This window comes from Cibotium barometz, chromosome 2 (assembly GCF_041138505.1).
Source record: "Cibotium barometz isolate CiBa-2024 chromosome 2, ASM4113850v1, whole genome shotgun sequence".
Lineage (NCBI taxonomy): Eukaryota > Viridiplantae > Streptophyta > Polypodiopsida > Cyatheales > Cibotiaceae > Cibotium > Cibotium barometz.
Genome location: NC_141047.1, coordinates 46,940,040 through 47,069,501, shown reverse-complemented (window position 1 = coordinate 47,069,501; position 129,462 = coordinate 46,940,040). Strand labels below are relative to the sequence as shown.

Genomic DNA, 129,462 nt, shown 5'->3' with positions numbered 1-129,462 from the left:
AAAGCTTAATTAAGCTTTATTTAAACTTTTTTTAAAAATTAAAAAAAGTGTTTTTTTAATTCCAAAAAAGCTTGAAAAAGATAAAGGAAAATTGACATTTGAGAAAAAGAAATCTCTGGAAATTTCTGAATTTATCTTCTTGAAATCCTTTGGCTTTTCGCATTCCCGGGAAACCTTTTGGCTTTCCACATTTCGGAAAATCTTTTGACCTTTCAGATTTTGGAAACTTTTGACATTTCACATTCTGATTTTTTTTATCTTTTCATTTTTCCGAAACTGTTGGCTTTCCGTATTTCGGGAAGACCATTGGGATTCCTAAATTTTTTGACTGTTCGTATTCTAAATGCGTTCAAGGTTAATTAAAAATTTTAAAAAAATTCTAAAAATTAGTGGAAATTTAGACAAAGGTTATTTTAAATTTTTGGAAAATGTGGGGTTGGTGTTTGGCATGTGGTGTGTGCATTAAGGCGCCCGTGACCATTCAAATTCCTTTTAAAATATATTTTTTAACCCATAAAAGTAGAAAATCCATTAAAATTACAAATTTTCATTGGATTTGAGAATTGTTGGGCAGAATTGGAAATTTCGTGAACGATGGGATTCTCATGAAAAATTAGCAAATTTCTAAAAATAAAATCCTATAAATTGGTATTTTTTAAAATATCAAGAGTATTTTGGCAAATTTAATTGCTAAATTTTTTTTGGAAAAATATGTGTTTGGAATGCCATAAGATAGGTTTGGTGGAATTCAAAATTATCGTATTTTGAGGCCCTATAAAACTAGGGAAAATTAGAAAAAAATCATGATAATTCTTTTTCTCGAGAATTTAATATTTTCAAGGGTTATTTAATGTTGAAGTACGTTTTCTCGTGCTGACATTAGATAGATGCGAGTTATTCGCATATTATTAATACGATTATATCTCGGATTAGTAGATGTTTCTGTTTGGATTAATTTTAAATGATGTTTTCATGATTTTTAACCATTGTTTAGGCATTCTTTTTGGACATGTTCCTTAATTTCTTCAATGATAGCTATAATCTGCGTTCAAAGTGTATTTCACCTTTGACACTTTTCCATGATAATTTATTTTGCACTTATTTAAGTGTGATCTATGCTTAATTTCTTAAGCCTAAGATAAATTCTATCATGGGTTAGTTGATCTATTTGTTTTGGTGGATTTTATTGGATGTTTTCCAAGTTTTATATGGACTCATCAAGTTTTGCCTAGATCACTTGTGTCTAGGGGGTTTTTTATTAAGTGTTACACACGTGTTTCACTTGCTTACTTTGAAGTTTTGCTTGAACAACACCACGTTCATATACTCCAGATTGATGAGTTGGCCACCAATTTTAAATGCTTCTTTTGGCACGATTAATGACCATTAGATGGCATGCATTGATTGTTATGATCAACTATGGTTTATAATCAACTATGGTTTTTATGGATTCAAGGAACTTCTATGCTTTTATCCATGGTTTTATATGGATCTTTTGATCTTTTGGGATAATATCATGTGCTTTGAAGGTAGAATTTGCCTTCATTTTTTGCACTTAATTTTGGAGTATATTGCTTGTACTCTTGTACATATTCCAACTCGGATACCTAGTTGCTTATGTATCTATGTGAGTTATTTTTCTACCCTAACTTTATTGTTTATTGGGTAGTATCATTAGAAAGGTGTTAATAATTCAAAATTTGTTTCTAATGATGTACTCGGAAAGAGTTATTCCTTGATATGGTCTCAAGAATATAGAGACAGGATTTAGTATGTGAAAGTCTGGGATAAGGCCATCTTATTCCTTTTATACAGGATTTTATTCATATTTCCTAGATGGCATACTAGGGAGTTTCAAATTGGTAAGGTATGTATGGGTGGTATCATGGTGGTATGGGACGCTAGTGATCCATCACATATATTATCTTATGGGATAATTTGGGCTCAAGATTATTAGACTTCATCTCAAGAAGGAGATGTACTGGCACTACATGTATGAGCAGGGACTCTAGATCATTGCGACGATTTACACAACAACCAAGGATTGGATTTGATGCCTACTACAAAGAACAACGACAATGCCATATTGTAGATGCCTTTCTAGACATATGGCAAGATATTAAGCCTGCCTTGGATGCAGATAAGTAGCCAGAAATGGAGAAATCGACAAAGCGACTTGTTTATAGGTAAGGAGCAGCACAACCCTTGGATTATTTTCTATGTGTAATCATGGCATGAATTTGTTAATGTATTTTGTTTCATACATGGTAGGTGGGTGAATGATGTTTTGTGCGCCAACGTGTATTATAATATCATGCCTCGAGAGGTGCATAGGTGGAGTGATCCAGATAGTGACATGTGCATGTATCTTGGGCACTTTTGGGAGAGGGATATCTCTTGAGTGGAGATAAATGGTTGTCCATGGTGGTTGGATTACCCTCTCAGGAAGAGGTTTGATTACCCTCTCAGGAAGAGGCATCCAACAGAGGAGGCTTAGTATGTTTGTGAGTTGTATAAACATGCCTTTTCTACATCTATCTATTTTTGCTACATTGAAGGCTTTGTAGTTCTCATAGATTGCTTGGTGTATAGCATTTATAGAAAACACAAGAGGAAAATATGGGATGGAGGATGATACCCATGCATCAGGCAATCAACATGAGAAGCAAGGGTCTACAGTGAAGACGCGAGGTGGTGAGTTATCCTAATGTGAAATTTTGGAAATTAGGTGTGGTGTATGGTGAAGCTCAGTAGCATCTATGGATCTTGTGAATAGAATCTTCACTGCTGCCAGAACCATTGTTGAAGAGAGAACGGAGGAGCAAGGCATCTCTTGATTTTAGTCAAGGTAGTTCTAAGCGTCAAACACGAGGAGCTGGTAAGATCTTCATTACATCCATTACGCAAATCCATAAAAGCATGGATGTCTTTGTACACATATCAAGTGCCTACGATATCTTGATGCACAGGAGTTGAGTACCAAACATATGTGGATGTCATTATATCAATGACTTGCTTGTTTTGGTCGAGCAGCCAGGGAAATTGTAAGTTGCTCATTCCTAAAATCCCTTCTATACTCATTCATTATATTGAAAATCATACTAAATTGATGTATGATTCAATGCATTTATTGATAAATTTCAAGATTTTAGATTGGCTTGGCAAAGTGAATGTAAAGATCTTTCTCATAATGGAGTTCCATGCATTGAGGTGGTCAACCTACTATGGGCTGACTTTCCCACAGGATTGGCTGTAGAGCTACTGGATTCCACTAAGTGCCCAAAGTGGAATGTGTTCACCTGAGAGCTATCTTGGAACATAGCAAGGTTTGCATTATCCTTTGTAGCCAATGAAGGATGGTTTGTGACGTGTGGGCTGGTGGAGCATTGGCCTTTACATTTAAAAGGATCACAACCTCTATCACACTGTTCTCGCAAATGTTACACATGCGCCTGATGCAGAGTGATTATACATGTTTTGAACTTGGACCCCAGAAACTTTTGTTTTTGTTTTCTTATATTGGCATGCGTAGAGTGATCATAACTGTTTTGGACTCCAGAAACTTTTGTTTTGTTTTTTTGTTTTGGCATGCATAGATGATTTGTTACATTTATATGGTGACTTCACATTTGGCAACTATGCATGATTTGTCACATGCATATGGTTTGGCAATCTTGTAGTTTCCCATGAGAATCTTATTTGAATATTGGCTCTATGGATGATTGTATGATTCATGGGCATGATATGTTTCTAGTATGGACAAGCTTGTTACTTTGGACCATCCACCCAAGAGATATGGCCGATACTGTGTCCGCGTACATGCTAAAGTGACAAGATGCCAGAAGCCACCTTGCAAAAACCTGTCAAACGATGTCAGATGGGGATGGAGCCCTGGATCCTCTATGAATGTACCATTACCAATGCATGTGCTAGGCCGTTTTGGGTTTGGACATGGACAAGTCAAATCTGCCTATCTCGAGCCACCAAGAACTACGCCACCGAGGCAAAGATCCTCCAGCCATGGATAATCCTTGATGTTTATGCTAGATGGGACTACATAGATCCAATCCTCAAGCAAAACCAGGCACTTTACCTTTTTGGATGGATGGAGTCCGACATCACGATGCTCAACCTTTATCCATTGCCGTCGTCACCAGGCGACCAGTTGGAAAAAGTGGCTTGGTGTTGTTTTTAGGCTGCCGAGAAACCATGGAGGAAAGGTTCAATGAGGCCAACACTCCATGCGAGGGTAGTCGTTTGTATGGTCTACCTCCCTATCTAGATGGCCTATCAAAATCTTTTATGCCCTTCAAATGGTGCGCTGCCAAAGTTGGCTCCATAGCGAGGATGCCCAAGCGGATTCTCTCGATGGTCGAACGACATGCCAGGGGGGTACTTGGATCAAAGGGACTCCAATTAAGATGGGGCTTCGTAGGCATGTGGAGGACACCTCCTTGAAACTTTTGGCCCATTGGATCTCACTTTGGACCATCCACCCAAGAGATGTGGCCGATACTGTGTCTGCACAGGTGCCAAAACGACAGGATGCGAGAAGCCGTTGAATTGCGGCCCTACGAAAACCTATCAAACGATGTTGAATGGGGACGGAGCCCTGGATCCTCTATGAATGTACCATTACTAGTGTATGTGCTAGGCCGTTTTGGGTTTGGACGCAGAGAGGTCAAATTAGGCCCTGATTAGAGAATTTGCCCATCTCGGGCCACCAGAAACTGCGTCGTCGAGGCAAAGATCCTTTGGCCGCCGCGGATAATCCTCGATGTTTATGCTAGATGGGAATGCACGACTACAATCCTCGAGAAAAACCAGGCACTTTATTTTTTTTGACAGATGGAGTCCGGCATCGTTATGATGCTCGACCTTTATCCACTGCCGTAGGCGACAAGTTGGAAAAAGTGGCATGGAGCTGTTTTCATACTATCGAGAAACCATGGAGGAACGGTCCGATGAGACCAACACTCTGTGTGAGAGTATTCCTTTGTATTTTCTAGCTGTCTGTCTAGACAGCTTGCCAAAATCTTTTAGGCCCTTCAAATGGTGCACTGCCAAAGTTGGCTCCTGAGTGAGGATGCCCAAGCAAATTCTCTTGGTGGTCGGACGACACGCCGCCGGGGGGGGATACTTGGAGCAAATGGACTCTGATTAAGATGGGGCTTCCAAAGCATGTGGATGACACCTCCTTGAAAATTTTTTGCCCATTGGATCTGACTTTGGACAATCCTCCCAAGAGATATGGCCGATACTGTGTCTGCGCAGGTGCTAAAGGGACAGGATGCCAAAAGCCGTTGCGGCCCTGCGAAAACCCGTCAAACAATGTCAGATGGGGACGAGGCCCTAGATCCTCTATGAAATACCATTACTAGTGCATGTGCTAGGCCATTTTGGGTTCGGACACGCGGACAAGTCGAATGAGGCCTTGATTAGAGAATTTGCCCATCGTCTCGGGCCACCAGGAACTACGTCACCGAGGCAAAGATCCTATGGCCGTGGGATAATCCTTGATGTTTATGCCAGATGGGTCCACATGGCTATAATACTCAAGAAAAACTAGGCACTTTACCTTTTTGGATGGATGGAGTCCGACATCGTTAAGATGCTCGACCATTATCCATTACCGTCTCACGGGTGACAAGTTGGAAAAAGTGGCCTGGAGCCATTTTCGGGCTATCAGGAAACCATGGAGGAAAGGTCCAATGAGGACAATGCTCCGTGCAAGGGTAGTCCTTTGTATGGTCCACCTCCCTGTCCAAATGGCCTACCAAAATCTTTTATGCCCTTCAAATGGTGCACTGCCAAATTTGGCTCCGAAGCGAGGATGCCCAAGCGGATTCTCTTGGTGGTTGGACGACATGTCGAGAGGGGGGGTACTTGGAGTAAATGGACTCCAATTAAGATGGGGCTTTGCAGGCATGCGGATGTCACCTCCTTGAAACTTTTTGGCCCATTGGATCTCACTTTGGACCATCCACCCAAGAGATATGGCCGATATTGTGTCCACACAGGTGCCAAAGCGACCAGATGCCAAAAAAGCTCGCAAAATCCGCTTCTATTGGCTTTCATGAGAGTGCATGTGTGTACCAAAATCCAAAAACAACAAGGTTATCTTATTTTCTATTGGCTTTGTGTATCCTCTTTACGCACTAAAGAGATGGAAAATATAGATGGTTCATACCATGAGCCCAAAAAGCTCGCAAATTTAACAAAAAAGCTTGCTAGGAAAAGCTCACAAAAAAATCACACCCGTAAATGAAATGAACCTACCTAGGGCACATAATAGGGCCTATGACATGATATGTAATTATTAGATAATAAGGCTAATTAATTCCCAAAAGTTATGAAAGATAATAATTTTGCTCATAATTTGCAGGTAGCTAGTAAAGATTGTATGACAAGAAACTCTGCCAAGGACATGGGTAGAAGTGTCCGTATGAAGCTTTATGGGGCATTAATAATTGGTCCATACAATGCTAGCTATACCTACCTATAGACATGTCTCCAGGCTCATGGTTCACGTGTTCGAGCTCACAACTCATGCTGCCATGCTCTCACCTATAGGCTCGTGTGTTAACACTCACGTATTTCACGTGAGACTGGGCTCATGCCCCCTACCCAAGAACTAGTTTGGACTTATTTTTTGTGGTTTTTATGATTTTTTTGACCTGTTGGAATGTGACTAATGGCCCTAATCCTAAGTAACTAATTAAGTGTTCTTTGATTATTTTTTGATGGTTTTGCACATTTCTAATCTACCAATTCCAACAATGCATGAACAAAAATTGATAATCCCACTCTGATTAAACCTAATGAAGCTCAATGCTCATGTTTGGCTTGACCACTTTTACACTTCCATCTGAGTTGTATTTAATCTTATAAACCCATTTGCATCCAATGACCTTTATGTCATCTCTGCATGGTGATAGATCCCAAGTTTGGTTCTCTTGAAGAGCATCAATCTCTTCCTCCATAGCCACTTTCCACTCATGGCTTTGTATAACATCCTCAAACCTTTTTGGTTCTTCTAATTATATCACCTTTGTCATATAGGCATACAATTTGGCCATAAAAGAGTCATAGGTCAACCTTTGAATTGGATGCCGTACTCTTGTAAAACTTCAAGGTTGAATTTATTCAACATCTTCATTGAGGGATCACTTCTTGAGTACCACTAGTTCTTGGCTCACTAGTGATGGTGTCAAAGACCTTCTTTCCATGGAGACATATTCTACTCTTTTGCTTCTTTATGTGAAGGTTGAGCCTCACTTGGATCATATCTAAGGATGATCTCTTCATGATTATCATACCATCCATGCATCTCATCAAATTCAACATCTCTATTAACATACATCTTCTTGTTTATAGGAACATAGCATTTTTAGATAGCCTTTTGTAAATCAATTCCAATGAAAACACATCTGAAAGCTTTTGGCTTGAGCTTTCTTCATATCTCATCTGGTACGTGTGGATAACATAAGCATCCAAAGATCTTCAAGTTTTCCACGTTAGGCTTTTGTTCTGTTAACTTCTCTTCTAGAGTTATGTTTGGATCAACCAATGTTGGAGATCGATTAATCAAGGAAATCACATAATTACATGCTTGTGCTCCCCAATAGTAATCTAGCATGCTTTTCTCATATAAAATGACTCTTGCCATCTCTGCAATGTGCTAACTCTTCCTTTTTGCTACTCCATTCCTTTGTGGTGTGTACCTTAGCATGTGTACCTTGGCATCAATTACCTTTTGATGCCTTGTTGCTTCTTCAAGTATTTGTTAAAAATTCCCATGACATATACTCTCCTACACATTGTTACTTCTCAAGATTTTGATCTTGAGACCACTTTGCTTTTCCTCTTTCTTTAAATTGTTGAAACTTAACAAAAGCTTTGCTTTTAGATTTCAAAAAATATCTCCAAAACTTTCTTGAATAGTCATCAATGAAGGTTATAAAATATCTTGCTCCCCCAATACATTATGTTTGTGTTGGACCCCATAGATCTGTGTTGTGTATAAGCTCCAAAGGCTTATTAAATATCTTGCTCCCCCAATACATTATGTTTATGTTGGACCCCATATATTTGTGTGTATAATCTCCAAAGGCTTTTGATAAAAGTATGCTTCTTTGTTGAAAGGCTTTCTAGATGACTTTTCTTTTTCACATGGTTCATATGATCCGGACTTGTCCTTTGAGAGTTGGCGATTCCTTTACCAAACCTTTGTAAGTGATCTCCTTCAATCAAGATACTTATGTGATCACACCTTTGAGAGTTGGCAATCCTTTACCAAACCTTTGAAAGCTATCTCCTTCAATCGAAAGATACTTATGTGACCAGGTCTTTTGTGCCAAAGATCAACTTACAACATAGATGAGCTTCTTATATATAAACATGCCTCTCACGTAGGCATTGCATCCAAGATTAACATTCTTCCAACCTTTTCACCTCTTGCTAGAACCTTGAGTGTGTTATAATATTACACAACACACCCATCTGGATTTATGATTACTTGCATATTTTGCTCCATAATCTATCCCACTGATACCAAGTTCTTTGTAATACATGGGACAAATAACATTACATAAATATTGAACTCCAATCTCCAAAGGTATACTAATGCGAGTAGCATGATCTGTTGTATCATTCCCAATGTATATAATCATCTTTTTAGTTACTTCTTGTTTTGATGCAAACAATTCTTCTCTTCTAGTTGTGTGATTTGTACATGTAGAATCATTGTACTATTTGTCTTTTTCAAGAGACTCTACCATTGACTGATGACATATAATAAACAAGTTATGTTTGTCTTCTTCTTTTCTTTCTCCTTCTATCAAGGCATAATTCCCTTACTTCATAGTGTCGTTCCTCATGTCTCTTTACTTTGAAATGAATCTTGAGCCCAATGTCCTATCTTGCCAAAATAAGTATATTTTTTGTTTTGTCCTCTTTTGTCATTATAGCCTCCTTAATTTGAGGATTATCTTCCACCTCTAACTCTTTTAGGAAACTCCAAAGGTATACTAATGTGAGTAGCATGATCTGTTGTATCATCTCCAATGCATACAATCGTCTTTTTAGTAACTTCTTGTTTTGATGCAAACAATTCTTCTCTTCTAGTTGTGTGATTTGTACATGCAGAATCATTGCACTATTTGTCTTTTTCGAGAGACTCTACCATTGACTGATGACATAATAAATAAGTTATGTTTGTCTTCTTCTTTTCTCTCTCCTTCTATCAAGGCATAATTCCCTTACTTCATAGTGTCATTCCTCATGTCTCTTTACTTCAAAATGAATCTTGAGCCCAATGTCCTATCTTGCCAAAATAAGTATATTTGTTGTTTTGTCCTCTTTTGTCATTATAGCCTTCTTGATTTGAGGATTATCTTCCACCTCTAACTCTTTCCCAAAGGTATACTAATGTGAGTAGCATGATCTGTTGTATCATCTCCAATGCATACAATCGTCTTTTTAGTAACTTCTTGTTTTGATGCAAACAATTCTTCTCTTCTAGTTGTGTGATTTGTACATGCAAAATCAATGTACTATTTGTCTTTTTCCAAAGACTCTACCATTGACTGATGACATATAATAAACAAGTTATGACTGATGACATATAATAAACAAGTTATGACTGATGGCATATAATAAACAAGTTATGTTTGTCTTCTTTTTTTCTCTCTCCTTCTATCAAGGCATAATTCCCTTGCTTCATAGTGTCATTCCTCTTGTCTCTTTACTTCAAAATGAATCTTGAGCCCAATGTTCTATCTTGCCAAAATAAGTATATTTGTTGTTTTGTCCTCTTTTGTTATTATAGCCTCCTTGATTTGAGGATTATCTTCCACCTTTGCTTCTTTGAGTGTTCCTTTAACTCCCCCTATATGTGGAGTCTTCACGGCTATTGTTACTTTTTCCTCTTCCAAAGTTTCCACCTCGGCCTCTTTCCCTGGCTTTTCCATCACCACTTTCATTGCTCCAATCTGGTTTTGATGAGCTTCCCCATATGTTCTTCAAGAATCATCTTTACCACAATTTCCTCAAAGTTTGACAATCGATCTTGAGGTAAAATAGATATTCCGAACATCTTGAAGTATCTTCTAGGACCTCTTTTTAAATTACCATCTCTTTGTCTTCAACTGGCTCACCAATCATGGCCAATACCTCTGATCTTTGTAACATAGTCAGACACACTAACAAGTTCTTCTTCTCAATCGTATGCAACTCTCTTTTTAGTTGTATCTTGTGAGATTTTGACACACTTTGAAGCATGCTTAAGAGTGTCTCCTGCATATATCAGTAGTATAGCCAATTCACAATGTTCGATGTTTAACAAACACGCATGGTTCAGTAGTCAAAGCAGAAGTTCACCGGAAGGTAGTCTCAGTGTAGCCAACTGACCCTTTTTTGTAACTATTTTCGCTACCGCACACCAGCTGCTCTTAAGGTGGATGAGAAGGGTGTAATGAGAAATAAATCTTGGTAGCCTCCACAAATTGTTAAAAAATGTTTGACCTCTATCCTTTTGCTTTTCTAATTAAAAAAGTAGGATGACCTACTTTTGTTTTAGGTTTAAAAATAGTTTGGATTTTTCCAAATTTCTATAAAAAACCTAAACGACCCTACATAGCTAAGTTCATGGTCGAACCTGGCTAATTGTGGAAGAGATTAGTTTCATGCATGCAACATAGTAGATTCATATTCATACATGGGGGGGGATAAGCTACAAAATCCATGTGTGTTGCATAATGTCAACCCTTTGGCTAAATGAGGACGCCTAGACGCTAGTGTACCATGCTAGTGAATTGGTATCATGGGTGACCCCGCATTAAATACTAGTTACTTTTAGTGTTATTGGTATAGCTTGAGACCATGTTTGACGGGTGTATATTGTTGAAGTGTAACAAGTAGTGCCATGCTTGATGTGACTGTGTTTTGTCAAAGTGAAACAAGTGGACTACTATGTCGAAAGATAAGTGGTAAAAATAATTTTGTTGATGTTGAATAGTTAACAAAAAGCCATGATTCCACAAGTCTTCAAAAGCTAGAGAATATTGCCAAGAAACATGCCCGACGTAGAAGATAACTAGCAAAATAACTCCTTGACACCCAAATAATCCAAGTAATAATGTGTTGAAGATGCCTTGAATGGTTTAAAATTTTTGGTAAAAGAAACACGTAGAAGATAACTAGCAAAATAACTCCTTGACACCCAAATAATCCAAGTAATAATGTGTTGAAGATGCCTTGAATGGTTTGAAAATTTTGGTAAAAGAAACACCATCAAATTTCTTAAAAATCCACTTCATGAAATTTTTCTTTCGTAGGGCTCTCTGTCTTTTTCTTTTTGTAGCTAATGAGGGCTTTGAGCTTGTAGTAATATGAGCTTTTGAAGCTTATGTAATATGTAAGCTTTGAGAGTTATAAGCTTTTTAAAAAGCTTATAATAATATTAAGCTTTAAAGTTTACAAAGCTCAAAGCTTAAGCTTTTAAAATAAAAAGTAAAAAAAAGGTTTCTTTACGATTAAGAGACCCACGGTTGCGTGCGACTATGAGAAAAGAAGAGAAATCGCCAATCTTGCTGTGCTACCATTGGATGGAGAGAGAAGAGAAAAAATCAAAATCTTAATTGTGCTTTAAAAACTTGGAATTTCCTCTTGGTTAAGCTTCTTAATCCAAAGATTAATTAAACTATAATCAGCCAATAAGCACTTTCTTCTCAAATTGATTTATGGGCAACTATCCACCATCCATTATAGATTTTTGTCACAGGGAGTGGTCTAGCAATATGAAAGTGGAGCCAATTCCTCCCTTGTATGCCGATTCCATCCATACAAACAGATCAACAAGAGGTTAAGAGATGAGGGAAACCAAGGTTTATGGGAATTTTCTAAGCCATTGGATGAAGAACCAGGTTGTGATTGAACCTCATAATGTCAAACCTAAAAAAAGCAACCAAAATACGAAAATCGGAGGAGTATCGCTTTCCCTTTCAAGAGGAAGATGTACTCTCTACAGAGATGAACTCATCAAACCAAGGAGGGTCATTAGAGAAAGATTGCAAGAAGGATGCAATTTAAACAGCACTTGAGGAATTCGATCAATCCCTTACAAAATTTAAGTAATCTCTCAAATTGTCATTTGGAGGAGTGCTCTTCTCTTGTGGTGAGGCTAGCATAGCTTTGATCCTTATACCTTTAAATGCTAGCCATGAGTTGTGGAAAGATCTCAAGAGCTATATATCACAAACCTTAGTTAAAATTGTCAAAGAACCGAGTGTGCCATTGTACACATTGGGTACTATTGAAAAAGCTAAGAGTCAAGAAGAGGATAAAAGTGATTGGGAATATGAAACCAAAACGAGATCTGAAGAGCTGAAACAAAAACTGAAACATCCATGGTTCCACGTGAAGATTCTATTATGGTATGGTTAGATTTTCATATGGGAAATGATGTTAAGAGCAAACGCGCATTGATTAGCCCTCGCTAGCTAGTCATAACATCATGCCAAATGACACTTGCGTGTCATTAGGACAACCTAAAATCATCCTTAAAGACAATGGTCTTGCAAGAGGTGCCAATGGACGAAACATTGAAGTTCCAGGTTGCTTTAACTATGCTACTCAAACAATCGGTGGAAATATGGAATTTAGATTCCATGTTATCCCAGATCCCCTTGAGTATGATGTAATCTTTGGTGGAACTTGGGTACGTGACTTGTTGTATTCAATTGATGAATCCATGCAAACAGTCATCTTAAACACTCCTGTAGGCATTACGAAATTGCTACTATAGGAGGAAGAGACCTTGGAGGAGCTGGAACTTCCAACATATCTTACTCAGAATATCCCAAGGGTTATGGTTGGATTTGAACTTCATAATAAAATCACCACAATCAAAGCACAGCTTTATCCACAATGAGAGCACAATCTCATGACCCTCGAGTTATGGGATTTGTTAGGTCAACTAACACTCACGGCTCATCCTGAAAGAATTCCATTCACACAAGACTTGAACATGCCATGTTTGGGATACTTTGAACAAATAATGTATATTGAAACTAACCCCCTTACGTGTAAGTTTTGTGGTGGAGTATGTGTTGGAAGTAGATTTGATCTTAGGGCATAAATGGACTATTGCTGCCTAAGCACCACTGTGCTTTTCTAGCGATAGGATCATCACATGATGGTCAACAATACAAAGTTGACAATACCATACTGCATGGAAGAAGATCCAATCCTAATGGATTTCTATGATGCTGAACATAAAAAGCTACAAGCCTCTTCCTCGGAAGCCCCTCTACATAAAGACCTACCATCTACATCAATGACCAACTCAAACAATGCATCGAAACCTTCAACTCCATCCTCTCACCAATAAAGTTCAATGCCAAAACCTCGCAATCAACATCTATTCCTGAAGAAGTCATCTATCTCTAAAAAGGAACTCAAGGGAAAAGCCCCAAAGCCAATGCCTCTTCTTCAACCAACCTCACCAAAAGAGCGAGTAGCAGGCTCAAAAGCCTAGCAGCCACCACTCTGCAAGAGACTCAAGCCTCATCGTCTATAATGCCCATGAGTCTCAAAACCGCAACCTCAACACTAACCAATGTGAAAGAGGACCCCAAACCTTCCACTTCATCCAAAAAGAAAACCCCACCATGACAACCAAGATCATGATATCTTAATGGTATCAAAATGTGGGTGGAAAAGCAGCTACTTGTAGCTCAGGGCTACTATAAAGGTGCCAATCCAATTTGGGTGCCTTGATCATCAAAGCCTCTTCCTCAATGTAACAGTCAAAGGCCAAGGAAGAATAAAAGTACTCCACAACATCATCCACAAAAGACTAAGCGAGTTTCTCAAAGAACTCCGGTAACTCAATAAGTGTGGGTACCAAAAAGATTACTATAAGCATAAGGATACTACCAAGGTAATACCAAAGTTTGGATTCCCAAGTGCATCAAGAAGTAGGCTTGCACAAAGAAAGAAGCCTCGAAGGCATCAATCCATTAACCCCTAATGTTTATCAAAGATGGGTGCCTGTGCACGTGCTTCAAGAACAAGGTTACTATGATGGAAATCCCATCATATGGTTGCCAAATCGAACAAAGGGAATAACGCTTCACCAACACCTTCAACCTCAATAGCTTCCCCTAAAGTTCGACAAGAATGGAGGCCCAAGTAACACCAAGCAAGCCACTCAACCCTTCTCGTGCATATAACACATACACCAGAGCTTGCTTGTTCAGTCAACCCTAGTGGGGCCAACTAGAAGCTGAACCTACCGCCTCGATAACACTTGAGCCAAGAATTCAAGAATCAATCCCCATGTCTGGAGACTTATGAGCTTTCTTGTTCAGTCAACCCTAGAAGCTTGCTTGTTCAGTCAACCCTAGTGGGGCCAACTAGAAGCTGAACCTACCGCCTCGATAACACTTGAGCCAAGAATTCAAGAATCAATCCCCATGTCTGGAGACTTATGAGCGCATTAAGAACAAACCAACAATGCTCTTTTCACCCCTTTGGATGAGAAGCATAAGTGCAAAAGCTACGCGGTAGACATAATAACCTATTCTCTCAAAAAGGAGAGTAGTCCCATAAGAACTTGTTGCTTGCACGGTGGTAACAAAAAAAGAAAAAGAAAAAGAAAAGATAAACATAAAGGAGTCACAAAAATGTCCTATCTAAAAATGGTAGAATATCACAAGAAACTCCCAACAATCTTCAATAGCCAATACATTTTTTGTTAAGCTTATAGCTTACTATTCTTTTGGTTAAGTTACTTTAGCCGTTGCTTCATGAGTACATATCCATACTCATGCACTGGAGGACATTTATAGCAAAACCTCACCATCAACAACTTTCCAGGTACATCTCTAGATGGGGGGACCATGGTGGACGAAAGCCTGGTTAATGGTACAACCCATCGCCTGGAATTTTGCTTCAAATTGCAAACCTCTCCAAACGAAGCTAAGTCTTCACAACACATTGGTCTTTAACCCGTTGGTGAAGATGTTTATATTAGCCTCGCAAGTCGACGTAATTCTTTCATGCCTCACTAAGAGGTGGCTACTTTAACAAGCAATAGCTCAATACGAGTCTATTTAACTCAGTTCATGTATTTCATGTATATCTTCATAGAGTACTTAATGATACATAAAAGCATAAAAAACACATGTGAAAAAGCATGTAGGAACACGTTCTGCTCAACAACATTTGAAAAGAATCTTGTCACAAAAAGGGACATCATCGAGAAGGCCAATTTCTTCAAATGATGAATGTTGCTGTAATGAATCAGATGAGGAACTGAGAATCACAATCTCATTCTGATGATTTTGTCTACGTTCCTTTGGATCCTTCATTCTCTTCTCTCCCATCATTAACATCTCTTAGTTTCTCAACTAGCACAAATCACATGTAACTTTGCTTATGATTGCCAAAAACAAAGTGAGCAAAAAATTAACCCACATAAAAACATGCTTACACAAATATAAAAATGCAATCACTCGCAAAACTCCCACCAACCCCACTCCATTAGGAATTCCCGCTAATCTCTAACCTTTTCATTTGCTAACTAGCCTTTCTTACTCCTTCTAGAGGAACAAGGACCATTGAACGTCACTCAACATCAAACACACTCAACATCAAACGCCATCAACAAAACTTGTCAATTCTCCCCACACAACACGATCACGACGACACGATCGACATCAGGGAAGGGGAGAATGTTAACCCATTCTAGGATTAAAAAGAGCTACTACCATTATCTTACATCAAGGAGTCAAGGTAGATACACTAAAAGGTCATACATTTAAGATATGAAACAATGGTGTCCAAATCTACAACTCGGATGGGTGCTTGTAATGGTCCGATAGAATACTTATGGCGATTTCCACTTCAAGAGCGTGTGGTAGTAAGTTAGAATGAAGTCCCACAAGTGATGTACTTCATAGATATATTACGAGCGTAGTCATTGTAATAGCATTAGGTGCCCGACCGGCCCAGTTTGAGTGAGTGTGAACACTTATGGCCATGTGTATATAAGTGAATATCTCTCATAATACAAAGAACTCTCCCATTATGAAACAGAGTCTTGCTCTTGTTAATCCTCTTGCTAATCTCTCTCTAATATATGCTAGTGAGTGTGTGTGAGTGAAATGAGGTGAGACGAGGGACACGTACACGTAGACGTAGTGCAACGTGGCGGTGTGATAACGCTCGTGGAAGGTGCATTAGAATCGCTTCTCAAGGAGTTGTGGAGCTTGGAGACCTCAAGGGTTACGAGCTTGATCAATGGAAAGATCCTCACATTGACAGTTGTGGTTCACTAGGTAATCTTCTTGTTGGATGTGTTTCAAGGGGGGTTTGGGTGAGCCATAACAACCTTCTACCCCTAAACATTCAAGAGCAAATTCAGTCACTCAAAAACCAGATTCTAGTTAAGAATAGAACTAGAAGATAAGTTATGTTGCAAGAAGAAGCATAGAGGTACTTGTGATGCATCTTCACAATTCAATGGTCACCAAATTTAGAGAACCGTGCAAGCTACTCTTATAGCTCAGGAGTCTAGAAAGCAGAAGAAAATTAGCGCAAAGCTTTTACCTTTCAAAATTTTGATGGTAAGAAAGTTTCTTGCATAATCCTTGCTTGGCTTAATCAGCTTGATGATTACTTTTTGGAGAAAAATTCTCTGAGAACAAAATCAAGTGTGCCACCAATCATTTGGTGGACAATGCAGCTTTAATGTGGAACGTCACTAGAACCAGTAAATACAAACCTAAATCTTGGAAGAGATTTCAGAAGCTCATCAAGAAAGATTTTTTACCCTTACAATACAAAGCTAGGGCTAGACAACAATGGTCCATATTCATACAACTTAAGAAAGATAATATATCTACTTATGTGAATAGATTTTTGTGGCAGAGTTTGTTACAAATACAGGTAATTGAGAAAGTTCACACCAAGGATCAAAGAAAAAAGTTTATAGCAGGCTTGAAACCCACAATTCAATCAGAAGTAAATAAGTTTCGACCACACTCTCTTAGCTCGGCTATTTCCTTAGACTTGAATTGCGAAAAGAAAAATGGCATTCCTAAGGAAGCAATGACACCTCAAACCTCGACATCAAGGTTCTTGAAGCCTAAAACTTTTCCAAAACCATTTGATAAACCCCTCAAAGATAATAACACATGTATTGATAAAGAGGATTCAAAGAAGTGTTTCAGCATTTCAGGTGCAATGCAATTCGACATATTGCATCGAATTGTCCACGAAAATGAAAGAATAGGGCTCTAGAACCCCAATATCTAGCATGTCTTTAAAAGTGACCACCTTATAGCTATGGAAATATTTGACCATGTCATAAAGATCGATTTGGCGGAAGTTGGGAACTTTATTGAGCTCAAAGACTAGATGCTCATTGCTTGTCCATTGTTTCTTGGGCACTTTCTCAAGGATGAGGATGATGAACTGATATGTGGCTACTATCATGGAGTCGGGGACCTTGGTGTAGTAGAGGCTATTATTAGTTCTTCATTTAAAGCCACATCTTCGTGGTGGTGGTGAGTAGTATGGCTTCGTCAATATATGGGAAGGTACATGCACAAGACCTTGCACCAAGACCACCTTCTTTCGATAGGCATGTACCTAGGGTCAATGTAAACTTCTCTGGATATGGCCATGTACCTAGGGTCAACGCGAACTTCTTTGGGTATGGCCATCTACTCTAGCCACATTTGGCAATCACTGAGGAGATAAAGTGTGCACCACTTGAGTGAGAGTCCTATGTGACCTGTGGATGGGTAGTCCTTGGGATCAACAAAGTGCTAGCCTCTTTTGGCGTAGTGTGGGTGGTGGAATGCTATAGGATGAATAGGTGATCCGTATGTTGATTCATTAGACAGATTTTGGCCATGTCTAAGGGTGTATCAAGGCTATCATGGAGGTTGCATTGGAATGTGAGATCCCGCACATTGGGTGCATATGGTGCAAGTTGCTTCTCATGGATAGGCAAGGATAACCCAAGGTCCTTCACTAGCTTGTTCCAAAGTAGTTGGTGGTGGTGCCACATTGAGATTTGGCCCCTCATGGAATGACTTGATGGTGGAGGGCTCATGAGGTGGTTAAGTTGGGAGAGAAGCTCTAGGCTCGAGGATTGATAATCCTGTGGAGGGTGGTGGTGGGAGGCGCATAAATACGGTTGATGAGGGGAGGAGCTGTAGGCTTAGGGGCCGAATTAAGGTAATCATGTGGAGGATGATGCAGATGGATTATCTAGTGGTAGGGAGCCAAGATAAGCAGTAGTAAAAGGACAATTTACCTCACTAGCCAGCTCGTCAGGAAGAGGGTTGAAGTCGATGTTGCTTCATGGGATTCTTGCCGGATCATTGGTGCATGTCGGATGCTTATGTTGTGCCGTCTTCTTCTTACCGGCACCATGCAGGTTGGGCGGTGCCTTAGGATTTTGCCGGTGGTGGGTTCGTTGTTTTTGACTTTCTTGCGGGCTCTTTCTTTATTAGGTTCCCGGCCTCTTACTCTCAGACTTGCACTTGGTTGATTATTGTGCCTGGCTGGCAACTTCGTAATTGTGCACTGGCTCATTCTTTGTGTGGTTACGGACCGGGTTGTGGCTTGTCTTCTTGCCGTCGTCCGCTGTCAAGTTCTCGGGTGTGTCTTTGGCAGTGGTGTGCTTGTCTACGGGGTAATGCTCTCTCTCTTCCTCTCTCTCTCCATAAGAAGTGTGCATATGACTAGGATTAGCTTTTCATTTCAGGTTTTTTTTCCATGATACATAGGACATGGACTTGTTGTATACAAATTTGTCTCATAGGTTAATTTGGCCTTCTGTAGACGTTAATATATCTTTTTATTCTTTCTTTCTTCTCTCTCTCTCTCTCTCTCTCTCTCTCTCTCTCTCTCTTACATATGTGTTGGCAAGTTCTGGGTTCTGGTCAATGGAGGCTTACAAGGCAAGCACGACACGATGGCCCTACGTGGTCTATGCGGTGGCCTTGGATCCGTGTGGATAGGAGAATGAAGGCAAGGAGAGACAAACAGGTTTTTGGGACTAACATGAAGACGAGCCGAAAAAAGTCGGAACTATTTTGCTACTCTACAAATGCTACTATTTTTGTTGTAACAAGATCGCTACTAAGCAGCAAAATATTGATGCTTAGCAGCAACAGAAAATCATTGCTCAACAACATTATATCACTGACAGACACAATGCTATTTCGTTGCTGGGCAATAATATTTTGCTACTATGACGCCGATTAGCAACAACGACAGGAAACCTGGAAAAAAAAATAGAGGTAGACTAAGACTCCCCAGTCTACTCCAATATTTTTTTAAGAATACAGAAGAGATGGTAACATAGTAAAGCTTGATTATCCCCACGTGATCTTGAAGCTTGTATGCATATATATCTATCTTACACATGTGGAATTGATCTCTTGGGCGCGTTGTGACGAGACCTTATGTACCTCTTGAAGAGTTAATCAAAACTCACATACACATCAATGAACCGAGCATAGACTTGAATCAAATTAACAAGAATAAAGCATTGCATGGAACATAAAAAAATTAGAGTAAACATTACAATCAACATACTATTGGGTATAATCTCCCCCTCTTGTGTGCAACAATCTTTCATGACAGGAGTATTTTGAGAATTGTATTATATAGCCCAAAGAGCTAATAATAGTGTTGCGTGTAAAAATAAAGCTTTCTTTTCCACTTTTATAAAAATAACAAGCACTAGAGCTTATTCATACACTAAGTGTAAAATAACCAAAACTTTTCTAATACACATGCGAGTAAAATAGCAATGCCATGCACAAGCACGCATAAAACACAATCATTTGGCACATGGTCAACAAAACAACTCGTATGAAATGATAATAATCCGAGATAATATATAGACAAGATTCTCCACATGCATTGCTCATTACCTATCTCACAAGTGTAAACATATCAATTGTTTCAATTAATCCCAAAATAAAATATTGACAGATACAAACACAACATAAAATCCCCACTTATGACACTTTGATGAGAGCATCATTATAAACATCATGTAGCATGGCATTTCTTACTATTTGTTTCACTTCAATGAGCATATTACTATACACATTATCTAGCATGGCATGTCATTTGCATAAACCACTTGTTACACTTCGATCGTGTGTAGTTGTCTAGTATAGTCCACTTATTTTACATTGACAACACACAAGCATCAAGCATGATACTACTTGTTACACTTCAACAACATATACCTTTCAAGTATGGTCTCAAGCTATATGAATAACACTAGGTAACTAGTATTTAATACGAGGTCACCCATGATACCAATTCACTAGCATGGTACACTAGCGTCCATGCATCCCCGTTTAGCCAAAGGGTGGAGACTATGTAAGATCCTTCCTGCCTGGATAAGCAACTGACCTCAATCGCATGTTTGCTTATTTTTGTAAGCAAAGGAAGTCTAGGCGTTGGCCTTCTCGACCACAAGCCCTTCATCACATACTTCTATAAGATCGACGGTATCTTTGGAACCAATGTGGGTTGATAAGTCTCACCTCCATGCTAGACCCTTCAAAGTCCATACAAAACCCTCGTCCCACCAAGGGTGCCACAAAAACAAGGTGCATGGAAAGAGTCAAAGAAAGCAGAAACAGAAGCGTCGAAGAAAGCAATGTATTGGACTGTCACCGTAAGGAGCTCCTACACAAGCACACCATTAAACCCATGCCCATGCACAACACCTACAATACACACATGAGCTTTACATTTACGACACATCTAGCAAGAAGACACCACTAGCTGAAACACTTGTAACCTCATCGTTGGCAATAGCCAAGAGAGTTGAAGAAGCAATTGAGAGAGAGAAATCTTCAAGTTTGGAGTAAACACATAGGACACACCTTCCACCCATTGCCTAAGCACGTCACATGTACATTTCACTATGGGCATCATATTTGTTTTTCACATCTTGCACCTCATGTTACACACGAACACATGCACTTGCAAATAACCTTGTCAACATTAATCCTCCAAGTACATCTTTGGATAGGAGAACCATGGCATGTGTAAGCCTGGTCCATGGTATGACACGTTAGATGGATGTGCCAAGAGTTTCAATGCATGCAAACTGTGCTTAAACTTCAAGTCCACATATCCACAGTGCCATGGTTGATGTATCTGCCATGAAGTTGCCTAATCTCTAAACACACCATGTGAAGTCATGGCGTAATATCATGTCACACCAAAATGGTCCGGACTGTCATCTACCCATGCCATTTATTTTATTCAGTCTTGATTCTCATTCTTCTAATCAAGTGTGTGGGCCACTTCTACCAACCACCTCAATTGGAAGGTCCCAAGCCATTTCCTTAACAATTGGAAGAACTACACTTACCAATACGACTGACGCGTCCTGGATATTGAGAGCATGTCATCATTATCATATCACCGTCCTAATCTTGTCATCATTTCAAAAATTAGCAAAGATTTAATTATTTTTCCCTTGCTTCTACTCAATCGCATTTTGCTTCATACTATCTTTATTTCTGCACCACCGTAGATTTACTTTGTTGCCTACTAATCTTAATCAAAACATTCTTTGTTTGCAAACAACGAACTATGCATCATCATGCACTAGTTGAAGATCCCTTGTATCTCATCCCTGTGAGCTCGAACATGATATAACAGGTAGCAGCTCGGTGACATGCTTTCTTTGTTTTTTAATCTTTTGTGTTGTGCCTTTTCATTATGTTATGATCTCCTCTCCTTTGATTGTATTACATACTTCTTTACTGCATGTCTGCATTACATACGTCTTTACTTCACGACTCCAAGAAACCCTAAACACCAACACACCCATCTTGATAAATCATGACAATGCTTTTACTATCTTCCTTATTTCCTGAATATGCTGACTCAAATAACCTTATGTACCTCTTCTCTTCAAAGAAATCAATATATCACTATCACTAACATGCTTCACCATGAAAACTTGGCCATGAAAAACACGCCCAACCCTTTTTTTCCTTAAAATGGTTAAATATACAAATTGAATGCACAATGCTACCATCTGATAGATTAATCTAAGATCAAAATCACGATGTGAAGGACTCCCGAGTTTTTCACACCCACAGCATTACTCTGGTTTTTCACGCCAAACCCTAACTGCTGAAATGTAGCCACGGACCTTATTTTGTTAGTATGCAGTATCACACAAACCCATGACTTTGCACGCAATGGAAAAATTCATGTTCACTCTCAACTGTGACAAGCTATGGGTGTTTCGCCTCGTGAAAAAACATGAGTTTTTTATGTCCACGACTTACTGACTCTTAACCACCACCTAATGCTTCATTACAATTACTAGTATCAACTAAGATCAAGAATCTGTGCCCTGAAAAACAACTTGGTTTTTCATGTCAAAAAAACGTAACCAAAACCAGTGTTTAAAGAGATAATTAGAGATCCCAACTTGTTCTAGGTACCCAATATCATGAAATACACCATGCTTAGTTATCGTGAAAACCAGTGTTTTTTACGAACATGACAATCGTATCCTGGGTTTTCATGCCTACCATAGACCTGGTTTTTCATGCCAACTTGCCTCTCGAGGTTACACAAGGGACACCAATGTCCATGCTCGAAGGTATACAGAATTGCCTAACCTGACTATATGCGAGCATCAACACTTACTACACACAATATTTGCAACCAAGACCTATGAGAATTGGATTGAAGATTGTATTATGCTTTCGGCATACCTTATGGACATACATCAAACATTGTATCGAGGCAACCAAGACCCATGAGAGATGGATTGCAAATTGTATTATACTTTCAAAATACGACTTACCTGCAAGAAGCATGAGTTATACCACTTCTTCTTGAGTGAGGATAACTCAGAAGCTTAGTGCATTCTTGAGGAAAAAAGAATCCCCCCATCCATCATAATCCTGTAACCACATTGTCTTTCCTCTTTAATGCCACTAATGTCACTCAAGCTCTCAAAAAGCTGCCTAATAGGAGAGCAAATAATCATGGAGATCTTGGGCCTGAACACTTTGCACACGAGCACCATGTGCTTGCTCCATCCTTGCAAATCTCTTAAATAGTGTCCTTTGTGAATTCTTCCCCCCCTCATGCACCTTAAACACCATTGGCCTGTTACACAAAAGAGGACACCCCATGGATCTGAATAACTACATGACTATCATGATCAGGCACACAATGACCAAGATCTATGGAGCAGTGCTAGAGGCCGAAATCAACTTTATGTCTAAGAGACGGGGGCAAAAAGCATCAGGTCAGGCAAAATTTAGAAGGAATTTCTGCACCTGAATCATTTCTTTACTATACGAGCCATCATAGAGGTGGTGAGGTTGCGGAAATAACATGTATACTATTGCTTTATGAATTTTCACAAAGCTTTTGATTTCGATCCCGTCTATTCGGACATTTGCAGGAGAGCTCACTCCCACCTGACATGTTTGGGGTGTGATGGAATTTTTGAGGCAGTGATTGGCTGCGTTCATGTACCAAGTGAACTCTCTGGGGACATGCAAATATTATTGGGGTCAAATAGGGTTGCCCACTCTATCCTACACTCTTTGGTCTATACATTGACGACATAGCAACCTTTGTGGACAACCATCATGGACAATAGATTATGACTAGCTCTAGTGTCAAATAGAGCTAGAAAAGTTGCTGTGTGGAGGAAGTCGTTCATAATTCCACCCAGTACCTAGACTCTAATGGAATACAAGTTCTTCATTGCAGATTCTTCCTTCGCTCAATATACTACCGTCTTCTCATGTTATTTAATTCTTCCTTGTTCCACAACATGAGTAAGTTCTAGTGAGTTAAGTTAGGTTATGTATGGAGGTGAGTCCAGCTAAGCTAAGGCAGCTCAATACCAGCATAATGCTTCGCTGCCATCAAGCATGATAGGTGCTTCAACCTGCCTTGATCCATAGTCCAAAAAGAACACGCTTCTACACACCTTGATCCAAAGTCCACCAGGCACTTACAAGGGACTAGTCACAACCACCCTTTCCTCTATGGGTCCCTGTATGAGCCATCAGCCTCCAAGACCACTTGCCTCCACCAGTCTCCACCTTGGCAACACACACACACACACACAAGAAGCCACCCCAGTACAGTGAGGTCAAGGTAATTGGAACCCATGGTTAAAAATTGGCATACCAACCCATCTCCCAGTAGTTGCTCCATCCTAGCGACTTTGGCTATGAGAGCACAAACCATTGGCTGGGCTACTGTAGGACCATGAGAGTGTTTCTCCCAGAACCTCTGGGTGCACCCGCTTGCCCACGAATGTCTTCTTTGCCTACTTGGTCAGACATGGGTTCATCAGTGTCTGTGCCCCTTGTTGACAAAGGGTATGACAGTTCATATCCATATCTTGGTCGAGTGATGAGGGGGCCTTTGTGGGTGATACTGTTTTTATGGTTGCTTTCACATCCTGACGTCGCCATGGGTTCTTGAATGGACGCTATGGGTAGCCCAACTGGTATATATATATGGAGTACACCGTGGAAGTGCCTTCAGGGCAACCCTTGTGCCATGCAGTAAGGGAGAGAAGCATGCACACTTGGCCCGGGTTTTTTCTTCAAGCAAAAAAAACATTGACTCAGATGCCCCCAGTGTGGCTCTTCCCCACCCCCCCCCCCCCCCCCCCCCCCCCCAATATGTGATCTCCCTTCTAAAGGGGCCAGCTGCAGAGGAAACTTCAACAGCTATGCAAAAGTCAAAAGATAAATAACACCTAAAAATTAAATAAGCACATGAACCTGATGACAAGCCTGGCATAGCCAGTCCCAGGATCAAAAAGGCGTTACGAAATTGCCTGGATAAGGGAGATAAAAACTGGTTGCAAATGTACAACTACACCTTTAATTAGCAAAATCTGGACTATCTCTGCTGACTCTGCACAAATTAGGTAAGGTCCCATTGTCCAATCAAGTGAGGAGTGTTAACTCAAGCTTTGAGCGATTGGGCTGAGGCTCTACAACTTGGATATAGATTCTCACTGTATCCAGCACCCTGTATTCTTTATTACCATCCCTTCTGCAGATCTTTTGCTGCTCTTCATCGACCACCCAATCACACACTTCTATTTCAGACTGCTGCTCACCTCTTCTCTCTTTCTGTGTAAGGTAAACTGGACCTTCAATACCGAACCTGTTCACAAGCACATGTTTTGATAGCATCAGATTTCATATTATGACACGCACATGATGTGTGCGTGTGCACAGCACCCCCCCCCCTCTCTCTCTCTCCCCCCCCCTCTCTCTCTCTCTCTCTCTCTCTCTCTCTCTATATATATATATATATATATATATATATATATATATAGAGAGAGAGAGAGAGAGAGAGAGAGAGAGGTAATCAAGCCAAATTTCCTTGAAATTTGTAACATTCATGGAAGATTAAATCAACAGACTTCTTTCTAACGTTGATGGCAACATCCATGAGTTTTTTTGCAATATTCAAAAATTAAATCAAAACCATAACAAGACATACTTTGGCACAAATACAATGAAGCCATTTGATCGTATTTTGACTATCCTTGACTCTGCAGTGGTTGGGCTGTCAAAATCCGAACTCCCAAAATTAACAGGAAACAAATCCTTGAGTTTTAAGAAAGGAACACCAGAAATCTTAAATCTAAAGCTCACCGATCTCGGAAAAAGATAAGAGTGTGTAGCTCTACAGAAGCTCGGCTTGCCATCTGTGCATTCCGATGGCGAAAGTTCAAATCTAGCCAAAAAAATAATAAGAATATATTAAGAAACTTGATTTATTTATTTTTAACTACCCTATTTCCCCATGTTATAGTCCTTGTCAGAAGTTGAAGAAACTCACTATCTGAAATGCTGTTCAGTTGAACTTTGTCATGAAAGATAATGGGTAATTTGTACAAGCCCAACGCGGCAGCAAGCAGTCGATGGACAATTACATCTGCAGCAAAGCCAACCACCATTGCAACCATAACACCCTGCGTGCCCTTGCCTGTTCTCGCACATGTCTGAGCATGTGCATGTGTGTTGCATGTGTTACAAGGAGAAAAGCTGAGCCTACTTTCTCATTATGTTAAAAAGAAGATGCGGTGGATCAACAGAAGAAATACCTGCATAGCGTCGGATTGGAGAGGTGAAATGAGTATACAATGCAGCCGCTAGCCCATAATGGTGATACTCAGGAGGAGTGAGCTCTCCACTGCAAAAATAAACTGCCTGCAGAGATGAAAACACACACATGACGACACATCAGCCCATGGCTATAAAAAATCCTACCACATCACAGTTGTTCTCACGAACTTAGAAAGCACCCTCACCTGAGTCATACACCGGGTTGCTAGTATGCGTATGAGCTTGTTGAAATAGGGATCGCTGCCCTGTGGTACATCGTTCAACAGATATGAGAAACATGGATTGGCAAAGGCAAAAAAAATCTAGAATTCAGTATTTTAGAACACTGGGAGTCAGCAAAACCCCATCTTGTTCTGTGCACACGCGCGCACGTGCACACACACACACACACACACACACTCTCTCTCTCTCCACATGCATAAGCCCTCCTCATACCAAAAAAGGTCAATAAACGCACCACTGCATTATCAAGGGAATCTGCCAGAGTTTTGGAAGACGTGATGTCCAGTTTCACACCCACAGCAGCAGCCGTGCGGATCAGTGACTCAAGCATTTTGGGTGTCGGGATTGGATGCCGCCTGAACAAGTCACATGCCAAGCAGCTCTTGTACAATTAGCAGACAAAACTTCTTGTACATGAGTTTGTCAACACACCTTCAAAACAATGCAACCAGGGAAAATTTGTCTTGGACAGACAGTCAAAGCAGCAGCATATGCATTGTTTCTGGTCTTAACAAACCAACCTTAGGAGTGAACAAAGAGGATAATGTTTCAAGATTTTCTCTGCCACCGAAATGTTTGCTGCAAGCATGAACTCTTCAATCATTTGGTTCGCTTCTCGGATTTGATACATGCCTGTAAAACATCAATTCCGGAATACCTCAATTTGTTTGCTGCTACCACCTAATGCAGCAATGTGTCAAACTAAAAAAATGCACTCTCTTCACATCATGTTCTCATAAATAACTCACTTTTGATACAAGTAAATCGTGTGTTAGGATCATAAGGGTACCACCCTTAGGCAAGCTATATCCAGTCCCGTGGCAGCCCTGAAGAATGGCACACACCGGCTGGTCCTATCTGCAGAGGGCAGTTAGAGGTGGGTCAGCCAGCTGAGGTTTATAGGCGGCCAAGAGTGGAGCATATGGGTGACCAGCTGAGGGCTGGCCAGCAGGGCGCACAACCAGCCAAGGCGCGTAAACCAGGCCCATGCACAGCAGCCAGATGCCCTGCCCATAGACCAGCCGCCATGAGAGGCCAGCAGTGCAGCCAAAGGGGGCACCAAGGCCTGCAAGGGGGAAGGCCTGCCCATAATCAGCCAAGCCCTAGCATACAGGGCACCTAGGCAAGCGGGCAGGGGTATGGACAGGGCGCACACGGGGCTGGGCAGTGGGGGTTGACTGGAAAGGTCATGCAGAAGGTCTGAACAGCAAGCAAAGAATCCAATGCACAAGTGGGCCGCATACAGGATGATTGTGCACATGTCATTGTGTAGGCCGGGTGGAGAAGGAAAGCTAAAAGAGGCACGAATGATAAAAGCATGAGTTAAAAAAAGGATAAGTGTGCTTTTTTTGCTGCTAAAGCGGGAGGGGGCTTAATTTTAAGCCCCAGCATTTCGACAAGCACAAAACTAAAGCAGGGGTGCTTTTTTAAAACTTCAAATCCCTATAAATTTACTCTTACCCTTCTTGGCTCATACATACCAGTTGTGCAAGATCTACGTAAGCCATCTCCAAGCTCTTGGTCTTTGAAAGCTGAAAACTTCGCTTCAACCCTCCCGTCCACCCGAATATCTTTTCTCTAACCTTTCACTTCTTTCAGCCCATAACCCATCACCTTTCTGTCACTGCTTTTCTCCCAGCTAACATGCATGTTTCGAGTGCAAGCACCGGAGAGATATGGAGTCAATGGGCAGTAATTCCATGAAGTCATCCAACAATAACGATGTGGAGTCAATGGGCAGTAATGCCATGAAGTCATCCAATAGTAACGGCATGGAGTCACTTGGATGACGATTTTGAGCGAGTGAAGTGTAAGCCCAATGGAGCGTGCAGTGACAGATGCAACCACGTGTATGAGAGATAAAGATAGAGAGAGAGATGGGAATAGGGGTTTCATGCAGTACACCACACTGAGCCGGGGACAGGCGCCGCCCCCTCTTTAGGAATTTATTTCAGGAACAATCCATGGACTTTTCCAAGCCAAGACCAATACAACAAATGAATACAATATCAAACAAAATTGCCGATGTCGAGGTCGGGCCGAGTTGATGTCGAGGCACAAGATAACTGATGCCGAGCTCACCATGAGGATGCCCACAAGAGTCTTACACTGGGCTAGTACCAAAATCCAATGTCTGAATCAAACTGATGCTTCCAATATAACCACAAGGCTCTCTATACTCAATCCGGACAAAGACAATCCCCAAAAGGCTTCACACCAAGATGATGAGTATGTGTCTTCACAAGGTAATCCCCTCCTTCGTAGGGATCTAGGGAAGTTGGTGGCAACAGGGCTTCTTAGATGGTGTTGGCGCTGGCACCGACTGTGTCTAGCAGATAGTACAAAAGGGCGGCGCACAAGGCAGTGCACAGGGCGGGGACAGGCACTGCAAGCAGAGGCGGCGCAAGCGGGCGCTGCAGGCAAAGGCGGCGCAGGCGGGCGCTGCAGGCAAAGGCGGCGCAGGCGGGCGCTATAGGCACAGGTGGCGCAGGCAGGCGGCAACTTGCAGAGAAGCGCAACTGACAAGGATCACAAGGGAGGCGGAAATAGGGTGGCAGCGCTGTAACTGAGGGTGGTGAAACTGCTCACAGAAAGGTGCAATGGCGGAGGTCGACGTTGCAATGGTGGCTGCCGCCGGCAGAGATGGAGGAGATAGGTGGAGAGAAGGAAGTTGGTGATGATGATGAATCTTCACAAAATCTCCTTCAAAAGTCTCTACAAGTACTTTCTATGCCTCACCAAGAGGGTACAAGCTTCTTATATACTTGATGGGGGTCCATGCTTTTGCCTTGCCTTGCTTTTGCTTTGCCTCTTTGCTTTTGTTTTATTAAATATTAATAATAGTCAAAGTTCTTGATTTGTCTTTTACAATCTTCAGGGCCTTGCTTTTTGGCCTTGGAGCAGCTTTTTGAAAAAGCTTTTTGATCCGATTCGATGTCCTCTTTCCAACAGTGCCTTTAGCTTTTTGGTCAACAAAGTTTGACTTTTGCTTTTTCTTACTTTTTGACCAAGATTGATGCTTTTTCAAATCCTAGCTTTAGGAACCCTGCTCCAATGTGTCCATTATCATGTCCATGTGTCCGGGCATGAGTTCTATCATGTGAAAAGAGCTTGGAGGACCAAATAGTTACATTCCCTCCCTCTTACATCCCAGTTGTCCTCAACTGTGGGATGGATATAATCGTGGTACTAGCCCCATCTGGTGCTCTTGTGCATCTGGTCTTTCTCTTGTGCATCTAGTCTTTCCTCATATATGTGGTGCCTTCTGCTGCTCTCGCAACATCTTTATGCCTTTCTTTGACCAATGTCCTTGTTCTTGATGGTACATGTTCTTCATAGCCTGTAACAGGAGTTAGATATAATAAATGCATGCTCACCTTCAGGGTTGTTTCTCGTATTGGTACAAACCTATTCGTACCGTATGGTTCGTACGGTATGGTATAGCACGATATTAAACGATTCCGTACAGTACAAGGTTTTTTTCCCCCAACCTTGAGAAAAAAAATCCAAATGCTCAAGAAAAATAGAAATCCTACTCAACGAAGATCCCAAATGCTCGCAATACTTTGCAACTTTCGTGTACACTCAGTATTCCAAATGGGATTGCTAAGAGACTTAAAAAATCTGGCAAGGTAGACTGGTAGTGTACACTTGATTGGTAGGATGAGAGAATCTTCCTACATCACTTGGAGATTTGTGGTATAGGTAGGCTAGACAGTTAGATCCTCAAGTTATGTACAAGGGAGAAGATTTGGACAGGGCCATTTTGATTTACAGAGGAGTCCCTAAACCTATCACCCTAGATGCACTGGGAGACCTTTGGTATCGCATTACCCATGCACGCTCTTTTTTGGAGACAATTGGGAGATCCAACTAGGAGAGACACATTTCCATGCTCTAGTTCCTCAAGCACTGTAGACTTCTCCCCCCCCCAACCTTTCATCACATTCAAGCTTGAAGCTCCATAGTTTTTAAGTGTTAAAAAAAAACCCGTATTTTATTGTATGGTATCCCAAAATTTCATATCATACAAAAAATTCATGCATGGTATCGTATCGTATGGTTTTGTATTTTCATACCATGATAACTATGCGCACCTTATGCAAAAACTAGACACAAGCTAGTCAACAAACAAGTATGCATCATTCGCATTTACTGGGTATTCCAAGTATTGGCCAAGTAGTCTGGAGCCCAGTGGACTATCACATGCCATAAATCCAAGCATTGTCCACACATCAAGAACAACACACAAAGTCAAAGAAATTCAAATATACATCAGTATGCAATGGACAAGTAATGATCCTCTTGTTCATGGATTGTCTTGTTTGGTTTCATCGAAACCGTGCTGAGGCATCTGGTCACTAGTGTTGGTGTTGGACTCACACACTCACACACACAAACCTACACATTAGGGTTAGGTGTAGGATGGAGAAGCTCACATAGAAATGAGAGAGAGAAAGAAAGAAAGAAAGAAAGATATATTAACGTCTACGAGAGGCCAAAGTCGGCCTATGAGACAAAAAATAATACAACTCTGTTCTTCCGGTCATCGGAAGAAAAGAAACAAAAGAAAAAGTGTGCATGTGTCTGGATACAACTGTGAATCATCATGGATCGGTGGAGCCCATATACAAACAATGTAAGGGGGGGTGGGGATGTGGATAGAGTGCTAAGGCAAGATGCATCTCTATATGCTGAAGGGGTGGTACAAGCATGCTATGCAGATCTATGTCTAACTCCATCCAGTGCCATAAGAGGGATATAAGATATCATACATCGCCGATGCTGAGGCTGTGAATGGCATGAACATGTACCCTGAGTCTGAATGAAAGCGAGCTAGCCTCTCCTGTGTCTCCATCTGGTGTCTCATTCGGATAGCTGCTATCTCTCGGTGACGGAGTCGGGGTGCTCTATGTCCAGTCTGTCTAGGTCTCCTCCTGGCTCTCAATTCCTCTGCTCTCTGTGCGGTCACCCCACGTGGTACATCAGCTGGCACTGGCATAGCTCTCTCGAAGAAATCTGTGAGCTGGGACTGTCTCCCACCCCTAGTGGGAGCGGGTGTCTGGAGGAGTCTCTCTCGAGAACTATGAAGCTCTAGTAGTAGTCTGCCAAGCTGTCGCTGGTCCGAGGCCTCCATCAACTGATGTAGTGAAGAGTGCTCCTCAAACAATCCTGCATATCTATCTCTCACCCCCTGGTGGGCTCTACATCTACATACAAAGTGATCCTCAGTCTCCACCTCCTCGCGGCACAATCTGCATATCCGCTCAGCTCTAGGAACCCGTGCCGCTCTCCCAGCCTCTATCTCTAGCTGATGTGATGAGACTCGTAGCTGTCCAATAGCAACGCGAGAGCTGTGTGGCATGTATACATCCATGTACCGCGGTCGATGTATAAACCCATCCCCTGAGATGCTCATAAGGTGGTCTCTGTAGTACAGCATCTTCGGTGGTAGTGGGCTCTCTGGTGCTGTCCATGTCTCCTGTATGTAGTGCTGCCATATGCCCTGTCTCATCACTCTGTTCCTCTCGTTGAGAGAGAGGTAACCCCGTGGAGCAGACTGATCATACTGAAAAGGTGGCAACCGCTCAATGTCTATACCATGATGTGAGAACCACTGTAGCATCTGTGCATACCAAGATCCAGTGTGTCCAGCCTCGGCCAGCTGTCTGGATGCCTCAAAAGCTCGGCGGGATAATCTCTCCATGGGCATCTCCCTCATCCTGTATATAAAGGAGATCGTCTGGAACAATGCCTCCACTGCCATAGGTGCTCCAGCAAACTCAGCTCGAACAATGTCGTGCGGGACGGATGGTTTGCTGCGTATCATCCTCGAGAGCATCAAGATCTGTGGTCTCTCCAGCTGTACCCATGTGGAGGCTGCAAGCCCTGGTGCCCAAACCGCTGCTGCATACATCAAGGCTGGTGTCACTAATGTATCAAAGAGCCACCCCTTCGTGCGGGGTTCCTGAAAATGTGCCTGATAACACTGACGCTCAAGGCCAGCAAGAGCTGCATACCCCTGGTTCACTCTGTCTCGGACTGCCTGAGCCATGGAGAAGCGTCCAGCTGAGCTAGTAAATGTGATGCCAAGGTAAAAATAAGAGCTCACCACCTCGACCCGCCCTCCTGCTAATGTAAGAGTAGTGTGGCTCCTGACTGCGGGTGAAGTGTGGAAGATCATAACCTTGGTTTTCCCAAGGTTCACTGTGAGCCCCTGCTGTGCGCAGAAGTCATCAAGAGCCACAAGGTGTCTTTGAAGCCCAACCTGCGTGTCAGATACCAAGATGATGTCATCAGCATAAAGCATAACATGGACAGTAATACCTGATAGCTCAACCCCAGAGCCTCCTCCCTGTGTGATGTAGTCGACCACCTCATCAATATAGAGCCCAAAGAGCGTGGGGGAGAGCGGGCACCCCTGCTTCACACCAATGGTGCTAGCAACTGTGTCGGACAAGCCTCCTGGGCATCGGACTCTCCCAAAGACCTGCTCATATAGCCTGTATATGCCCCACATCATGTCTGAAGGTATGCGTAGTGTCTGTAGTCGCCGAAAGAGGCGCTCTCTGGGCACAGTATCAAATGCCTTGCGGAAATCCACAAAGCAACAATAGAGCCGTTGCCTCCGTGCCTTGGCCTGATCAATCAAGCACCTCAATGTAAAAATGTGGTCGATGGTCGAGAAGGCTCGACGGAAGCCTGCCTGGCTTGCTGCTCTCAATCCTCCAACCTCTGCATGAGTGCTCAGCTCTGCCTCCAAAACTGCCCCGTATAGTTTGGCCAATATATGGCCAATCATGATGGTCCTGTAGTTCCCGGGGTCTAGTACATCTCCTGCTTTATGGATCGGCACAATAGTGTGCATCGTCCACTCAGCCGGAAACCCCTCTGACAGAGCTCTGTTGAAGAGATGAGCAAGAAATGGTGCCAATGTATCAATAGCATAGATGAGATGCTCTCCCTGTAATCCTGTATGATCTGTCGCCCGTCCATGTTGGAGTCGGCCTATGGCCCTCCTAACCATAGGTGGGGTGAAGAAGGTGGAGACTGTGGGGCATGGCTCTGTGGGCTGTAGTATAGGGGGCTGTGCAGGCACATCATAAAGTCTCTCTGCATATGTCTGCCAGGTCTGAGGATCGGCAATAGGTGTGGGAGGACGGGGCTCTCTGAGTCTCCTCCAAGCAGCAGCAGCATCTCTGCTCATGAGCATGTGATATGTGTCCCAGTACTGAGCCTCCTCATAAGCTCGCCGCTTACGGCGGGTGAGAGTATGCATCCTCCTGCCTGCCTGCCTCTGGGTGATCTCCCCGCGAGCCCTCTGCACTCGGAGACTGCGGTAAAGGTTTCTACACTCATCATCGTACCATCGGTTCTGGGGCATGCTCCCAGATGTAGGTGGCCGTCCTGTCTGTATGTGGTATGGAAAACTCCTCGCGGCTGCGGAGTGAAGTACATGTGAGAGCTGGGAGGTAAGCATGGCCATGGGTGCCGACGGATCTAAGGCAAATAGCTGATCATGAACATGATAGTCGTACACCTCGGCTAGGTCCTGAGTGAAGTGAAAAATAGTGCGTGGTGGCTGTATGATGGGTGGGTGGGTCTCCAATAAGCTCCTAAAAGTGAGGGATAGGTATGTATGATCCGCCCCAATGGGGCATGGTGGTACGGTGAAGTGAGACACCATATCTACTGCCTCCTGGGATCCCATCACATAATCCACTGTACTACTGCCGCCTCCCACTGGAAAGCAAGTCAACCCACCTGAATCTGGCCACTGAGTCATCCCATTATAAATAACGAGATGGTGTCGGCCCCCAAGCTCCAGCAGATGTTGCCCATATCCAGTGCTGTCAGCTCCTCCATCAGCGGAGATCCGAGTGGTCCCTGTATCCTCTGTAGCTAGCGGCTCTAGTCTCAGGGGATCCTCAAAGTCATAGATCTCGCACTGTCTGCTCTGAGTCCGTGCATTGAAGTCCCCCATCAAGAAGACTTCTCCCAATGTTGAATAGTGTAAGATCTCCTCAGATAAGACAGAGTATGGAGACTCACTAGCCTCTCCTCCACCCGGTTCCTCGGTGGTGGCAAACCGCGACCCCTTCGGAGGAAAGTAGCAAAGGGCGATATAAATCCATTTGGTCGCTGAGAGCCGTAAGCTAATCCACATGTATCTCGCCTCCGAGTCTCGTGCTACGACTCGAACATGCTCATGTAACCCATGCCTGAAAAGCACTGCAATACCTCCTGAACCTCGGGAGGTGGCCTGTCTCATCCCCTGTCGGTGAGCTGACTCCCACTGATAACCCTCAACCCGTGGTAAGCCCCTCTCCGGGCTCTCATGTGTCTCTGTCAGCAAGATGATATCCCGGCCCTCCATCACCTCCTCAAGTCTCCCTGGATGTGTCCATAGGACTCCATTACAGTTCCAGATTGCTATGTGTATCTCTTTGTCTTCATGTTGTTTCCTCCGTGTCTCATAGGCCAGATGGCGCTATTCGACCCTCTTCCCATCAATGTAGATGTGACCATCCCTATAATGTGCCTTCTTCCCTTCTTTGCGTGCCGCCTTGATCTTCGGCATGCATAATCTTCTATGCTCCAGTTGCATCCATGTGAGGTCATCATCGAAGTAGATGGGGTCCCCTGGCAAGCTCCTCAAGATAGCCCGTCTTCTCATAAAGCTCATCCTACTCTCCTCGTCCGGGAACTGTAGCACTAAGGCCTTGCCTTTGGTGGAGTCCTTTGGGGTTGTCCTCCATACTCTAGTGAATGGGAGCGGCTCATCCTCCTTTAGTCCTAGCTTGGTACATAGGTTCCGCCCGTCAATCTCGGGCGTGGAGGTAGTGCTCTCTGGTATCCCTGTGACTCGGATGTTGAGGCGCCGGATCTGTCGCATCTTCTCTTCATCAAGAGTAGACTGCATCATGTGTACATCTTCTTGTACCTCCTTCTTGATGTTCTTCTTCATCACTTGTACATCTTCTTGCACCTCCTTTTTGATGTTCTTCTTCATCACTTCTACCCATTCTTCGCGGGCCGCCTCCATTTTCCCCTCGATTGTGTGGGTGAGGGTTTTGGTGATCTCTTCTTTGATCGCCTCTTTGTCCACCTCAAGAGCCTCTCCTTCCTCCCGTGGACGATCGCGTAAGGATGCCACTTCGCCCTTCAAAAGGTTGATTTCCTCCTGCATAGCGAGCTTTTCCTTCTCCCACTCCTCTTGCATGGTAAGCTTCTCTTCCTTCCATATTTCTGCTTCGGCCTCCAGCTTCCCCATGCGCGTCAATAAGTCCTTCTTGATGGCGGTGATGGTGCTGTCCAATGTCTTCTTTTGGTCCTTGATAAGATCCCTAAGGATATGATCAAGCTGGCTGATTTTGTCATCTACAGACCCTCCCATTGTAGAGGGAGGGAATGTTTGAAAGGAGCAGGCAAAGAACAGGCAGCAAGAGAGAAGAAGTGGATGAAATGAAATTCAAGTCCCCATTATGTTGCTGCCTTGGGGGCCTGAGCAGGGGTGGGTGGGAAAAGGGGGCTAATGCGAGCAGGCAGCGGGGGTGGTGGGCGCAGGCGAAAGGGGGGGAATGGAATGCGAGCAGGCAGCGGGGGTTGTGGGCGCAGGCGAAAGGGGGCAGGCAGCGGGGGTGGTGGGCACAGGCGAAAGGGGGCGAATGGAATGCGAGCAGGCAGCGGGGGTTGTGGGCGCAGGCGAAAGGGGGGGAATGGAATGCGAGCAGCCAGCGGGGGTTGTGGGCGCAGGCGAAAGGGGGGGGGGGGAGCGAAGGGGAACGAATGCGAGCAGGCAGCGGGGGTGGTGGGCGCAGGCGAAAGGGGGGGGAGAGAGAGAGAGAGAGAGAGAGAGAGAGAGAGAGAGAGAGAGAGAGAGAGAGAGCCAAAAGTGTGGTAGCCACAAAATGTAAGTTAACCCTTGCATGTGTGTCACATCCATATAATATAGAAGTACAAAATATTATATGTAGAGTGTCCTTTCACACTTGATATCCAAGGGGAAAAACCACATGGAAAAAAATGCCCTTGGTTAAGCCCTGTTCACACATAGCACTACCATAACTGATCATATGCCTACAAATCCCCCTTGTAGTGGAAGTGTGAAGCTCTACAAGGTAGCAGATCACTCTCTATATGAGAGTAAGCCCAAAGCTTTGCGGAAAGCTTCAAACTTTTCTCGAGGTAAAGCCTTTGTGAATAGATCTGCAACATTATCTTGTGTAGGGCGGTAAGACAAACTGATCTCCCCTGCATGTAACCTTTCTCTGACATAGTGATAATGAATCTCAATGTGCTTGGTACGTGCATGAAATACTGGATTTCGTGCCACGGCCATTGCACTCTGGCTATCAGTGAGAATGGTGGTGGGTGTCTGCTGACACTCACTCAACCATACACAATCTATTGCAGCTGTGAAGACTGCCGTGTACTTAGCCTCACAAGTAGATGTGGCAACAGTGGGTTGCTTTTTACTTAACCAAGATATGCATGAACTGCCAAGAAAAAAACAATTCCCACTGGTGGATTGCCTGGTATCATAATCACCAGCCCAATCCGAATCACTGTATGCATAAAGCTGCAAGCTGTCCCCCTTGGGATAGAACAAACAAAGATCTAGGGTACCTTGAAGATAACGAAAAATGCGTTTGACTGTGCTTTGTGCCTGGGTTGTGCATGAATTTGCTCAACAAAGACACCCCAAAAGATATGTCTGGCCTCGTGTTACACAAGTAAATGAGACATCCCACTGCCTGGCTGTAAATGCCGGTCTCAAAAGGCTCTCCAATATCATGCATAGTAAGCCGTACACCTGGTTCTACTGGAGTAGAAATGGGCTTACATTCATCCATGTGATACCTTTTTAGTTTACTTTTTATATACTTAGTTTGCTACATAACAATGCCATCATCTATATGCATAGACTGTATGCCGAGATAGTAGTGTAAAGGCCCCAAATCTGACATATCAAATTCAGCTTTCAAATCTGAAATCTGTGCTTTGCTAGTACCTGTAATGAGCATGTAATCTACATACAAGATGACTATGAGAATATCGGCACCGGTTTTCTTCACATACAATGTGCTTTCAGCTAGACTATTAACATAACCTTGGCTGGTTAGATGAGCATGTATTTTATCATACCAAGCTCTTGGAGCTTGCTTTAACCCATACAATGCTTTGTGTAACCTGCATACTTTATGTTCCTCACCAGGAACTACAAAACCAATGGGCTGATTTACATATACTTCCTCCTGTAAATCCCCATTTAAGAATGCAGTTTTGATGTCCAATTGATGCACTTTCCATCCTTTATGTGCAGCCAATGCCATCATTGATCTTATTGTGGTCATTCTCGCAGTAGGAGCAAAAGTCTCCTCATAATCTATTCCCTTTTTTTGGGAGTAGCCTTTAGCCAGAAGTCTTGCTTTGTACCTGTCAATAGTACCATCAGACTTCCTTTTGACTTTGTACACCCACTTTGTTCCAATGACATGCTTGCCTTTAGGCAATTCCACAAGATCCCAAGTATTGTTCTTCATGATAGAAGAGATTTCAGCTTGCATAGCTTGCACACAATGCTCATTCTCATGTGCTTCTTCATAAGAAGAAGGCTTTTTTGAATCAAAGAGACCACCCATGGCTAATGAAGACTCCCCACGATGTATATTCAATGCATGGCTGGAACTAGCCCTTGTTCTACCTGTGAGTGGAGCTGCAAGTTTGCTTAGTTTTCAGCAACCATCTTGGCACTGACTTGGCTGTGTCTATAGCTGTTTGTTCTTCCTTGACAAGATCTTCCACTTCTTCCATAGAAGGGGCTGAATGGCTGGCTGTTCCACATGTTCTACATGAGGATTTTCTTGTGTAGGGGTTGGCTGATCTGAATCCCCCCTTATTGCAATGGGCAATAGTCCATCAAACATGTCCTGTATGCCTGTATCATTACTTTTATACAAGCTGTACATGGGCTATTCTGAATTTTCAGCAAATACCACATCTCTACTGACAAAAATCCTTCCGTGTTGTTGGATTATAAAGACGGTATCCTTTGCTCTCATTGCTGTAGCCCACAAAAATGCATTTCATTGCTTTGTCATCTAGCTTTGTTCGGAGTTGTTTTGGCACATGTGCATATGCCAAACACCCAAATGTACGCATATAATCCACTGTTGGCTTTCAGCTATACCAAGCCTCAAATGGTGTTATGGTTTTCAAAGCTTTTGTTGGACACCTGTTGAACACATGAGTTGCACACATTATAGCTTCCATCCAAAAATTGTGAGGCAACTTTTGTGCTTTCACCATGCATCTTGTCATCTCCATGAGAGATCTATTTTTCCTTTCAGCTACACCATTCTGTTGCGGTGTATAAGGCACAGTACATTGGTGTTTGATGCCCTTTTGAAGCATATAATCCTTGAATGCATTTGACATGTATTCTCCACCTCTATCTGAGTGGAGTGTTTGGACTTTACATCCACACATATTTTCAGCCATTGCTACAAAGTGTCGAAAGCATGTAAACACCTCTGCTTTCGCTTTCAAAGGATAAACCCAAGCAAACCTGGAGTAGTCATCAATGAATGTGACGAAGTAAAGATGCCCCCCTATGGATGCTGTCCGCATTGGACCACATACATCACTATAAATAAGTTGTAATTTATTTTCAGCTCTAACAGCTCCATCTTTGGGGAATGGTTTTCGTTGCATCTTTCCCAAAATACACCCCTCACATACATGTCTTGGTGGAGACTCAAGAGGCGGCATATTATCAACCATATGATGCTTCTGCAAAAGCATCCAACTCCGAAAATTTACATGCCCAAAATGAGCATGCCATAGCTCTGCATCATGCATAGCAGGCGTGTGGGCAGCCACTGTATTTGCATCATAAGTACGCTTGTCATAGCTGTCCAGCTTATACAAGCCTTTGTATTGTGTTCCAGAAGTGACTATTTCATAACCCTTTGATGGGTCTTTTACCAAACACTTCCCATCTTCAAATTCAACCTTTAAACCTTGGTCGTTTATGGCTGAGACGGAGAGCAGATTTTTCTTTATGCCTGGAACATACAATACATTTTTCATACATATATTGGCACCATTGGCTGCAATAAGCATGACATTGCCAATTCCCTTTACTGGATATGTGGTATGATCTGCACATGATACAGTGTGGCCATTTGAAGCATAAACCAAGTATTGAAATACATCTTTGCATGAAGTGATGTGGCTCGAAGCACCACTATCAAAATACCATGAAACATCCTGTCTATCAGATGCAATGCAAGACATATCATTGTCTGAAGCACTTGGTGTGTCACTAGTGCATGTGACCAAAAAAGTGTACTCTTCCTGAATTACATTAGCTGATTGTTGCGCTTTGTCATCAGAAGAGTCTGCTACTCTGAATTGCCTGCTTGTTTCCTTTTCTCTTTTGCAATGCGCTTCCTACATTCACTGATGTAGTGTCCAGGCTTATGGCAGTAGCGACATTTGCCCTTCTTTTTGGGCTTGTTTGCATCCCCTTTGTCAGACTTTTCACCACCAGAAGAGGGTTGTCCATGACCAGCCTTGCTAGACTGTTGTCCCCCATGCTTAAAGCTCTTTGCTTTACCCTTATCCTTGGCTGTAAATGCCTTGTCTCCACCACAGTTGCTCGATAAGTTTGCTCTTGTTTGCTCTTCCTGCAAGAGTAAACCCACTAGCTCTTCAAAAGTGACGGGATCACCACCTCCTCTCATAGAGAGGTTGAGAGAGGTGTGAAAGCCCAAGTAGGAAGGTGGTAAAGAATGAAGAGTGTTGGTGACCAGCTGTCTGTCTGGGATAACCTCATCAATGTTGAGCAATTGTTCCTGCAAATCTTTCACTTTGGTGAGATGATCTGCCATGGAGTAACCCTCATCCATAGAAAGAAGATCCAATTGCCTCTTCAAGTAGGCAACTCTTGCCTCGTTGCGTACCTGATACATTGCTTCCAATGTGTCCCATGCAAGCTTCGATGTCTTGCAAGAACGAATGTGCGGAATAATAGTCCTTTTCACTGAAAGGGCTATCAATGACATGGCCTGTGCATCCCTTGAGTCCCATCTCTTCTGCTCTTGTGTGGGAGCAGGTTCAACTTCAGGAGCTCTTTGAGCACCTCCCCTTTGAGGCGTGGCTGGCTGTATGGTAAGTGGGCGTGTGTCATCACCACACACGATGCCCCAAAGCCCTTTGGCTACCAGCAAATTACGGATCATGAAACTCAAGAGGAAGTAGTTAGATCCATCCAACTTGTCCTCCTGGGTGAGCACACCAAATACATTTGTAGCATTTTAAACCATGTCAACAAAATATACCTGCAAGCAAACCAAGCACCAATGTGCACTGCCAGGCAACCAAATGTCCTGTGCAAATGTTTGTCTGCAAATTGAAGCAAGTGTAAACATGCACCAAATTGTCCACAATGTGTATACATATGCGACAAATCACAGCTATAATGCCCAATTACATGCTCCAATCTGAAAAGCCCCAATTTTTATGCACTCTAATCGCTTCAATGTGCAATTAATTGGCCAATTCTCACAAAAGCCCCAAATTTCTGCAATTGAAACAGGCTCAATTTGCTGATTTTGACCTCAATTTGGAAAACCCCCAAATTTGGACAGAAATGGCTGATTATGCAAACAGTGGCAAAAGCCCTAAAATTGATCACCTAATTGGCTTTCAATTTTTGCAAAAATAAGAAAAACCCCAAAATGTTTGATTGAATGGCTTTGATTCTCACAAATGCCTTTGACAAAATCTCCAATTGACAATGAATGTCACACAGAATGCCCTGATTTCAGAAAACCCCAAACATAATGAAAAGCCCCAAATTTCTATAATGATTGGCTTTGACTCTTACCCAATGGATGGAATTTGATGAAGCCTTCAATTTGCAAGATCCCCAAGATTAACTCTCTGTGTAAGACTAGCGGGGGGAGGGAAACGGAAGAAAGCAGGAGACTTGCAAGTGTGTGGGCGTTGTAAGAGCGGGAAGAGGGGCACAGGGATAAGCAGATGGTTGGGGGAAAAACCACATGGGAAAAAATGCCCTTGGTTAAGCCCTGTTCACACATAGCACTACCATAAGTGAGCATATGCCTACAACTAGGACCGCTCAATCTATTCTCAAGGCCATCTGGTTACTAGGACAGCCCGAGAGTTCATCAATAGTCATCTGGGCCATCTTGTCGCATTGACCGCCCGAGTATGAAATCCAATACAGTCACCTGGGCCATCTAGTTGCAATGACCGCCCAACTGCGAAATCCAATACAGTCATCTGGGCCATCTAGTCGCAATGACCACTTGACTGCAAAGTCCAATATATCTGGCATCATTGCCGTCCAATGGGTCTTTTGGCATTGTTGCCTCCCATTTACAAATCTTGCTCCTTGGTCTTTCGGGCATCGTTGCCACCCAAACTAGAGCATATCTAATCAAGACCATTACATAAGCTAGACAATGATCAATTCCATTTCAGTATAAATCTATACAATGAAGAGGGCTAGGGGTACAATCCCTCCCTCTTAAATCTGTCTTGATCACAAGACGTTTCAAGCCTATACTTCAAATACATTTCGACCAATTGCTTCCTCATAAGCTCGAAGAATATCTAGGTAGTCCTTGAAGTTCTCTTCTGGCATCCATAGGTGAATAGTTCTGAAACTTCAAGAGGAATTACTTGACCACTGTCCTTCCTCTTTTTCTCACAGAATGGAATACAACATGTTTCAGCTGTAAGATTTCTTCTTGTTCTTCCACTTCTGGTGGATCCTCCAATACAAGCTTCTCTGGGGCTAGTCCTATATATGGACTCAATAAACTAACATGGAAGACATTACGTATCCTCCAATGGTCTGGAAGGTCCAATCAATAACATACATCGTCGATCTTCTTAGTAACCTGAAAAGGTCCATAATATCTGGGGGCAAGCTTGGGTTCCTTGAGCTCCTTAGCTTTTGACCTTAGTCTTGCCTTTTCAAATCGCAATTGAATGCGAGAGAGAATTAGGGTTAGGTTTCATGTGGGAGACATACACAGAGAGAAGAAGGGAGAGAGAGAGAGTTGTGGGGATAAGTCAACTCACCAAGTGTGAGTATGTGACTCCCCTATCACACATGTATATTGCACTAGTACACATAGTGCACTTAGTACATTAAAAGTACTAAGTGTACTATGCACTATAACTTATGGGCTTGTACACACTATAAGGGTGGGCATAATGCCTTTACCCCAACAACCTCCCACTTAAAGGCAAAGTGCCCTTAAGTAAAGGAAAAGAAAAATCAGCATGTACATGATAATATACAAGGCCATATCAAGGCTGAAACTGGCCTCATCCAATGCCCATCAAGTGTCTGCAATGAGCAAACCGCTCCGGAAGCAAACTTTTTGTCAACAGATCAGCCGGGTTGTCATCCGTATGAATCTTAAAAAGCTGAATTTGCTTGTTCTCTATCACCTCTCTGATGAAGTGATACTTCACATCCACATGCTTCGTCTTTGCATGAAAGACAGGGTTCTTTGCCAACTGGATGGCACTCTGACTGTCACAATGCAACAATGGAATATCCCCTGTATAACCCAAATCAACCACTAACCGAGATAGCCATAATGCCTCCTTGCAAGCCTCTGTTGGCTGCAATATACTCGGCCTCTGTAGTAGATAAGGCAGTGCACTTCTGCATCCTGGATATCCATGACACAGCACCTCCTGTGAATGTAAACACATAATCGGTAGTAGACTTCCGGTTATCTGGATGACCGGCATAATCCGAATCCGTGTAACCATGCACTAATGCATCCTGTTTGCCAAAGCAAATGCACATATCCTGTGTGCCCTTCAGGTATCTCATGACACCTTTCACTGCTTCCCAATGCTTCTTGCCAGGGTTGGCCATGTATCTAGAAACCACTCCCACTGCAAATGCAATGTCCGGCCTAGTAGCAACCATGGCATACATGAGACTGCCACAAGCTGAAGCATACGGAATCTTGGCCATATCAGCCCTGCCACTATCTGACTGTGGCCTGTCCATAGCACTGAGTTTCACATATGGAGGTAAAGGAGTACTAGTCTTCTTCCCCCCGTCCATATTGAACCTCTGCAAAACTTTGCCAATGTATTCCTTCTGAGACAAATACAACACATGCTGATTTCTGTCCCGAAGTATCCGCATACCCAAAATGTGATTTGCATCACCCAAATCCTTCATATCAAAGGTTTGATGCAGCCTCTGCTTCAAGGCATCCATCTCCTTACGAGATTTCCCGGCAATCAACATATCATCAACATACAAGATGAGGATCAATAGACTGCCATCCAAAGCTTTCTTGGTGTACAAGCAGTGATCTATGTCACTTCTCCTGAAATCTTGGGATTTCATGAATGTATCAAATTTATGATACCATTCCCTTGGTGCCTGTTTGAGCCCATAAAGACTCTTTTTCAGCTTGCATACAAGCTTCTCCTTTCCACTCACTGCATAACCCTCTGGCTGTTGCATATATATCTCCTCATGGAGATCACCGTGAAGAAAAGCAGTCTTCACATCCATCTGAATCAAGTCCAGATCATCATGAGCAACCAAAGCTAATACAGCTCTAAGTGTGGTCATTTTGACCACTGGAGAGAAGATCTCATCAAAGTCCACACCATATTCCTGCTTGAAGCCCTTAGCCACTAACCTGGCTTTGTATCTTGGCTTTGCATCTGGTGCAACTTTGAGCCTGTAAACCCACTTGCATGGCAAAACCTTCTTGCCTGCAGGCAAATGCACCAACTTCCATGTTCCATTTTTGTGCAGAGAATCCATCTCTGACTTCATGGCACGCTCCCAAAGAGCCTTGTCTGCCCTCTGTAAAGCCTCCTTATAACAAGAGGACTCCCCATAGTCAGTGAGCATCAAGTAGTCAACCCCTGGAACAAACCTGTCAGGAGCTCTGGAGGGTCTTGTGGACCTCCGTACCCAATGACCATCATTTGCAGGTTGCTGTCCAGCCTGCACATCACCTATTGGTGGCTCCTGTTCCATGCCATAAGGCTGAAAAATCATGCCCGGTATCTCCTCTAACTGTGGCATATCCATAGGGATATTTTCCGCCATCTCTGGCTGTCCATTTGGACCATTTTCAGCACCATTTAAGGGCTGGTTTTACTGCTGTAATGGCTGATTTACAGCCCTTTGTTGTTGTCCATGATGTCCATCATCATCAAAGATGACTCTGCTAGGCTCCTGTTGCCTTGCAGGCTCCTTATACATGCATGTTTCATCAAAAATGACATCATTGCTGCGTGTAATCTTTCTATTCACGGGATCCCAAAGTCTATACCCCATTTCACCTCTGTCACCATATCCTAGGAATATGCATTTGTGAGACTTAGGATCAAGTTTGGTGCGCATTTCCCTGCGTATGTGCACGTACGCAACGCAACCAAACACTCTCAAGTGCTTGTATGACGGAGGCTTCCCTGTCCATACTTCTTCTGGCACTTTCCCACCAAGCCTCGTGTTAGGTGACCTGTTTATAAGGTGAACGGCTGTCATAACAGCTTCAGCCCAAAAACCATGAGGTAATGCAGCATGTGACAACATAGAACGGACCTTCTCCTGAATGGTCCTGTTCATCCTCTCTGCTGTCCTGTTTTGTGGAGGATCATAAGGAGTAGAGAGCTCTCTCTTGATGCCTTTAGCATCACAAAAGTCCTGAAACTGTTTGGACATATACTCTCCACCATTGTCGGAACGCAAAGCCTTCAGTGTTTTGCCAGTTTGATTCTCAACAAGAGCAACAAACTTCTCAAACACTGAGAATGTATCACTCTTCAAACGAAGAGGATAGACCCACACCTTGCGTGTGGCATCATCAATAAAAGACACACAATATTTTGCCCCTCCCAAAGAAAGCTGAGGCATCTCACATACATCTGTATGCACAAGCTCTAACTGAGCATCTTTCTGTCCAAGAGCTTTCTTGTGGGGGCACTGGAGTTGCCTGCTATATATACAATGCTCACAAAACTAAAAACTTGAAAACTTTAGAGAAGGCAAGTAACCCAAACGAGACAATTGCTCCATTCCTTTGACACTCATGTGTCCCAACCGGCTATGCCACATAGAGATTTCCGACAGCTCGGTTGCATTTACATTAGCATGGTGACAAACACCTACATGCATGAAGTAAAGAGTGTCCACCTTAGAGCCTCTGGCAACAACCAGTGAGCCCTTACTAATCTTCCACTTTCCACGACCAAATGTGGTAACATAATCAGCATCATCAAGCTGTCCAGTAGAAAGCAGGTTCTTCTTGATCTCAGGCACATGCCTGACATCATGGAGCATAAGCTGTGAGCCATCTGAAAACACAAGCCTCACATCACCTCTGCCAAGAATCTTGCATGCATGGTTATCACCCAAATAAACTACTCCTTCATTGCCAGCAGTATACCTGACAAACAAGTCTCTGCAACCTGTGACATGAAAAGGAGGCACCTGAATCAATGATCCATGAGTGCATACCATGACCATCTCCTGCAAGTAGTGAATGGGCATCAAGTGAAGACGTGAATAGGACCTCATCCTCACTGTCACATGCATGTGACACATTGACTTCTTCAATCTTGACTCCACTTTTGCCCTTTGGCTTTGTATCTTTGGCTTCATCTTTGTCTTTGTCTTTTCCTTTGCCCTTTTCCTTTTGATCATTCTTCCATTTGTAGCATTGCTTTTTGATGTGTCCCTTCTTGCCACAATAATGGCATTCCAAGTCCTTTTTGGAGCGGGACTTGCTCCTTCCCCGTTCTTGGCTTTTACCCCTTTGCTGGGATCTCCCACGTGCATTCATTGCATTGGACTTTCCAACAGAGTTGTTTTTCCTGTTCATCTCTTCTTGAAGAAGAGCACCCTCAACATCTACATATGACAGCATAGCATTCGAATTGCTAGTGGCTGTCCTGAATGTGTCCCAACTCTAGCAAAGTGCATAAGAGAAAAGTGGCTTTGAACTCATTGTCCATTGCCAACTTTTGATTGATTACCTGGCTGACAATACCATTAAACTCATTTAGATGGGCTGTCATAGACGTCCCTTCCTTCATTTGAAGACCTATGAGTTTCTTCAACCAATACACTTTGCTTGAGGCACTTTGCTGGGCATTCAAGTCCTGCAATCTTTGCCACATTCCGCTGTCTTCTCTTCACGAATGCTGAAAAGTAAAGTGTCTAACACAGACAACATGATGGTGGATCTTGCCAGCTCATCCATATCTTCCCACTCTTCAGCAGTAAGAGAAGCGGGCATTACACCCCTTTCTTTGATAGGCTTGTGCTGCTTCTTCTGGAGCAACACATTATAGCACTGGGTTTGCCAAATATCATAATTATGTGAGCCTTCAAGCTTCTTGATGTGAAGCAATGAAGAGCTCTCACCTGTGGTTGCCATAGCAATATGCAACCTGTCAATGCCTGACTCCCTGCAAAATGTGCAAACACTGTACCAAAAGCACACAAAGTGCTCACAGTTGTTCTCCCAAAGTTTATCTCCCACTGCGGAAGCACGAATGCAACTCTACTCCCACTTTATGTGATGAAATCACTAAAATCTGGTTGCTGCAGATTTAGGACAGCACCTTAAATGTGCTCTGTTGCCCTTCCAAAGTACTGTACAACAGTACTAAGTGCTCACCAATGATGTACCAAACCTGTACCGGCAAGTACAGCAGCTGAAATTGAGATTTTTGCTCACTCATAATCAATGTGCAGCCATGCCAAAACTTGTACAAAGCTGTACCAAATCTGTACCAGCAGGTACAGTAGCAATAAATGCTCTCTTGGCTGTCCAAATGAGTGAAAATCAGACTTTTACAGTCCCGAACACTTCCCGAACACTGCATACAACAGTCCCGAACAGAAATTGGGCAAAAGCCCCTTGACTGCAAGCTGATTTCTGAGGATTCAAGGCATAAAAGTCTTGCCTGCTGCTTTGCCAAGCTCAACAAGCATAAAATCTTGAAAAGCCCCTTGATTTAAGATCAATTTCTGATCATACATGGTACATTAACGCACATGAAGGCATCCAGAGTCTTCACGATGCTTCCCCCTGGCCACATATACATCCAATACATAAAAGCCCCTTGATTTACAGGCACATTGAGTGCTTGACAGGCATCAACACATTGCCCAAAGCATCAAATGCGAGTGCCTGCATGCAAATCAATCCAATCGGCACAAAAGCCCCTTGATTTGCACTGCAATTTGCTGCAATTTTGCCCGAATGTGAGATTTCTCACATCATACAGCATGTATGAATGCTTAATTGCACAATTACATCAAAAGCCCCAAATTTCGACATCCAATTTCCTGCAAATTGACTCTGATTGTGACCAATGTCACCCAATTTTGCCAATTTTGCTCAAAAAATTGAGCAATTTGGCACCTGTACCTGCTCAATTGATGATTGTACCTGCTCAATTGCAAATCCCAAAAAAAATTGAAGCAGAATACCTTGAAATTTCTGATTTTTTTTTTTTGTTGCAAAAAAAGGGGGTGATGAATTTGGTGCTGCTATTGCAGAAATGGTTGCAGCGCGCTGTGGCGGTGGCGGTGGCGGTGGCGGAGAAACCGTTGGCTGAAGAGATGCGAGACTGTAGGAGGAGACGGGAAGCTCAAGACGACTTGCACACAGTCGCAGTAGCGGCTATCGCCATCGTGCAGCAGCTCTCTAAGAAGAGCACCCAAAAAAAAGACCCTCGCTCACGCCATATCTACGCGAGGACGCCAGTTGTTGAGGCGAGTTGCGTTAGTGAGGTCGGTGACGATGGAACGCAGCACCAAAGGCGCCGATGGAACGGAGCCTCTCCCGACTCCTCCAGCTACGCGTAGAACTCCTCGCTCGCCTGCCTCCCCTTCGCGCTACGGGTGCTCTCCACATTCTTGTTGCCGCCGACTTCGCCTAGTAGCCAGCCAATATGGATACCAATAAGGATGAGCTGAGCGCCGCTAAACTACTGCCCTTCTTTTTCCGCCCACCTGCCTGCGAATGGTTCAACAGCTCTGCGCACAGGCAACTTCCATCGCTGCAACTTCCATGGGGTTAGGTTTCAGTGTTTGCAGCGCATGTGCTCCAGAAAGCTCCTCTGCTCGTGCCAAGCTCAAGGCTCCATAGCCAAGCTTCTTCTTCGTGATGAAGATGGCTATGTACACCCCCACACACACGGACACAACCGTGGCTCTGATACCAGTTGAATGGGAGAGTTAATTGGGGTTAGGTTTCATGTGGGAGGCATACACAGAGAGAAGAAGGGAGAGAGAGAGAGTTGTGGGGATAAGTCAACTCACCACGTGTGAGTATGTGACTCCCCTATCACACATGTATATTGCACTAGTACACATAGTGCACTTAGTACATTAAAAGTACTAAGTGTACTATGTACTATAACTTATGGGCTTGTACACACTATAAGGGTGGACACAATGCCTTTACCCCAACAGCAATAACACCCAATCCCCTTCTTCAAAAGTGACCTTCCGTCTGTGCTTATCTGCAGCTTTCTTTTGCTTGGCTTGAGATGTCTCAATAGCCTTCGGAACCTGTGCAAAGATCGTATCCAAATCTCGAACAAACTCATCCACATGGAAGATCTCTTTCTTGGTCTTCAAAATAGGCAACAACAATGGTTTGCCATAAATAATCTCAAAAGGAGCTTTGTCTATCGAAGAGTGGACAGTGTTGTTATAGGCGAACTCAACCAATGGCACAAGTACTTCTCCCATTCATCCTTTTGCTTCAAGAGCATAACACTTTAGCATATCCAAAATAGTGAGGTTTGTAATCTCACTTTGTCCATCTGTTTGAGGATGATAAGCCGAAGAAAAACTCAGCTTTGTCCCCATGTTGTCAAAAAGTGCTCTCCAAAAGAAACTGGTAGTCCAAGGATCTCTAACCCCTACAATGGATTTGGGTAATCCATGATGCTTGAAAATCTGCTGAATAAACAATCTTGCCATATGATCTGCGCGATGGTCTTCTTGACTCGAATAAATAGGGCTTGCTTACTGAACCTATCAATAATAGTCCATATTCCATCATTCCCAATTCCTAACTTTGACAAATCAGAGATGAAGTTCATAGCAATACTTTCCTATGGAATATTGGGAATTGGCAAAGGTTGTAACAATCCTGTGAATTTTCGTCAATCAAACTTAATCTTCTGACAAACCAAACATTCTCGAACATATTGCTCAATATCCCTTCTCATGCTAGGCCAAAAGAAATAACTTTCCAAAGCTTGAGTTTTTGTCATGATACCCCTATGTCCCACATAAGGTGGAGCATGGCATTCTTCCATTACTTTTGGTCTCAAATCCTTGGTCACACATAAACGGGTTTGCATCATAAGAAACCCTTCCTTGATGACAAAAGAAGTCACCAAGTCTCCATTTTGCAACCTGTCCCAAATGTCCTTGAAATCTTCGTCTGTATAGCATAAAGATCTTTCATCATAGTGAAGTCCAAATGATATCCCATAGAAACTGCATGGGTCATGGGTCTTCAAGATAGAGCATCTGCTACTTTGTTGTCTTTCCCATGGGTATGCATAATTTGAAAATGAAATTGGGCCAAATAACTAGCCCATCTTATATGCTTTTCTGATATCTTAGGTTGAGACATAAAATACCTAAGACTTTGATGATCTGTCTTGATAACAAATTCAACACCCATAAGATAGTGCTTCCAAATCTTTAAAGTGTGAATAATAGCCATCAATTCTTTCTCGTATGTGGGTGCGGTCTTTTTGGCTCCTTGAAGTCTTCGACTCTCATAGGCCACGGCATGGCCCTCTTGGTTCAAGACTGCTCCAATGCAATCTCCTGAAGCGTCACACTCTACCATGAACGGCTTTGATAAATCTGGAATAATCAATACCAGTCCTTTGCTAGCATAGAACTTTAGTGCTTCAAAGGACTCTTTTTTAAGCTTTGGCCCACCGAAATCCCACGGCTTTCTTTGTCAAATCATGTAGTGGCCTTCCTACCACAGCAAACCACTTGATCTGTAATAAGAGCATAAGCCAAGGAAGCTTCGAACTGCATGCACACTAGTCAACTCTGGCCATTCCACAATAGCCTTGACCTCATCTAGGTCCATCTTGACTCCTTCCTTGGACACTATATGACCCAAGTAGTGAATCTCTGACAAAAAGAACTTACTCTTCTTGCCATTCACATACAACTTGTGCTTCTGCAATTCCTGAGAAATACCATATCCAAGTGCTTTCAATGCTCTTCTTCATTCTTTGAATGCACAATATTGTCATCAAAGAAAGTAGCTGCAAACTTTCTACCTACTCGAAATATTATTTCCATCATTCGCCGGGACATTGGTAAATATTATTTCCAAAAGGCATCACCAAATACTCATAGAGTTCAAAGGTAGTCTTGAATGCGGTCTTGTGAATGTCCTCTAGAAAATCCTGACTTGATGGTATCCACTCTTCAAGTCGATCCTGCTAAAAATAGTAGCTCCATCCAACTATCATCAATTCTAGGAATAGGAAACTTGTTCTTACAGTGATCTTGTTAAGAGCCCTGTAATCAATACACATACGCCAAGAACCATCCTTTTTCTAAACCAATAAGACTGGGGAGCAAAAAGATGATGAGCTAGGTTGAATCAAACCCATTTCCAAAAGCTCAGTCACTTGCTTCATAATCCCCTCTTATAGAGTCTAACTTACTTGATACTCGATAAAGAGGTCTGTAGGAGGTCAGCTTCCTGGCATGATGTCAATCTTATGATCTTCCGGTCTCTTTGGAGGTAGCTCTCTTGGAAGAGTATCTGCAAAACAATCTTCCTACTTTAGGAAATCTTTTCTTTCATGATCAAGAGTTGAGAGTGACTCCTCACCCTCAGATTCCTTAGGATTTCTTATCCAGAGGGAGGTTCATGGTTTCAACCACTCGGAGATGGATGTAGTGGTGGGTAGCAGCTCCACCACTAACGAAGTGGATAAGTACTGGTTGGTTTGTCACTTTGCCCCAAGCTTTGAAAAGTTGCCTCTTCTTTGGTGGTGTGTCATCTTGATGTTGGAGTTCTTTAGGTAATGCATTACTTTGGGACGCTTTGGCTTCTTGATTTGGTCTTTCAGGATATTTTGCAACCATAGGTCCTTTCATTCAACATAGGAAACATTTACCTTCTTTGACATACTCCTTGCGTTGCTTGCAAGATAGCTTCTTTGGGTACAATGGAAGTTTATCCTCATTCTTGTTCTTCTTTTCTTGTGGCTCGTTCCTTGCTTCAGATCCTCCTTCGAATTTCTTCTTTTGGGAGGAGTCTCGATTCTCATTCTTTGATTTGTCCACCATCTAAGGCATATATAGAGCTTCGGCTTGCAAAGCTTTGTCTTGGGCTTCTTCCCAGGTTTTAGGTCCCGCCATACAAACTGCTTACAAAAGCTTTGGTTGCAATCCATTGACAAACTTTCGCATTTCCATCAATGATGGGATGGGAGTATATGAGGTAAACTTCAATGAGACGGCTGAAAAGTTATTAAGATATGTTGCCACGCTTTCTCCGGCCTTTTGCTTTACCTCATCCCATTCCTTCTACACATCTGCCTCAAAGTTTGCGGGAAGGAACTTCTTGTTGAACATGGTTTTGAAATCTATACAAGATGTAGGCTCAATGACCAATTTAAGGTGGCATCTTTTAAGTGCATACAGACCATGCGAAGTTTAGACTTTCCGGAGAAGTCCTCTCATCAAACTATTTGATGAAAGATAGGGCTTTCTGGGTGTCCCGCTTTCCATAAAAGGTATCAAACTTTACGCTTTTCTCTCCCGGCTTGAAGTCCACTTTGCCGGTTGAGGGCTCCTTTACCTTCATCTCTTTTGCTAGGCTTGAGGAGGCTGCATCTGATAGAGCGGCTCTAGGGGTAACTTCTCTCTGTCCTCCATGAGTGATGGATTGGGTGGCTTTGGGTTCTTCTCCAATGGTAACCCCATTACCTCGTAAATATGCTTTGGCTGCTTCCACACCTTTACCTTCAGTGGCTTGGTCTTTGATAAAGTCTTCGAACATCTGAGCTCTTCTATAGTCTTGTTCCTTCTTGGCTCTCCAAGCTAGGAACTCATCATCTTGAAGATACTTTTTGAACTTTTGAAAGTCTCGATATTCACATGAGGTCATGATTGCGGTCTCATGCGACACAGATAGGCGGCCTTGGATCCCTCCTTGATGCTATGGGTTGGCTTCGTAGTTGTTCCCTTCTTGAGGCCCTTGGTCTCTCTCAACTCTCGACATGGTTCTATCACCCCAGAAAAGATTTCTTAAAGAGAAATCCTTGCTCTGATACCAGAGTAAGCCCAACGGAGCGTGCAGTGAAAAATGCAACCACGTGTACGAGAGATAAAGATAGAGAGAAGGGGGAGAGAGAGATGGGAATAGGGGTTTCACACAGTACACCATGTTGAGTGGGGAACAGGCCTTGCCCCCTCTTCAGGAATTTATTTCAAGAACAATCCACGGGCTTTTCCAAGCCAGGACCAATACAACGAATGAATACAATATCAAACAAAAGTGCCGGTGTCGAGGCCGGGCCGAGTCGATGTCGAGGCACAAGATAACTGATCCCGAGCTCACCACGAGGATGACCCACAATAGTCTTACACCGGGCTAGTACCAAAATCCAATGTCTGAATCAATATGATGCTTCCAATATAACCACAAGGCTCTCTACACTCAATCCGGACAAAGACAATCCCAAAAGGCTTCACACCAAGATGATGAGTATGTGTCTTCACAAGGTAATCCCCTCCTTCGTAGGGGTTTAGGGAAGTTGGTGGCAGCAAGGCTTCTTAGATGGTGTTGGCGCTGGCATCGACGGTGTTTGGAGGCAGCAAATAGTACAAAAGGGCGGCGCACAAGGCAGTGCACAGGGCGGGGACATGCGCTGTAGGCAGAGGTGGTGCAGCTAGAGGCGCAGGCAAGCGCTGTAGGCAGAGGCCGCGCAAGCGGTGGCGACTTGCAGAGAAGCGCAACCGACAAGGATCACAAGGGAGACGGAAACAGGGCGGCAGCGCTGTAACTGAGGGTGGCGCAGCGGCGGAGGTCGGCGCTGCAATGGTGGCTACCGCCGGCAGAGATGGAGGCGATACGTGGTGTAAGGAGGTGGAGAGAAGGAAGTTGGTGATGATAATGAATCTTCACAAAATCTCCTTCAAAAGTCTCCACGAGTACTTTCTATGCCTCACCAAGAGGGTACAAGCTTCTTATATACTTGATGGTGGTCCATGCTTTTGCCTTGCCTTGCTTTTGCTTTGCCTCTTTGCTTTTGTTTTATTTTCTTGCTTTTGCTTTTGTTTTATTAAATATTAATAATAGTCAAAGTTCTTGATTTGTGCTTTTATAATCTTCAGAGCCTTGCTTTTGGCCCTGGAGCAACTTTTTGAAAAAGCGGCTTTTAGCTTTTTTGATCCAATTCGATGTCCTCTTTCCAGTGGTGCCTTCATCTTTTTGGTCAACAAAGTTTGACTTCTGCTTTTTTTGGCTTTTTGACCAAGATTGATGCTTTTTCCAATTCCAGCTTTAGGAACCCTGTTCCCATGTGTCCATTATCCTATCCATGTGTCCGGGCGTGAGTTCTATCATGTGAAAAGAGCTTGGAGAACCAAATAGTTACATGAAGCCACTAGGATGGCTAGGACCTGCCACCAGCAGTAAGGCTGAAAGATAAACAGGAGCGTGTTTTCCAGGATCCCCTGAGGGGGGTGGGTGTCAGGCCCAAGGTTGATGGGTGCTTCTTGCCTTCACCAACCGATGACCCTGGGCCTTCGCTAAGTGGGATTCACGTCTGAATTCACATACATTGGTGGGTCCAAGAATGGTTCAATAGTTTTGACTTCAAAGGCCCTAAGTCATGACACTTGTTTTCAAGTCCTTTTTTATGTTTTCCAACAACTAATGCAAGATGCCAATTGGTATGATAGTTAAATTGTGTTGTGGATCCATGCTAGGGTTGTTAGAGCTTGTTGCAATTTTAGACAGGATGTCCTATTGGATTCAGCTCTTGAATGAGAGTTGGATTGACAGTAAACAATTGGATCTTTGTAGCACGACCTACAAGAGGCAGTAGACTTGAGTAGTTGATATGGATGGATGTCCGGATCCCGGGATTCGGTTACATAGGCTTGTCTCCTTATGGCATGGTCACCAGAACGAGAAATCGGAACACAAATGTTCGAGGAATGGAAACGGGGAAACGAGTTCTTAGGGGTGGAAACGGTTGTTTCATGTGACAATATCGCTTGGGAAACGAGAAACAACCATGGAAACGGATGAGGTCCTGAAACAGAGAAACATGTTTCTAGGGTTTGAAATGGCCGTTTCCTGTGACTATGCCTTATATGCATTCACGAGGACGTGAATCGAACAAGAGGAGGAAAGTATCTTGCGGCTTGACACGCCTAGGGTTAGGCTAGGGACGTGGACTAACCTATGTTAGGGTTAGGGCTTAGCTGGGGCGGGCAAGATCTCATGGCCATGGAGCTGCAAGGTGGGTGGTTTAGCCTAGTGGTATGGGATGCTAGGTTGGGGCCATCGGTACCAAGCAGGCTCGTGGATATCAAACCTCGCACTCGGGGGTGAGTCCGGAGGACACTACAATTGGGTGGTGACTCAATAGCCACAATCAATCGCGGTCACACGATGCGTACAATGTTGGGTCTATGAAACCTCATTAGGGTTTCGGTTCTAGGTCAAATCATCCTTAGACATGGTCTATGGAGATCTTACAACATAGCCGTGAGAAATTGAAGACTTTGTGGACCATGACTATTCCAGTCTCCAGGATGGAGCAAGAAAGCCAAAAAGACCCACTGAGGTACACCCTCATCAGTCAAATAAGCAGTTTCAAGAGCTGACAGTGCACCTACCAATATCAAGAGGATTATGTGTTTCGGTATCTATGTCAAACTTCACTTCTGCAGAAGCCAATGTGAGAGCCCCACGGTCTATGCGGCGCTGTCTCATTATCTGCAAAAAAAAGCATATACACAAGTTATGATACATGGCAATGAATCATGCAAACTAGCAGAACAAATGCACTCACTGCACCATCTGACCTTTGCAAGAGTGTTCATGTTACGAAGATCTGTGGTGAGAGGATCCACCAGCCGACTACCAAAAAAAACATCCATGTATCAAACACCCAACCAAGCATAATAGCACTCTGAAACAAGCTTCAGACCAAATATAATTTCACTGCCTTAACCAATTATGTTTTTTGCACAAGCATCCATAATTGATTGACACTGAGTAAATTAGAAGTTCAGAGGTGATCAAACCTGTCATCCATGCGAGCCTGAGCTTCCACATAAGACAAGGCTGCAACAGACTTGATTATGCTTTTTGTAAATCTTACCGAAAGTATCTCTGCATCACTTGACATTTCCTGCATGCATGGAAAGGCAAGGCAAGACAAGGTCTCCACCATCGGTTTACTTTTTGTCATCTGAACTTTGACAGAACGCGCATTGCTCTTGAGAGTAGCTTATTTTCCCAGACAAAATAGCAAGTTTTTAGTGTTTTTATATTCTTTTTGAAGGATAAGGCATGTGTATTTTTAAGTCTATGTTAAAGAAAAGATTTCCAAGTACGATCAGGGCTTGATGGTTTTCATGTTTCTAGGGCACATGTTGCATAAACGACTACCAAGAAAAAAGGTGATATTCGGAATTATTGATCTTTACAATCATAACACAGCACTGTTGTCATAACTTGTTGTCCATGGCCTCAGCCATGGAATAATCTACTCAATCAGTTATGAGATGCATGCCTAGCAATTGTGGGGGGATGGAACCACACTTGAAATGAATCTTTACTGAGGCAGATATCAGGATGCCTTCTTCTCCTCTATCAGCAGGACAAGGCACACCCTTAGATCTGATCTACAACAATCTCTTACAAGCACTCATAAGAAGATAGACAAGAATCCCATTATGTGAAGTGACCCCCATATTTGATGAGATGGGGTAGCCCTCGGAAGGTTAGTGCCGAATGGGATAGAGGGCCAGCCTCTTGGTGCATGGAAAGCCTTCAAAGGCCTCCTGGAGGGTGAAGATGGATTGGTTGGCTGCCATCAACCTATTATTAGACCTCTCAGCCGATTCTTAAAACAAGTTACAAACATGCATCCATAGGACATCGATAATGCCAAAGGCACTCCCTCTATAATGAGCTTAAGCCTTATATAAAGAAGATTTCTTAAAGCTAAGGCAGATGAGTCAAGATGCCAGAAAACCCAGGGATTCGTGTCAGATGCACTCAGAATTTCTGTGGGCAAGATCAAAGTGTCATCACAGACTCCACAACAAGGGCGGGAGAGGGATGGCACCCATGCGAGTATGTAGCATGCATAAGCTTGAAACTTAGGAGCACACAATCCTTCAATGCCCAGCACACTGCAAGATTAAATGCAGCTTCCATTGTCTAGTCGGAGGGGCTTATTCCTCTTCGGCAATGGACGACCAGGCACTTTTCTTGCATGAGATACAGAGATGGACAGATTCATGAGGGGACAAAGGAGGCGAGAGCCCTTGCAGCAAGATGGAGAGCCACACAATGAGGGGAGACACAAAAATAGCCAACCAAGGCACAGCTTGAAAGACTTAATCCCCATGGGATCCTTATCACAACTTCCAGACAATCTAGATGCCCACACAGACTTGTCTAAAGACACCTCAAAGAACCACAGATCCCAGGATCCATGGAACAACATTAACTACCCAGAGAAGTCCACAGAAAGGTAGTGGTCATGTTCCTTGAAAGATGAAGTTCTCAACCACCTTTGTAGCTCCAATGTTTTGACAGAGAATGAGCTTGCAGTCCTAGCAGAGGAACACACGGGGATGCTCTACGCATCCCTCTTTTTCAGATTGTATACACTTTGTGCCTTCTAGATCTCATATTCTTACTTTTGTATGTTCTGTTTTAATTAATAGATCACTCCTTTTTTGGGAGGAATTTGAGAAATACCCAAATCACCGAGAAGGCCAACCTCTCAACATCAGCTCGAAGAGAACAAATGTCTGCTCAAAAAAAACATGAGTTACATAAAAGTCGATAGGAACACAATCACAAGAGCAGTTGACTATATATTCATCATCAATACCTTCAGTAAGAGGCTTTGGAAGCATATCAATCCGCTGCTCTACCAAGTACACAGATGTACCCCTTTGAGATGCCTCTTCGTCCAGAGGCGTTCCGGGAAGGACAAAATTTGTGACATCTGCTATATCTGAAATTTTTTTATTTGGTTAAAAAAAGTGCCAAAACTATAATATTCAAAAAACAGTAAACAAAAGAAGGGATTGGCAGTTCAAACGGCATGTAATCTTGCAGACCCATTGACTGCAACCATACCACATGGCAGTTCAAACGGCATGTAATCTTGCAGACCCATTGACTGCAACCATACCACACTGCCCAGGAGGGGGGAGTGAAAATCAAACCCAGACATTTATAATATATAACTGACAAGAAAAAAAAAACACAGGTAATCTATGATAGAAATAAAGAAATGCCATTCATGTGATTCTTTAATTGAAACTTCTGATGTCTATAAAATGGATACGAACTCCAACTTCAAAGTTCCCATTGGAGAGAGCTGTACAATGTAGTGCATCATCAATGTCTTTACAACCTGCAAGTAACCAAGAAAACCATGCATTAAACTCTACGTCAGCTTTTTTACTTGATACGACAGAGCACAGGAAACACACTGACAGACATGGAAAATGGCGAAGGGTCTTTAAACAATTATTTTACTCTACATTTGGCTGCACCCGTGAAACCATATTAAGATTGTGAACTACACTCCACACGGCAGCCGATCCATTTGCTTGCATACAGAAAGAACAATATGTTAAATGTTAGAAAATGTCTACAAGCTTTCAGGGTATGCCCAGAATATTCAGGAATGTCCAAAAAAGTCCAAATGCGGCATCTGCAAGTTGTATGGATTCCAGCCCTTAGCCATACAACAGCCACAGCTGTGCACACTACATGGGCGAATAAGCATGAATTATTGTCTCTGCTTCCTCGTTACTTATAAAATGATAGGTAGAACAGAGAACCGGCCCGCTCTTTTGACTCCTCCAAATCCTTCTTGACTGTTCTACTTGTTGAGAGGATAGCAAGGGTCCAAAACATGAGAGAAGTATTGGAGAAGCTGTTAAATAGTGCACCTAATTCAGGACTTCTTTATTATGTGGTAGGACATTACTAGATGCTTTGCAGGCTTGAAACAAGAGCTTACTGAGGATGTCTATGAAAGTTCACGAATCAGGAAGGTCACACACTCGTCTAAGTTGGTTGCGCATGGAAGCCTTAATGTTAACTGCTCAAGGTCAAATACAAGGGCTGCATATGCTTCCACACAGGTAGAGACCTGTTTATACAGATCTAGAGAGGCTGGCAGATTGAACTATCTCAGGCGTAGGTTTTTGGCTTTTTTTCTCTTGTACAATCTTTCCTACTTATACATCATGTATTTCGAGGAGCCCTTGAACTGCATATACATGAGGACTACAGCCTAGAAAGTGACAATTGTGGGGATTTGTGGCTTTGAGGTTTGACTAGTAAAAAAGATAGTGAGTAAACCAAGTTCCTAGGCATTGATTGAGACTAGAGCTAAAAATTGGTCACATATTACCACTTTAGCAAAGGGGCAAAGAATGCGTTAGTCAAGAGAGGTACGTTTGACCACTTTCCTGCAATGTTTAGGTCAAGACAGGGAGGTAAAGAAGAAAGCACTGTGTTTTGGGTATCTTACCTTATGAGTTTTGCTCTTGAAAAATCATGGGCGACATTACCTAGATTTCACACAAAGAGCCTCTAGCCTCCAACATAGGCCCCGAGCAGCATTAAGTGTTCGCTCTATCACCAGTCCTTGGCCACTCTGAAGGAAAAAATGAAGCGTTGCGACCGAAAAAGCCGTCTAAATCATTAGCATGAAAGATATTTCTGCAAATTGATGGGCTATGATTCCAGTATGATGGATGTGTCTGGGGAAATAACTTAATGGAGCATGCAATCTTTAGGGCTGTAATAGAATGGAAAGATGAGCTTTGGTGCCATGCATGGTCCAAGCAAGAACGAATTGTAATGAAGATATTTATTTTTTCATTCTTTGCTGTGCAATGTTGTCCTTACAAGTTTATATCTGGAAAAGAGTGGAGTTATATGAAAGTGTATGCATGTACTTGCATGTGTGTTCACATCAACCACTTTCTTTTGAAAAGTATAAAGGTTTGCATGAAAACTCAACCACAGACTGCGAGATCATTTCACCTGGAGGATCAACACTAAAGACACGTATGTGTCGAAGATCTTCACGGTATGTACAGTTCAAGTCTTCTGAAGAGACAGACCATGGAAGCGGAGGAAGACATGCCAAAACCTGCTCTGAGAAAGGCCTATTATTGATGTCATTTTCAATCATAAGCACCTGCCACCACAATTTAACAAAAAAGGTTCATTGCCTTCTCAGATAAACTTCTGGAAAATGCAATACACACATGCGCGTACATGCAAAAACTGGATCTTCGCTGGAAAATGCAAAAATAAACACCTGCTGGTAGTGCAAATAAACCGGTAGCTTATGTGTACCTCACTTTCTGTAGCCCGATCTCCAATTTCGCCTATGGTTCTTATGTAATGACCTGAAGGGTACCTTAAAGACCGATCCCACCAGTCAACAGCTACCAGTATTCTCTTGTCTATCAAATTTCCAAGTTGGCGTGTCTGAATGCGTATCTTGGGTATTCTTTTGTCAGAAGATACAAATAAAGCATTTACAGTGCCTCCACCTCCTGCTGGCAGTGGCATGGGCTCCAAAGATCCACAATACCTACTTCCAGAAAAAGGTGTTGCCATTAAGATGATGATTTGTGAGTCGATTCAACTCAAAAGTTAAGGGGATAATCCTTTTGGCAAAAAACTCACGAATGCCAGTTGCGCTTGATTACACCCACAACCCGACCACAAGGGCGTAAACCCACTTTGGGCTTGACTTCACCATGTTTTCCTTGCAGCAGAGACTCATGTGGTGCATCGTCGGCACTCTCTGGAGCCAAACCTACCCTTTCCTCAACCTCATCTTCCTCTTCTGTCACACAGTTAAAGTTGGCATAGCTACCATAACATACTCCAAAAACTCACAAAAGTATGTTTTCACTTGCTCTGATACCAAGGAACACCCTTACCATCTTCAGCAAGCTTTATCATATTTCCCACTTTCCATTGATCCTCAGGCAAGAGCTCCACAGCTACAACATCGCCATCAAATGCACGGTTCATATTGATGCGTCCATAGACAATGATTTCATCGCCAATGCTTTCACTTCCAACATAGGCCTCCAATGAGTTATATCGATTCACACGGAGCTTGCCCTGATGGAAAATTCCCTGGCGTAGCCCATTTGTAATTTCCGACATTGGTTTATGCTGTACAGCACAAAAGGTCAACTTCACCCCTTAAACCCACATCCCCAAGACTCCACACAAGAAAAATAAAGAACAAAAGTACCCCTTATGTGAATATATAATTGTCACCTAGGGCAAGTGCCTATAATCCTTTGCCAACATCAAAATAATAAAATCCTAATAGAGAAAAAATAGGACCACCTCAGCATAGATCACTTTTTTCTTCGATGGGCGTAAGTCTTCCACATCCATACCGGTCCCACCGCTCTCACTGGCCGGTTGTACAACCAAATCAAGAAGCTCTGGCTTCCCTAGCGACTCCACAAAAGATTGCACTAGATGCCAGCAGCAGCAGCAAACAAACAAGTCAGAAAAGGCTTTTTTTTTTAAATGTGGACAGAGCCAGAACTAAACAATATGACTGCAAGGTTGGTTGCCTACGCAAGTTTTTCACCTGTCTCTGTACATATGCCCTCTTGCAGTGCTTTTCTTTTGTTTTCTGCATCGTTTGTGAGCAGCAGAATATTTGGGCCTCCGAGTAAATGTTTCTGATACCAAAGGCTTGCAAAGCGAATAGCTATCGCACAATTTTTTTAAAGGAAAAAAACAAACAAAAAACAAGACTGACTCAGTATAAATCAATAAATCATGGGGGCAACCCTTACTTGGGGGGTGAGAAAAACACAAAGAGAACTTATAAAACTGTGAAATGGAGTCAAAGTCAGATGGTTTACTGAACGATGTAGCTGACCTCTATCATTGCGATCATTGGGACTTTCCCCTGCCATTGCTTTTATATAGGTGTCTCTATTCATGCACAAAAAAACCTTCAGAATCAATTAATGCAGAGGAGATTGGTACATCATCTTTTTAAATCATTTCAAGGTTTTCCAAGGTTCTGTTTAGAAAAAACAAAGCTTCAAACAATACGAAGGAGGAAAGAGGAAAATGTGAGGAAAAAGACGAACAAAAGAAAAGGAGAAAGTGGTAAGTTCCGAGCATGGCAGGCACACAGCAGGAACACATTGGCCAGGTTGGACAATTTGGCAGAGGTAGAAGTGCCCAAAACAGGGCACACAAGGGCTGGACAGAAAAACAAACAAGTGGGCAGAGCCAGTGTGTACATAAGGTGCCCATAATTGGGACCAGCCAGGAATACACAGCATCAAAGACATTATCCTTATTATTTTGCAAGTCATGTGCATGTAGGGCTGGCCGACCAGCAACAAGGGGTCCAAGAGATGTGTCTGGGCTCCACGCTCCCCATCTCACATCCCTGCAAGCAAAAGCCTCGAGCAAAGCCAAGCACCCCTGCAAATCAGAGATCAGCGTGTTCTACCTCCCAGGAGCAAGGCAACCAGTTCTTATGAAGCTCCATAGGCAGCCCGCTCAAACGCAGCCCCTGTTCAAGTGAACAAACTCTGCCAATAGCTCGGCCCAGAAGTCAACCGAACGCTCAAGTTCTACAAAGGTCTGTTTATTTAAACTTTACATGTTATACTGCACATAAATCTTGTAATAAAGCAAATACAACACTTGCCGGTGGGGGCCCTTTCAGTGGGTAGTTGGGAGCCAATCAAGTGCTCTCTACATCTCTCTTCTCATCTCAGATTCAGCAAGAGACACAATCTGTTGCCACTTGGCCACCCAAATGGTCCTCTCCAGTTTCTTGTGCCCGTGTGTGGCCAGTTTGGGAATCTGAGTGCCCAGAATCCCCGTTTTTCGCGCTTGTTTATGGCCAGTGTATGAATCCGAATGCCCAGGATCCCAATTCGGCGATCGATGTACCAGACTTGTGCCCGGAAATGCCAAGGCTGTACTAGTTTCATGACCAGGAGATCTGCGCATAACAAAGTGCACATGCACACATGTTTACATGTTTGAAACTGTTTTTGCGTGAACAGTTTTCGTGTGTTTGCTTGCTATGAATGTCCAGTTCACAGGCCCGGGACGCCTACTTGCGAACCATGCGATTGCCTTGTATTCTGCCGCCGACTATATTGCTGCTTTGTGGACTTCCGAAAAGCTTTTGATACAGTGCCTCAGGCCTGTCTCCTACAGTGCTGACAACATCTCCGGGGCATATCCAACATGATCTAGGCTATCATTGCCCTATATGAGTCAATTATTGACAGGGTGAGATGCCTGGGAGGACTCTCTCAGGAGGTCTCTACCACCATCGAACTGAAACAAGGATGCTTTGGACTCTACATAGATGAGATCTCAGACTTCATTAACAGAGCCAGAGACGGAGGAGCTTTTCTAGTAGGTATTCTTGTTTCCATCCTATATGCTGATGATATTGTACTCATTGCAGATTCTGAGGAGGGGCTACCGAAGTACAGGGATACTTTACAGGATTTTTGCACACAAAGGGGGCTCTCAGTCAGCCTTGGGAAAACCAAGGTTATGGTATTCCACACCTCCTATCCAGTTGCAGGCCATACAAAGATGGCTTAGATGGGTGCACTCATATGTCTATCTCGGAGCTACCTTCACTAGTCCACGCTTCCCTGTGAGACAGGCAACAGAGGATAGACTCACTAGAGGATATGCAGCATTTAAGTCAGTATTAGAAGCATCGGTAGTCTCATTAGTAGCCTCACATCAGCATTAACATCATCAATAGCTAAGCATTAGGACCATCAACTTTATCATCAGCACCATCAGCATAGTCTACAGCAACTACATCAACAGCAGCACTATTAGGTGAGGTATGGGGCGCGTCAGCTGGCAGCCAGTGACCTGTCGGCTGGCAGCAAGGCCCATACAGCAGTCAGCTGAGGTTTGGGCAGCATGTGGAGCCAAGTGAAGCATTAAAGTAAAGAAGTTGTCCAGGACAAACAGGCCGATTGTAGCCTAATCCATATATATAAGCTTACCATCATTTCCAGCACAAAGCAAGTCATTAGTTCAGTCCATAAATTCATCGTTCAGTCATAGCATTCATGTAGAAGGGCTAAGGGTCGACCCTTATGGGCTGACCACAAGCCTCAGCCATGTACAAGCATAAGCCATCTTTTTGTACCATATGAATAAAGAAAACCTGACACCAAATACTCTCTCTTCTTCCCTCTCCTCTGTGTCTTAATCTAAGTTAATTAGCATCAATGTTCTTAAGTATGCTTAGGGCTGCCCTCATGATCCGGGGCTCGCCCATTGCGTAGTCTACGAATGGCCTTGAGGACCATGCCCTTTGTGAAGAAGGTGGAGGTGAACATTAATTAGCATCAATGTTCTTAAGTATGCTTAGGGCTGCCCTGTCCATACTTCTTCTGGAACTTTCCCACCAAGCCTCGTGTTAGGTGACCTGTTTATAAGGTAAACGGCTGTCATAACAGCTTCAGCCCAAAAACCATGAGGTAATGCAGCATGTGACAACATAGAACGGACCTTCTCCTGAATGGTCCTGTTCATCCTCTCTGCTGTCCCGTTTTGTGGAGGATCATAAGGAGTAGAGAGCTCCCTCTTGATGCCTTTAGCATCACAAAAGTCCTGAAACTGTTTGGACATATACTCTCCACCATTGTCGGAACGCAAAGTCTTAAGTGTTTTGCCAGTTTGATTCTCAACATGAGCAACAAACTTCTGAAACACTGAGAATGTATCACTCTTCAAACGAAGAGGATAAACCCACACCTTGCGTGTGGCATCATCTATAAAAGACACAAAATATTTTGCCCCTCCCAAAGAAAGCTGAGGCATCTCACATACATCTGTATGCACAAGCTCTAACTGAGCATCTTTCTGTCCAAGAGCTTCCTTGTGGGGGCACTGGAGTTGCCCGCCCCATAAATACAATGCTCACAAAACTGAAAACTTGAAAATTTTAGAGAAGGCAAGTAACCCAAACGAGACAATTGCTCCATTCCTTTGACACTCATGTGTCCCAACCGGCTATGCCACATAGAGATTTCCGGCAGCTCGGTTGCATTTACATTAGCATGGTGACAAACACCTGCATGCATAAAGTAAAGAGTGTCCACTTTAGAGCCTCTGGCAACAACCAATGAGCCCTTACTAATTTTCCACTTTCCACGACCAAATGTGGTAACATAATCAGCATCATCAAGCTGTCCAGTAGAAAGCAAATTCTTCTTGATCTCAGGAACATGCCTGACATCATGGAGCATAAGCTGTGAGCCATCTGAAAACACAAGCCTCACATCACCTCTACCAAGAATCTTGCATGCATGGTTATCACCAAAATAAACCACTCCTTCATTGCCAGCAGTATACCTGACAAACAAGTCTCTGCAACCTGTGACATGAAAGGAGGCACCTGAATCAATGATCCATGAGTGCATACCATGACCACCTGTAAGAAGTGAATGGGCATCAAGTGAAGACGTAAATAGGACCTCATCCTCACTGCCACCTGCATGTGACACATTGATTTCTTCAATCTTGACTCCACTTTTGCCCTTTGGCTTTACATCTTTGGCTTCATCTTTCTCTTTGTCTTTGCCTTTTCCCTTTTCCTTTTGATCATTTTTCCATTTGTAGCATTGCTTTTTAATGTGTCCCTTCTTGCCACAATAATGGCATTCCAAATCCTTTTTGGAGCGAGACTTGCTCCTTCCCCTTTCTTGGCTTTTTCCCCTTTGCTGGGATCTCCCACGTGCATTCATTGCATTGGACTTTCCAACAGCGTTGTTTTTCCTGTTCATCTCTTCTTGAAGAAGAGCACCCTCAACATCTGCATATGACAGCATAGCATGCGAATTGCTAGTGGCTGTCCTGAATGTGTCCCAACTCTCTGGCAAAGTGCATAACAGAAAAGTGGCTTTGAACTCATCGTCCATTGCCAACTTTTGATTAATGACCTGGCTGACAATACCATTAAACTCATTTAGATGGGCTGTCATAGACGCCCCTTCCTTCATCTGAAGACCTATGAGTTTCTTCAACCATACACTTTGCTTGAGGCACTTTGTTGGGCATACAAGTCCTGCAATCTCTGCCACATTCCCCAAGCTGTCTTCTCTTCACGAATGCTGAAAAGTAAACAGTCTGACACAAATAACATGATAGTAGATCTTGCCAGCTCATCCATATCTTCCCACTCTTCAGCAGTAAGAGAAGCGGGCATCACACCCCTTTCTTTGATAGGCTTGTGCTGCTTCTTCTGGAGCAACACATTATAGCACTGGGTTTGCCAAATATCATAGTTATGTGAGCCTTCAAGCTTCTTTATGTGAAGCAATGAAGAGCTCTCACCTGTGGTTGCCATAGCAATATGCAACCTGTCAATGCTTGACTCCCTGAAAAATGTGCAAACACTGCACCAGAAAGCACACAAAGTGCTCACAGTTGTTCTCCCAAGCTTTATCTCCCATTGCGGAAGCACAAATGCAACTTTTCTCCCACTTTATGTGATGAAATCACCAAAATCTGGTTGCTGTAGATTTTGGACAGCACCTTAAATGTGCTCTGTTGCCCTTCCAAAGTACTGTACAGCAGTACCAAGTGCTCACCAATGATGTACCAAACCTGTACCGGCAAGTACAGCAGCTGAAATTGAGCCTTTTGGTCACTCAAAACAGTGTACAGCCATGCCAAAACTTGCACAAAGTTGTGCCAAATCTGTACCAGCAGGTACAGTAGCAATAAAATGCTCTCCTGGCTGTCCAAATGAGTGAAAATCAGACTTTTACAGTCCCGAACACTGCATACAACAGTTCCGAACGGAAATTGGGCAAAAGCCCCTTGACTGCAAGCTGATTTCTGAGGATTCAAGGCATAAATGTCTTGCCTGCTGCTTTGCCAAGCTCAACAAGCATACGAACTTGAAAAGCCCCTTGATTTAAGATCAATTTCTGATCATACATGGTACATCGACGCACATGAAGGCATCCAAAGTCTTCACAGTGCTTCCCCCTGGCCACGTATACATCCAATACATGAAAGCCCCTTGATTTACAGGCACATTGAGTGCTTGTAAGGCATCAACACATTATCCACAGCATCAAATGCAATTGCCTGCATGCAAATCAATCCAATCGGCACAAAAGCCCCTTGATTTGCACTGCAATTTGCTGCAAATTTTGCAAATCAATACAATCGGCACAAAAGCCCCTTGATTTGCACTGCAATTTGCTGCAATTTTGCCCAAATGTGCGATTTCTCACATCATACAGCATGTATGACTGCTTAATTGCACAATTACATCAAAAGCCCCAAATTTCAACATCCAATTTCCTGCAAATTGATCCTGATTGTGACCAATTTCCTGCAAATTGATCCTGATTGTGACCAATGTCACCCAATTTTGCCAATTTTGCTCAAAAATTGAGCAATTGGGCACCTGTACCTACTCAATTGTTGATTGTACTTGCTCAATTGCAAATCCCAAAAAAAAATTGAGGAAAATACCTTGTAATTTCTGATTTTTCTTCAATTTGCAGGCTGAATTTTGTTGTTGCAGGAAAAGGGGGTGATGATGCAGCTGCTGCTGCAGAAAAGGGCGGTAGCTATGGAGATCAGTCTGTGCCTGTTTTAGGGTTTACGAAGGGGCTTGCCTCATCAACAGCTTGTCTGCTGGCCCGTTTCAGGCAGGGCGTCCGGAGTAGGGATTTCTCTGTGTGTTACGCACGTGCCCTCAAGCCTATTCCTCGCATTTGTGTAGTATCTAGCAGTTGGTCTTGCACGCGTAGTCGTGAGCATGCCTGCCTTTCGCCTGCCTGCTTCTTCGCTCGCCTAGCGCCAGTCTACACCCAGCGCCAGCCTACATGACGGGCTCTGCCCAACGCGTTGTGAGCCGTAAGCTAGTCGACGACCAACGCCTTTACGCACTCACAGCCACGTGTCAGCGTTCAAAGCGCTGAAAGCGCTGGCCTCCTCGCTCGACGCCTGGCTGCTGCCTTCGCTGTCTCCGCCTAGCAGCGCTACACGATTAGCGCTGCTGTTGACACCCGCCTGCTTGTCTCGCCTATTGGAGCTGTCGCTATGAGATATTGCTGCTCAGCTGTTGGTCTGCGTTGTAGAAGCACAAGAGAGAACTCAGCGCCTGCACCTTCTTCTCCTCTACAGCAAATTCGACACCACCAGTCTCTACAGCAAATTCGACACCACCAGTTGGAAGTTCAGGCTCTGATACCAGTTGTAGGGAGAATTAGGGTTAGAGTTATTCATGTGGGAGACATACACAGAGAGAACAAGGGAGAGAGAGAGAGAGAGTTGTGGGGATAAGTCAACTCACCAAGTGATGAGTGTGTGACTCCCCTATCACACATGTATATTGCACTAGTACACATAGTGCACTTAGTACATTAAAAGTACTAAGTGTACTATGTACTATAACTTATGGGCTTGTACACACTATAAGGGTGGGCATAGTGCCTTTACCCCAACAATCCTGCTATAGATAATGAGACCATATGCAGCTCCCAGCTCTAAGAAATATCTCCCATACACTGTGACCTCCTCACGGTCCTGTGATGATCGCTGCAGCCCTGTATCGGTGATGTCCACCTTCTGTAGTCTGATAGGGTCGTCTAGATCAAGTAGTGGGACCTGCTGACTTCCCGTCCTGGCGTTGAAATCCCCGAGCAGGACGACTTCCCCCAGCTGTGAGAACTCCATGATATCCCTATATAATGGTAAGTACGGTGACTGGCCATGCTGAGCGGCATAAGGGGAGTGGCGTGGTGCAAAATAACACACAGCAATGTGGATGACTCACTGCTAAGCTATAGTTGCACCCAAAGAGACCGTGCTATTAGCAGTCATCTCCTGTTTGTACATGTACACCAGGGCCTCTGTTGTGGGTGTGCCCGCCCGGATTAGGTGTGTTCTCATTTTTCCCCACTCTCCATATTTTTCCCTATTTTTTCTGCTGTGGGAGGCTGTCCTAAGTGGTCCAGGTGTTAGCCTATTGGTCCTGCTTCTCTCTACTACTAGCCGACTCCACACGTGTGAGGGCCGACCCTGAGAAGCTGGCCGATTGGTGACATATGCTGGTCGTGGACTTCTTGCTGCTGTCGGCTGTCTCTACAGCAGGCTGACTGCACATATGGGGCCATATAAAATGGCCCCATGGCCCCCCACTTGTTGTATCATATTTTTGGGATTTTCTTGTGTATATAGAGCAGAGTTACACGCCTCTCTCTCTCCTTCTCCATTGCTGTATTTTTCTGCAGTGCACTTGCTCTTGTGTTCTCAGATTTTGTCATCATCTCTGCTGCATATTCTGACATGGTATCAGAGCTCTAGGCTCTATCAAGCATATGACACTGGCCAGAGGTATATGGCAGCATTTGGCTTCGTTTTATAACAGGGTATCGCCCATGAAGAGGATTTCCTTGGAAGTATTGATGCGGGTTATGAATCCTACAAAGTCGTTGACAATGCAGGAGCACATTAACAAGCTGCAAGCTCTTCAGCAAGAAGTTCTTCAGGCTGGGAAGGAGATATCATCAGAGGATATGGCCATAACGTTGCTGTCACATTTGCCCTCTCAGTACTCAGCATTTTACTCTTCTTTGATTACCAATGGCAGGCTCGGCACCATCACATGGGAGGAGCTTGTGCTGATGGTCTTGGACCAGGATTCACAAACCCTCCACAGGGCAGAGGTTCGGAGGCCTTAACTGGCCAATGGTCGAACGGCCGTAACAAGGGCAAAGAGAAGGCTTCATCAGAGAAGTCTTTTGAGGAGAAGTCCGACTCAGACCGCGAGAAACTAAAGGCAGAGAGGACCTGTCATGATTGTGGCGAGAAAGGCCCCTATTGGAGACAGTATCACAAGCAGAGCATCGATAAGGGTGCGAAATCCTCAGCAACAACCGTGAAGACTCCAGCTTTTGTGCACCTGGAGGTGATGGACACCGATGTTTCATTTTCTTCGGGCAGGGAGGTGGTTGGAGGACTTTCCGCTACGGATACTCGGGAGTGGATTCTAGACAGTGGTGCTTCCAGGCACATGACTCCTTCCTGTTCGGATTTACAGGATCTTTGTAGGTATTTTGGTCACATTCTTACTGGGGATACATCCACTATCCCAATTCAGAGTGAGGGCAGGTTGGAGATTGTTCTTGATGGGGAGAAAACCAGAATTAGGGTTTAGAGTTCATTGATGGGAGACATACACAGAGAAGCAAGGGAGAGAGAGAGAGAGAGTTGTGGGGATAAGTCAACTCATCAAAAGCGAGTGTGTGACTCCCCTATCACACATGTATATTGCACTAGTACACATAGTGCACTTAGTACATTAAAAGTACTAAGTGTACTATGTACTATAACTTATGGGCTTGTACACACTATAAGGGTGGGCATAACGCCTTTACCCCAACAACCTCCCACTTAAAGGCAAAGTGCCCTTAAGGAAAGGAAAAGAAAAAATCAGCATGTACATGATAATATACAAGGCCATATCAAGGCTGAAAATGGCCTCATCCAATGCCCATCAAGTGTCTGCAATGAGCAAACCGCTCCGGAGGCAAACTCTTCGTCAACAGATCAGCCGGGTTGTCATCCGTATGAATCTTAACAAGCTGAATTTGCTTGTTCTCTATCACCTCTCTGATGAAGTGATACTTCACATCCACATGCTTCGTCTTTGCATGAAAAACAGGGTTCTTTGCCAACTGAATGGCACTCTGACTGTCACAATGCAACAATGGAATATCCCCTGTATAGCCCAAATCAACCACTAACCGAGATAGCCATAATGCCTCCTTGCAAGCCTCTGTGGCTGCAATATACTCGGCCTCTGTAGTAGATAAGGCTGTGCACTTCTGCATCCTGGATATCCATGACACAGCACCTCCTGTGAATGTAAAGACATAACCGGTAGTAGACTTCCGGTTATCTGGATGACCGGCATAATCCGAATCCGTGTAACCATGCACTAATGCATCCTGTTTGCCAAAGCAAATGCACAAATCCTGTGTGCCCTTCAGGTATCTCATGACACCTTTCACTGCTTCCCAATGCTTCTTGCCAGGGTTGGCCATGTATCTAGAAACCACTCCCACTGCAAATGCAATGTCCGGCCTAGTAGCAACCATGGCATACATGAGACTGCCACAAGCTGAAGCATACGGAATCTTGGCCATATCAGCCCTGTCTCTATCTGACTGTGGGCTGTCCATAGCACTGAGTTTCACATATGGAGGCAAAGGAGTACTAGCTTTCTTCCCCCCGTCCATATTGAACCTCTGCAAGACTTTGCCAATGTATTCCTTCTGAGACAAATACAACACATGCTGATTTCTGTCCCGAAGTATCCGCATACCCAAGATGTGATTAGCATCACCCAAATCCTTCATATCAAAGGTTTCATGCAGTTTCTTCTTCAAAGCATCCATCTCTTTACGAGATTTCCCGGCAATCAACATATCATCAACATACAAAATGAGAATCAAGAGACTGCCATCCAAAGCTTTCTTGGTGTACAAGCAGTGATCTATGTCACTTCTCCTGAATTTCTGTGATTTCATGAATGTATCAAATTTATGATACCATTCTCTTGGTGCCTGTTTGAGCCCATAAAGACTCTTTTTCAGCTTGCATACAAGCTTCTCCTTTCCACTCACTGCATAACCCTCTGGCTGCTGCATATATATCTCCTCATGGAGATCACCGTGAAGAAAAGCAGTCTTCACATCCATCTGAATCAAGTCCAGATCATCATGTGCAACCAAAGCTAATACAGCTCTAAGTGTGGTCATTTTGACCACTGGAGAGAAGATCTCATCAAAGTCCACACCATATTCCTGCTTGAAGCCCTTAGCCACTAACCTGGCTTTGTATCTTGGCTTAGCATCTGATGCAACTTTGAGCCTGTATACCCACTTGCATGGCAAAACCTTCTTGCCTGCAGGCAAAGGCACCAACTTCCATGTTCCATTTTTATGCAGAGAATCCATCTCTGACTTCATGGCACGCTCCCATAGAGCCTTGTCTGCCCTCTGTAAAGCCTCTTTATAACATGAGGGCTCTCCACAGTCAGTAAGCATCAAATAGTCAACCCCTGGAACAAACCTGTCAGGGGCTCTGGAGGGTCTAGTGGACCTCCGTACCCAATGACCATCATTTGCAGGTTGCTGTCCAGCCTGCATATCACCCATTGGTGGCTCCTGTTCCATGCCATAAGGCTGAAAAATCATGCCCGGTATCTCCTCTAACTGTGGTATATCCATAGGGATATCTTCTGCCATCTCTGGCTGTCCATTTGGACCATTTTCAGCACCATTTAAGGGCTGGTTTTCCTGCTGTAATGGCTGATTTACAGCCCTTTGTTGTTGTCCATGATGTCCATCATCATCAAAGATGACTCTGCCAGGCTCCTGTTGCCTTGCAGGCTCCTTATACATGCATGTTTCATCAAAAATGACATCATTGCTGCGTATGATCTTTCTATTCATGGGATCCCAAAGTCTATACCCCATTTCACCTCTGTCACCATATCCTAGGAATATGCATTTATGAGACTTAGGATCAAGTTTGGTGCGCATTTCCCTGCGTATGTGCACGTACGCAACGCAACCAAACACTCTCAAGTGCTTGTATGACGGAGGCTTCCCTGTCCATACTTCTTCTGGCACTTTTCCACCAAGCCTCGTGTTAGGTGACCTGTTTATAAGGTGAACGGCTGTCATAACAGCTTCAGCCCAAAAACCATGAGGTAATGCAGCATGTGACAACATAGAACGGACCTTCTCCTGAATGGTCCTGTTCATCCTCTCTGCTGTCCCGTTTTGTGGAGGATCATAAGGAGTAGAGAGCTCCCTCTTGATGCCTTTAGCATCACAAAAGTCCTGAAACTGTTTGGACATATACTCTCCACCATTGTCGGAACGCAAAGCTTTCAGTGTTTTACCAGTTTGATTCTCAACATGAGCAACAAACTTCTCGAACACTGAGAATGTATCACTCTTCAAACGAAGAGGATAAACCCACACCTTGCGTGTGGCATCATCAATAAAAGACACAAAATATTTTGCCCCTCCCAAAGAAAGCTGAGGCATCTCACATACATCTGTATGCACAAGCTCTAACTGAGCATCTTTCTGTCCAAGAGCTTTCTTGTGGGGGCACTGTAGTTGCCTACCATATATACAATGCTCACAAAACTGAAAACTTGAAAACTTTAGAGAAGGCAAGTAACCCAAACGAGACAATTGCTCCATTCCCTTGACACTCATGTGTCCCAACCGGCTATGCCACATAGAAATTTCCGGCAGCTCGGTTGCATTTACATTAGCATGGTGACAAACATCTGCATGCATGAAATAAAGATTGTCCACCTTAGAGCCTCTGGCAACAACCAGTGAGCCCTTACTAATCTTCCACTTTCCACTACCAAATGTGGTAACATAATCAGCATCATCAAGCTGTCCAGTAGAAAGCAGATTCTTCTTGATCTCAGGCACATGCCTGACATCATGGAGCATAAGCTGTGAGCCATCTGAAAATACAAGCCTCACATCACCTCTGCCAAGAATTTTGCATGCATGGTTATCACCCAAATAAACCACTCCTTCATTGCCAGCAGTGTACCTGACAAACAAGTCTCTGCAACCTGTGACATGAAAGGAGGCACCTGAATCAATGATCCATGAGTGCATACCATGACCACCTGTAAGAAGTGAATGGGCATCAAGTGAAGACGTAAAGAGGACCTCATCCTCACTGCCACCTGCATGTGACACATTGATTTCTTCGATCTTGACTCCACTTTTGCCCTTTGGCTTTACATCTTTGGCTTCATCCTTCTCTTTGTCTTTGCCTTTTCCCTTTTCTTTTTGATCATTTTTCCATTTGTAGCATTGCTTTTTAATGTGTCCCTTCTTGCCACAATAATGGCATTCCAAATCCTTTTTGGAGCGAGACTTGCTCCTTCCCCTTTCTTGGCTTTTCCCCCTTTGCTGGGATCTCCCACGTGCATTCATTGCATTGGACTTTCCAACAGAGTTGTTTTTCCTGTTCATCTCTTCTTGAAGAAGAGCACCCTCAACATCTGCATATGACAGCATAGCATTCGAATTGCTAGTGGCTGTCCTGAATGTGTCCCAACTCTCTGGCAAAGTGCATAACAAAAAAGTGGCTTTGAACTCATCGTCCATTGCCAACTTTTGATTGATAACCTGGCTGACAATACCATTAAACTCATTTAGATGGGCTGTCATAGAAGCCCCTTCCTTCATCTGAAGGCCTATGAGTTTCTTCAACCAATACACTTTGCTTGAGGCACTTTGTTGGGCATACAAGTCCTGCAATCTCTGCCACATTCCCCAAGCTGTCTTCTCTTCACGAATGCTGAAAAGTAATGAGTCTGACACAGACAACATGATAGTAGATCTTGCCAGCTCATCCATATCTTCCCACTCTTCAGCTGTAAGAGAAGCGGGCATCACACCCCTTTCTTTGATAGGCTTGTGCTGCTTTTTCTGGAGCAACACATTGTAGCACTGGGTTTGCCAAATATCATAATTCTGCGAGCCTTCAAGCTTCTTGATGTGAAGCAATGAAGAACTCTCACCTGTGGTTGCCATAGCAATATGCAACCTTTAATGCCTGACTCCCTGCAAATGTGCAAACACTGCACCCAAGATGTGCAAACACTGCACCCAAAGCACACAAAGTGCTCACAAATGTTCTCCCAAGCTTTATCTCCCACTGCGGAAGCAAGAATGCAACTTTTCTCCCACTTTTTGTGATGAAAACATCAAAATCTGGTTGCTGCAGATTTTGGACAGCACCTTGAATGTGCTCTTTTGCCCTTCCAAAGTACTGTACAGCAGTACTAAGCACTCACCAATGATGTACCAAACCTGTACCGACAATTTCAGCAGCTGAATTTGAACCTTTTGATCACTCAAAACAGTGTACAGCCATGCCAAAACATGCACAAAGCTGTGCCAAATCTGTACCAGCAGGTACAATAGCAATAAATGCTCTCGTGGCTGTCCAAATGAGTGAAAATCAGACTTTTACAGTCACGAACACTGCATACAACAGTCCCGAACAGAAATTGGGCAAAAGCCCCTTGACTGCAAGCTGATTTTTGAGGATTCAAGGCATAAATGGCTTGCCTGCTGCTTTGCCAAGCTCAACAAGCATACAAACTTGAAAAGCCCCTTGATTTAAGATCAATTTCTGATCATACATGGTACATTGACGCACATGAAGGCATCCAGAGTGTTCACGATGCTTCCCCCTGGCCACATATACATCAATTACATGAAAACCCCTTGATTTACAGGCACATTGAGTGCTTGTAAGGCATCAACACATTATCCACAGCATCAAATGCGATTGCCTGCATGCAAATCAACCAAATCGACACAAAAGCCCCTTGATTTGCACTGCAATTTGCTGCAATTTGCTGCGATTTTGCCCAAATGTGCGATTTTTCACATCATACAGCATGTATGAGTGCTTAATTGCACAATTACATCAAAAGCCCCAAATTTCGACATCCAATTTCCTGCAAATTGATCCTGATTTGACCAATTTCCTGCAAATTTATCCTGATTGTGACCAATGTCACCCAATTTTGCCAATTTTGCTCAAAAATTGAGCAATTGGGCACCTGTACCTGCTCAATTGTTGATTGTACTTGCTCAATTGCAAATCCCAAAAAAAAATTTGAGGCAAATACCTTGTAATTTCTGATTTGCAGGAAAGAGGAGGGGGTCGTGCTGATGCTGCTGTGCAGTCTGATTCTTGGAGGTGATCCTTGGAGAGCTTTGATGGCTGCTCCAATCAAGATAGTGGAGCCAGAGATTCTGCGTTGCTGGGGCGCATCTCTGCTTCACATTTACTGACGTGGAGTCGTGCAGGCTTTGCACCACATGCCGTGGGCGACTTTCGACAACTACGACTTGGACGCCGACGCCAACGTGCTGGCGCGCGGGCTGGTGCACGCCCACCCGGACCTGTCCGCTCGCATGGCCTTCCACACGCGTAACGTGAAGAAGGTGAAGGAGAGGCTGGCGGATTACGACGTGGTGTTCCTGGCCGCCCTGGTGGGCCTGGGGCGGGCGGCCAAGGCCGACATCCTGGAGCACCTTGCCCGGCACATGCGGTCCGGCTCCACACTTGACGCCACGCTGCTTTGGCTATTGCCGACGCCTTGATTGTTTTACGCCGTGCGCATCTACGCCCAGCGCCCTAGCGCCAGCCTTCGCTTCGCTCGCCTCCACGCTCAAGCCTGCTTTCGCTCACGCTTCGCCTAGACTGCGAATGCTGCCTTGTGCCACGTGCTCGCCCAGCCTGAAGTCGACAGTCCTGTATTCGCCTTCTTCTCCTCCGTTCTCTTGCAAGCTTCTGGCTGCCTGCTTCTAGAAGAGATGAATAGCACCGCCTTCTAGGCTCTGATACCAGTTGATGGGGAGAAAACCAGAATTAGGGTTTAGAGTTCATTGATGGGAGACATACACAGAGAAGCAAGGGAGAGAGAGAGAGAGTTGTGGGGATAAGTCAACTCATCAAAAGCGAGTGTGTGACTCCCCTATCACACATGTATATTGCACTAGTACACATAGTGCACTTAGTACATTAAAAGTACTAAGTGTACTATGTACTATAACTTATGGGCTTGTACACACTATAAGGGTGGGCATAACGCCTTTACCCCAACAGTTCTCGATGGCAAAGGGGGGAAGCATTCCTCCCAGGTGTTGTATGTTCCATCACTTGGTTTTCATCTGTTGTCAGTGCATCAGGTTCGCAAGACTGGCGTACGGGTGGAGTTTGATGAGCATTTTGTTGTTCGCCGAGACAAAGCAACAGGCCAGGTAGTTTGGGAAGGCGGAGTGGAGAATGGAGTTTACAAACTTTCAGCACTCTCTCTCCCAGGTCCTCAGTTTTGTGATGAGTGGCAGTCTGGTAATGGCCACTGAAGTGTGGATACGCTGCAGGTGCAGGCTTTCCGAGACCAAATGGAGGATTCTTTCCACGGGGACCTCTTGGAAAGCCAGGTAGGTAACAGTTGATTACTTGCAGAAGGAGGTGGATGTTGCACATTCTCCAGGCTTTGTGGTTCCGGATTCAGAGGGGGTTGGTTACAGGTTTCCAAAGGCCTTGAGTGGTCTTCCGCAGGTTTCCAGGACTCGCATCCCACCGTAATAGGTGTTGATCTTTGTGAGCAATATGATGCCTCCTTGACTCGGAAGCAGAATGGTTCATTGATTTGGTTGCTGTATACCAGATTGGACGGGAGCTTCCTGATGAGGCTGTTGAGCTCATGTTTGCAGAGGACTCTTTGGGAGGCAGGATTGCGTATCTTGTGGTTTCTGCAGCATGCGAAGGATCTTGGACTCTTTTACACAAGAGGGGGATTGATGGATGGAGTCAGCCTCCACGGTCGGAGTGACTCAGATTGGGGAGGAGAGCCAAACACGAGCACCTTGACATCAAGCTACAGTTTTTCCCTTGGCTCAAGAGCAGTTTTATGGAGCAGTAAGAGGTAGCCATCTTTTGCCTTGTCGTCGACAAAGGCAAAGTATCGGGCTGCTTGTGGTGCTACTTGCGAGGTGGTGAGGTTGTAGAGGTTACTTGGCAAGATTGGGTTTCCACTGGTGGAACCCACGGTCATCCAGAGGCATTTTGTTCGTGAAAAGATCGTTGCTGATGATATCTTGCTAGAGTTCTGTTCAACGGAGGACAGTGCGGTGGACCTCTTCACGAAGTCTCTATCTCAGGCTTTGCTCTGGCGGCACTCCAGCTCGTTGGGGTTGGTTTCACATCCAGGAGCTGAGTGGGGGTGTTAGCAGTCATCTCCTGTCTGTACATATACACCAGGGCCTCTGTTGTGGGTGTGCCCGCCCGGATTAGGTGTTTTCTCATTTTTCCCCACTCTCCATATTTTTCCCTATGTTTTCTTATTTTTCTGTTGTGGGAGGTTGTCCTGAGTGGTCCAAGTGTTAGCCTATTGGTCCTGCTTCTCTTTGCTGCTGGCCAACTCCACGTGTGTGAGAGCCGACCCTGAGAAGCTGGCCGACTGGTGACATATGCTGGTCGTGGACTTTTTGCTGCTGTCGGCTGTCTCTACAGCAGGCCGACTGCACATATGGGGCCATATAAAATGGCCCCATGGCCCTCCACTTGTTGTATCATATTTTCACGATTTTCTTGTGTATAGAGAGCAGAGTTACACGTCTCTCTCTCTCCTTCTCCATTGCTGTATTTTTCTGCAGTGCACTTGCTCTTGTGTTCTCAAATTTTGTCATCATCTCCGCTTCATATTCTGACACATGACACGTGCATCCTCGTCCTTCCGGATGATGCTGAGAATCTGTCGGAGATGGGATCTAAAAAGGACAGCTACCTCTCCAGAGCCACGTACTCCTCCTTATGTGAGGGTCTCGCCTCGGAAAGTTGACTCGCCCTCATACCCGACTATGTATGGTAAGCCCCTCTCAGGGCTCTGATGAGTCTTTGTATAAAAAATGACATCCCTGCCTGTGAGAATCTCGCTCAAGCCTCCTGGATTCGACCACAGCATGCCATTGCAGTTCCATACTGCCAACCTCACGTGTTTGGTCTCATAGACCCCGCATCCCTATTTGGGATGGTGCTCAGTGATAATGACCCTACCATCTCTGTAGATAGCCCACTTGCTTGCTATGCGGGCCTCATGAAAACATATTCAAAAGACCCAGTGGGTCTTTGAGAGCAAAAGTAATACAACAATGTCCATGTAATCTTGTCATGGTATAAAAGAAAACAAAGACTAGAGCTATGAGCTTGGAATGTCAAATCCAAGCCATATGATACAAAGTGGGATCAGCATCGTCATACAACCTATGGAGCTAACCCCCTAGTAGGAGGGGGGCATCAAGGATATGGAGCATGGGGTCACCAAACTAGGCATGTTCCTATGGGAAAGGACTCTTGAATTCCAAAGTGCCCAAAATAGTACAAGTACTGAGAATGGGGGATTTCCATTACACATGCATGTGCATGAATCTTGGATGCATGTGAATGCATTAGAGGATTTTTGCTAGAGAATGACTGAGTATGCTGTTAAACAATGCAAGGCAAGGTATTCTGTGGTTCTAAGAATTTGGGGATTTGTTGCTGAGAAGAAACACGGAGGACGGTTTCTTTCATTACAATGAGAGAGACTAGGACATGGTCTTGTGAGTTCCTCTATGATCAAGAAAAGTGTTTGGGGGCGGCCCGTTTCCGGCCCCAGTTGATGTGTTGAGTGAGGATAGTGTTCATTCAATGTTAAGTTTCTCATTGTTTTGTAAGTGTATTCAAACTAGGATTGGAGTGTTTATCTGGATGCCCTTGCCCGTTACAGCTAGCCTATAGAAGGCTCTGCAGGTCCATCGGGTGTGAGAAGGTGGCTCTGTGCCTCTCCAAGATCTGCTCAAGCTAAGGCTGATGTCTGTGTTAATGGCGAGCTCCAAGGAGTTTGGCCCTTGTAGAAACCTCAGTCGACTGCGGTGTGGGCCCTGCTGCCAGCCGACAGGCCGCATACCTTACCTAATAGTGCTGCTGTTGATGTAGATATTGCAGACCATGCTGATGGTGCTGATGAAGATGATGATGCTGATGATAAAGTTGATGGTCCTGATGCTTAGCTACTAATGATGTTAATGCTGATGTGAGGCTCTTGATGAGACTACTAATGCTTCTCATACTAAACGTTGACTAATCAAGGATTAAGACTGTTCCTGCACAGGGTTAGCCATTGCACGAGTGTGCACGTGACATTCCTTTCTGCTAAATGACGGGGTGGACACTCTATCATCCTTCCTCCCTGGACTTGAACTTGAACTATTGACTACTGACTGACTGATATTTTTGGTCTGAACACCTTCACTCTTGATCTCCACTTCCAAGTCTTGATGAAGAACTCAGCATCTATTCACTGTTGTCCCCGTGCTTGCTTTCCCTTAACCTTGACACAACGGTGGGTCACTTGCCGGAACTGATCATGCTTGTTGCTAGGCCTTTGGAAATGATCTGAGGGCTTACTGAGGTACTAGGTCTGCTTACCTACCCTCACGGATTGCTTCCTCTAGCTTTGCTTGTTGCAGACCACTCCATCTGCTACCCTGGTCCATCTTTCCTGTTGGAACTATGCACCTTCCTTGGGACATAGCTTAGTGGGCTGAGCCTAAATGCTCTGATACCAATGTTGCATGCGCGGAAGCCAAGCTATACTGATCCAACTCACTGCCGAGTACATCTCGCATGCCAATGATACCCTGGCGCCCCTATTAGCCTACATGTTCAATAGAGCCCTTTGTGAAGGATTTCCACCCTCTTGGTCCACCAACACCAACACCATCACCCCCATCCTCAAAGCTGGAGATCCAATTGATCCTAATAATTACAGGACGATCATGATTGGCCACACATTGGCCAAACTCTATGGATCAGTACTACAGGCGAAGCTCAATTCATTTCAGAGAGCCAGGGATGCAGAACCTCAACACAGGCTGGCTTTCGGAGGAGCTATTCTACCCTTGACCACATCTTCACCCTCCATGCCATCATCGAGGAGGGTAGAGCACGACATCAGAGGATTTATTGCTGCTTTGTGGATTTCTGCAAAACCTTTGATACTATACCCCGAGCTTGCTTCCTACACCGTCTATGGGAGATCGGAGTCCCATCTGACATGGTTTGAAGCATCATCGCCCTCTATGAGTCCGTCATCGGACGAGTGAGAGCCCCGGAGGTACATCATAGGAGATTTCCAGCACTATTGGGGTGAAACAGGGCTGCCCTCTATCACCCACTCTTTTCGGCCTCTACATTGATGAGATCTCGAGCTTCATTAACGGATTAGGCGGGGCTGGTCCCACACTGGCAAGCATATTGATCCCCATACTACTTTATGCAAATGACATCGTCCTCCTCTCAGACTCACCTGAAGGACTTCAAAGACAGTTGGATGCCTTACATGACTTTTGCACTCAACGGGACCTTTCTGTTAACCTTGGTAAAACGAAGGTAATGGTCTTCAATACCTCTCGCTCCTTCACATCCAGATTGAGCTTCACATATAGAGGGGATCCTGTGGAGATTGTCTCATCCTATGTCTACCTTGGTGTCACTTTCAGTGACCCACGCTTTACCATGGTTCCCGCAGCACATGCCAGAGTGACGCAGGGATATGCAGCCTTGAGCTTACTTGAGCGGCAGTCCTTCCAGGCACACTTCCACGAGCCCAAGACGAAGGGCTGGCTTTTTGACACTCTCATCACACCATCCTTGATGTATGGAGCAGCCTCCTGGGGGCCAAATTTATCCGATGAGGATTGGCAGCAAGTGGAGAGGCCCCAGGTCATGATATTCTCTCATATGATACGCAGCAAACCATCAGTCCCACACCAGATTATCTAGGCAGAGTTTGTTGCAGCCCCGATGGTAGTGGATGCACTCTTCCAAACAGTCACATACCTCCATCGCATCAGTCACATGGATCCCCATAGGTACCCGAGGCTTGCCCTGGAGTCCTCCAGACAGCTAGCACTTGAGGGCCACTCTGGAGTATGGTATGCACTAGTTTCCACTTGGTTCTCAATATATGGGCTCCGCATGGACCGCCTACCCCCCCTTCAGTACAGTTTGGACTCCCCTTTTCTCTGGCTCTCTCACGAGGATACCAACCAGGTTATCGGGTTAGATCTTCTTAGCCTCTACACACATTGCACATGGATCACACCCCCGGAGCTCCCCACGAAGATGCACTTCTACAGAGATCACTTCCTCACACTCACTGAGGATGGATTCATCCAGCAGCTGGGCTACTTGAGCGTTCACATGTGCCATGCCATGCGGATTGCGATTGGCCAGATATACGGGTTTCATCCCACCGCCTCAGAGTGGAGACAGGTAGAGCTGAGCGCATCTTCAGAGCCGGGAAGCTCATACGGAGACCCACAAGAAAGGATCTGCCGACTATGCCACACAGAGGTTGAGACAGAGGAGCATTACATATGCCGCTGCCCAGTACACTATGAGATCTGCGGGAGGTTTCACTGTCTATTTCGTGAGGGATTTGGTCCACTCTCCAGGATCATTGACTTCCAGGACCAGCGTTGCCTAGGCCTCTTCCTGCTTGAGCTCCGCAGACAGAAGGACACCTTCTTGAGAGAGCTTCGGTCCCAACCACCCCGTCCCCCTCCCTCGCTAGCCAACCATCACCAATTTCTTCCGGACCCAGGAGGTGGAGGACACCGACATAGTGAATCTTGTGGACCCTCCACAAGCTGCTCTGGACCTAACTCGCCCGAGAGGAGCTACCTCGGATCAAGCCTCTACACTCCAGCATGCCCGACGCCCTCGCCCCCCCCCACCACCCGGTCGGCCACGATCACCTCATCAGCTCCAGATCCAAGACATGCTCCACCGCCATCGAGCTACCTTTCTATGTGACATAGCTAAGGGAGACCTCTCATTAGCCCCATGCTTGATATTTTGGACAGTGGTATACCATCTACTCAGAGCTGATGTTGCTCTCATGTTTCTATGTTCTTAGTATTCCATGATGAGTTTCCATGGACAGTTTTGTATCACCCCAGTCAGATAGCTATGTTTATGTTTTATTTTCCATTCCATGATGAGATATGCCATGGACATTATTGTATCACTTTGGTCTCATAGGCCCATTGGGTCTTTAGTAGACGCTTAATATATCTTTCTTTCGTTCTTCTCTCTTCTCTCTCTCTCTCTTTAACACCACAGCACAGTGGGTTAGGAGGTCAATACCCACCTTTACATATGGTCAGGAGACAGTGGAGTATACAGATGCATATACTTACCTTGGTGTGGTTTTTAGTGGCCCACTATTTTCCTTGAGGAGAGCAGCGGAGACCAGATTGACCAGAGCTTATGCAGCATTGGGGAGACTAGAGAGGATGTGTTTGCAGGTTCAATTTCAGGAACCTCGAACAAAGCTCTGGCTCTTTGACACTTTGGTCACTTCAGCCATGCTGTATGGAGTGGAGATATGGGGACCCTCAGTGGATCACCACAGCCGAGCTGGTAGCACCGATGGATGGAGACGTATGGAGAGGTCCTTGGTTTCTATGATTTCCTGGATGATTAGGGCCAAGGCCTCCGTACCACATGATATTATCCGTGCAGAGATGACTGCCCTCCCATTGGTAGTAGAGGCACTCACTCGATCAGTCTCCTTTATACATAGCACTTGGGCTCTCCCTAGAGCCAGATATGCTCGCTTAGCCCTGGAGTCTTCACGACAGTTGGCATCACAGGGAGACGGATCATGTTGGTATGCACAGATGACAACTTGGTTCCAGCTGCATGGCTTTAGTATGGACAGGCTACCTCCATTTCAGTACTCCCTGGATGCACCCTCCCTCTCTCTCACACAGGCAGAGATTACCAGACTTATCAGGCAGGACTTGACTCAGCTGGACACTAGGAGGACATGGATACAGCCGACACACGAGCTTGGTACGAAGATGGCTTTCTATAGAGATCATCTTCTCCAGCTCACGGAGGATGGGTTGTGATTAGACCCAGCTACATCGATACTCATCTTTCTCATGGTGTACGGCATGCTATTGGTCAGATGCGCACATCCTCACACCAGCTAGAGATTGAGACTGGCAGATTCAGAGGAGTACCAGCTGAGGCAAGGATTTGTCAGCTGTGCCAGATGGAGCCAGAGACAAAGTTACATTACATATGTCACTGTCCAGTATATTATGAGATACGAGGCCGCTTTCACTGCCTGTTCAGAGAGGGCTTCAGACCACTTTCTAGAGTCATGAGATACCAGGATCAGAGATGCCTCGGATCGTACTTGTTGGAGCTGCGTAGACATAGAGGGGGTCTCCTGAGAGGGAGAGACACCTACAGAGGCAGATTACAGACTTCTTTCAACCAGAGATTCAGCAGTCAGGCCAGCAGGCATTGCAGCTAGCCCCAGAGTACAGCCGCACCAGAGGTACACTGATTGATCAGGCTATAGAGCTGGGGCGGTCCAGGTGCCCCAAGATGAGAGGCCCATCTCGACACCGGCGGAGACTACAACAGAGGATCAGGACCATACTAGCACGGCATGGGAGACGTCCAGTCAGAGTACTCACCATGGAGGACATTGAGGATATCCGCCATCGACCGATGAGAGACATCTTCGGATAGTGATGTGTATGATGCTTACCATTGTTGCTGGAGTTTTCCTCCCAGATGTTATCCATTAGGAGCTTCTAGTACCGTACCTTTCCTCATAGTTGTTTCAGTTTCAGTTAGTTGTTTAGTTGTTTTTAGCTTTCCTTACACAGACATTGTATCAGATCCACCAATTGTTGTAACCTTTTTGGTCTCATAGGTCATTTTGGCCTTCTAAAGACGTTAATATATCATTTCATTTCTCTCTCTCTCTCTCTCTCTCTCTCTCTCTCTCTCTCTCTCTCAGGTACACTGATTTGTCTCATAGGCCGAGTTCGGTCTTTTGGAAGACGTTAATAAAATCTTTCATTCTTTCTTTCTAGCAATAGCGCTCCATCCATCACACCCCCCCACTAACTCAATACTTTCATAGTTTATTTCATGTTCATTTTGTCCTTTTTTTTTCTGGACATCCGGAAGACATTGACAGTTGTACATTGATTTGTCTCATAAGTCGAGTTCGGCCTCTAGTAGACATTAATACAGCTTTCTTTCTTTCTCTCTCTCTCCAGTATACATGGATCTACTTGATAAACCTTTTCTAGTATTTTCTACTTAGTATCATCTAGGAGTCTTACTTACAGTCTTATAACTGTAAGACTCAGTTTATTGTACTTTTCAGTTTCATTTAGTTGTTCTCTTTGATGAGACACCAACTTCAGATGTACTCTCAATTTTGGTCTCATAGGCCATTATGGCCTCTTAGAGACGTTAATATATCATTTCATTTTCTCCCCCCCACTGGGCCTATCACTTTGGGCTCATAGGCCTATTGGGTCTTTAGTAGACGCTTAATATATATATATATATATATATATATATATATATATATATATATATCCCCCCCACTCAAGCTTTGCAAACACGGTGACACTTTCTTGAGAGAGCTTCGGCCCCAGCCACCGACCTCTCCCTCACGAGCTCACTAGCTTCTTCCAGACCCGGAGGAGGAGGAGAGACCAATACAGTGAATCCCGTGGACCCACCTCGCCCGATAGGAGTTGCCTCAGACCAGGACTCCCCATTCCAATGTGCCGGACACCCCTAGCCCTCGGGACGTTGGCCACGATCCCCTCATCAGCTCCAAATCCCGGACATGCTCCATCGCCATCGAGCCGCCTTTCCACTTAACGTAGCTGAGGGAGATCTCTCGGCCATACTCATTAGCCCCATGCTTTATATTTTGGAGAGTGGTGTACCATCTATTGGGGGCCGATGCTCCTCTCATGTTTCATGTTCTTGGTATTCCATGATGAGATTTCAATGGACAGTTTTGTATCACTCCAGTGAGATAGTTTTGTTTCATTTCTATTTTATTTTCCATTCCATGATGAGATATGCCATGGACATTATTGTATACCTTTGGTCTCATAGGCCTATTGGGTTTTTAGTAGACGTTTAATATATCTTTCTCTATCCACCCTCTCGCGTCTCTTTATCCACCCACCAACCCACTTTGGTCTCATAGGCCCATTGGGTCTTTAGTAGACGTTTAATATATCTTTCTTTCTTTCTCTCTATCCACCCTCTCGCGTCTCTTTATCCAGCCACCAACCCACCCTTGCTCAGGCCCCCAAGGCAGCAACATAAATTGTGCACGCAATGGGAGAGGTGGAGAAGCTCGGAAAACAGGTAGCGCTCATGGACAACACCTACAGGAAACTCTTGAGTGACTTCAAGCAAACCTTTTGACCGCACTCTCAACCAACAAATAAAGGAGACAGAGGCCCTCTGTAAGGAAGTACAAGACAAGGACGCACGCATTTAGATACTGGAACAGCAGGTGGCTGCACTCAAGGCAACCCCCCTCACCACAAAAAGCCCAGCTTTGGGGGAACTTCAAGCCCAAATAGCGGCACTTGAGGCCACCATTAAACAAGATGTGGAAGACGGAAATCAGCAAACACCAGGTCCTTGCAGACGATGTGGAGCAGCTAATGGCTGCCGATCACAAGCTGCAGGAGAGCTACAGACCACGAAATCGGACTGGATTAGTAACAGGGGCCTCTCCCAAGGCCGATGCACTTACCCTTTGCCAGAAACTCAGGGTAGATGGGACCACCTTTGCAGATGCATGGAGAACCAGGAAAGACATGACACGTGAGAGGCCTCTTCTCATCTGCTTCCCTGACACCACTAGTCGACAGGCCTTCCTAGATAGACGGGCTGCCCTCACGGGCACAGATATTCATGGGGGATGATTTGACTCCCACACAAGTAGCACACCGTCGAGAGGCCATGGTGACTGTACAGGAGGCCTGCAAGGGGGGTGAGTGGGCTGTCTACAGAGATGGCTGCATCATCATCACCGAGAGTCGCCCCAAATAGGGGCGCGGGGTCTGAGACCACACAGTTGAGGCTAGCCGTATGGAACTGCACTGGCACTATGTGGTCTGACCCAGGAGGGATGAGCGAGACTCTGGCTCCAGTGGACCGTCTCCCAACTCTTCAGTACAGCCTGAACTCCCCTTTTCTCCCAGCTCTCCCATGAAGACCTCAACCAGACTATCCCGTTCGACCTCCTTAGCCTCTACATACACAGCACATGGATCGCACCTTTGGAGCTCCCACCGAAGATGCACTTCTATAGAGATCATTTCCTCATGCTCACAGATGATGGCTTCATCCAGTAGCAGGCCACCTAGGTATTCACATGTCACATGCCATTCAGATTGTGATTGGCCAGCTACGGGTATCCTCCCACCGCCTACAGGTGGAGACAGAGTGGGTAGAGTGCTCATACGGAGACCTCGGGAGGAGAGGATCTGCAGAATATGCCACAGGGGGGTCGAGACAGAGGAGCACTATACATGTCACTGCTGAGTGTACTAGAGATCCGCAAAGTTACAATTGTCTCTTCCGTGACGGTTTTGGCCCATTATCCAGGATCATGGACTTCCTGGACCACTGCTACCTTGGACTCTTCCTACTAGAGCTTCGCAGACACAAAGATACACTCCTAAGCCTCCTTCCTCCCCAGCCGACCATCACCACTTTCTTTCGGGCCCAGGGAGAGGATATCATCATAGTGGACCCCGCGGGTGGTCCACCACAAGATACCTCAGCTCCACCCCATCCTTGAGGAGTCACTTCGGAATGGGCTTGCGCGCTTCAACGTACCCGGCGTCCCCAACCCACAGGACACCAACCACGATCCTTCCATCAGCTCCAGATCCAAGACAGCCAGCACGTACCGTGACAGAAGGGGGCCTCTCTGCCATACTCAGTAACCCCATGCTCGACATACTTGAGAGAGGTGTACCCTCTACTGGAGGTTGATGTGCTTCATCTTCTCATGTACTCCATGATGAGTCTCTTGTACTAGTGCTTATTGTGCTTATTCCCCATGTACTTCCCCACCCCATGATGATCATTGTATCAGCCTCTACTTTCAGAGAGCTATGTTATTTGTACTTGTTTTGTTTTTCTTTTCCATGATGAGACATACCATGGATAGCATTGTATCACTTTGGTCTCCTAGACCCATTGGGTCTTTAGGAGACGTTTACTGTAACTTTCTTTATTTCTTTCTTTCTCTTCGAGATCAGCAAGTTAATTCACTCCTTGATCATAATTAAAGGTTCAGCTACACCTCATGTAACATAAAGAACTTCAGAACCTTCAAGGCAACCCAACAACTTTAAGGAAACACACACACACACAAGATCATAGAACGTAACCTACTTGTGATGCTCATTTGCAAAGACAAAAAACCGGCGGATAGGATTGCTGCATAATGCTCGTACACGGTTATATACACTTATGTTTCTGTTCTTCACTTCCTCAAGTACCACGGAAAGTATCACCACATCATCAATAGCATTGTTCTCTAGAAGGTCAATCTATCAAACAATCACAAGACACATATGAGTAAACCTTTTTGACCACAACTGAATAACTGCAAATCATACTTGATCAAAGCTTTTGGAAGATACATGATGGAGTGTGACATTTGTATCTACTATAAGAATATTGGCCGCACACTCGCTAAGACAGGCAGCCTCTTTATCACACACTGTGCAATATAATGCACCACAAGATATGTCATCCCGCAGGTAATGCTCTCTGACCACCTGCAATCAATACAAGCAACGACTTTCTTATTTTCTGGACTCTATAGTTTGCATGGCCAGAAAACAGGTCACATGAGAGCAATTTACCTTCCCCTAATATACAATTGTTCATGAACAAAGATTTACCACATAATAAAGATGGAGGTAAAACGAAAAGATTTGTGAGTACCATTGGATTCTCGAGTGCAACACCTTGCCACCAGAAGGTGGACAAGAAGGGATATACGATTTAGAGTTCAGTGCTTGCTATGTTCACTTGTTTGTCGTAAAGAAAGATGACTTTGCGAGAGTTATCTCGCTACCCCATAAACCACTGTATTTGTGGCACAAGGCCAAACATCAGCTAGAATCAGCCTACATGGGACAAGGCATTGTCCTCCAAACACCTGAAGTACTGTATACTCTATTACTGCTGTGAGCAAATACTCAAGTACAAGTCTGCCACAGTGGGATGAGGCTGAAAACTGAAAAAAAAATACCAAATTTACAACGGATTTCCTAAGAAACTCTAGGTCTGCGAATGAATAATGGTTGCTAGTTGTTGGAGATAACCTTGCTACTGATTTCCCACTGTTCCACAACATCTGATGAAGAGCGGGGGATTTCTTATAGGCCCATGCTGGCAAGTCAGAGCTGGTTGGGCTGCTCACAGTATTTTTACAAGTACTAGAGCCATTGTTCATACCTGCTGTCAGGCCTGCATGTATGTGGATGCCTTGCCTGGACCTGGTCCAACCCGGACCTATTGTGACATGCCACCACGTATGAAAACACTTTAGCCCAGTGCAGCCTATCCCTGATGAAGAACGGAACCAACCTCAAGAAGTTCATGCTGGGACTCACAGCAGCAAGGATGCAAGTTGAATTATCAAGGGAATTTTTTATGGGTTCAGGGGAGTGAGAGTGACCATCTGACAGCAACAGTCGGGATTTGTTAACAGCTCAGTAGAATCAGAATCTTGCACAGTTGATGTGACCACAGATATTTTGCAGATCTGCCACAACAGCACTTTTGGAATTGATGCAGGTGGTACCATCTGAGAGATGTGTTACCATGAATGAAACCCACCACAATGTTCCTTGGATACATACTCATACAATGTTCCTTGGGTGCATACTGTAATGTAACCTGTGGACCAATAATACAGCATCTACCAGATGGCTGTACAGTGTCGTACCTTCAAGCATGACTGCAGTGCAAAGCATACATAATCTGATAAATCTACCTTTAGAGATTAAACAGGCATGTGGCTTTACTTGTCTTTGATGGAATGCAAATGCCTCATGCAAATCAAAGGCACCATGCCCCATGGGAATTCCCTTGCACAACGGGAATAAATCCTAGTTATAACCACTGCACATTCACTGTTGAAGAAGCTCTGTAAGGTCTATCTGTCTAAGCGCCAGTAAATAACAGAAAGATGGAAGCAACATAAGACTTGAGAACATTCAGAAGCACACACAGATACCTAAACTACCACAAATTTATAGTACTTTTGACAGTGCAAGCCTGCCAAACAGTGGCTGAAGGCTGAAGACTATATAAAACTCAAGAGATTTCCCAACTACCTTCAAATGAACACTAACTACTGCTGATTGGGGGTTGATGTGTTTATGTTTGCTGCTGACTTGAGCAGCTTAAAACTGAGGAAAGGGCTATTTGCAAAATCTGAAGCTCATGACAACAATGATAAACTATAGGGTGCTTGCCAGCCAGCTCACAACCAGCTTGGCCAGCTTGGGGAAGCCCCGAACCTCTCTGCTTTTTCTTTGGATGCTGCTCACATTGCCGGCCAGCTTGCCACAATGCTGCCTGGAATCTCCACAAAATGTGAACACTGCCTAGAACCTGGTTCAGCCTGCAAATAGGTGTGAACATGTTCCAAACGCTCTGTCCATCCCTGACAGAGGCTCTGTAAGCTTCCTGTGTCGAGATGCCTGTAATTTGCAAGCCCACAAATGCCCAAGCCACATAGCAGTTTGAAAATAGCCACCAAAACATACTCCGCATAGGGACACATGGACTATGGCACCCAACAGACATTACATATCCTTTTGTAAGTCCAATGGGTTGCCCTGTATGATTTCCGTGTAGACCTTGTTATGCTCTCCAAGATGGATCAGCCAAAAGAGATGGGATTGCAGCAGACATCCCAGGATGTAGGACATATTAAAATGTACAGGAAGCCTTTTTTGGACATGGAAGACATGCATGAGCTGATCATATATAATGGGATGTCCTCTGACCTACATCTGATAGCCTTGCATGCTTTCTATATGGAGGCGGCTCGAGTATGGTTCATTATTTGATGGGGTCTACTGCGTATCTGAGATTTCACTATCCCACCTCCACCCATAGGAGCTGACCATACTTATCTCGCTTTCACCATCTCCTGCCCCACTCTACAACCCACTCCAGACCCCCCCATTTTTCACTTCACCCGCATTCATTTCCATCATGATCTCAACTCCATCTATGAAGATCACCTATCCTGCCATACTTCAGCACGTGATCTTACATATCCACACTAACATTACAGCTCTCCTCCATCATCCATGACTCTTCTCATGCTAGCTTCTTATACCACCTGTTCCACCGCCAAATGCCCCACAGGATCGCAGCCACAAAATGGGTGGTATCATGATGAATGCATGAACACACGACTTCAGCTCCTATGGGAAAGAGAGCGTTGACTGATCTTAGCATGTTAAATGCAGAGAACCTTCCGTCGTTTGACCAGCAAGAAGAAGCATGCATTCCAAGCCAAACGTGAATAAGAGTGGTACAAACTCTTTTTGAGCGAAGATAACTCAGACGCATCGTGCATTCTGAAGGGAAAGAAATCCCCAACACCCATCCCTGATCCCCTCCTTTGGGAAGCCTATGCACGACAGCTTTATGATGTCCCAGATCAGGCCACACCTCATACGTCCAACATCCCGCACCCACATGATCTATCCTCTTCAACAATGTCAATGTCACTAGGGTTCTATTAAAGCTACATAATCGAAAGACCATGAAGACCTATGTGAGGACTCGAGCATTTTGCACATTACATCATATTCTCACAAACTCTTTAAAAAAGCCCTCTGTGAATGCTTCCCCATAGCCTGGACCACAAACACCGTTGTTTCCATCCATAAAGCAGGAGATCACATGGATATGGGATAGAAGACTCCATGGATCGAAATAATTACGGGACTATGATGATTGGCCAAATGGACAAGATTTATGGGGCAATACTAGAGTATGAGATCAGCTTACTGGAAAAGAGGCTTGGACACAACATCGAGGGAAGTATGCTTCAAGAGAAACTACTCCATACAGTACACTTGATCAAATCTTTACCCTACGGGCCATCATAGAGGAAGCAAGGACACGGTAACAGCATGTATATTGTTGCTTTGCGGATTTCCGCCGCGAAGCCTTTGACTTTAGCAGCGTGAGTGTGCCTAGTCCGCCCATCTCAACCGCTCTTCCACCTCTGCCGGCGTATCCTCAGCACCTCCTCCCTTCCATGGCGACCTAGGCGTCACCACCGTCTTAACCATTTGACACTCCCGTGGATTGCCCGTCCTGCTACCTTCACCCTCGGCTCTACTCCTATGGCAGTCTTCTACCTGTGTTGCTCCAAGTACCTCTAACATTAATCTAGCTCTCTCTTCATCATAGTCACAAGGGACGGGGGACGGTAACGGGGGACGGTAACGGGGACGGGGACGGGGACGGGGGACGGCCATATGTAGGGAACGGGGACGGGGGTAGGAACGGCACTTAAAAATTACTTTGTCAGTACCACCCACTCGACTATACAGGCAAAGCTTGCATGTCCATGGCTGTGCACCACCTCCATGAGGGGACAAGGTGTGATTGACCTCATCCCACCATGACACATGTCCATGTCAGAATATGCAACGGAAATGATAACCAAACTTGGGTAGACAAGAGCAAGTAGACTGCAGAAAATAAACAGCACAAGAAACACAGAGAGATAGGTGTGTAAACTCTTCTCTATACACAAGATCCCGGAAAAACTGAATGAGGAAGTGGTGGGGGCAAAGGGGCTATATATGCATCCCAGAGTGGGCAGTCGACCAGCAGAAAGAGTGCCCACGACTGATGAAAAAGTCCCACGACTGCATAAATGCAGTCGGCCAGCAAACAGGTGCCCACGACTGATGAAATCCAGTCGGCCAGCAGCCCAATAGCCCACGACTGATGAACATCCAGTCGGCCAGCACTGGAGTGCTCCTGGCAACCTCTGGCAACCCTCCCACCACTAGAAAAAATGGGAAAAAATAGGGAAAAATACGGGGAGTGTGGAAAAATGATATACAGGGCGGGCACACCCACAACAGAGGCCCTGGTGTATGAATATAGACAGGAGATGACTTCTAACACCCCCTCTCAGCTCCTGGCTATGAAACCAACCCAAGGGAGCTGGAGTGCCGCCTGAGCATAGCCTGAGGTAGAGACTTCGTGAAGAGGTCCGCCGCATTGTCCTCCGTCCAACAATAAAGTAGCAAGATGTCATCAGCCAAGATCTTCTCACGTACAAAGTGATACTGTATCTCTATATGCTTGGTCCGGGCATGGAAAACCGGGTTCAGAACAATAGCTATACAACTCTGGTTATCACACTGGATGACTGTGGGCTCCCTCTGTGGAAACCCAATCTCGCCTAGCAGCCCCACAGCCATACAACCTCACAAGCAGCACCACAAGCAGCCCGATACTCTTGCCTCTGTCGAAGAAAGGGCAATAGTTTGCTGCCTCTTGCTGCTCCAAGAAACTGCTCCTGAGCCGAGGGTAAAACTGTATCCTGAAGTAGATCTCCTCGTGTCTGGATCTCCTCCCCAATCTGAGTCACTCCATCCTTGGAGCTTGACTCCATTCCCTCCTGTGTAAAAGAGTCCCAGATCCTTCGTACTCTGCAGATACCGCAAGATCCGCAATCCTGCGTCCCAATGAGACTTCAATGGCGTCTGCATAAAAGAGCTCAACAGCCCCACGGAGAAGCTCAAGTCCAATCTGGTGTTCAGCAACCAGAGACTACGATCAAGACTGATTCACGTGTGTGATTTGATACACTAATGTGATTTCTGTTAGAAATTGTGCATCTCAGTGTATTTGGGGAATGCCTATTTATAGGTTTTATCCATTTATCTTCTTTTTAGTAGGTCATGGGCAGTCGGCCAGCTCCCTTGCATCACTATAAAACGGGCCCTCCCATATTCACTTGTTATTCATCTAAGCTATTCACAGGCACATGTTCTACACCATCTGCTGGCTGATATTGCCATTGTAAAAGCCTCTTGCTACATAACATGATGTTCATTGTCTAATGTCTCTCTCTCTCCTTTGCTCTCCCTCTCTCCTATGTTTTGCTTCCGCATTGTGCAACTTTATCATGGTATCAATCCCTTAGGTGACCGGCACTTCAAGGCGGCAGAGAGTTTCCTCATCTGTATGAAGATCTACGTTTTTTTTTGGAGCAAAAAGGTGCTGCATTTTCAGTTTGGTGCTGCATTTTGTGCATCTTGCTGCTGCGTTTTTCATCTGGCTGCTGAGTTTTCATCCTAAAGGCTGTGTTTCACATTGGTGGCTGCGTTTCTCTTCTAGGGTGCTGTGCATTGTGCAACTTTATCATGGTATCAATCCCTTAGGTGACCGGCACTTCAAGGCGGCAGCGAGTTTCCTCATCTGTATGAAGATCTACGTTTTTTTTTGGAGCAAAAAGGTGCTGCATTTTCAGTTTGGTGCTGCGTTTTGTGCATCTTGCTGCTGCGTTTTTCATCTGGCTGCTGAGTTTTCATCCTCAAGGCTGTGTTTTTCACATTGGTGGCTGCGTTTCTCTTCTAAGGTGCTGTGCTTCAGTTTTGGTAGCTGCATTTTTGTGGTGGCAGCAGCTCTTTCTCCCCTATCCTGTCTTCTCCATCAACCTTTGTTGTTGGTGGTGCGTGCGCTGCGTTTTCAGCCCTGGGCAGCAGTGGAGGTTCTCTTGCTCGTGGTGTTTCGACCTTTCCCTCGCTTGAGGGGGCTGTCGGTCCTATGCTTTCGCAGTGTTGGCGTTTGGAACAGATCTCTGGACAGCAGTTAGTGGCCCTCTTCTTCGCATGTGGAGCGCCACAAACTTGTGGCATCTTCAGCCTGCCTCTTCTTCGATGGATGTACCTCCTTTGTGGGTGTTTTCCCGCAAGTTTTGGTGGACTGTTGCTACTGTCCATCCCCTTTCTCTCTCAATTTTGAGAAGGGGCTGCTTGTTCCTCATACCTCGTTCTGTTGGAGAAGGGTTGGAGATTGGTTGTGGAGTGTTCAGATCATCAGTAGCACTAAGGCTTGCTTGCAAAGGTGTGCTATTGTTGTGGATATGGGTTCCTTCTTGGAGGAGGCATCTATCCTTGTTTCGCAAATGCAGGTCAGGTTCCCTCCTAGTGGGCAGGATAGGCACTTGCTACAATGCAAGAGACATGACGGTGTCACTACTACTATTGTGGAATGCAGGTTCATTTGGCCAAGCATTGCAAGACCAAAGGTACATCCCAGGCTTTCATAGACAGGCAATGATCATATACAAGAGGATGACTCCGATACTTCTAGTGTCCCCAAGGCTACAAAAGCCAAGGAGGACCCAGAAGGTCAGCTTCTATAGTTATTAGTTATACAAATAGTTCTCCCCCATGTGCTTCCAACCAAAGGACGCTTGTGGGCAGGAGAGGGGGCTATTAGTAGCTCCATTTCTGGTGCATGGGAAGCGTGAGTCAGAGTTCCAAGCATGGAAAATATCTAGCGTTTTTTGGAGCTATGGACTGTATGTGTTCCACGTCTATTGCTTGGTGTAGCAAAGATTATGGACTGGATGTGTTCTAAGTTCATTGTTCGAGGCTTTTTGGGATGTGGTAGGTTCACAATCCACTGTTAGGGGATAATGGGCGCAGTGTGTCTAGCAGCTCATCATTTTATTCTGGAATTCACTACACACTTGTGTGGGAATTCAGAGCCAAGCAAAGTTCCTTGTTGTTCGTGGTGGCATTTTGTTTCGAGAAACAGGTTGGTGGGTGCTCTTTCCGAGGTGTATCCGGTACTGCGCAATACTGGAGTGTCCATGGTTGCATCTTCATCAACTTATCTTCTCCCAACTTTGCCCACTATGAGCTACAGAGGGGGTGTTAGAAAATGTGCATCTCAATGTATTTGGGGAATGCCTATTTATAGGTTTTATCCATTTATCTCCTTTTAGTAGGTCGTGGGTAGTCAGCCAACTCCCATAAGCAGTCGGCCAGCTCCCTTGCATCACTATAAAAGGGGCCCTCCCATATTCACTTGTTATCCATCTAAGCTATTCACAGGCACATATTCTGCACCATCAGCTGGCTGATATTGCCATTGTAAAAGCCTCTTGCTACATAACATGATGTTCATTGTTTGATGTCTCTCTCTCCCTCTCTCCTATGTTTTGCTTTTACATTGTGCAACTTTATCAATTTCTCTATAGTTACATGAGATAGCTTTACTATTATCCGCATGTGGAGGATGGGTTTGTGTCCAATTGATTTTCCTTGAGGTCTACTAGTTTTATTGGTATTTGTCTTTTATTTAAGTGTGCGAGTTAAGGTTCAACATATTAGATATTACTCTCTGTGATCAAAGGATCATGAGTGAACCATGTGATATGGTTGGTTCAACGATTATACTAAGTGTCGTATGGTAGATGAGGATGATGTCTTTATGACATGGCTTATCTTATTACCACAATATCTTTGGCTCACATGTATGTTTAGCCCAAGTTTACAACAAATGTTGGATGGTCTTTCACTTCACAGATTAGTACATTTGTTATATAGCTTCTCATGGAACATTCTCTACTTAGTCTCGTCTCAATGTTTCTGGACGAGAGATGCTATAGCTTTGGTATGTGAGAAGACGTTCTTTGATAGAACCTGGTTATCCACGGATTTTGGATCTACTAGATGGGGCATGTACATTGGGGTGGGCAAATACAAAGGGTGGAAAAGGAGTGAATTTTCCCTGTATGATTGGGTACTTTGTTGTGCAGGGATTTACTATCTCTAACGTGGAGCAGTGTGATTCTGTTCTGAGTAATATTTTGAATTTTCTAGGATTCTTCTTCTATTATTTGGACAGTTGTCCATGGGTCCTTTGATCGGAATGACGAGCTATTAGTGCTCTTCAGAGATTCTTGTGTAAGACTTAGGTGTGGTAGCAGTACTTAAAGAAGTTAACGAGAGAGATGGTTTGTAGTCATTGCATGGATTTGCATTGATAGATATTGACGAGCACTAGAGGGTTTTTATTGGTAGTGTTCAGGTCTCAACACACGGTCTCGATGTCTTATATCAATGGTATTTTGGATTGAACACCATCCTGATAGGAGCATTTTCTAAGGTTATTTATGATGAGAGTGCAAAGATACATGATAGTTATATAATTCTCGAAAAGGGAAGTATTTGTTGATCATCCTCGGTCTGTTAGGCAAACATAAGGGTGCATCAAGTTTTGGAGGATATGCTTTATGCATACGACTCTAGGTGACCATCTCATTGCGAGAGGTACACCCTATGGTCAGCTTTGTCTATGTTGTACTAGCATTCGGATACTAATTACAATCTAAGTTTGCTAATGTACGGTTTTCAACCTGCATCTCCGGTAACTATGGGACTTAAGGGTATTTGGATTGATGCAGCTATAGATTTCCAAGAGGATAGCTAGTCGATGCATCGGATGCTATCAAGAGTGCTCAGGATACAGCACAGTTATATTCTGATAGGAAGCATTCACAGAGACAGTTACCCACTGGAATGCTAGGTTGTTTGAGAGTACCCAAGAGTTCTGAGACGTTACAATCGGGGAAAATTGGAAAGTTATTCCCTAGGTATGGGGTATTATGTTGTAGCTAGGGGACAATTGTCTCGATGTTTTCCAACTTCCTGAGGACATGGGAGATTGAGGGATTGCTGTGTTCCTCGAGAGCTTGAGTAGCTTCTGGTTTTGTTTTGTTTCCACGATGATAGTTTGTTAGACAGGTATGAAACTTGACTGTCGGATGCAGATGTTTGAGGTGGCTATGTTTCCCTTGCTTTATTTCCAAGAGTGGAAACATCTTAAGAGGGGAAGTATGTTACGTACCTAATGCTAATCCTCAAGATTAGTCACCTAATCCGGCAGGCGTTGGTGGTATACTAGTGCTGACTGGCATCGTTTGTGGGATTGGAGTCTAAGCCTCCGGCTCGGGGGTGATTCGGGATCCAGAATCTACAATTGGGTGGTGAGCTAGCCTGCCGTCTATTTGGCACTAATCTGGTTGTTTGTGTCTAGGGAGATCTGGTTTAATTCACACTTTGTAAAATCAACAAGACAGGAAAGCATCACCATAACAAGCAATCTCAAAAGCCTTTCTTTGCATATTGATTAACACGCGCGCGCGCACACACACACACACACACACACACAGAGAGAGAGAGAGAGAGAGAGAGAACAACCAACCTTGACGACCTGACCTCGCCTGGTTTTCTTCATAAAGGCCTTGCTTTGCAGCATTTTCGCTGAGCCTGTGAACCACGCCTTTGAAAGTTTGATGGAGGGGAAAGGCGTCGAGAAGCACAACAGTGGGAACCTGACGACTGTACTGTGTTAATCCCGTTTCATACAAACTGCTACCCCTACACTCCTTGGGCGGCCGCGAGAGTAAGCATTCACTTAATTATAATTTTATTTTTATGAGAAAGGTTTTAGCAAATTCATTCACCCACAGCTTGTGAGAGAAAAAGCTTGGCAAAAAATAGCAATCATAACGCTCAGAGGAGGATAGCAAGGCTTCTACTTTTATGCCCAATGGGATTATTGCTAAGAAAGATATATTTATTTACTTATTATTATTTTTCCTTAAGTAGTCTGAATTTGTGTGTCTATGAATGATATTCAAAAACCGAAAAACAAAAACACTCCAAAGAATTGCAATTAGAAACAAGAGATTAAGAAAAGAGAGTGTTCAAAAAAATTGTTGAACAATGAGGATTGAAATAAAATACATTAAGATAGAAATGAAAAGCTCCAATTATAATCACTATAGGAGTGGTAGGAGATATTTGAGCAGCTCTAAAAATTTGAGGTAAAAAAAGCGCGACCTTGGAGCGGAAGGAAACATCATCGAACCTTCCTTACAAGAACATGCATGTCATGAGAGGGAATTACAGGTTATGCATGCAGTTGTTATCCTGGTCGCAAAGAAAAATACCGGTGTATCAATTACACATTCGAAATTTAGATAAATGTGAAGAGTTGAAGGGCCATTGAGCATTTTTTTTTAAGTGTTTAGAACCCAGTGACATTGGTGGTTAGGGGAGGAGGTGTGGATAAGTGGGTGTGTATATATACACATAAATGTGTGTGACATCACCAAATCTTAGTTTTTGGAGTCATGAAAGTTCAGGGCATCTAAGGGAAAACGGGGAAGCATAAACAAAGGGTTATAAAAAATAAGCTAGATTTAAAAAAAGGTTAGAACCTCATGTAAATCTCAAGAAAATTAAAAAATTGATAATTAATAAAATCTAAGAATAAAATTTAAAGAAAGCTTTCTAATATATGAGAATGGTAGGGTCTTCAATATATTCAAAAAACTAAATGTGTGTGTGTGTGTGTGTGTGTGTGTGTACCTATGAGTATGAAGGTGTCAAAAAATGTGTTAGTATATATAGGTAAGTTATGTTGGAAAACATGAACAATGAGAATAGAGCTTTGAACTTTGTCAACTTTGAAATATAAGAAAAGAAAAGAAAACAATTGTGACTTGAATGAGTTGATGGGCGATGGAAGCCGATTCAGGGCAAAAAAACGTGTAAGGTGGTGGCATTGTTATAAAAACCTAAACAATATAATGGACCTGATTGTGTTAATGGAGTGTAATATTATGAGATGCAATAAGGAGCTAGTGCTGGAAAAGATAGACGATAAGGAGGTGGTTGGCAATGTTGTGTGTGTTACACGCACACAGTTTTTCTCTAGAAATATAAGGCATAGTGTGCATGAATGGTAATGACCTTGCACTACTCGAGAAGGAGATCAAAAGGAGTTTATAAGGTACGTAGCACTATAAGATACTGTGAATACTTGGAAGAGCCTATGCTCCATGATAAAGCACATGGATAACCAGCTGTGAGGGTAGTGATGGGCTAATGGAGAAGAAGACATATGTGTATGTTTACCCGAGCAAGGGGGAGTTGATTGATTGACAAATGGCTTGTATAGACATGTGTGTGGTTGTCTTTTAAACTATAGGTGTTAGTAGGCAGATTATTGTGAAGCAGTACACGGAGATGATTGACCTTAGTGTGAGACATGGTGACGCAGTAGAGGTATATAGCTAAATCTCAATCTTCTTGTCACCATTATGAAGAAGGCATATAGAGTAGGCAATGGAGAATAATATGATGAAACTGATGCGCTGAAGAGACAATGATGCAGTCAAGGTGTATAGCTAAATCTCAATCTTCTTGTCAGTAATATGAAGTAAGCGATGGGATTATTAAGATATAAGTATAGAAAGCGTTGTTTACAGAGTAAGGAAAAAATAACAATACAATGAAACTGAGGATGAAGAGGCTGGGTGGGGGTATTGGAACAAGGGTTAATCATGGCTAATGTTGACCACTCCGTAGGTTAACATGGTTTCACCTACCCGACCTATTGTAAAAGTCTACGAACTCCATATATATAGTTGCTTAAGACAAGTAATAGAGGCCGCACCATTTTTAAGTTTGGTCGGTCTAGTGTGAAAATGTATATACATCGTTTTTGTCAATAAGCAGGATATAATAATTCCCTTGCAATAGTTTACCTACTAAGCTCTCCTCTTTCCTCTTCTTGCTTGCTTCCCCTTCATTCCCTGCCTTTGTGAGAGAGAACCATCGCGAAGGACCATATCTTGTTGCCTCCATCCAGGCATAGAGACCTCTCCTTCACCCCTTTGGCAAAGGGGTATTCCAGTGTGACAACAGAGTGAGGATGCCACGGATGAGCTAGCACATATTGAAGTTGCAATTTGCAGCTCTAAGAAGGCAAGATCCAATGACACATGCTTCAGAAAGGCTAAAGTAAGCTCTTGACTTGAACATATTTGGTGTCACTACCAAGGACTAGCCTAGCACTTAGGTCCATCCATCCATTCCAAGCTATTGGGATCACTCAATATTGTCGAATATTGATTAGGACGTATAATTCAAAAAACATTAGGAGGCATTCTAGTTTCATCTATTGGAACAACTAAACCCTGGTTGATTGGTGATTTGCATGAAATTGGAGCCTAAGAAGCTGAAATTTCATTACTTTGAGCCTAAGAATAGCTTAGCAATTGTGATTGGGAGTGAAATCCACTTTGAATACATGAGCATTGAGCTCCATTAGGATGGATTAGAGTGGAATAGTTAATTATGCTCATGCATTTCATAAAATTTTCATGCATTGTTTGATTGGTAGCTTAGAAGCATGTAATCCATCAAAAAACAATTAAAATTGCTTAATTACTTGCATAACAACCATTCGCTAGGATTAGGACCGTTAATCCTCCCATCAAGTCAAAAAATATAAAAATATACCAAAAACTAGACTAAACCAACTCTCGAACTGGGGACGTGAACCCATATCCCGCACAAAAAGATGTGCGTATGGACACATGAGCCTACAGACGTGACCCTCAGCCAAACCTTCGTTCCATAGCAAACGACCAACACTAAAAATAGTGCTCCCCTATTAAGAAGGCTAGACTCCTTCAAATGCACCTCAAGTGAGAAGCTTTGGGAATAAATAAGCTAAGGAACATAGACGTGAGTGGATAAATAGTGCAAACAGGAGCCACCTCAGCTCTCTGAGCGCTCCAGATTCACCAATGGGCTCTGTAAACATCAATATAAATTTTATGAAGAGGGCATTAAAATGTCCTATGTTTGGACATAGCTCGAGTGAAGGAGCAGAGCAGGACCAGGAATCTCAAGTAACGGTCCTTGAGGAAGCGGTCAAACTATGTTCGACGCCACAATGTGTCAAACATTTGGTGTTGATCCTAAGCTAGGCAACAACAAACAACCCCCAACAGTTTACCACAATCAAGAGATGTCTCTTTTGTTGCACCATTAAGGGCACAACTCTAGTGAAGCAGCGGCGGCGGGAGGAGGACCACAAACCTCAATGAGAGATGTCTCTTTTGTTGCACCATTAAGGGCACAACTCTAGTGAAGCAGCGGCGGGAGGAGGACCACTAACCTCAATGAGAGATGTCTCTTTTGCTGCAACATTAGGGGCAAGTGTTCCTCGATACACCCAACAGCAACATTATGGGAGTACCTTTACCACATAACCAAATTCCAGTTCTTCTCTATTTGGACAAGGAACAAGGGACATGGGGAAGGGCAAAGAGCCGATGTTTGGGACTACTTCGATGAGCCTTAACTTGTTGAGCATAGAAGGAGGGCTTATTCATACAATCTCCCTTAATGGAATCACAAGGCTTTAAGCCAAAATGAGGGTGGCAGCTAAAGGAACATCTAAGGCTGCCAATAAGCAGAAAACACATGCTTCAACTTCAAAGGAAGTAGATTAAGAGCCTGAGGCACAAGCCCTAAAGGCTACAATGGCCCCTAAAAAGACTAATGAACCAGAACCAAATGTATAGAAGAAGAAGAGCACATAGACAATCCATGATTAGTTATCAAGGGAAACAACATCGTAACCATTGAAAGTGGTTTGGAAGAGAGCTTCGAGGGTTGCCTCCCTTGCAAAAATAAGCTAACGATCTCCCACTTAAACCCACTCTTCCCAGAAACCCATAGTTACAAAAACCTTCCGAACTCAATGAATACCCCAACCCTTTGTTAGGGAAAGAGAATGAAGCAAGCCTAAGACCTTTGTGAGAAAGCTGCTGGTTAAACTAGAGCCAATGCTAGAGCATGTGGTCAAGTACAAACTAACCCCACCTAAGTGTATCATAGACCCTATCCCAAAGCCAATCATAGACCTAGTGACACTCTAAGGGAACCTCAAAGTTTTCCCAATGCCTCAGACAAACCCATAACCATTCTCAAGAGGTCGCAAATAGAACCAGTTCCAAAGCCTCTACCTGGAACCAATCCAACCAAGCCTCACATTTCTAGATGTATTGATGGAGGACTCAGTGGGAGAGGTGAAAGTTGGCTTTACATGGGTCACCATAGCCAGCATAACATTTTCTCCGAGGTGATCAAAGATGACTTTATCCCATCCCCTTCAGAGGCAACCCCTCCGAGGGAAGGATTAATGTACATCCCTTACACATTGGTAGATCCTAGCCCACCTCAGAGTGAGTATGAATCCCGCGAGTGCGAGTTTACCCGAGGAATATAACAAGATGTGGAGAGACTTATCTAATTAGATGAATGGGTATGAATGAAAACTTAAGAATCCACACAACTAGAACCTAAATCTGAGGAGGAGGAGGAGGAGCCATGAGGATAGCTAAAAGTGCCCATGAACGAACTGGGACTATTTTGAAAGGGGCAAAATGAATGTCATGTTACCTATCATGTCAAATGCAACAAAGTTTTACCCAAACTTTGAGCTGGCCCAATGGATCCTCGTTAAGCTGTTAGAAGCCTGAGGCTTCTCTCAAGGGAATCGGTCCCCAAAAAATTCATTGTCGGCAAAACCCCGGAAGCTAAAGAGATCCAAGTCATGGCCTCAATACCTAATATTGTTAATCTTGTGATGGAAGAGACGTTGAAATTCTTACATGTTTATTATGCTTGGATCAATGCCCTTATAAACAACCTCATAAAAGCAAAAGCTTCTCCTAAAGCATGCGTTATGCTTTTACATCAAAAACATATAAGTTGTTCTACATAAATATTAACTTAAGAGCTTGTTCACATGCTCTACACAATATCCTCTACTTGAGCTTGTCTACTTTTAACACCCCCTTCAAGCTCAAGTATGCTCTCACCCATATTCTAAATATTCCAAATCCTAATTATTTGTTATTTCTCCCCCTCAAAAGACAAGTTGGGAGTGATCTTGAAACCGTCACCAAAAGATATATGAGTCCACATATGAACTGACTTCACTTATGCAATTCAACCATTGTTGCATATTCAGTCTCTACGGTAACATATGTATCTCCTCATCTTGTTGAGCCTTCTAGGTCTTCAGACTCTTCCAATCCATATATGACATTGCTCTTTGCAATGAGAACTTTATGTGTGCTAGCTGTAATTCATGTGAGCATCATATCATCCAAATCATAATCTATGTCATGTGAGCATAATCTATGTCATGTCATGTATAAGGTATCATCATGTGCATCCATCATATGTGTTCATCTCCATGTCATTCTTTAAATGCCAATTTCTGAAACCTATCATGACATGCTTACCATGGATGTCTCTTAAGGAACCAAAGTATCCATGAGGTATAACCACCTCGATAACTACATCCATAATATGTGAACACCACAAGGAATGTCACACATCATTATGTCACATTATATCTATTTGTGAAAGTCAAATCCACTCATCTTGTACTTGCACTTGCATAAAACTACTTATTGCATGTTCTCTATGATTTTTCATCTTCAGTGACTTAGATGCCATGCCATAACGATTTGGGAGCATATGTGACCAATATAAGTGCAATCTCCCTGTCACATATACATATGTATCTCTTTTCTCTATAAGAGATAATCCTCAAAAGCTACATTGAAGAAGATTTTGTGTACATCATGGTCAACCTTATCTTTTCTCTTGCATAAGTCTTGATCATTCTTGATCAAGACTCGTGCATAAGTCTTGATCATTCTTGATCAAGACTCGTGCATAAGTCTTGATCAAGACTCGTGCATAAGTCTTGATCACTCTCGATGTACTTTTTATCTCTTGACACATGTCTCATGCATATGATGGTTTTCCATCCTCCTAACTTTAGCATCCTTGCTCTTTAGCAACAAATTTTTTAAGTTACATTTCTTTGATGCTTGTCAAACCTCATCATTCGACTACACATCCTTTTTGTCCTCCTCCTTACCACATTCTTGATCAAGTCTTCTTTCTCATTAATGATGTTGGAACCTTGTTTTTTTATCAATAATAGTACATTCTTTTGAGGACAATCTCAAGCTATGTGTCCCATCTTTCTACATCTATAAAAAGCAAACCCTAGTGTTCCCTTTTAAACCCTGATATGCAAAGTCTCTTGACAATTGAAGCATTCAACTGTCCTATCTCACTGATATGCCAAGTGTCATATCTCATGATAATTAAAGCATTCAAGCTTCTTAGAAAGTCTTTTCATGTGTGCGGGCTTATGACAACGATGACAAATCATTGCTTTATTTGCCAATGTCTGCTTGTCCGATGTCAACGTTCATTGGTGTGAAAGTCTTCAATTCCTTAATCAATCTTCATGTGGACATCATTGTGCACTTGCATCTTTTCCTCTAATGGGATATAAATCTATATTTTCTTTTTGAGTTTCATAGCCTGGTCTTCTTATTTAAATTCTTTCATCTTTAGTGCTTATGCTCAATTGTCTAGCATTTCTTGCTATTTTGCTTGCACCTTGGCTTGTTCCTCGAGTCGCTTTTGCTGCTCGTGTAGCTCTTTTTCCTTTCATTTTGAAGGTCAATTTCCCATGCTATAATTTTTCCTCTCTTCTTCAAGTGTCTTCCAGTGTTTTTTAAAGTGCAACCACATCTTCTACCTATTCTTGAATCCATCTTTTTTCACTTGTGAGCAGTCTCTTAAGTGCTAAGAGTTCTTCATCTTTGCTCGAACTAGCATGTGAATCATGTATGGATAAACTTATAATTTCATCTTCAAATTGCTCCTTCAAATTTGTAACAGATAACTTCACTTCATGACCTTGTCTTCTCCTGAACTTCTTTCCCATATTGATCAAAATCCAGACAAGTGATCACCCCCAAAGTCTAAGCAGGAATAGAGAGCATTGGGCAGCACCCTTAAATGATAAATCTAAGTGGGTGTGGAGACTTGCCTCTAACGCCACTCCCAAAGTCTAAGTAGGAATAAAGAGTAGTTGCAGCATCCCTAGCATGCGTGCCAAACCCACCAATAAAGCACACGGAAGGAACATTAAATGTGCCAGTAATTTTGTGTGCAATGGTTGCACCCCGTCTGTTCTAATTTTACATGAGCCACTGATTTTGTGTGTAGTGGTTGCACACCGGATTGTTGTAATTTTAGATGAGCTACCCAGGGTGCCAAGTGTTTCACTATGCCTTATAAGTGCACCCAAACCCATACGGATACCCACAGTCCTATGACACCCTCGAGCACAGGACACCCTCATATGCCATGTTACAACATTAACTTGCCCCATAGCTGAAAGGCCAAAGTTCATATAAGTGCACCAGCAAAGTCAACCACAGTGCCATCTGAGCTTTCATCATGGATGGCGAAGTGGTCTTTTACCCTTGCCTGCGCAAGCATGGTTAGCCTCAAACCCTAAGCCCATGATGTACATATGTAATGTAGCACCCCCGCTCAAGTAGTGTACAATTACTACCTCCATCAAGAATGATTAACAAAAGCCCAAACAATAGCTAGAAACGTCCAAAAAATCACTAAAAACATGCACGTGGACACACACCTTTACACCTCTTACACGCCCACTTGTATTCACACACGTGCGTACACACAAACGTACTTGTATTCACACGCCTGCACGCACACTTACAAACGTACTTATATTCACACACATGCACACACTTGTATTCATGTACTTACACACATACTTACACATGCACGTGCATAGGCATACTTGCATTCATGCACATGCAGCCCAACATTCCCATTTTCACATCATGCACCCCACATATTTTCATCATGCACACACTCGCTTGTGCACACATATTCACATGCATGTGTAGGCACCTTTGCACAACGTGAATGTATACATACAGACATGCATGTGTAAACATTAATTTGACAGGCCATGCCTATGGGCACTCCCCCTTGGAAAGAAGAAAGTGAGTGCAAAGTGCTCAATCCTTTTGGATGTAGTAAAGCTTAAAGCAACAGTTCGGAGTGTTTCCATGTGGAGCCTTTATTGGGGTGCATCCAAGCTTGTATTTGCTATTGGCTATAGCATAAAGATGGTGCAAGTAATCATCATGACCATTGAAGATGATTTGGTGTCAATTTTAACAATAGGATTAAGGACTATTTTTATGACGATCCAAGAAATGAGTTTATTCAAAGTTGTGACATTGTTTCTTTTAACAAGATTTAAACTCTCAAGGTTGTAATCTTTATAGATTCTCGGCACCTTGACATGCCTGGTGATGAGGGCAGCATGTGGGAGCAAGTGATGGAAGAAACCATATCTCTAAGGGTACATTGAAGGGCCGTAGTAGCAACTAGATGACGGCGATAGCTTGTCTGATAAACTCACTCCAACATGATAGTCTCTACATTCCTAGACAAGTCGGTAGTGGTGTGGTCCCTGACAGACCAAGGACGAGAGCTTTCGCTACACAAAGAAGAGATTCACAGGGCATGACCACTTTGTGCAAGACGTAGTGATTTTGTCCATCGATGGACTATTTGCCCTCTCTAGCAATTTGGATGAAGAGCCATCTTTGGGATCTTAATGCCAGAGTTATGACAAGGCATTGTGTCAAACACATTATGGATGTGCTCTTCTCTGCAGACAATTGTCGGTAGGTTGCAACCCCCATATCCATGTCACTTGTAGGCATGAAGCCCCCCCCCCCCAAGATGAGATCTGGCCACGCAGGCCCCCCATCTCCACACTACCCGTGTCTCGACAACACAAATCTTGCATGTGTCTCCAGCACTCAATGTGGCCCCTAATTAGACTTCTCTAGTTCACATTTAGGTTCTATTTATCGATGCATATGCTTTATCATATATGAATTATTGTTTAGTTGAATTATACACTATTCAATTAGCTAGTTATTGACCATATTGTTGAAATATACAAGTGAATATGGTGTGTGTGGGAACAAGCTCTTGGATAGAGGCTGTAAAAGAGAAGATGTAATTGTGAAAGAACATGTGAAAAGGTGAGAAGAATCTACTGGGAGAGAATAATGGGTAGCATGAGGGAATTTAGGAGTGTGGAGTTATTCTGGGAGATATTCAGGGAAAAGAGAAGAGGTGGAGAGAATCAAGCCCTAATGAGAATTTGCTGGTTTTTGAGTATCCATGCCTACATTAATCTATGTGCTAATTATTCACTAATTACATCTTAATCATTTGCTAATCACTTTGTTAATCATGTTAATTCTAGTGTTTGATCCACCATAGCTCATCATTATGCTCAAATTTCAACATGGTATCAGAGCCATGCCTAGAATCAATCAGATTTATGAGCCCATTAGTGAATTAATTAAGATTAGTAAAAAATTTAGCAAAAAAATCAATTTTTAGTGAGTTTTTCATCTTCCCCTTCACCCCCAGCCAGTGGAGGATCTCTAGCACCTTGCACACATAGAATTAGGGCATAAGCTTCTAACACAAGCTAGCTAACCCATAGGAGCTCCAGCCCATCGAATCAAAAGCGCAAACCGCCTATGGAAGCTCCCGATTTTCGCTGATTAAAAAGCTACGTTTTTCTGAGATGATTTGGTGATTTCTACTTCCACAGATCAAAGGTCTCTAATTCCTCTTAGCCCAAGGGGTAATCAAGCATGCTCTACAAGCTGGTGAAGACAGAAATCAATTTCATCAAGTCTACATTGAGATCAAAGCTCTTCATCAAATTTGCAGGTGACTTTGGTAAAACAGAGATTAAGCTTTCATTATTTGGTCAAATCTTGTGTTTCTTGGCTTAATCCTCTACTAGACTCATTGCTATTGATGCCTTTGAAAGCATTTGAGCTCATTTGAAGTGGAAGGCACCAGGTCTGGGCTCCCCGTATACTCTGTTTTCTGCACACAAACCAGAGCATTAATTTGCTAATCAGTGATTAATCAGTGTTAATCACTATATTTTGGTGCAATTGAGGGTTCAAATTAACCATTAGGTATCTAATACAGATCCCTATAACTTCAGATTGAAAATCGGAGTTGGTTTGATACTCCAACCATCCCGTACAAATTGGTTACCCTTGATTTAATGTAATTTTTGGGAAAATTGTACTGATAAATTTGTGATAATCATCATTTTGCATTTAACCCTTGGTTAATGCCTGTAAATCTCACTCAAATTCAAGATTATTCACAGCCAGAGTTGCATTTGGGAATGTGCATGAGAATGAATGCTATACGCATTATGTATTGGGCACATTGCATCAGTGTAAAAATGGGAACCGACACTGCCCTTGTCCAGATTAAGGCAAGAGGTAAGACCTCCCGCATAAATTTGGGTTTGCATTGCATAATGACAAAAGATAAACATAAAAATCCCAAAGGAACTGTCAGCAAAACATTGAAACATGTTGCTCACATGGAGCAAAATGACCTGACGGACAAGCTCATGGCCCCCGCCATGAAAGAAGAAGAATATCTCTTCCCAAGAAGAGGATCCACACCGAGAAGAAGACCTGAAGGAAGACATGGACACGAGAAGAGAAGCTGCCACAAGAAGAGAAGCTGCCCCGAGAAGACTGAAAGAAGAGACGGCCGCGTGGAGAGAAGCTGCCACCCCCCATGACAAGAAGACTGAAGACAAGAGAAGATATGAGGCTCCAAAGAGTGAGGAGCCATGTGAAAATCTTTGAGAGAGAGAGAGAGAGAGAGAGAGAGACTCCACAACCCAATGTAACCTGCCCCAACAAAGTAAAACCACCTCTGAGCCACCGATGATGTAGGCCACGTGGTAGATGTATGTGTGAGCACTTTAGTCAAGGTCGCGGGCAACTATAGTAAGCCTTGGACACATAGAGAGAGAGAGAGTGTCAAGGACTATGAGTCTAGGGACCCGAGGCACTGGTCGCAGGCTATCAAGTAAGAGAGAAACTTGATATAGGGTCCAGGTGTGCTGAGATAACTTGAGGGGAGGAGTAGACACAAGTCGCGGACTACCAAGTAAGGGGAGGCAAACTTGGTATAGGGTCTAGGTGTACTAGGAGTATTCACTTGAGGGGAGGTGTTGAAATATACAAGTGAATATGGTGTGTGTGGGAACAAGCTCTTGGATAGAGGCTGTAAAAGAGAAGATGTAATTGTGAAAGAACCTGTGAAAAGGTGAGAAGAATCTACTGGGAGAGAATTATGGGTAGCATGAGGGAATTTAGGAGTGTGGAGTTATTCTGGGAGATATTCAGGGAAAAGAGAAGAGGTGGAGAGAATCAGGCAAAAGGTGGAGATATTCTGGGAGTGAATCATGGAGAAATCAATGGGATTTGATGCTTGATGTAAACTCTATAAATTGAGGCATAGCCCTAATGAGAATTTGCTGGTTTTTGAGTATCCATGCCTACATTAATCTATGTGCTAATTATTCACTAATTACGTCTTAATCATTTGCTAATCACTTTGTTAATCATGTTGATTCTAGTGTTTGATCCACCATAGCTCATCATTATGCTCAAATTTCAACACATATCAAATTTAACACTATCCATCTTTCTAAAGGGTTGAGTTAATATCAACAATTTCATTTCGATGCCCCGTCCATGGGGTTTGAGAATTTCCATCCCTTTTTTCTGTTGTTGTTGAGTGGAATGCCTGTAATTTTTTATCCGGACACTAAGCAGGAGCTTGATGATATGGAAACCCTTTGGAATGAGTGAGGTTATGACCACTAAAGAAAGTGGAGCACATGGCCGAATGGCGGGCAGTGTTACAAAGCGTGTTTGTCATTTAGAGCATGCCCAACTCACCAAGGCCATCCAAGGGAGGATGATCATCCAGATGGGGATGTAAAGGACATGGGAGGAGACCTTCACTAGGGAGGATTCTGATAGTCAATCAAGGATCCCGGATAGGGTTCCATGGGCATGGAATTTGTCAATTTTTGGCCTTCTTTTTGTTAGTCTTGGTAAGAATATCAAACCTTTGGCTCCTCGGCCTCCATATTGCAACATTACCCTAACAACCCGCTCTTATGGCCCATCGAGTGTCTCTTAAGTATCCAAAGTAATGGCCTTATGCCCAATGTCTCCAATGTCATGAAGCATAATGTCTTGAGTGGAACCTTTGATGGCCATGCAACCAATTGGCAATTCGGCCCTAATAATTTTTTCACTTTCAAAGATCTGTGAGATGCCTTCCTTCAACACTTTTAGAAAGACAAGACGTCCTCGTGCAAAGTGCTGGATAAGTTGCATCCTCTAGAGCAAAAGAGTTTACTAGTCAAAGATTATGTAGCTAAGTTCCACTCTCTGGTGTAGGGTAGATAACACGGATTGGCAACCTCAAGCCGTGATGGTGGGAGAGTGGTATATACAAGGATTGCATAAAAATAAAAAACGAATTGTCACCTTTGTGGAGCTCAAAGTTAGTAGCTTTGATGCATTAGTGGAGGGCCCACCATGCATTCCGAACAAGTTTGACATAAAAGACTCCTAAGAAGGAAAAGTACAAGTAGAGTATGGATTCTTTAGATTTGGACCAAGAAGTGGAGAACACTTTGGAGGAGGACTCGAAAGCAGATTTTCATTCAGATTCAAAGCACCAGAACTAGAAGACGAAAAGCCAGGGTCGAACGAGAAAGTTGAAACTGTTGGCAATATTTTGGCAAAGTTAACTGGAGGAAGTGTAGGAGCAATTAGGTCTAGAGTCCAACCAGGTGTTTGGTGTAACAAGTGCTCCAATCAAGGTCAAAAACCAAAGAGGAATGTAAGTTAATCCCTTATTTTGCAATATGTCAAACCACTACTCATGTTGCCGAGGCTTGTTGATATAGTACATGAGTTCATCATCCACAACAAGCTACAACACAACCATCAATTCCAGTGCAGCAAGTGACTCCTATTCATCTAGTAAGCATCGTCCCACCACCATATCATTCTTACAAGCAAGGTAGACAAGGGGGAATAACTGGAGGCACTTTATTATTGTAAGGCTCTAAGGCACCAAAAGTCTAAATGTCTAGTTTAGCAGCATCATCAACTGGAGTTACAACAGGTAGAGGGATCTACCTTGAAGCCTAACAATTTATATGGTCCAGATCGAGCCGTTATAGTTTAGTAAAGGTTGTATTAGCGATCACACACAATCTCAAGAGCTAATGATGGAAGAAGGGAGTTGGGAAGTGCCAAGGATGAAGGAGAGGCCCACGGATTGGGCCAAACAATAGTATGTCTAGGACCAAGTTGCCAAGTCAATTCAAGAAGCACAAGGGGCAATCCCGAACGATTAACAGGTTCATTTCTAGGACGAGGAGGCTCAGAATGGTATGGTAGGTCCAACTCTGCAGATACAAGAAAAAGGTACAATAAGCAATTTTATTGTAAACCAATTCAAAGCAGTCAGAAGGATAAAAGATTGCACGATAGTTTTGGATAGTACCAAAAGAATCTAAAATCCAGGAAGAAAACAATGAGGTCATGGAAGGCTGGAGAGTGCCAACATAGATCGGATGTGAAGAGAAAATCAAGCTGGATGTGGTGTTCATCATCTGAAAGGGAAGTCCGTAATATGGAAGCAATCGGAAGCAGGATGCTTCAAAAAAAATGGGGAGGATACCCCAGCACAGAAAAGCAAAATAGGGGAGGATACCCCAGCACAGAAAAGCAAAATAGGGGAGGATACCCCGGTCCAAAAAAGAAAGAAGGTGAAGCCTAGGGGTGATAATAAACAAATGCTGAGTATAATATGTGGGAAGATCTTAAAACATTAATATGACATTAGATATGTGCTTAGTGTCTAATTACCGAACACAATTGGATCTGGAAGCTTATGGATACAAACCAGATACCTTATAGCAACGAGTTGGTAAAATACCCAATTAACCAATATCGTTATGTCCTATGTCACAAGGATGCACATGAGTTCTTAGATTGGTGTATTCAAGTCTTTTATGTTTTTATTTAGGATGCGATGGTTCCACAAGTTATAGTTAAATACATGGTAAGACAATGAAGGAGTGGTCCTTGATGGTGGGTCGAGAGTGAATATTATTTTGGATGCTACTACCCGAAATTGGGAACTATGGAATGGGAACTGGAGCCGACCCCATTTTAAATTAGAATGGTCTGACTAGTAAAGAGTGAAACCTCTTGATCTAATTTAGAGTACAAATATCTAGATAACATGAAGTGATTTCCCAATAGTAGCATTTTATTGTAATAAAGATGGAGGGGATCTCCATATCTTACCTAATGTTGTTGAAAGATCTTGGTTACAGCAAGAAAAAATTAAGCATAAATAGGCAATAGATCAGATTACAACTTGAAACCAAAAGAAGAAATTCCAAGTATAGGTGGTGTCTAGATGCAGGAGTCTCAGTCCGCTCGATATGTGTTAAAGGCCTAAATTGGTTAGAGGGGGTAGATATTGAGGAGGAGGAAGACATTCTCACTCAAAATCTGGATGTGGTCTCATTATTTGAGGTGGATGTGGATTTAATTGTGTCTTAATATACCCCAGATAGTGATCTATATACATCACCAGTAATCTAAGTTGACCTGTTGGATAAACCGAGTGTGCCGAAAGAAATCAATAGTGGCAGTAGAGGACGCACATGAGAAGGAAATGAAGCACACTTGACGAGTTAAGGAAGATGATCTAAAAAACAAATTTAGGAGATGAGAAGGACTCGAAGATAATATGGGTAAGCACTCAAGGGGATCCAGAATTTAATGGGTTATTAAAATCATATGTGGATGTGTTTATCTCAAGTTACAACAATATGAAGGGAATAGATCCTTAGTTTTATCAAGATCACATGAATATTAAGAAAGACAATGTTCCACTCAAGCAACATCAGATATTGGATGAATCCCAATTATGCAAAACATGTCAAGGAAGATATTGATAACCTCTTAAAGGTGGGTTTCTTAAACTCTTATCGGTGGGTTGCCGGTAGGGGGGAGTGGGGGGTCGGAGAGTGAAGGGGGGTGCTCCATATGAGTGAGGGGGGCTGCACCTAAAAGGGGGGGGTGACGGGTGAGGGGGGGAGAGGGGGGCGGTGAGGTGGCAAAGGGGGAGTGAAGAGAGGGAGAGTGGGGTCCCGTGTACGAGTGCAGGGGCTGCACCCGCCGAAAGGGGGAGGGGGGTGACAAGTGGGGGGGGGAGAGGGGGGGCAGTGAGGTAGCGAAGGGGGAGAGAAGAGAGGGGGAGTGGGGGGCAGTGAGGTGAGTGAGTGAGGGGGCGGTGAGGTGAGTGAGTGAGTGAGTGAGTGAGTGAGGGGATGGTCGGTGGGGTGAGGGAGTGAGGGGGTGAGGGGTGGGGAGTGAAGAGAGGGGGTGGTCGGTGGGGTGAGGAGAGAGGGGGGCTAGGGGGGTGGTTGGTGAGAGGGGGGCGCCGGTAAGAGGGAGAGAGGGTGGGGTGGCGAAGGAGAGGGTGTGAGGTGAGGGAAGGGGCGGGTGGGGTAAGTGAGTGAGAGAGGGGAGGTGACGGTGAGAGAGGGAGGGAGAGAGGGGTTGAGGTGAGAGAGGGGGGCAATGGTCGGTGAGGGGGAAAAAGGGGGGTTGGTGGGATAGAGGGGTGAGGCGAGGGGGAAAGAGGGGGGGTTGGTCGGTGGCATGGGGGGAGAGGGGTGAGAGGGTGGTCAGTGGTGGAGGGTGAGAGAGAGAGAGAGAGAGAGAGAGAGAGAGAGAGAAGTTTTGCGTTTTTTTTGTTTGTTGATTTGTTTTTTTTTTGTTTCTTGTAATGGAAAAAAATACTAAGGGGGCATTGGGGTTTTTTTTTTGTATTTGGAAAAATACTAAGGGGGGGATTTTTGGGGAAAAAAATACTAGGGTTTTTTTTTTGGGAGGAGGAGGGGTTGGGTTGGTCCAAGGGGAGAAGTGAGAGGGGAGGGGGAAAGGTGATCGGCGAAGATTGCGGCCACCATGTAACCCACGAGAGAAGAAGAAAGGAGAAAAAGAAAAACGCGAAGAAAACCAATAAAGTGGTAAAGAAGATTTAAAAAATATTTAAAATATGTACAACGCGTGTCATCCCCATGAGCGCTTACTGGCTTGTCACACTTGAGGAGGCCAATACTTCTTCACCCTAGCACCTTGGAGAGTTTCTAGCTGCACCGCACCAATGGGCAAGATCTCCACTACTCGAAAGGGACCCTGCCAAGCATACACCAACTTCCAAGCCTTTTTTAAATATTTAGAATTGTAGACCAAATACCCAAAAAAACACTAAGGGGGCATTGGGGTTTTTTTTGTATTTGGAAAAAATAATAAGGGGGGATTTTTTTAAATTTTTAATTTTTGGAAAAAAATACTAAGGGGATTTTTTTGGGAAAAAAATACTAGGGGGATTTTTTCTTTGGTTTGATCGGGGAGAAGGGGGGGTTGGGTTGGTCCGAGGGGAGAAGTGAGAGGGGAGGGGGAAAGGGGAAAGGGTTGGTTGATGAGGTGAGAGGGGAGGGGGAAAGGTGATCGGCGGAGATTGACCATGTAACCCACGAGAGAAAAAGAAAAACGCGAAGAAAACCAATAGTGGTAAAGAAGATTTAAAAAATATTTAAAATATGTATAACCAGTGTCATCCCCCACGAGCACTTGCCGGCTTGTCACACTTGAGGAGGCCAATACTTCTTCAACCTAGCACCTTTGAGAGTTTCTAGCTGCATCTCACCTATGGGCAAGATCTCCACTACCCGAAAGGGACCTTGCCAAGCATACACCAACTTCCAAGCCTTTTTTAAATATTTAGAATTGTAGACCAAAGCCAAGTCACCTTTAGAGAATTGGGGAAGTCTCGAGTGTCGATCATGCCACGCTTTACGTCAAAGTTGCTCCACCTTTGTGGCCCTCCGCGAGTTGACAGGTCTCTTCCAAGACTTCGAGCTGCTCCTGTGAGCAGAGTATGCGGGGTGATAGGTGGGGGCCCTAGGCTGCCCCACTCTGGATGATCCTACATTAAATTCAAAAGGTAATATGGCCTCTAGTCCAAAAGCAACTTGGAATGAAGTGTGCGAGGTGGTTGCCTTGTAAGCTATGCGATAGGCCCACAATACTCCCAAGAGGGCTTAATCCCATTGGTGAGAGCCTTGGCTACCCATACCAGTTGCACAAGACCTTGTTGGTGCTCTCCACTTGTCCGTTAGCCCTGGGGTAGTAAGCACAGGACCCCGGTGGAATATTTGATAACGTGCCACCAGGGTATTTATGACTTCATTCACAAAATTTTTCCCTCTGTCACATCACTGATGATTTCTGTGGGACACCCAAATCTGGTGAAGATGCTATCATACAAGAACTTGGCCACCCACTGTGAGAGCGGTATTGTCCCGAGTGGCTCTGGCCTCGGCCCATTTGGTCGTAGGTCGGTGGCCACCAAAATGTACTCGCACCCAGTGGGGTGAGACTTTGGGGTGATGGGGCCTATTATCAATGCCCCACTGCTCAAAGGGCTCCCAGGGTGGGGAAACATGGAGGGGCGAGTAGTGCCTACTATTTGGTTTGGGTCCACACCTTTGACATATGTTGCATTGTTACACTCACTTTTGGTAGTCATCAGAGAAGAATAGGGAGGGCCACCATAGACCAGATTGCATGATCTTTCGGGCGGTTACATGGCCAGGCCAGTGACCTCCACCTAGTTTGGAATGCACATCCTCCATGATGAGGGGAACCTCATGAGGGTTGACACATCTCCTCAACACTTCATCGTTGCCCCTCTTGTACAACTATCTAGCAATAATCTGATAAGGCATACTCTTAAGTAAAAGCCTCCTCTTTGTCTTGGCATCGGCATTTTGGGGAAACCTAGCTGTGCTCAACAACATCACAATGTCCTCATACCAAGTAGGGGTGGCATCCACCGCAAACAACATGTTGTCCAAGAGATCATCACAAATCCCATCTTCAGAGGCTGGCTCCCTACTTGGGATTCTGGATAGATGATTAGCCATCACATGGTCCTTTCTTGGGCGCGGACCATAATCTTCAAGTCAAATTCTTAAAAGAGAAGGAGCCATCTCTAGATCTTGCCGACCACCTGGGCTTTATTCAACAAATACTTCAAGGCTTGATGGTCCGTGATCACCACAAAGTGATGCCCTAATAAATAATGTGTGAATTTTATGAAATGAGTATACTATGGACAAACCCTCCCGGTTTGTGGTGGAGTAGTTTCTCTCAGCCCGATTGAGCTACTTGCTTGCATAATGGTAGGCCAGTCCATCTTCAGTTCTACATCTGGTTGTGCTAGCACTGCTCCTACTGCTATTGCATTAGCATCCGTGTGCACATGGAAGATCAATTCCCAATTCAGGGTGATGAAGTACTGAAGTGTGCACTAGCATGTGCTTGAGAAAAGTGAAGGCTCTCTCTTGATCTAGGCCCCAATGGAAGGGAACATCCAAGTGGAGCAAGCGGTTGAGTGGAAAGCAGATATCTACATACATGTTGACGAATCGGTGTTAGTAGCTTGTATGATCAAGCAATTCCTGCATGCCTTTAGGATTGGACGGAGGGCCTAATCAGAGAATAACAATGATCTTGTCGGGATCCAGAGAAAGACCATCGGATGAGATGATGTGACCCAGCAAGGCACCATGACCCACAAGGAAGTGGCACTTGAAGGGGTTAAGGCAGAGACTGGATACCTTGCACTTCACGAACACCAAAGGGACTTGGGGCAGATGTTCCTCTAGAACCACCACCCTAAGCATGCTTTTTTTCCCACTGAAGTTAGAGCAGTCGTCCAAAAAGATGTGTAAGAAATCATTCAAATACTCTTGGAAAATCTTGGTGGCAGTCCTTTGGGGCATTGCAAATACCAAAGGGCATCATCCTGTAGGCATATGTTCCCCACTGTATGACAAGTTGGGGCATTGCAAAGACCAAAGGAGGGTTGGGGCATTGCAAAGACCAAAGGGCATCATCCTGTAGGCATATGTTCCCCACTGTATGACAAATGCTGTCTTGAGCAAATCCTCCTCATCGATCACGACCTGGTTGTAGCCCGCTAAACCCATCCACCATGAAGGAATAGAGCACATGGTCAGCCACATCTTTCAGAACCTGCTCTATGAAGGGCAAAGGAAACCCATCTTTGATTGTGCAATGATTGAGGGTTGTGAAGTCTACACATATCCTAATCTTGTTGGTCTTCTTTTTGGGAATCACCACTATAGGTGACAACCACTTCGAGTGCTTAATGGGAACAATTATACTGGCCTCTTCCATCTTGTCCAGCTCTTTCTTCACTTCTGAATATTTTGGATTCATGCAGTAAATGCCCTTCCTAACTAGCCGACTGCCTTCTTTTAGTGGAGTTCTTTGAGTGCAAATGGTTGGGTCTATCCCTGGGAGATCCTTGTAAGTCCATGCAAAACACATCTTGGTTCTCTTTGAAAACATTGGTGATTCTTTGAACAATGGAAGGGTCCTCCCAAACCAAACTGCCACCAAGATGGGGCGTGGCTCCTCTGCTGTGCCCAGGTTCAGCTCTCTCACCTCCTCGTGGTAAGTGGTGGGTGGAAGAGGAGTGGTGCCAAGTGCGGCTTGATGGAGAGATAAGGGGTCATGGGTTGGGGTGATGTCCAGAGGGAAGTCACCAATACGTTCCTCCGTCTAGCGAGCATCTCTTCTACTGGCAAGGCTCACTCCCGCCACTCCTTGTTGCGAGTGTATCTAGGAGGGTTTATAAGCACCTCTGATGACTCCTCTTGAGAGACCTTTCTAGGTTGCCGAGAAAACTATGGTTCCCCTAGACCTATGACCTCTATCTCTTCCTATTGAGACATTGGTGCAGAGGAGGAGACTAAAGTGAGCAAAGATTCTGTCCAATCCCGTACTGCTGCTTCTTCTGAGAGTTCTTCTTCTTGGGACACCTCCACTATGTCCACCATATTGCGTTGGAACCCCTTATAGGAATTTAACCAATTCCATAGAGGTTATGTCGCCTCTCCTTTTGAGCCGAATGGATCCCAGGCCTCATCCATTAGGAATCCTTGCCATTCCTCCTGCTCTTCCTTGTCACTGGTCTCGAATGGGAATCATGTCATGTAAGGCAGTGCACCTTGCACTCTCATCGGGGGCCTTTTTCCAAGAGCAAGGTCACCGTTCCCCCCGGGTTAGGGATATGCAAGTTATCTTGGCCCCAATCATGGATCACTTGAGCTGCCCTCAACCAAGGCCTTCCGATGAGCAAGCTGTAGGCCCCTCTAGCTGGTGGGAGGTCTTCAAATACTAATCCCTCAAAAGTGATTAGAACTTGCCTGACTAGTCCGAAGGGCATCACTTCTCTTTGGTCTGCCACTCGGATGGCGAAGGGAGCTAGCTCGGTAATTCAGAGACCCAAGACTTGCCTAGTAGCTTCAGGCATGATGTTAACACCAGAACCACCATCCATAATGGCCCCTACAATTTGAGTTCCTCTCCCACGGAGACTGTCACCCTTGGACTTCGGTGAATGATCGACCACTCATGGGGCAGTGAGGCATACCCTTGCTTGCTCCTGAGGCCGTCGCCTACTACTACTAGATGTAGCTTCACCCCTAGTTGCCTTTAAATCCATCCAATGTTAGACCAAGCCTAGCAGTTGCTCTCCTATTTCTTGGCTCAAACCACATAATTTAGGAAGGGTGATTTCCATCTTTGTTCCTACCAACACTTCCTCCCAACTTAAATTACTAACCTTGGGTTGGGTAGACCCGTCACCCGCCGCCTTTGAAGGTATGGTGGTTGGGGGAATGACCAAGGTAGGCGCCACTTCCTTCTATATGGGTGGTGTTTGAATGAATTCCTCCATAGCCTCCTTATAAGCTTGTTCCACAATGGATGGGTAAACTACACGATCAAGAGGAGGAGTTTAGGTCTCTAGGGCTCCTTGGGACCGGTGGGTGACGACTGCCTCTATTGGAGTGCTAGTAGTGGGAGGCAGCACCACTGCCACTATTGGAGTGTCAACCGTGGAAGATGGCACCACTGCTTCCACCATGTTAACCAGTGGGGTTCTATGACAATCCCAAGTGTAGTGGTCTCGGCTCTCCGAGAAATGGAGGCATGGGGGCGAGCCCTCTGGTAGAGTGTATTGAGCATGCATGTGGCCGGTCCCCCACAACAATAGCGTATAAGAGGTCGGGTGGGTTTGTTGGGAGGATGGTGATTAGCGAACCTTTGACAGCCAGTCACGACCTATCATTGTCAATTGAGTTTGACATGATACTAGAGCAAACGGAAGGATGGCAACACATGGTTAGGAAGATGCTTGTTGTCTGGGATGGTAACCATCGACTCAAAGCATGGCAAGAATGAGCAAAAACCAATCGAGTTGAAAGAGAGAAGGTTCCCAAGGTGATTTGTAGAGTGGTCTGATTCCTTAAGGAGGAGGAGGAGGCAGAGTTCTTGTTGGTGCTGTGCATGATAAACAAGTAAGTAGATTGTACATTGTTTCTTTGTGTATCAAATGAACAAACATCTTATGTGTCATTATTTACCTTATTTTATATGCATGCAAAATTGCCAGGGTCACTACCATTCATGTGCCAAACACAATGGCACATGATATCTTTATGATGCAGCATGTGGGCCACCTTGCCGATCCACAATCCTAGTTGTCAAAGTTTAATGACGCTGATCATGCATGGGTCGAGAAGGTTATTACTCATCGGGGACCTAACTGATCAAAGTTGCTAAAGCTTCCTATGTCACTGCTCTCACAATTGTTTTTCAAGGTATGTGCGCACCTCATTCTCAAACCACAATAAAGCCATGTTTTGATTTCAAAATATGTTTCTTAAACATAAACGCATTGCAGTCGAAGTTTGATGTCACATACCAAGCCAAGATCAGTGGCTTGAATGAGCGAGGGAGTAGAGAATACCTTTTGAATGTAGAAATGTTCGACAAGAATTATAGAGATGCCCTAAAGACGAAGGCACTATTTACTAAGAGGGGACATGAGCTAGCACAAATTGCCAAACCCAACTGTGGAAAAGAGTTTTTCAAGAAAGCGATCTCATACCAGGTTGGGGTGAAAAGGCTAGCAAATTCACTACTCCCAAGCTAGCAAAGATCACTTGAGCACATATTCCAAATGGAGAGTAAGATCTCTAACTCCCTCGACGCATTAAAATATTTTTTATACGTCGGTAGTGTTAAAACCCTAAGATCTCTCTAGATAATTGTTATGCATAAACATGCATTAATCAGGCATAATTTCACCCCCCCCGACCAGCCCCGAGCCCAAGGGATGCACACCAAGTACATCATACCTTCACCTTGATGTCCCATACCATCAAGAGGTATAACTCCAATCCATCAGCATGTAGCTATAGTGTGAAATGGTAGGTGAGTAGTTATGATCCTCTACACAAGAGAGTATAACATAACCTAGCATCAAGATAACATCAAGAGACCATAGCCTAAGCCCCCCCTTGAGTGTGCCCCATGCCCCTATTATATAGGAGGGCCCTCAAGTGACTCTTGACTCTCCATCTCCCATGTGTGACCCTTGGATGCTTGACCCTAACCTTAACCCTTAAGGTTAGTCCTAACCCATGCTCCACTAGAGCTTGTTCCCATGCTCCCATGCTCACAAGCCTAATGTGGGTTAGCCTCCTAGTACATGCACACATAATGTGCATATAACATACTTCCTCTCTCTCAAAACATTGCACTCTTGCAACAATTAAAAGAAGGAGAACTGCATTGAACAATCTCAACGGACTCCCAAGTCGAATCCTCTATTTCCCTATCTTTCCACCTAATTTTAACCTCAGGGATTAGTCAACTACAAAGTTTCCTTTCCCTGAATTCGAGTACCTTATCAGGTTCATGTGGAACATAGGATAATTCTTCAACTTCAACGAGTTATTGAGGAGTAACTATGTTATCCTCACCTCCTAGTTTCCCTTTCAATCTATTGATATGAAAGACTAGATGAACTCTAACATGTGGAGGTAGTTTAAGTTCATACGCAACTGTGCCAATCCGATGTATAAATCGAAATGGACCACAATATCTAGGAGATAAATTCAAGCATTTTCCTTTTGACAAAGTTTGAAAATCTTTAGGAACTTTTAAATAAACCAATGCTCCTAGTTCAAAAGGCCAAGTTAATCATCCTTTATCAGCATAGAATTGTGCCCAATCTTGAGCACTCCTGATAGAATCCCGAGCTTCGGTCAACATTTCTTGCATATCACGCAAGAAATCCCTCGATACATCAAGCTCGATGTCCTTAAGACTGGCATCAATAGGTGCCCTGGGTTGATACCCATACATAAGTATGAACGGACTAAAACCAATAGCCATATGTTTAAAACTATTATAGGTAAATTCCATCATTGGAATATATTTTTCCCAATCCAGAGACATATGCACGAAGCATATCATCTACAATCTGATTCATACACTCTGTTTGCCCATCAGACTACGGATGATCAAAGCAATTCATACTCAAAGTAGTTTCCTCGTTGTAAACCATCCGAAATAAAGTAGGAAAACATGGCATTGTAACAGCAGGAACCAGGTATCCATCGGCTGCCTGATGTACCCCACATCTGCTCATGGAATTATCGGTGTCCCGAGTTACCCATATCAACATAGAGAGTCATCAACGTCTCCGATGAGTCACATATGTCCATCCGTAAACCATCAGGTTGACTGTGTAAATCAACTAAAGTACGGAACTAGAGAAAGAAATGCCAACAAAGGAAAAATCCAAATTTCCTTAATCCGAACACAACAAGATAAACTCGTTAAACTCTAAAGAAAGAGATTTCAACAAGTGAAAATGCTAACAAGATTACACTCATCAATACATGCACGCTATAGATAAAAGAAGTTTATCTAGAGAATGCCCACACAATAACTTTAAATGAATTCAGAAAATGAGATTGTCTTTGAATGTTGAGGTCAACATGCTAAGTGATGTAAGCAAAGCTAGCTTATGTGTGTCTCCAAACTTGGCAGATGTCACGGGATCCTTGCTTTTGCCAGATATCATCTCGTACAAGATCTCCCTTTTTCTATTGAGACACAAACCATTGTAGATAGGACTATTTTATAGTATGATTGTATACTCAAAATATACCAACTAAACATTAATATGCTAGCACATTGAATGTTAAAAATATGTATATAATACCTCTCTGGTGGAAGCCTACTCGAGGCTAGCGAGTAGACTTTATCCTGAAACCTTGCTTGTTCAACCAATCACAGCTATACAATAGTTGAAAAAACCTATCACCATTACCATGGTTAGTAACTGATTAAATCTTGTATGCACGATCCCTTAAGGAGGTCTCCACTGTTTTAACTGCCTTGGTGTATGCTACTATGTACTCTTCCATAGTCATGCTATGCTTGTCCAAGGTGGCGGTTGCCTTCTTCACTGCTTGTGTGAATTTCTTTTACAAGGCACGAGCACAATATTGCCACTTACAATAGCATTTTATGACATAAAAGACATTAAGTAGAGGGTAATTTACCTTCCACAGAAGCTGAGCAAGCACACTTGCAGAGCAGATGCAGTATACCAAGGACAGCTATTCTTCCTCTCTAAGGCCATCTCCACCTCAACCCATTTCTTATGCTCATCACTCAAGAGATCAAGCAAGGAAGCCTTGTCTACCATTCCAAACTTCTGAAACAAGAACACCTCATGTGCATAGGTTGGCATAACATGTGACCGAGTAATCTTGTGCATAGCGTAGACATACAAAGTACAAGATAGAATTATAATAATATAATTCATTCGATTTTGCATCAATTCCAATGATAGAATTAAGTGATTGTTACTTACTCATTTGTTGATTTCAATGCCAATATTAGTTTCCCTTCCCTTTGTCGATCCACCTCAATGAACTCACAATTTACATATATGTGTCGAGAAGGGTAATGTTCAAAAGCTACACACAACAAAGTCATCTAGATTCGTAAACAAGAGCTCACACAATAATAAATTTCATGCTAGGACGACAAATGATGAGAGGTCCACCTTGTCGGATAAGAGAATACCAAGCTTTTAATCTATTGTTTACATCCCACACCAAGAAATTCCTTCCCTTCAAGTCTTTCCAATCATCAAATAGCTCATTGTCAAACTTTTCACTCAAAAAATTCCAAGTGGGACCCCACTCATGGCGGTCCATGTCCGTCACAAGCAAATACTCTATACCCTCTGGCCTCCACCTAGACACTAAAAAGGGTGCACTTATAGAAGACACATAACCTCGCAGCTCAAAGTTGTCTCGCAGCTCCTTTATATCACTTGAAGCCGTGTAAATAGCCTCGTTTGCGACAAGCCTGCATAGGGGAATAGGCGATGACCTTGTTGCTCATCGTATGTGAAATTGATCAAACACATTTGAGAGGATCTCAACTCGAATATCTTTGCCAAGTATCTAAGGATGAGACGGGTGCTTTTCCTTCTGTGCTTTAACGTGTTCATTCTCTTCTTTGTCTTGCTCTTGTTGTGTCACATCTTCTTGTGCAACATCTCTGTCCTTGACCTTGGGAGACCCCTGGAACATTCTCTCCTTCTCTCTCCTTCTTTGGTCACCTCAGACTGTGTTGTAACCTCTGTCTGTACTACATCTTCCCCTTTGTTTCAAGAAGTGCACTCCTCATTAATTGTTCTCAAAGTAGCACCTGATTGCAACTCATAACTCCTGACGTCTGTGACAATACCACTAAGTATATATACCACCACAACTCAATGTTAAAATAAATGCTTCAAAAGCTATAAATTCAAGAAGGTAAATACCTCTTAGAGTTGATATTTTCTTTCCCTTTGGTGCCATAATGTCTATCTTGCATTATACAAGAGAAGATATTATACAAGAGAAAGCAGCAAAGATGCGTGCTGGTGAAGGGTTTGATAGTTTGTTGCTTTTGAAGAAGAGGTGCATGTACTCTTTTTTCCATGTAAGTCGGCTCCCAGGCTAAGGTCACTTAGATGGCAAATGTTGTCTTTAAAATGTCCACCAAGGGACCCGCATCTAGCATGGATTTAGTAAATCGCATGAGGTGTAATGGTGACGGCAATTTGAAGTCATCTTGGGTGCAATTTGATCACACACACGTAAAGTGATAAACTGGTGTACCATGGCGGTTCATGTCTATGACCCAAGGTAGTAAGTTAAAAAAAGGGTCAACCGTGTCATTTACACTGAATAATCATGGTGGAGAAAGATGTTTTGATATTGATTTATGTATACAGTGTGCAGGAGCTCTTGACTATAGCAACTTTGCATTGACTATAGAGGGTTGAATAGGCAAACCATTAAGAATAAGTACCCTTTACCTCATATAGATGAGTTGTTAAGTCAACTGAGCGGGTCCTCTTTCTTTACCAAGATTGACTTGCGATTTGGATACCATCAAATTCGCATCAGAGAAGCAGACATTCCTAAGACTGCATTTAGGGCTCGGTATGGGCATTATGAGTTCACTGTTCTTGCTTTCGGATTGCCTAATGCACCCGCTACTTTCACGTGTTTAATGAATAATTTGTTTCGTGAATATTTGGATGATTTCATTCTTGTGTTCTTAGATGATATTTAAAGATCATGAAATTCATCTTAGGAAAACACTTCAAAAGTTGCAGGATCACAAATTGTATGCAAAGATGAGCAAGTGTTTCTTTGCTAAGGACAAGATTATGTATTTAGGCCGTGTCATTTCTAAGGAGGGTATCCACATAGATCCCGAGAAGATTAAAATGATTATGGAATGGCCTAGACCCAGGTGTGTGACAGATGTGAGGAGCTTCATAGGATTGGCACAATTCGAGAGAAAACAGATTAGAGACTTTTCTAAGATAGCTTCTCCATTGACCGATCTCACCAAACAAGAAAAAAAGTTCAAGTGGGATGAAAGGTGTCAAGTAGCTTTTGACACTTAAAAAGCTAAGGTTGCTAACTATATTTTGAAAATACCAAAAATGGGGAAACCTTTTGTAGTAACTTGCGATGCTAGTGAAACACAAATTGGATGTGTTCTCTCTCAAGATGGACGAGTAGTAGAATATGAGTCAAGGAAACTTAGGAGCCATGAAGAGAAGTATCCTACCTGTGACCATGAGTTGGCCGCAGTTGTTCATGCCCTTAACCATTGGAGAGGCGAAGGAGGTGGATGGACCTCCTATGCGAGTATGATTTTGAGATCAAATACATTGAGGGTAAGGAGAACAAGGTGGCTGTTGCTTTGCGTAGGCGACCCTTGATTAATTCCTTGACTGTCGAAAACATTAGAGCAGAAATTGAGAGAGATCCCTTTTATGTGAGCATCTTAGAGAGAATTGCCAAGACTCCATCTGAGAGTGTTGAGGGAAAATATCATTTGGTCAAGGGGAACTTGTACTATAATGAGAGACTTTGTGTGCCTAGTGAATCATCTTTTAAGGCCAAAATTCTTCATGATTGTCATGATGCACCAATTGCTGGACACGTTGGATATAACAAAACATACAATAAGGTCCAAAAAGCTTATTTTCGGCCTGGTGTGAAGAGTGATGTCCAATGTTATATTAGAGAATGTTTACATTATCAGCAAGTGAAGATTGAAAACATAGAATGCTAGGTCAAATGCAACCTTTAGACATTCCTTCCAGGAAGTGGAAATCAATTTCAATGGACTTTATCACTAAATTGCCCAGTGCTAAAGGAGGATATGACACTATCTTTGTAGTTGTCAATCGTTTAACGAAGGTGGCTCACTTCTTTCCTATGAAGAAGACAAATAGTGCTCTTGAGGTAGCCAAGTAGTTTGTGAAATAAATTTATTGTTTACATGGTATGCCCCAAAATATAGTGTCTGATAGGGATTCAAAGTTCACATCTAATTTTTAGCAAGCCACATTCAGAGCCATTGGTATACTGAGCTTAGAATGAGCACCGCATTTCATCCTCAAACAGATGGGAAAACTGAGAGAGTAAACTGAGTGTTAGAGGATATTCTTAGAATGTATGTCAATGAAAAGCAAACCAATTGGATTGAATTCTTACCTTTTAGTCGAGTTTTCTTACAATAATTCATGGCATAGCTCCATCCAAATGACACCTTTCGAGGCTGTTTATGGGCAAAACTGTTATACACCGGTGAACTTTTCAGACCCAGAGAACCAAGTTGAGGTTTCAAAAGAGATGCTTAAGAGGATGGATGAGGAAGGCAAGACTATTAGGGAGTGTATCAAGAAGTCTCAACATAGACAGAAACTCTATTATGACAAGAAGCATGCACCTAGTGAGTTCAAAGTTAGTGATATGGTATTTCTGAAAGTCATTCCTAAGAAGAGTAACTTGATTCTTGGGAAGGATAGGAGACTATCACCCCATTTCGCTGGTTCTTTTAAAATCTTAAAGAGGGTGAGAACATTGGCTTATGAACTAGAATTGCCTACCAATATAAAAGTGCATCCTGTTTTCCATGTGAGTTTATTGAAAAGTTATGTTGCTAATCCTTCTCATGTTTTGCAGGATAAATTTAGGATTCAGGAAGATGGGAGTTTAAGGGTTGAACCTCAATTCATTTTGGATAGAAGAATGAGACAACTTAGAAATAGGAATATAGTTGAAGTTTTGGTTAAGTGGGATGTATATCCCTTAGAAGATGCCTCGTGGGTAGACTTAGATTCATTGCATACAGAGTTTCCTTCATTTAAACTCTGAGGACATAGTTCTCAAAGAAGGGGTGATTATGACGCCTCATAATTTTGTATAAATATTTTTCATAAATTCTTGTTGTAGAAAGTGTGTTGAATGTTTTGTTTTAGGATATCTAACATGTTTCGACAAAATTTTGTGTTGTAGGAAATTTTTGGTTTTGGTCATTTTAAGATAGTTGCCATTTTTGTGGGTGAGTTTTGATTAGGTTAGAGGTGGAATTAGGAGAAGGTTTGTATGAGAAATTTTTTTGGTTTTGTACATAGAACAACTGTGCTCAAGTGAAATCTTTGTGATTCACATTATTTTATATCCGTTTGGTGACTCCAAAGTAGGTTTTGAGTGGTTTTGTGCTAAAAATGTGCCTAGATTTTCGTGTCGAGACATTGCAGGTCGTCCTAAACGGAGGTCAAGGACAAAGATTTAGCCTTGGACGAAGAGATACAAAGTCGAAGAGGAGGATGAATGTTCGAGATGAGCTATTGAGCATCCTCATAGGATCACCGAGGCGCGAATGGCGCACCATGGAAAAGGGCTGTTTTCCTAGTGTTAAAAAAAACATGATCTCATGGGACTGATGACCGCGCATGTGAAGAAAGCTTCCCGAACACACTTTCTTAAAAAAGGGCAACATCGCCAAAAATATGGCACGTAGATCAAGAAAACTCCAGAAAGGACTACTTTTGGCTTGCGACGTGAAGAAGAGGAATACACAAAAAATTGAAGAAGAGATTGAGAGTGCGAGTGAGAGTGCGTGTGCGAGTGTGAGTGCAAGTTTTTCATGAGAGTGAGAGTGCGAGTGAGATAGCTCGAGGGTGGTCGGTGGTTCGAACTCTTTCCTCCAAGAGTGCTTCATATCAGATTGTTATAAGATTTCTTGTTTATATATAGAATTGTTCTCTTTTTGCCTCAAAAATTTGTGTAAAATTCTATTTTCTTGAATTGTATTGTGATTATTGAGCCAAAGCCTCACATAGCAATAGGGTAAAACTACAAGTAAAATAAGTTAACAAAGGTAGTTCCACAACATCGCTCTCCTAATGATGCAACAAAAAAGTTGTGAGCTTACAGATGTGAGCCTACAGATGTGAGTCTAGAGGCATAAGTTTGTATATGTGAACCTAGACACGTTTGTGCATAAGTTTCTATACGTGAACTTAGACATGTCCGTGCATACATAACCTTGGAGGCATGAATGTAGAGATGTGAACCTAGACACATGAGCCAAGAGACATGAACTTGGATACATGAGCTTGGAGTTATGAATCTAGAGGCGTAAAAATAGACACGTGAGCCAAAAGACGTAAACCTGGACATGTGAACCTACATATGTGAACTTACAGACGTGAGGTTGTAAATGTGAGCCTGGATACGTGAATATAGAGGCGTGTGAACCTACATATGTACCTGTGGACATGAGCCTACAGACGTGAGTCTAGAGACGTGTGAGCCTACAGACGTGAGTCTAGAGACGTGTGAGCCTAGCAATAATAAAAAAACTTGTTTGAAAACATTTTCATATCTACATTAGTAACATAACTTCATAAGGGGTCTTCTCTCTGTGCATGTGCATGTGTATTCTCTTTGCACTTAGATTCAAGTGGAGGATTGTCTTTTTTCCTCCGGTGCTTGTAGAGTAAGGGAGTGGGTTTACGCTCACATAAGCAAGGTCTAAGCTTTGGCAAACCAGCACAATTTTGGGGGGATTGTGGACACATGGCATGCTTATAAGTTAGTAGCAACCTTAAAGTGTAAGGCCATAACCTTAATTTTTGAAGATAAATATGAATTGATTTGACATTTTTGCATGATTTGGTAAAGTTTTCTCAATTTCCATAATAGAGGCTATAGGGGGCTATTAATATTTATTGGTGCCTTATTCAGTCCCCCTCGCAATTCGCAGAAGCGACCTCCCCCTTGCTCTCCCTATGCTTAGCCCCCATGACCCCTCACGCTCTCACCCTCTCCACCGCCTATGCTCTCCCCCTCTCCTCCACAGACAAATGCCCACGACATTGCCTCTATCGTGTGGAGAGAGAGAGAGAGAGAGAGAGAGAGAGAGAGAGAGAGAGAGGCATGCTCCTGCAAGCCTTTGCTCTATTTTCACAAATGAGGGGCTGTGTGTGAGAAAGACAGAGAGAGCAGTTTTGCTGTGTATGTACGAAAGGGGTGAAGAGAGAGAGACAGAGATTCCATGCTATGGGTACAACTGTGTGAGAGAGAGCCGGTGGATAACATGGCACGTGGTCTCCTCATGCCAGTGGTGCTCCTGGCTCGCGGTCAACTTAGTTTGACTTATTTCTTTTCTCTGCTTTTTGACCAGAAATGGTGCTTTTCCATGTGCACACCTTATGGTCTTTGTTCCCATGTCTTCTTCTACTTGTCCAGTGTCCGCACAAGGATTCCATCATGTGAAAAGAGCAAATAGTTACAAAAACAATACACCTCCTTGCCAATCTCGATAAGGGTAAGTGGTCCACAGCAATCTTGCAAAATTTAGAAGAGAGTAACAAATACTTCAACTTTGCAAGAATACTTAGCTCTTTCTTAGGCCGAAGTAATCTCCTCCATCAGAAAAACATAACTTTTATAAAAGACAAATAATCCACATCGAAAGCTCAATATCTAGCACG

General features: G+C 43.7%; 1 protein-coding gene across 5 annotated transcripts; it reads right to left on the bottom strand.

The window, feature by feature from the left end:
* Positions 1–24,799: 24,799 nt before the first annotated feature.
* On the bottom strand, positions 24,800–97,839 carry EMB2763 (ribonuclease II family protein). 5 transcript variants are annotated; one of them, XM_086818741.1, is made up of 24 exons: positions 97,637–97,839; positions 87,994–88,131; positions 87,743–87,900; positions 61,695–61,750; positions 61,398–61,520; positions 61,145–61,278; positions 60,724–60,964; positions 60,464–60,626; positions 60,128–60,368; positions 59,810–59,966; positions 58,092–58,160; positions 57,630–57,755; positions 57,494–57,546; positions 55,804–55,910; positions 55,582–55,636; positions 55,393–55,492; positions 26,945–27,056; positions 26,659–26,779; positions 26,387–26,446; positions 26,180–26,285; positions 25,915–26,010; positions 25,728–25,809; positions 25,573–25,638; positions 24,800–25,230 (listed from the first exon to the last, which is right to left on the bottom strand). In XM_086818741.1, exons 1-24 carry the CDS (start codon positions 97,688–97,690, stop codon positions 25,008–25,010), a joined length of 2,841 nt encoding a protein of 946 aa, XP_086674867.1. In that variant the 5' UTR covers positions 97,691–97,839; the 3' UTR covers positions 24,800–25,007. The 5 variants fall into 5 exon arrangements, with proteins under 5 accessions (XP_086674867.1, XP_086674859.1, XP_086674887.1 ...); XM_086818733.1 differs by having other exon boundaries at positions 61,142–61,278; positions 97,637–97,828; XM_086818761.1 differs by having other exon boundaries at positions 25,728–25,780; positions 61,142–61,278; positions 97,637–97,828.
* Between the last annotated feature and the right edge of the window lie 31,623 nt (positions 97,840–129,462).

What these genes read in the sequence shown, in the direction of transcription:
- EMB2763 (XM_086818733.1), bottom strand. Translation starts at nt 97,690, where the DNA reads ATGCTGCAAAGCAAGGCCTTTATGAAGAAAACCAGGCGAGGTCAGGTC. An exon ending in CAATGATCGCAATGATAGAG is followed by an intron (nt 61,521 to 61,694) that starts GTCAGCTACATC and finishes ATTGTGCGATAG; the next exon opens with CTATTCGCTTTGCAAGCCTT. An exon ending in CTTATCTTTTTCCGAGATCG is followed by an intron (nt 25,639 to 25,727) that starts GTGAGCTTTAGA and finishes GGATTTTGACAG; the next exon opens with CCCAACCACTGCAGAGTCAA.